Here is a 144,179-nt window from a genome sequence, read left to right on the forward strand (position 1 = left end):
ATACATGCTGTAGTAAAGCATGTTCTAATACCGTCATCAGGAGCCTACTATGAAAAGAGTTTTCAGATCTTACGATGACCCTATCTGTCCAACTAATATCAGGAGCATTAAAATATCCTAATATCAGGCATCTGTTGTTTTTATTCTATTGCTCAACGTGCTCTGAGAAAAAGTCATCGGGTAAGCAGATTGAAATCTCTTTTCGAAACTACAAGCACTTTTATATAAGACTTCTAGAGAGAATGACATACCCACCCTAGTTTAGCTAGTTTCGTCTTTTTTATTCTGTCTGCCAGAGACATGTCGATCTTCCTCAATTGTCGATGTTTTTGTGAATCCAAGCCCTAATACACAAAGGACGTCGTTGTTCCTCTAACCCTAGGATTATCTTGAGGAGTCTATATGGTCGAAGTCCAACATTGTCGTTGGTCCCTTTACACACTATGACCAATTATTTGATATGAACTCCTTTAGAGTTGTCTGGTGAGATGCTACGAATCATTGCTCTGACCCTTTCTAAATCATGAGCAAGTGAATCAGGACCATTTAGTTCCAACAAATTATTTACAATAATATTCGATGAGATCAAGCTTTCTCCAGCCACTTGGGGTTTAAGTCCAGTCTTGCTTTGGGACTTTGGTGGTGTATTCTGTGACTCAGAACTGGAGTCCAACAATGACTTATCAAAGGAACAGGCACTGTTCTTGGCTTCTTTCACTCATTTGTTTGTTTTCACACTGTCTTCCACTTCTCGCCATTCTAGGCAGCCACACTAGAACTACATGGAACGGTGACAGTTCTATCTGGGTCTTCATGTATGCTTTGCATAGCTGACATGACGGTGGTTAGCAATATCGCTTATATGTGACTGGTATGATTCCGTTACACACTTTGTGATACTGTAGTGAACGCTACTCACAAGGATGTCTCTAAGAAGTGTGTAGCAGAACTCCATATGGAGGTCGCATTTACCATCGAACAGAATGAAGGGTTTCAGTGTGTCAAAAGCACGACGTTGGCAGAGCACTTGAAGGGTAGTCGTGAAGAAAGTTCAGATATCAGAAACCGCTGTAAAATGCAAATAGACGATCAAAGGTTATGTATATGTATCACGTAAATACTTTGTAACCTCTCACAGTACATACGATGCTCTTACCTAATATTGTGTTTTACAATACCACTTATCAAGCACAGTAGTTTCGAAGCCAAAGAGTTAGAGTAAAACTTCAAAGCTCTGAGGCATATGCCGGTCTGCCTTTCTGTTTCATCTTTCTGAGCCTAAATGAGCATCCCTTTGTATGCATTGAGGATGTGAGTTTGTTGTAGGTTGCTCTTCACGCGCAAAGATTGAATCTTGACGTTGAGTCGGGTGTTTTTTCCCTTGCCGAGCATGTCTTGTGATAGTCTGTGTAAGTTATGTACCTCTAAAATTTTTATTTTTAATAGTGGGTCTTGAAGATGCCATGGATATGTTTCTGCAGTCAGTGGACTTGGTAATTATAATGTTTTGTATAATCCTTCGTCCAGTCTAACGATATTGATATGGGTGAATTCGACTTTGCATTAAAAGCTTCAGAGCTCCTCGAAAACTCAGACAGTGATAGTGGAATAAGCGGTTTGTCTGTTTTTATGATAGTCATGTCTTTAAACAGTTGCAGGGGAAAAGCAACCAATAAACCAAGAAACTAATGTACGACCCAACGACACTGGTACTGATTATGTTCTGACTGATGTTGTCGATGCTACAACACGTGTGTCCGACATTTTGCATGCAAATGACAAACGTTGCGGGGTTCAGGTGAATGGTTTGTCAAAGAGCATACTTATCAATAAACCGGGCTCTAACTCTACTATTCCTAAATTTAAAAGGATTATTATCAACTCTGTTGGTGAAAAACGTCTACTACACAGCTCTTTGGTAAAGCCATACTTTTCAGCTTTCTATCCTCAGAGCGTAAATTCTGGTGTTGGTCACAATTTGGCTGTACCAAATGTATTGCAGCCGTCGGAACATTCTGGTGTCACAGTAAAAACTGTGCCTTCTAGTGTTACTCCGTCGTTTGAGTCCTCAAACACATCTCCGGGATCTTCTGTGAATTCACCTACCAAATCAAGCATGGATTGCCGTTGTAAGTTCTATGCAGGACATGGATAAATATTTTGCCTAGACATTTAGGGCGATAATATTGTTTTATACAAAGAATGCTTTAAAAACATCTAAAACAAGTCACTTATAATTTAAAGGTGCCTTTGATTTCTAAGGTCACAATTCAAACCCCCTAAGTAACTAAGAGCAAGTTTTAATGAAATTAACTCACCATTTTATGGGCGAATTACATCTTGTTTGATACATGACGTGTTTTAACAAACAATATGGATCTTGTGAACCCATACTGGTGCTTATGAAATACCAAAAAGTTAAACCTGGTAAAGAGTTTCAGAGGGACTGATCGATCTCAGTTTCCCCCAATGCATATATATATATATATATATATATATATATATATATATATACACTGAATAAAATGTCCTTAACAAGCCATTTTACTTTTAAATAAGAAATAAACAATATCTCATACCCCCCACTCGATAAGCTGTAAGAAATTTAGTTAATGTGTATTTGGTTCGAGTCCAATTATATCCGTTGTTTTCTGTCCTAAGTCCTATTTAGTCGTCTGGTATTCATGTAACTGAAGATGTAGGGTTACTGATTCACATACTTTCCATTGTAAAAGGATTGATCCACCTAGAATGTACAACGAATAAAATCAGTAAGTGGTCAACACTATCTCAAAACCTTGAGAGCAGCAGAGTGAAATCCCACCTACAAGACACGAAATTTATGTACATTTGAATGCTGATCAGTGCATATGTATTCAAAAATCCTATAAAGTGAATACTCCAATATGTTCTTTTTCTTTGGATTTGCCCTTAAGCTCCAGTTAGTCAGTCAGTCACAACGCAGAGCCTGTACTTATGTACATGCCCCCAAATGCCCTGGTACGGCCGAGAGTGGGGAGAGTCCGCTCTCCCTCTCGAAATGCTCTCACATGGCCACGCGTATATAGCCTCTGCCAGGGAAGTCCTACTCACTGCCTTCTCGTGGCGGGTTGTTTACGAAAATGAGAGGATGAAAAGCTAATGTCCGGCGCTTTAACCGGAGTCCAAACCAATAGTGCACACAGGCTCCAGTATCCTGCGGGAACAAATGGCGTATGAACCAATTGTTGGTCACTGGCTTCCATGGGACTGCATCTCCTCACGATGCCCCACTGCCTTGTGGGTTAGACCTTTAGGTCAAAGGTTCGGGGTGTGGCCCCCCTATGGAAACCACCTGGTTCGGTTTCGGCACCCGGGCAGTATCACAGCCCACACACATATCGGATGAGATTTGTGTGGCGCATATGTATTTGGTGCCTCTTTGTACCAATATCTCTGTGTTGAAATAAATAAACTTATGTACATCGGTTCAATTCGCCGTAAACCATTAGTACACCGAGATGAAATGGTCAGGTCGAATCCCAGAATAGTAGAGGTAGTAACAGTATCAATGGTATTTGGAAACATTCGGTATCGAAGAAACAACTCGAAAATATAACTTAGTGAAATAAGAACAAATAAGGTTCTGAGGAATTTAGAATCTTACAATTAAGGTGGACGGAAAATGGATCCACTTGCGCCATTGCAAGCGACTTTGAGCCATGTCATTTAAAGTTTCTATCCATTAGTTGCGATAATTACGCGGACTCCAGCAAGGTTGTTTGTGCCTACTAACGTATCGAAATCCAACTGTCAGTGGCTTCGTAGACTGATGCCTTGGTTTGGCCACTCCTAGTTGAGCTCCAACTAAATATCAGGTTACAATGCAAGTTAAGACTATTGAAATAATACCATTACAATATTCTCCAGTGGTTACTACTAGAAGATTTCTGTCTTTACCACCCCAAGCATGTAATTTTTAACTGTTACGTTACACTCCCAAGACCAACTTCATTTGGAAGCCAGTGACCAACAATTGGTTCGTACGCCATTTGTTCCCGCAGGATACTGGAGCCATACCAGGGCATTTGGGGGTATTAATGTTTAACTTCAGTCAAATCACGATTCTGCCCAACCCTTATTCATTACCTGCGGTTATTAAATATCTTACACCCGGCACGGTTAAACGTCACTGTTCACCTCTCCGCACTAGAACTCCTCGATTTTCATTCCGAAGCTGGCTGGTTGTTCTAGAGGTTTATCGTTCACACACAAGACCACAGGTCCTGGGCTGGGATCCCAGATACGTGGTTGTAGATGCGAACTGCTTAGGAGTCCCATGTCACGACGAAATGGCTGTTCATTGCTTTCAATAACTCAGTAGTAGTCTGGTTATAACCAGTTCATGATTTAAACTGAAAATTTTATAATTTTCACAAATGGCCTAAACGCAATTTTGTCAAGTCCACTTACTTTTGCGTTATGTTATTGTGAGTCAGTTAAAGAGGGAACCTAAACATCATATGGATATTTTACAAGATGTCTCTGTCGGAAATCAGGCAATGCATACGTAGTTGGAATGGTTATTTAACCCCGTCCTTAAGGTTTTCTATTTCCTAGACGACTAGCTACGCTATTCTGTTTAAAATACTTAACATGTACTATTATCTTTTCTTATAAGCATTAGACGAGTTTTTTTCCGCAGTAAATGAGGTAACTGAAACTTATGAATACTGTAGGAACGCGACTCCTTCAGATCCTTCACTATGGCAGCATTCAGTAAGTTTTCCATTTTTTACAGTTTGTTACTTTTAGTAAATTTGAAATATTCAATATTAAAATTGCTTAGGGGAAAGACATTTTAGTTATCCCCTCTCGCTCTACTGTTTTAATATAGAAACTTGTAGTTAAGGAATTCAAGGAAAGAGATAAAAATGCATTTTTTCTAAATTTCTTGTTGGCTAATTTAATATTTAGCATGTTACATTTATTGTTACTTAAGTATTTCTGTGTATTGAAAAACTGCAGTTGTCGAAATATATTCATACGACCTCTCACTTCGTTTTCTTATGAAATTGGAAACGTGCGATAATGCATAGCATAACAAATAAATTCACTTAAAATCTTTAAAATATTCCTCATCCGTAAACTATGTTACTTCGAATCGACATATTACAATTTAGTTCTATCTTATCCTTTTGTTTACTTACTACCATGTGTTCTTAAACCATAAAAACGAAATATCATCAGCATCAAGCTTTTTAAAATCCAAATCTAGTTTAGTAAGATAAATAAATTGCTTATAACTTAACAAATGTAGGTAGCTTCGGTGTTGTTTAATTTCATCTCTTAGCGAGTGTGAATATAGACTAAGTTTATATAACAGCTATTTTATAATTACTATTCTGCTGGTTTGTCAGTAGAAATTTTAAACTAAATGACAGTAGTTTTTAGATGGATAAGTCTTAGCAACTTCAAACGTTTTACAGTTCTTTCAGTTTAAAGTAATAGCTATAAATTCCCGAGAGTTGATTACGCAATAATATGATTTTCGTGACTGGTAATATGTTTAAAGTTTGATATTTGTTGGTTTGTAAAAGTTTTCAGACTTTTCAGTAGAATTTTAGGTGGTTCTGGTGTGGAATTTGTAGTTATACCGGAAAACTGGTAAACAGGTTTTAATTTATGTGACTATTATAATTACCACTGATATACTTATTGATAGCTTACATTTTCTATTTTATCAGATTTATCTTGGAAGTTAGTTCCCAAATGTATGTGCTTGTGTGAACAAAGTGTCCATTTTTCCATGCAAATTTCCAGATGTTTACTCTTGGCCAAAAGTATTATATTTCAATATTTATTTCATCTGTTTATTTCAGTGAACAAAGCTAATATTGAATTTCTGGTAATAGTTGTCCACAGATCCATTAATCGTTTTCTAATGTTTGGTCTTATATCACTACCAACTAAGGTAACTGGTAGTAAAGAGTTTCGATACTAACACAGATTACTCAAAAATTCATTAACATAGATCTAGTTAGTTTGTCTTTAAGTTCGTAGAAATAATCAAGTAGTTACTGAAAGCCCATGTTTAGGTGAACATCTATTTCTTCACACCGTTCTTTTACAATACTGACAATAAAGTAATCCTATCAACGCTACTAGTTAACGGTTACTATGACTATGTAAGTCGAAGTTGATCTATGATTTGGACGAAATCCTTGTGTGGTGTCTGTTTGCAAGATATAAACCTATGTTCTCTTTACTGTAGTTATTTCCTTGTATTCATCAGGGCTCCTCATCACTTATTTTTATACAGAAAAATATCCCGAGCACATCATATCCTGATTCTGTTTTCGGGAGTAGTTCTCAATTCTCACCAACGTCATTTCTTGATGTGCAAGATTTTTCGGGACCTAACGAATCCATCATAACACAGACCGACTTGGAACGCATACGTAAAAAGCAAGAAAGAATGGTGAAAAATAGACAAGCAGCATGTCTAAGCCGGTTACGTAAGAAGGAGGTAATTAACCTTGTACTATGTTTATACTTTATAGTATTGAAATTCCAGATAATTTGAGTGTGTTCGGATTTTAATCCTACTGATCATTATCACTTCTAAGTAATTATCAGTTCTAGTTATTATGGCTGGAACGGTTTCGCAAAACTAGTAATTTTTATGAATCCAAAAATGCATTGTGCTCAAACTGGGCTGATGAACATAAGGGTCCGCCTACAACAATTGAAAAACCGTTTTTCCAAGTCAGTGGTGTACATAAGCTTTAGGGTTCTAAATGAACGAGTAGTGTACAGGCTTATTCCGGTCACAGACTACCATGCCATTGCTTCTTTTGATATTTCTATAGTGCCTCGATAACTATACTTTTAATCCAGATGCCTACGCAATGATCGCGAACACTGGTGAGTAGCGAAAGCAAGAGTGATGAAAAAGGCAGCGGCAATAGGTAACAACAGACAACTGTTCAGACTTGTCAAGGAAATTGGTATTAGGAATCCAATTGTTAGCGAAAATATATCAGGAAAAGACGTACATATTATCCAATTTCAATTCAGGTGACTGGATCGATGGGCAGAACACTTTAGGGATCAGTTCAACTGGCCTTCAGTCACATTTCGGTTTCCCACGATCTCCAGTCAACCTGAATGCCAAGTTGATGCAGGTCCTCCGTCTCTTTACGAAGTTGAAAAAGCCATAGGAAATCTGAAGCGAGGGATAGCAGCAGCCCCTGACAGGTTTACTCCTGAGATTTTTAAGGATGGTGGTTCAGTATTAGCAGTGAGATTAACTGAGGTCTTAGGTGGAATTTGGAAATTGGACGTAATCCCATCTGACTGGTCTCAATCACTGATTGTGCTAGTCTATAAGAAAGGACGAAAGTCCTCTTGTGACAATTACAGAGGAGTCAGTTTGACTAATATAGTGTCTAAAATATTAGCTTCAATAATACTTCGACGCCTAACTAAAACTCGTTAAGAGCAGACTAGAGAAAATCAGGTTTCCGACTTGGACGTGGTTGTATAGACCAGATATTCACACTACTTCGGGTCCTAGAACACAGACACATATTCAGACGCCCCACAATGGTAGTATTTCTCGACCTTAGGGCAGCATTCGACTCTGCTGATCGCGAGGTTCTATGGCAGAGTTTGACACTGAAAGAAGTACATTAATCTTATAAAGCTCTCTATTCGAACGCAACTAGTCGAGTGAGAGCTTATGGCGAACTGTCACCAGAATTGATCACCTCAAGTGGTGTTCGTCAGGGCTGTCTACTCTCACCATTCTTGTTTAACTTTGCCATTGACGTGCTTTTAGAGATAACATTTTCCTCATCTAAATTTCCAGGAGTTGTACTTTTGCCTGGAGATTCACTTGTTGACTTAGAATATCGATGACATAGTTCTATTTGGTGAAGACGCTGACAAAATACAGAGTCTTCTGACCGCTCTGAGCATCAACGCAAGCATATTCGGGATGCGATTCTCCCTCTCGAAATGTAAAATGTTACTTCAGGATTGGGTTGCATCGACACCTGAACTAATGATAGGGAGTGAAGTGGTTGAGCGTGTCGACCACTTCCCTTATCTTGGGAGTCTCGTCAGCCCTTGTGGTCTGGTGTGTGACGAAATCTCAACACGGATACAGAAGGCTCGACTAGCTTTTACCAACTTGCGTCACTTATGGCGTAGGTGAGATATCCGTCTATCAACCAAAGGACGTGTTTACTGTGCAGCAGTTCGTTCCGTCCTAATTTATGGCAGTGAAACATGGCTGATAAGAATAGAGGTTATTCGTAGGTTACTAGTATTCGATTATAGGTGTCTTCGAAACATTGTTCGTATATCCTGGGACCATCGAATAAGTAACGCAGTTGTTAGGAAACTAGTACTAGGTAAGGATGGCAAATCGATTGATGAAGTAGTGGAACTTCATCAGTTGAGATGGCTGGGATATGTGTTACGTATGTCCAACCACCGACTGTCCCGACGAGCGATGTTTTATGGTGTAGGAATAGGTTGAAAGAAATCTAGGGGCGGTCAGACCAAAACATGGCACAAATCCATGAAGTCACTGACAAGTGGACTGAACCGTGTTGGTAGTTGTAGACTACTTGGTTGGGATACGCGAGACGATAGCAACCGATGGTTAGAGACCTCGAATGACATGGCTCAAAATTGTCTGCAATGGCGCAAGTGCATCCACTCTTTGTGTTCTCCCAAATTCTAATCTTCTGAATTCTTCATGTCCCTTTCTCTTTTCTCTTTCCAAATTTATTTCACTGGATTATACTCCTTGAATAACATCTTCAAACCCTGATCTTTCCAATGACGGCTTAAACTTTTACTACCTCTACCACTATGGGATTTGAATAGACAATCGTGTCTCTGTGCTAATATGGTATGGTAACTTGAACTGATGTACGTACGTACGAAGTTCTACGTTGTTATTAACCGACTGACTGACTATCAGTTTATGGTGATTTTCGTACACTCAACTTCAACGTATCTTAGCTGTGCTGAATTATCCACAATGTATTCTATTCATGTATTTTCTGTGTATTTTAGGTCATAATTAGTTAGTTGATTCCCAATCCATTTTTTCTTGTCGTAATTAATTCATTGTGATTCTATGTTCAATAACAATTACTCATTTGGGAAAATCCTATAATTGATATTTATTGCATCGATATGTGATTGAATTAACTGGAATGTAGATTAATGCTTCTGGGGTATCATTCAAGAAAGTTTCTATACAAACTATACTTCATACCCCGGTTGGGGAAAAGAGAAAAAGAGGGTAAAAGTAGTTTCTTTCACCTTATTGAAGTTTCAGTTGCACAGTAGTAGCTTATTTCATGAAAGTATCACTCTTATTTCACAATATTATCACTTCATTTTGCTATTTCTGAAGAGATTATAAAATCGGCGAACGGAACGAAGAATCAGCGACACAATGAAAAGACGGCTTAGCTATTCTAATGCGTCCCAGTCCCGCTAACTAGAGGGAGGAGTTTAGGTTCAGATGAGGGAAAGTATATTCTACAAGCAGTTAGAAGCACGAACAAAAACAAGCGCACAACTCAAGCGTATATATACAGCATAGAAATCTCCCTGGGAATCGTCACAAAATAACATGTTTAAAGAGAAAACCAACCAATTACATTTAGGGTCCTCCTAGGTGGGTAATACAATTTGAAGGTAAAAATAGACACCTTTAGTGCGAAATCTAGAAATTCGGATTTCCAAAATAAAATTACAAAAATAAGACGTTTACTAAGTGAGTTCTGGGGATCTAACATCCCCGACACATTCGGATGGTGCATTATTTTAACACCTCATTGTACCAGGATTTATCTAAGTTAGGTAACCTTACTGGTTATCAGTCACGGTGGAGCTGTTGCATTCATATCGTTTTTTGTTCAAATTTTTAGTTTAGTCTCATTCCGTATTTCTTATCTTTCGATTTTATTCCTTCCTTTCAAATTATATTTCCTATATTTCACTTCTCATTGTAATTTACGTGATCTCCACTTCATCACAGTGGAGGAATTTGACATAATGAAGACCACTTAATTGCGCTAGCTAAAGACTGGAAAATTTTTAGATGCATTGCTTGTCATTTTGGAACGTCATTTTGTGAAACCGCTTTGTACCAGATTGGAGCTCCAAATCATGATTTTCATTTTATCGTTTTTTTTAATTATAAACAAGCCCATTGTTTATGCACCCGAATTTCAGTCATGGATGCCCATCCACCTTCTGTTTTTAGTACCTAGAAAGGTTAGAAATGAAGTTCGAGCAGCTAAAACGTGAAAACCTTTTACTTTGGCGCCAGAATGAAGAGTGGCGTGCACGATGTTTCCGTTTGGAACGTTGTATTGAAGATTTACAGTCACGGCTTCCAAGCTCTATAAATTCAGAAAACCTAACTGTTAAATCTCAGTCGTTTGACGTAAGTTCAGACGAGACGACAAATATTTCTTCACACCTTGACAAACAAATTACTCCTCGAGAGGCTTGTTGCAAAACAGTTTCTGTGCACACATTAGCACCACTCAATGAAGTCACTGTTGGTTTCAAATCAGATACTCCACTTAGTCGTCTTCCAAGGTTGTCTGATCTTGGAAAAAGCAAGACAGTTTCAATTCAGCATTTAAAAAATTGCCAAAACGTAGCTCCCACTCAAAAAACGAGTAAGTTTTACTATTTAAAGAATCAGATTTTATTTCCACGGACATTTTCCATATAAAAGCTTTTAGTGATCTTATTTTGTTTATTATTTAGCTTTAAGACACTTATTTCGTGCCTTCGGTGATTGAGAAGCACTATAACATCCAAAATAGCCTCCTTCAAATTACCTTGGAGTTCATCACATCACACACATAACATATTAACCGATATTTCATATCTGCCAACATTTTTTATCCAGATTAGATTTACCTGTAAACACAATTCGGGAAAGTAATTTATTTGTGCGATTTTGACTTATTAGAAAATCTATATCAATAAAGAGTACGTCAGCGCAATATCACTATTTAAGACTGCTGTTGATGGAGGAGCATTCACCGTCCACTGTGTATAGGTGATATATATATATATATATATATATATATATATATTCATTCCGCAGAAATATTGAAGTAATAATGTTACATCTACCTACAATCAGCTATATTCATAGATATGTATAATGTCCGGGTATTGTATTACGTTGAAAGTCAAATCTTTTTTCCCTAATTCTTGTTTCAGCCTACTTTACGAGTGTAAATTCCCCAAGAACGTTCAAATGGGATAGTTCTTCAAAGAAATTGTTACTTACAAGTAAAGTTGATGTTGAATCGCATTCACAGTCTCTATCACATCAGTCTCAACTCAAATCAATTACTAAAACCTTGATTTCTCAGCGAATCGTTCCTACCGTCAGTCATCGATCTAAAGTAATTGCTACCACAAGTTTATTGGTTATGTGCGGTCTGTTAGCCGTGAATATAGTTCCTTTATCAGATTTATATTCTGGATTAGGATTCGTATCTTCACATAGCATGTCTTATGATGGTGGCTCCCTTGCTGCTGGAAAATTTGGTAATTTTTATTGCTAAAAATAAATTGTTTGTAACCCCTATTAGAAATGTGTATGTAATTTGTTATAGAAATTATATTTGTAAAACTATCAAAACCTTCGTAAATTTTCTTCATATTTTTCATATATATATATATATATATATATATATATATATATATATATATATAAACCAAATTTGCAATACCATCCTATCACTTAAAAGATGTCCGTATATAGACGATGCGGTGCAAGAAAATTTCCATTCGATTGTGTTGTTATCTAAAGCTGTGGAGTCATTAGCAGTTATCTGACACAATTAGTAGGATGTTGTAAAATAGGAGTTACATCATTAACTAAGTGTTGTAAAGCTCAACAAAAATAGTTGCGTAATGGTTTGGACGTTGACCTGGGAGCTGGAAATAGGTCTAGTCGTAATACAATAAGATAATATGCATAGCATAAATGACCCAAAGAAGAAACGAGTAGATGTTAATAGCGATTTACCAAGTATAAGTATTCAGCAGTGCGGTCAAACGAATAATCAAGCAAAATAACTGTAAACTTCACAAACTAGCATGGTAATGATACATCTACATGAAATTCAACTGCCCTGTGTCATCACACATTCTTCGAAACAGTATAGCAACTTGAATTCTGTACTATTTTCTAGCCGGAATAAGAATTTACTAAAAATTCGTCTCAATAATATATATCAACGATTCGCTCTAGTTGCTGGCGTGAACGATTTGTCTTCTAGCTAAGTTATTCCGGATGTGCTCAACTTCAGACAAGAGGAAGGATCATCCTGTATTTAAGTAAATGAAATCATTGAAAAGAAAATTTTCGTTACTGAATTGTCTTCGATTCTTTTCCAGTTTGGTCTGACTATCATTACTTTTTTCCTGAATCGCTTTTTGCGTACTCTATAATATTCAAGGGTATTGGAAAGTGTTATAATAATATCACTGGGTGAAAACTGTTGATTTCAATCGTAACCCCTAGTCCGTAAATCATTACAATCTGTTAAGCTTGTTCCTCTGGATGCAGTTATTTCTTGTCGTCAACTATTTACTAATGGATTTCGTTGGTTGTTTTTACGACTTCTCGGTGTTTAGTTTATTAACTTTTCTGTTTTTCAAAAATTTAGCTTTTGGTTATCCCGGGCTATGGTCATCTGTGCCACATTTTCCAACTGGGCGACGTCTTTTATTAAATATTCCACCTACACAAGAAGATGTTTTAACAAGTGATAATTCACTGCAGAACGCCTCAAATAATGAATTTCTATTTTCTGGAAAATTTCCAACTAACCATTCTACTAACAACTGTGGTCCTAATAAAAACATGAGTTGCGCAGAGAATTCCTTACTTACGGATTCCAGACAAATTTTTCAAGTTAGTTGCCATTCTGATTTATTGTTATTACTCTGTAGATATGAGCTGAAAGCTTGTTCATATGTTTTTGTTTTTTCTTTGTTATTCATATTTCATCCAAATTTTTTTACTGCTTATAAATGTTAGTCTGCAATCATCGTTGTTCATATTTCTCATGTGGACTTACGTTATTCCTACAAATTTCAAATACTAGTCGTCAGTGTAAACGTTACTAAAGGGGGTTATGAATGACATGCCAGTCCTACTGTTTTTCCTTATCCTAAATTTCAATTTTCCTACTCCGCTGTTGTCAACATTGGACTTAAAAGAAACCTTTTTACAACTATTATGATAGATATTAATATAATATAAAAATTCATTCAATCCATTCTTCTATAGTATTCGCTACCTCGAAGTGGTGGTCGGGCTTGTCTATCGTAATGAACCGACCGAATTTATATATCTAAGATAGGGTCTGGGATATGAACGTAATCCCATCTGACTGGTTTCGATCTCTGGTCTTGCCAGCCCACAATAAACTACAACACTCTCCTTGTGATAACCACAAAACAATCAGTTTAACTAATATAATTTCTAAAGCATTAACCTCAATAGTCATCCAACGTTCAATTAGGGCTTGTGAAGTGCGAATTCGGAAAAAACCAGGCTGGTCTCAGACCTCGGTAGGGATATGTAGACCAGATATTTCCCTTCTGTCATTTTCTGAAACACAAACATACCTACCGACCCTCATCCTCAGTTTTATTTCTCGACTCCGTAAATTGTTAAGTCTTATGTCAAAGTTTATCATTGAAATTTTTATACTCGAACATTACTGGTCGGGTGAGAACATATAACGAAGTGTCTCTGAAATTTATTACTTCACGTGGTATTCATCGGGGTTGTCTACTTTCCTCACTTTTATTGAGATTTGTCACAGAAATTCTTTTTCGAGATGGAAATCTTATGATTTGATTTGTCAGGAATCAGTCTTCTACCAGAAAATTCACTTATTGACTTGGAATATGCAGATGATATAGTCCTGTTTAATGAACAGGTTAAAAAAAGCTTTATTCTGATTACCTTGAGTAACAACCGTATCAGGATGCGTTTTCCTCCTAAATCCAAAGTGTTACTTCAGGTATGGTTTCGGTCCACGCCTGAACCAATGCTAATGAGTGAAGTTGTTGAGCGCGTCGATCACTTATCTTAGAAGTCTTATCACTCAGCGGGTTGGTGTCTGACAAAATCTCAGCACGAATCAAGAAAGCTCATCAGCTTTTTCCACTTATGATGAGATACCATTTTCTATTACCACTAATACTGTTACTACCTCTACTACTGTGGGACTTTACCTAACACCTTAGTCTCGTGCTAATGGATTATATCAACTTGAAGCAATATAAACAGTGCCGTGTTCTACTTTGTATATAAATAACTGAACAATTAATTGGTAACTGCGAATATTAGGATTCATCTATTCTCCTTGAATTTCGCGCTTTTTCCTTAATCACTCATCTTTATTTTCATAAGACGTCTTATATATAGTTGTTTATCTGACGTTTTAGGGTTGGATTAAAAGGCATGCTGTATCTACCAGTAATCAGTCCCGTGTATACAGGTTACTACTCACATCATCTCTTCATAGTCTAAACGCGTTTGAACACCGACAACATATAGTCAGTTCATCAAAACTTTCACAACAAAATGTATTACATACTCAAAAACCTGCTTTCTTACCTATGAAACATTTAAATAATTCATCTTCCAAATCGATTTCGCCATCAAGAAATGAGTCATTAGAACGCTTTTTGGCTAGGAAAATTAACGGTTCTATTCTGAATGTTACAACTGAATCATTACCGCCCAACTTTCCTCCACCTCATCGTCCTCCAATATTGAAAAAATATGATTTGCAGGTACTTCATTTTATACATAAATCCCATTTGTGATTATTCCTCTTATCTTGCATAAATAAAAACTTTCTGTTACAGTAGCTCATGATCACTGTTATATTTCAGTAAATTATTGTCAATACATTAAGAATAGGCGATTCGATTAAAATACTGTTATATAGAAGCTTCTAAACAGTAGTCACTTAGGGTCAACATTAGTATTAATTCGGTAAATATAGTAATATGTTAACTGCAAATTGACATGTTAAACTTTCTAACTGCTTGAATAACAGTTGCTTTAGTTATGAGTATACTCTTCTAGTAGTCTTCTTCGATTAATATTTTTTTAATTAGAATTGTTATACATTATCGTCATCTCAGAAAAGAGTGTTTTTGGCCTGTAAAATAAAACAAGGTTACATTATTAGCTGTCAATTTCCTTTTCAAATTTAATAAAAAGGGATAATTCATATTGTGGTTTTAGTTACTTTAGTGAGATTTTTGTAATCACATGGTCCGTTTATACAAGCATCTGGTTGCTAGTCATTATAAGCCAGTCATAAAAAAGTCAAACGAGATATTAAGTCATACGTGTTTATCGCTTCTAAATACTGATTCGCGTGTATTTCAAGTTATTTGATCCTTTTATATTATCGTGTATAGTTGTAGGCTAACGTTTTACGGTTATCTTATATTGAATAAAATAGAAAAGTGCAAAATGAGTGAAACAAGTATTTCATACCAATAATTTCGTAATGAATGCTCATAGTTTTAGACGGGACTAATGTTTTTAAGGCCTAGGATGAATACAATCGTAATTCAAATCTAGGGAGAGTTAACAGTGTCTTTTCCGTTTGTTTAGACACCTGTTTGTCTTTTAAAAATTATAATGATTTTCTAAAAATTCACTAATAGCAAATATATTCTTCCGCAAATTTGTTGATTTGTTTTGTTCAACGTAGACGCATTTCTACTATCGAATCTCGTATTGAAATTGTTTCATTCATCCTCTTTTGTAACTGCTTACTCATCAATCACTTCCCACATCATCTCAAATTATTTAGGATAATATCAATGAATCTGATGTATGTTGTCTTTGAAAGTTCTCTTTCACTAACCACTAATTGTCCCTTGAATGTTTCATTTAACTACTTTCGGTTTCCTAATGAGTTTGTTTAAAGTATGATTTCATGAACAATTTGAATGCTTTGTTAATTGTTAATTATGAAGCCTGTTTTGTTAATCAGTTTTTTTAGTTTGTGCTTTGTGATGTATCTTCGGTTTCCGAATCTTTAAATCATCACTGGGTTTGTGTTTGTGTATAGTTTTTGTTAACTTCTACAAACATAATCAACATATAGTTATAAAGGGAAAAGTTTCATCTAAGCGCCATTTGGTATTGTCTAGTAGAAAGTTATTGGCCAGAATTATACAATAATTATTATGTGGTTCGGTAGACATGAAATAAGCTCATTTTAGCTGTCGAGAGCATGGTTCGAGCTCCGCATCACGTACTTCGGGTTAGCTCACACACTTAGAGTATAGATCAGTGAACCAGTTTATTTAATTAACTTAAATTTACCGGATTATAAACACGAACCAACATTATCGATCACGCTTCATCAGTTCAACTGATCCATATGTGTTCCGAAGTATTGTTTTTCTGTCTGTGATCCTGAAATTTCGCCACTGTCTATTCCATACTACAGACTTCATTTTAGCTCATTTCAAATTCTATGTTTTTTTTTCTATTAGGGTTTAAATCAACTCATCTCTAACAATAAATCACATATAATACCAAGTATAAGTGTCAGAACTTACAAATAACAAAACATAATGTCGACATAAATTACACAAAACATTTCTATTCCTATTTGTATACGTATGTCATGTAATTTCCGAGAGTATTAAACACATAGTGAAAAAGCTAGATGGGATCTCGTTTTTGGATTTTAGTTATATTCATGTACAGTGAGTAAAACTAAGCGAAAAAGTCATTCATTTTATTGTTTTTCTTCAAAAAAATATGCATTTATTCCTTCAATAACGTCACACAGCTATGTGTCCCTGGAATCAGAATTAGTTCACATTTAAGTACAGTTTTTTTCGTTTTTTCTCAACTTTATATTTCAACTGTCTAGGATTTCATCTGATTTCATTGCCATTCTTATCACCAGCAGTCATATACATTACATTAATGTTAGTTCCGTTTATCTCAATCTAAGGTTTTTACATTTCAACTTTTTTCTGTATTTTTCTACATTTATATGTAAATGAACACTTACTCAATGAAAGTACAATAAGTGAATTCTAAATTGTGATAGCAAAATGAAAATAATTGTAAAACTGTGATGAGAATGAATTTATCGTTTATACAAACGGTCTGATAACACCAGTGTGCAATAGTTTTTAACCTAGAAGTGATTCATGCTGTTTTGTGTCTTTTACTGGATTTTTATTTATATACAAATGTTGAATCTTCTTGATCGATTTCATTATATAAAAGAAGTTTTCTATACGGTTTTTGTTCTAATATAGTCATTGAGTATAACACCTTTTAAAAAAACTATACTTCATATAGTCTAATCTTATCACCTAGGTATACAAACATAATGCGTGCATTGAAAGCTACAACCAAGTTTTTGCTTTTTACACTAATTTATAAGGTTGCTTTACTTTATTGTTCTAGGCCTAACTTATTACATATATCTGTGAGCAAGATACTTGTGTAGCTATACTCTCAACTGTTCTTTTATTTATGATAATTGTCACTGCAATTAGTACCATTGTTTTATTATAAGTGGATGAACTTTGTTTTCTGCATATTCAAATTTTTCATAAAATATACTGTTGTGAAATGTTTAAATTGGTAAGTGAAATAATTGAATTGTGTTTATCAGGAAAACATTTGAATGACCAATTGATTTATATACTTTTACATGTTTGGTTGTATTCAATGAACAAAAAGATATTTATTTAGTTATTTTGTTCACTAATAATTTGTTCTCAATTTATATTGGCAGTAAACCTTTACAATGAATTGTTACTCTCATTTACAGCACCTATTAATTAAAAAATTTGCAACTCTTTGTTAATCATAACTGTTGCATAATATTTATGTTTCACTACCATATTATGACTATAGATATCTGTCTGCACGACTTTCTAGGTGTTTTTTTTCCAATATTAGCATATAAAACGCATAATTTAAATAAATTGTGTGTTCTTCGGCATAAAAGTCCTTTATCTATAAAGTTACGTATAGTTATTGGTAATGTTAATAGGTGACTTGATTTAGATGAAATTTAACTGATAAGTCAGTCAAATCATCCAACTGCTTTACTATTTATAAACAGATTAGACATTGACGAAATTTACTATTGTTTCAAGAGAAGGAATTTCTAAGCACATATTTTTCCGTAAAGACTGTTGGTTATAGTAGTGTTGAAGTTGTTACTGGCACGTCTGACTAAATAATGACATTATTGACGCCAACAGAAACCTATCGATTGAAATGCTAACAAAAACTACGGGAAATTACAAACTATTACTGATTGCTGGTAATACATTACAGATTAACTTCATTTGCATCGTAAAATTATTGGTATTTCTATATGTCTATTTATTAAATTGGATGTATCATCCATTGGTCAACTGTTTTAAGGCGTAGCGTTTTCACAAAATTTCTACTTTTCAATATTCTATTGATGTTGAATGGTATCTCTATGGTTCTTCCTTTCTTTTTTATAGTTCTGCTTAAATGGTTAGTATGTATGATGAGTAAATCTATTTTATTTTTTTAATTCTTGTTCATAACATTCTATAGTATCATTGTTTATTCTTATTTATGTCAAGTTTTTTTATTACTGTCAGGTAGCAACGCGAATGTCAAGAAAATTAGTACTGAATTTTTCCATGTATTGAAATCCTAACCTCACCTAATGTTTGATCACTTGTCTAATCCAATTAAGTGAATTTTATTCAAATCACTAAACCAATATTCTTGACTTAAAGAACACAGCTGTTTTACTGTTGAAGTTGTTTCATTATTATTAATTTGATTGCTAATTGGGTTCACGTAGTTTTCCATAATTTTGTGTGAACGTTTATTTTACTGGTTTATTTAAACTCCTTAAAATAAGACTGTAGTTCAAAGAACAGATCTCCTTGTAGACATTCTAATCTCTGTTCGTTTACAATATTATAAGCATTTAGCTGTAATGAAGCGAAACACGTTAGACTCGTTACTATTTTAGGATTTAGAGGATTAATACATAATTTACTCAAGGACATCATCAGCTTTCATTGACTTCGAAAATATTATTTGATGTGTAGTCGAAAATTATTGAATACTGTTTCTATCTGGTTCACCCGCCCTTATCGTATATTAAATAGTATCACTTCAGTCTCTCAGTAATATACGTCAAATTTGTTTATTTGGCTTCATAATAACATTACCCATTTATACTTTCAGTTTTTACGAGGTTCTACACAAAATAATGTACTGCTGTGTTATATTTGTCTATTGTTTCCTTCAATGAACAGTGGAACAATGGTTGATCATTCAGTTGTTCGACTTAAGTACAAAGTAATGTCATTTACCGTACATGATGGGTCAGCTTTAGTTATGCTATTGAATTTAGAAATCTCACACGTATTCACATACTTTTATTTCGAACTTATCACATAGTATCTAAGATTATAAAGTATCTGAAATGCCTAATCAAATTCCTTCCGTACCCAGATATTAGATACTTTTTTTGCTGTTTTATCCAATGCACATTAAAACATATTATTTCTGTAACTTCTGTTTCAACTAATCCATATATATATTTCTGGATTTATCTTTTTACTAATATCATTTCAAGCCTTACATTCATCCTGCTGTTCACGCGTTTGAAAAATTATTTAATATAGTTAATCGTCGCAATGATACAGCATACATTGTTTTTTTAAACCGGGATCATTTCCTCCTGCCTTCAGTTGATCCATTACCTGCAAATATGAAACAGAAAATAACGTTTCTACTTCCAGCTCATTCTGTGATCAACGGTAAGTTAATATAATGTTTTTTATTGGTTATAAAATTTTTTTAGCATATTTTTCAGCCTCGTGCATTATTAGTTAACCATCTTACCCTGAAAAATTCTGAAAGTCTAACTGTAGTGTCATTAGCGTAATCTTATTTTATGGATAATACTACAAATAATCCTTATATAAAAAATACTATCCACTTTCCAATCCTTTCATGAAAGTTTAAATAAGTGATATTTTTGGCATCATGCTTGTTATGAGGCATAAAAATATTCGGTTCTATTTCACTTGATGTAATTTCATACTACTGATGAGTTCTAGGATGAAATGGAATACGTATCTAGTGCTCTTTGGTGTTCAACTGTTCTGCAGTTAATGTTTTTATTTATGATTAATAGTAACCTTAGAAATCTACTTGGCAACTGTAACACCATGTTTCATTAGAATCGTATATATCTTACTGGTATTTATATAAAACTGAAAATATTTTACTGCTTTTACATCATTTATCAAATTTAAATCTATTCATATTTATTGGTTGCTTAAATCTCGTTGATACTTAGAACTAAATTGATCAGTATTTTTTTGTTATATGTGCATCGTGTGCAGATATTGTCGTTAAGTCACAAGTCTTATAAGCAGAGATGTATGGTATCTAGTTGTCGAATCTGAAACGAGTGTTTCGTCTCGTTCGGGACTCATCAGCTGGATGTAACTGCATTCCCAAATAAATCATCTTTTCGGTTGACAACAAACTACTCTACAAAATGAGAGGACACCGTATGCTCAACACTACTTTTATGACATAGTAACTAAAGTAACATTTTGGATGTAAAGTTAAAAATAAGTGTGAATAGATATAATATCCCGATAATAAACTGTATGATGTAGAAACAGACTAATTCATCTAGATGGATACTGCATTCATGCAGTATTCTTATTGTTATTATTATTAAATAACATTGCTTGGTTATTAATTTTCTTAATATCTTACTCCTTATATTGTTTTGCCTAAGGTTATACCTAAATTATTAGCGTGTACGCATATTTTTATTTTTCGTTTATTTCATTTTTCCACATTGTTAATCAGTACATTGAGCAGCATACCACTTTATATTTCATGAACAAAGGGTTTAATTTTTCTGCTTTTTACTTACTCCTCTTACTCCTCGTGAAGGAGCATGGGCCGCTCACCAGCATTTTCCATCCAACCCTGTCCTGAACAATCCTTTCCAGCTCCTTCCAGTTGTTATTCATCCTTTTCATATCTGCTTCTATTTCCCAACGTAATGTGTTCTTTGGCCTTCCTCTTTTCCGCTTCCCTTCAGGATTCCAAGTTAGAGCTTGCCTCGTGATGCAGTTTGACGATTTGCGTAATGTATATCCTATCCATTTCCATCGTCTTTTCCTAATTTCCTCTTCAGCTGGAAGTTGGTTTGTTCTCTCCCACAGAAGGCATTTGCTGATGGTATCCGGCCAATGGATGTTGAGTATCTTGCGTAGACAGCTATTTATAAATACTTGTACTTTCTTGATTGTGGTTGTTGTAGTTCTCCAAGTTTCAGCTCCATACAGTAGAACTGCCTTGACGTTCGTATTGAAGATTCTCACTTTGATATTGGTTGAAAGTTGTTTTGAGTTCCATATGTTCTTCAATTGTAGGAATGCTGTCCTTGCTTTGCCGATCCTCGCCTTTACGTCTGCATCTGAACCTCCATGTCTATCGACGATGCTTCCCAGATATGTGAAGGATTCTACATCTTCCAGAGTTTCGCCATCAAGGGTGATTGGATTGCTGTTCTCCGCTTTGAATTTGAGGACCTTGGTTTTCCCTTTGTGTATGCTGAGGCCTACTGATGCAGAGACTGCTGCTACACTGGCTGTCTTCATCTGCATCTGTTCGTGTGTACGTGATAGGAGGGCTAGGTCATCTGCGAAGTCCAAATCGTCTAATTGATTCTGAGCTGTCCATTGTATTCCGTGTTTTCCTTCAGATGTTGAGGTCTTCATAATCCAGTCGACCACCAGAAGGAAGAGGAAGGGAGAGAGTAAACAGCCTTGTCTGACTCCGGTCCTTACTTGGAATGCATCTGTCAGCTGTCCTCCATGCACTACTTTGCACTGTAGTCCGTCGTATGAGTTCCGGATAATATTGACAATCTTCTCAGGAACTCCGTAGTGTCGAAGAAGTTTCCATAACGTCCTCCTATCTACACTGTCAAACGACTTTTCATAATCAATGAAGCTGATGTAGAGTGATGAGTTCCACTCAACTGATTGTTCGACGATGATCCGTAGTGTCGCAATTTGGTCTGTGCACGACCGATCCTTTCGGAATCCAGCTTGTTGATCTCGAAGTTGGGCGTCTACTGCGTCATTACATCATTTTAACATCAATAATTTGACGTTTTCGATTTGTATTCTTCACGGACTTAGCTTATATTCTCATCAAAATAGATTTATAGTATTACTGTCTTTAGTTGTGTTATATGTTGACGTATCGTAATCTTGCAGTATTGTTGATATTTTCGAGGTTGTTTTTCGGTTTGTTACGTTTTACTTTCTCTTTCCCTGTCGCATAGATTATACTTTTTTCGTTACTGTTTGCTAAGTATCATATTTCCAGTTCGCAAAAGAGCAAAAGAAATGATATGTTTACTATCTTTGAATCTGATAAACTAATGGTGAGAATATAATTCATGGACGATGTGTGAGGGATGCTTAAGTGACCTTGAAAATATCCACTTGCTAGGATTAAATGAGGGTTATAAATTGGTGTGAGGAATTGGGATTTACATTTGGACGTTGGAGATTTCATCACGAATGGACATCAGCTATTCTACCGAAATGCTATTTATCTATATGGATGAATGAATTTTATGTCAAAATCCATGACTTTCTATTTTAATTCTGGTTGGTTGTTCTATAGATTAGTGTCTCACCATAGAAATAATGCTGTATTTTGAGTGTTAAAAACGATTTTTAAAACTGTTCAATATTTAATACGTGTTTACCACTTCAGCCAATGATATTTTTAGCATAAAAAAGACGAAATGAAATATTTCTTGCCGAAAATTTTTGGCATTTGTAGCTCTATGTTTAGATTTATTTAGTCTTTAGTAATAGTGGTGAATTTGTCACTGGTGTCTTAAAAATTATAATAATTAATGAAAGTAAGTAATAAATAATTAGTGGCAGAAAGAACTACGACAGACATAGCGCAGCAATTGCCTTGATCCATCAAATAAAATGTTTAATAAAAGTTTAGATCTAATGCATTATCCAAAGTAATGATGGCATTTGTTTTTGAAAAGAATTCGACTCTGTCATGTAAATAAACTCACATTCGTTTTCCTCGCTTCTTCACTCTTTCTTAACGATTACTAATATTTGATCTGTTTAATTTTTAAGTAACTATTACATTAATATTTGACTGAATTTTTTCGAATTTCTCATTCATTATTCATTTTATAACGACCTATTTAATTTCATTCGTAAAATAATATCTTCTCAATCATTTGTATCGTCATCCATACAATTTTATCTTTGCATCAATTTCTTAACTATCCAATTATTTTCACCAAAATAATCTTCGAGTTTTCCAATAATGTTGTCGTGACTTTCGCCTGTTATATATCACCTGATTTACTCGCTAATCACAATACAACTTAGACAATCTTAACACTGTCCTTATTGGCCCTTTTACCTGCCTAGCCCTGCTTGTTCAGTCCCGAACACCAATATCAGCTTCTACTATATAAATCGTTTATTTCAAAGATACCTTGGTTTCTATACAAGCCAAACACACCACATCACACCATAAAATAGATAATAACATTTGTACAAAATCAAGCCAAAAAGCGGCTGTGATTCTGTGAGACTGTAATTAATAAACTGAGTATAACTTAAGGATAGTAAATCTTATATTAATAGTCTGTATGTCAAAATAATGCACTTACTCAATAGTTATACAATATATATATGTGTAATATTAGTCCATTAATAGCTTCCAGAAGTTACCCATAATTTAATCTTCTCTAGGATATAACAAATCTCACTAAAGTCACCATTAAATTCATTGTTTGTATTTCATTATCTCTTGTGAAACTTATTTATTAATGCAGAATTTCTCAGAGCTATGATAAAAGGTTAATTAAAATATGAAATATTACTTTATTCCTTCAACAACAACAACAAAAAAATCCAAATAGTATACATACTAAATTCTTTAGATATTTTCTATCTTCTTTATTGATTCAATTAGATAATAAGATCAGTGTTTGTATAAACAACAAAATAAGTTTAATTTCTTCTTTATCCCACCTTTATGTTACTAGAAGAAAATAATTAACCTTAAAATAATTGTTCTATTCTGTATTTATGAGTACCATAATTTTATGATATCTCTATTAAATTAATCTGTGCACTATTTTTTACCAACACATAATGTACATGATAACCTTTTTGGTCAACGTATACATTATTTCTTTCTAAAAACATCATTTACTTAAGAGAGTTTAATAAGATTTCTCTACATATCAGTTTGTATATAATTGTTTATGTCGAACTTTATCTAAAATTATTATACATCGTTCAAGTGTTACAACAAAATTACAAAAGGTGTCTTAACATAAGGACGAGAGAATTTTTCGATCTGAGTGGCCACAAAATAAAATATAAATTGAGTATAAAAATGTACAATTTCCCCCTCTAGATTAGTGTACATTTTAAATTGTATTTGTTATATCCGGATGAGAATAAATGAATGGTAACCGTTAGGAATTATTTATGGCCTAATATTATACAAATATCCTTACTGTATGACCATTAATGAACTATATTTTATATATATTCATATTCCTTTCACTATAAGCTTTTGTTTGACCTATTGGTTACTGTTATATGATTTACTGTTCTCGAGTTATTCTCAATCTATTAGTCGCAGTTTCTCACAATCACAGCCACTTTTGGCTTGGTCTTGTACGAATGCTATTTCCTATTTTATGGTGTGATGTGGTTTGATTTCGCTTGTGTATAAACCAAGTATGTTTGGAATACATGGTTTGTACTGCGGAGGCTGAGATTGGCGTTCTGGACTTAACAAGTAGGGCTAGGCGAAAAAGAACCAATCGGAACTTTTATTTATTTATTTATTTCAACACATAGATATTGGTACAAAGAGGCACCAAATACATATGCGACACACAAATCTCATTCGATATGTGTGAGGGCTGTGATACTGCCCGGGTGCCCAAACCGAAGCAGGAATCGGGACTTTAGTCTGCTCGTGCTGGAGTATGAGTCATTAGTTTAGTCGTATAAGTCAGCGTATCTAAATTGGCATTCGTATTTTGCGATAATCAATTAGCTAAGAATATAAAAGTATTAACTTGTAATGTGTAAAACTTAATTATTCCAATGGTGAAATAAGATCACAAGATAGACAGACATCATCATCCATTGCGAAACATTTGATTGAGACGGGTCATAAGGTTGATATCAAATCAGCATTTGTTGTGTTGTACAAAAGCCTTCAAGGACGTATACTAAGGTTTATTGAAGCCTTGGCTATACGAAAATTGAAACCCCCTTTATGTGTTCAAAAACAATTTGTACTTACACTTAACCTACCCTGGTAGTACTGATTTACTGTCCAGAGTGGTAATCACATTTGTTTTTATGTACTTTAATATTTTTCCTTTGTTATGACTTACCCTTAACCTGTCTAGTTGACCTTTTAATTTTTCATATATAAATGTTCTTAACAAGTATATGTGTGATCAGATTGTTCGAAATGTATTGCGCAAATATATCACATAATTCTGATAAACTACGTCTTCTCATTGCATTATCGAAATTTATCAAAGGGACTAATTGTTTTAATTATTTTCTGTTAACTTTAGATCATGCTTAACACATATCTGCCTTATTAAAAATTATCATAAACTTAATTGACTCAAAATAAGATCGTTTATTAGGTATATATGAACAGCTGGCCAGCCTTCTTTTTGGAGATACCCAAGTCAGAGCTACACGTAAAATGACAAACAATAACAGTCGACCGGTATAACTAATAAAATTCAAAATCATTTCCTGAAGTGTAACACATTTATCCAAAAAATGTTTCTCAACGGTTTGTTTCTTAAATGCTCATATATATATATATATATATATATATATATATATATATATATATATATATATATATATATATATATATATATATTGCTAGCTGTTATATTATTGATGTTCATCTTATTTTTTATGCTGTTTTATTTAATGGAAAATAGTCTTGATACACTTTCATTAAAAGTTATACTTGATTTAAAGTGTTTACCATTTCTATGCTATGCTTGCTAAGAAATCAGGTGCAACGCAAACTTTTATCATATTATTTTAAGAGTTAAGCGTCTTTTTTTAAAGCACGAAATGTTTTTATATATATGTATTGATCATGATTATGACCAACTTCTCACTTGTCTATCATAATTTATAGGTAATTCATTGGTTAGTGGCCAAAATAAGTTAATACAAATAAAAGTTAAGGCGTTACCTTATCTTTTATTGTTTACATGGTGGTTTCCTTTGTAAGGGTTTCTGTTAACCTATTTTTCTACAGTATTTTAAATTTGTTTAACGTTTCATTAAATACCTATTTCATTCAAACAGTAGTCGCTTTCTTCAGAAAAGTCTGTTGTGCTCAACAACAAATATATAAATAGAAAAGTTCACAGGCTTTGTTTTATTCTTTCAATAATCCTATTAGTTAATTTTCTTTAGAAATAACTAATATATTTTCACTGAATTCTCGTTACTTTTCTGCCATTCAAATAAGATTAAAATGATTTAGCCTTCCGCAAATCAAATAATTCATTTTAACAGTCGTATTGAACATATTATTTAAAAATTCTATATGAATTATTGAATGCAGGTTTAATATCTTGAGATGGTGGAGATTTGTAGCTCAGGTAGATGATTTTGATGGAGTTTTGTTCTCTGAGCTGGATGGTTTGGTCGTGGAGCTTTCATCGTTCTTCTGAACGACATCATCAACACAAACTTCAGGTAGAAGTGAAATGTTTATTATGTTCTACTACATACATTTGGTTTCCGTAATCTTTAACCGCTTGAATGTATACACCTTAATCTACGCAGTTATGAATGTTCATAAACATTGATATGTAGAGAGTAATTACGATGTTTTTGCAAAACTGTCGACTTCTTTTTAGTGTTTAACATAACGTCATCACCTAGGTAATTGTGCGAATTTCAAGTGCACAAAACAATGTCCGATTCTCACTCGTCTTTTGTGTGAATAATATCTCCACGTTCCATTTATTTATTCCTTAAAAAGTTAATGTAAATACAACTCCATAAAATGTTTTCATTTTCCTATTTCTCACACCTATGTGTCATATTTTTTCCTAAATTCGTGTTATAAACCATAAAAGTAAGAGCAATTCATTCACATAACATCTCTCGTTTCAATGAATTCATTTCTATAAGCTGTACAATCTCAAATATATACTTTTTTATAGTGATAATAAGTAATATATTTGTCAAAAACATTAATTTAGTAAGCATAGAGAAGAGAACCTACTAGGAAATTGAAATATCTTATTGTTGGGATCATAAAACTCAATAAAAACGTCATAGAAGTTAAAGAGTAATAATTCAGTAGGGGTATTGTATCACACAATAAAATAAAATATTGGGATGAAATATCATCAGGAGGTAATGGAAATAAAACAAATCGGTTAAACGGTCAGTGGAAGAGGGTAATAACTTTGGGAAACTAGAGGTTGGACAGATTTCTTTTGTGTACAGTTTTGGCTTAACTAGATGCATGAAAAATACTCCACCAACCCTAAGAATACATAATTTCACTCTTTGATGGATTTCTGTTTCCTTTATAAGTGTCTTTCAACCCTAAGTCTGTTTTTGATTGAACGATTCGTGCTCTTAAGGTGTTCAACTATAGGGCTCCTTACGCATCCATCTTCTTGGACGGAATACTCGTGAACATGGTTATAAAAACGTAAATATTGATTCTGTGAGCTGAAACGATAACCGCTTATTGAATCATACTTTCATATCTATGAACCATAAAAACGCATGTGAAATAAATTTAATTAAAACTGGAATCTCACTCTTAGTTGCACATGAGCCTCAGTTGATCAGTGACTTAAAAAGTTTTATTAATTATCATTACATATTAAATATCAAATCAGATCTGCTTGGCATGATCAATATTTAAATAGTTAGTGTTGGCAACAGTTTCTTTAATTATCAGACATATGATCTTATCTTTTTTTTAAAAAACCTCTATAGGATCGTCTGTTGATGGTGAAGATAATTATTATAATAGTTCAGATTCCATTTTAACTGTGCTGCAATTAGATTGTGAAATAACGAATGCTACATTATTACAATCACCTGTATATAATTCTCATGAAAAACGCTCACCTAATAACCATTAATCAATTATTTATTTAACTCCTTTTTTTGAATCCATCTTTTTCTGCTTTCATTTATATTCGTAATGATTATTTTGTATATTTTTTCCTTCAGTGTTTTCATTGTAAACTATTCAACGTGTTCATTGTTAAAAATTTCATATCTCATTTCACTGAATAAAAAAGTTGGTTGTTTTTTTTCTTTTCGTTTTACCATAACGTTACTTACATTTCAATGATCCTAATTTATGTTATTATAGTCTGTGTCCATTTATTTATGATCAATTATATTGTTCTGTTTTACTTCTTGTATTATTGTTTCTTTCCTCCTCCTTGTCATGATCAATTTTCTGTGTTTTTTCTTTTTTTCTAAAATGTTTATTTATAATAAAAACCATTTTCCTTTAAGAACACAACCATAATAATAAGCACTCAATTCATCTTCAATTTATTCATACTGTTTAACATATTTTTCTTTGTCATTTTTAACTAATATATGTTAGTTAATTGAGTGCAATGAAAAAAATTGAGAAAAAAAAAGTTTGCTAATATTATTTATTTTTTAAGTTAATATGTAGTAGTATGTAAACACTAAACTATTGTGTCATTTTAAATAATAAATTATTATTTCGTATTGTATCTGTTTCATTTTCTGATGTTTTCAATTTATTGTTTAAACAGAACAATATTGAGTTACACTGCTCTGTATTCATGGAGAATTGACTAAAAGTCAAGTGTACAGTAATCAGTTATATGTTTTCAAAATAATAGATGTAATCAGAAAGGGGAATTCCTTCAATACAGATATAAAACACAGGAATTTGAGTATAGTATGAACTTCAGCCAGGAATTCTGCAAATTCCGACAGCTCCAACCAGCAATCTAACTAAATTTGACCAATATAAGCGCTTTCCGAATCTTTTATGTTGACAAGCATTGTATATCATCGTAGGCGGTGGTTAAGCAGACGTAGCATTTATAACTTAGTAAATGGATTTCATCTTTTTACTGTGCTGTATTTTAGCATTAATTATTGGGTCTTCAACATGTGTAGGTATCCCTACGTTCAAAATAGTGAAAATAAATGAGCATTTGGTCCACAAGTCGAGGGTTGAAGTCAGTCTGTTTTTTTCTGGTTTACCTGTCCTGAGCTCCAACCTACGGTCAAATGTTTGTGGATTTTATATTTTAAACGCTATACTAGTCATAATTAATCACTTTCTGGATAATACGAAAGGAATTTTTTCCTTTCTACTAAACTGAGAATGTCAGCCATCGAGATTAATCAGATAGAATTATATCTAGCTTCCAATTAGTATTATCAATCTAACCGCTAAAACCAGATTTTCATATCTATAAACATCCAGAGTTAACCTGTCAGTTCTTGTAGATCTTTTTCACTTCAAATTAGATATGGTTTTTTGAACCTAGCAAAGAGCTGATAATCCTGTGTTAATCTCATTCAGGTACATGCTTACGGTTTCCAATTCAAATAATTGCTTTAATTATATGTTAATTTGTTATAACCTAAATCTGGTAATTGAAAACATGTCACCGGATGAAATTGTTTTTGGTCGCTAGAGATAAAAGAGGGTTATAATCTATGTTCAGAGAGATATACAAACACTAATAACAGAAGACACAACTGGTACTATTGGTCATTAATAACGACACAGATTCATACCAATGTTCCTAAGACTACTGACAGCTTTCATTTAACAATAAGTTACGCTGTTCAGCAAACTGTGCGGTTATGTGGGTCAATCCTCGTTTATCAATTTGTTACAAATTTAAAAAGAATACACTTATTATTCTATACCAGGCAAATATTTTAATGATGTTTACAACTTAATAATGCTTTATTCGAGTATCGAATTTATCGCAAAACTTGAGAAAAAGTGATACCTAGGTATCTTCCAAAAATATGATAGGATCTGCCAAAGTTATACCCTTCGTAAACAAATTTAGCCCTTACAAAACATCCCACAGATTTTTTACGACAAGCCATGAATATGGTTTTTCACATCGCACTATGATGGAGTCAGAGAGCTATCCCCGGCAGATACTTGAAAATGATTGTCAAAAGATAGAGAAATGTATTCAAAAAGATGAGCTGCTGAAAACTAAGTAAAAAATAGTGTTAATGGACCACAAAAGAAAAAGAATATATCAATCCTATTTTGTTAGAAAACTAGTCATATGGCAAAGAGGATTAGTCGACATTAAGTAGATTAATTTTCACAGCTAAAGGATTTGAAACTCTTGCAATGAAAAGTTCAAAAAGAAATGAGAACAAGAACGTATAATATGTGAAGTCAATCATGAAAAATTACGTGATAAAACGGGTGAACTCAAAGGACAGAAATGCATGTATATAGTCCTTTATAAAACATCTCAGACGATAAAGAAGTCATCATAGCCACTTGTGCGATATTAAACATGACGTGAATCTAAAAAAGTGAACAAACAATCCAGTTTTATTCCTAGGATTGAGAGAAATCAGTGGTTTGAAATGTTTGGATGACATAAATGGATTATGTCAACATAGATTATTAGCTTCAACTATAAATGTTCTCTTCAATCTCCATATATTTTTTATAAGTCTATTATGTGTTGGTGTGATACAGATTGGATTGAAGCATGTTCAGTGCAGTATTGAAGTACGCTGATTGACTATTTCTTAACCAGTCAACGCTAGCGGATACTTGGGGAAAACTAGAATAATCTTGTACAAAAATCATAAAATACACTAACGTTCCTGCACAACAGTGTTCTGATTTGGAGACTTGTCGAGTGAAGTAGTCCAGAAATATTAAGCAATAAAAGCTTATATGAGCGTCATAACATTATGCCATAAGATTACTCTCTCCACTGTTCTAAGGCTATGACCATAACTTCATAAATTTAAACTTCGTTCTGGTTCTCATGCTGAATGAACGACTGTTTAGCGACAAACAGTCCATTTTCCAGGTCTGTTAATATCTATTAAAATATAGATTATCATCAGGAGTATCGAGTTAGGAAGAAACAACTATTCAATGTTCCTTAGTATTCGGCGGTCTTCCAGCTTAACAGGGCTTGATATAGATAAAAACAAAGCAAAAGAGACTTACCAAAAACATTTCATCAGTAGAAGAAAGCTAACTACTAAAAAATGTTTCTGAGATAAACTATCAAACCTTTCCAAGGTTAAACGTGGTAAAATTGATTGCAAAGTATAGATTTCACACAACGAATTGTTGAATCTCAAGCATATTAGCTGATTTGTATCTATATAATCCCAGTGTTAATTTCTGATATTAGGATAATCTAAGATATACATGTATATATCCTTTGCTTTAGTTTGGGTGGATGGTTTTAAGCACTAAACATAGAGCTACACTGAATCGACCACTTTCTCATATAATGAAATTAATCATACACTAACTAAATGTAAAAAAGTTTATTTGAAAATGAATGTCTGAAAGTAGAAACACTCTTCAGTGATCAATACAAAAAAATGGTGCTACTGGGTCATATTTATATACTCGTTTAGAAACAAGAAATTTAGCTTTGTTTTCAAGTCATAATTACACATCTATATTAGTTAAAACTCAGGTAAAGCAGATTCCAAGAAATACTTTTAAAGAAAATTAAAATCATGTCTACCTTAACTATGCATCACAGATATTGTAGCTATTAAGATACTTGTATAGCAAGCGTCACCAAATAAATAAAAGTAGGTGTAAAATATTTGAGTTTTTGGTTGAATAAAATGTGTCACACAGAAATGAAACACTTCCTTCTTAACTTATTCCAGTATTCAACTTGACTATTGAACGATTTATAGACATTACCATAAATGGAGAAGTGTTATCTAGGTTACATACAGTAGTAGACTTAGGACTTAGATATTCCCAAGACTTGTCGTTTACAGAACATATATTAAAACAAACCTCTAAGTCTCAACGTCTGATAGGTTACATAACTCGAAATCTTTACAACACTGAGTCACGTATTCTAATGTACAAAGTTTGTGCTCGACCTCTTCTAGAATATTGCACGTTTATTCTTAGCAGTGCGCTCATAAAGGATAAATTAAGGCTGGAATCAGTACAGAGACGATTTACACTTCGTATTCTTGGAGCTGATTGTACCTTAACTTATAATTCTAGATGTAATAAACTTGGGCTAGACCCTTTATGAAGGAGGAGACTCAAACTAAATCTTATCTTTTTCTTCAAACTACTTCATAAAATATCGTTTACATCCGATCACGCGATTCAATATGCAGAAACCTCTCATTATGACATCCGTAATTCCTTGGCACTAGTGAAACAAACTCATTCTAAATCATCTCTTTATATGAATTACTTCACCTGTAAATTTTCTAGACTCTGGAATAACCTACCACAATCTATCCGCACGATAAAATCACTCCCATTATTTGTTCGCTGCATCGATGCATACTGCTCCTCTGAAAATGCATTGAATGATCTAGCGCCTTTACGTGTATCTCATTCCACAAGTGATATTTTAGGAACCTTAAATGTTTAGCCATCTTTATTAGTGAATTCCCTTAGTAAAACCACCCACTTGCTGTCAATATGTTAACACCGCCCCTAGCAACTTTAACTAATTTGAATAACATCAAAAGTACATCACTGTGTCACATGACACGCATTTAGGTAGACCTGATTGATATATTTTGGTAATTACTTTTTCGTTGTTCCGTGCTCTCTGTTTTCGTTTTAATTTCTCTAGTTGTAGATAATTATCATTATTTCGATCTGGCACACGAATTGACCTTAATTACACCGTTCATAAATCAACAGGCTGTCCATTTAAGAAATATTGAAAATTCCCGGCTGATGCATTGGATCACTGTAATATATGTACTACTTAAACAACTACTGAACTAGTATACTTAAAACTTTCTTCTATCACATGTTTGTTCTGTACATCTAATGTTACTACTTATACTAAATTGATCATGCCTGTAAACTGGCGTGAATTTTGTAATTATTATTTTCCAGAATATAAATTATTATTATAAATAGGAAAAGCTAGGTACAGCTAAATTTAGGATAGATAATAGGATTCTAAATATTTTATGAGATCCAAACCATCAACCCTCGAACCCGGATAAACCCATACAAATGACTGATAAAAAAATTTCATACATTTCCACTTTCGACATATTTGAAAATAATAATTGGCACTTTCTAATAACATGTGTAGGAGTTAATGTTTTACTTAATTTAACCAAGTAGTCATATATTATTTCTTTATTATATATATGAACAGAAATCAAATATTGTTTAGTACGGGCGGGCTACTGAATGTTTTAAATATTTTATCTCTTACGTAGGATTTGTTTCTTTGAGGGATATTGTACACACAATGAAAGACTCAAACAGGAACGACACGTCGTCTAAAAACACCCCGACACGCTTCTATTTATGCTGAAAATCCCCCCCCCATTTTAATCTGATTCACTATCCCAACGTCCTATAGAGATTTTAGGTACCGATCACAGGATACTAGAAAATTACATGTATACTGTTTACAAGCATAGATGGTGACCAACTGTTCACAGCTAATATCCGCAGATGATTCTGATTCTCTCGTTTACAACCAAGCCATTTTCATTTTTATGATTTAGTTGCGGCTCGTATGATTCTAAGTTTTAATTCCTGCGTAAGATTTATTAGTTTCCTCAAGTTATAATTAAAATTGACTGAAAATTCAGTTTGTAACTGGATTATGATCAATTGAAACAGAGCTGTACTAGTTCTCCTTATTCCGATCATTAATTTTTTTAACCATCAAAATCTTTGGACTGACTTTCTATGAATCGATATGATTGCTTACTTCAAATTACATCCATACCACATCTTCTTATTATTATTTATCACATCAAATGATCGTTAACATACATTTTACTCGAGTTAAGTCTGATTTTGATGCTTATGATTGTAAGATCCAAGTACAATAAAACCGCATACAACAAATAATCTCGTGAACTCAGTTAGTTATAATTGACTTTCGTTTTACAGGTTATTAATTATTGATACTTTTTATTTAAAGAATTTTTAAGGTACACTTTCTACATCTATAGTAATTAATTACATATTGTTTAACAATTAAAAATCAATTCCAATGCTAATTACCACATATTTTCTAGTCATGATAAAATCATTAATAATTTAACTACTCTATTAACTTGGTGAACCGTGATTTTATGTTGCACTCATTCTAGATTTCATCGAACAGCTTTACAGATTAAATTGATTTTTTGAACTATATAAATTTCTTTAGAAAAAACAAATTTACTTCATCAATTTAATGGATTAATTCAATATTTAAGGGTTAAACAAACATGTTTATTAGTGCTCCGTAATCATACTACAATAATAAAGAAACACAAAAGAGAGAAAAAAACTGTTGAACTAAAAAACAAAAAAAGCAAACCAATGAATAGAATCAATGATAATAAATAATGATGAATTATTGTCTTTCGTATAAATTAATATAAGAGAATTAGAATTAAACTGAGAAACGATATTATAAAATAATATATAGAAACGGTCATTCCTATTTAAAACTACTATTGTACAATACCAATGGATACAAAGAAGATCAGTCCAATTATACAAAAAAAATTTTAAAAAAAACAAAAAAAAAACAATAAACAAGTTTAAAATCAAATTACAGTTGGGTTTTTTCGAACAAGAAAAAAAGAAAACAGATCAAAACGATAAATAAATCATTATGAAATAACCGAAGGAAAATATTATCATGCTTGTCACGAATATAGTTTTTTTCGAGAAATAAGTATCAAGCAAAAATGTACATACTTTCCTAATTTTTTTTTTCAAACATTAACCAAACCGCCTAATAGATACATATGAAAATAAACAGTTGAGACAAATTAGTTGGTAGTTGCTTTAATTGTATACACAATATTGTATCCCGTACACAAATACATTTGTGCACTAATATAAATTGATGACATGTATATCATAAAATAATTTGATTTCTGGCGCTTTGTGATAATTCTTTATGTGGTAGAACTATACAGTTCAGAACAATAACTTCAGGAGGAATTTCCACATTGGAGCCTAAGACGAAAGTAAATCAGGGAAAAAAAGTTATAGATGTCAATTTAAAACAACACATCAGTCTGAGAAATGAACAGCACCTAAACGCCCTTTTGGAATCCCATAAAGCTTGTACCATTGGAGATTCTTCGATAAACACAGTGTCGAAGTTCATTTATCTTAGTGTAAGTTTCGTCTGAACTCCGCCTGTAGCCCTTCTAGAGTTACTGCCGGTCCCAAGCCCGGGTAAAGGAGGAGGGTTGGGCATGGGGTTAGCGTCCCCATCCCGTAGAAAACTAACTCGCTAAAAAAACGCTTACCAGAAAAAATAATTCAAACCATTTTAACTCTGCCCTGAGAGTTAGAAGGTCTTCATTTAGAAGAATTATGACGCTTCATGGTGAAAGCCGAGCTCCTTCGGAAGCCACGAGGCCGATGCCCCTTCTAACAACCAGAGCAAAAAATTTTATAGGTACATGGAACGTTAGAACAATGTGGGAAACCGGGAAGACCAGCCAAATAGCAACGGAAATGAGGAGATACAACTTGGCAGTACTGGGAATCAGCGAAACCCACTGAACCCAAGCAGAACAGAAAAGGCTAGCTACGGGAGAGATGCTGCTATACTCCGGTCACGAAGAGGACAATGCTCCACACACACAGGGAGTTGCTCTAATGCTGTCCAAAGTAGCACGAAATGCACTTGTAGGATGGGAATCCCACGGATCCAGAATCATCAAAGCATCATTCAAAACAAAGAAGGAGGGGATCTTAATGAATATTATCCAATGTTATGCACCCACCAATGATAGCAACGACGACATTAAAGATCAATTCTACGAGCGGCTGCAGTCAATCATAGAGAAATGCTCAAGAAAGGACCTCACCATTCTGATGGGAGATCTAAATGCCAAGGTCGGAATAGACAACACTGGATATGAAGATATTATGGGACGACATGGACTGGGAGAGAGGAACGAAAATGGAGAAAGATTTGCAAATTTGTGTGCATTCAACAAATTAGTCATAGGAGGCACAATATTTCCACACAAACGTATACACAAGGCTACATGGATCTCACCGGACCACACTACAGAGAACCAGATAGACCATATTTGCATCAAAAAAATTCCGAAGGACAATGGAAGATGTGAGAACCAGGAGAGGAGCTGACGTAGCTTCAGATCACCACCTAGTTGTAGCCAATTTAAAACTGAAGCTAAAAAAGAACTGGACAAGTGGACAAACAGCAATACAAAGGTTCAATACAGCCTTCCTTCGAGATACTGACAAACTCAATGAATTCAAGATAGCCCTCAACAATAGGTTCCAAGCCTTACAAGATCTACTGAATGAAGAAGAAACTACTATGGAGGACAACTGGAAAGGCATCAAGGAAGCATTAACTTCAACGTGTCAAGAGGTTCTGGGTCTAAAGAAATACCATCATAAGGAATGGATCTCTACAGAAACACTGGACAAGATCAAAGAAAGGAAGAACAAGAAGACAGCAATTAACAACAGCCGAACACGAGCAGAGAAAGTCCAAGCACAAGCTGAATACATAGAAGCAAACAAGCAAGTGAAGAGGAGCATTAGAGCCGACAGGAAGAAATACGTGGAAGAATTAGCAACGACGGCAGAAAAAGCTGCTAGAGAAGGAAATATGAAACAGCTCTACGATACAACGAAGAAACTATCAGGGAAATACAGTAAACCAGAGAGGCCGGTCAAAGACAAAGAAGGCAAGCCAATCACTGAAATTCAACAACAGCGAAACAGATGGGTAGAATACTTCGAGGAACTCCTGAATAGGCCGGCTCCAATGAATCCACCGAACATCGAAGCAGCACACACAGATCTTCCTATAGATGTCAACCCACCAACGACGGAAGAAATTAGAATGGCCGTCAGACAAATCAAGAACGGGAAAGCAGCAGGACCCGACAACATACCAGCTGAAGCACTGAAATCAGACGTCGAAGTAACCACAAGCATGCTTTACCCTCTATTCAAAAAGATTTGGGAGGAGGAACAAGTGCCAATGGACTGGAAAGAAGGACACCTCATCAAGATTCCAAAGAAAGGAGATCTGAGCAAATGTGAAAACTACAGAGGCATTACACTACTGTCAATACCAGGGAAAGTCTTCAACAGGGTGTTGCTGAACCGGATGAAGGATGCAGTAGATGCCCAACTTCGAGATCAACAAGCTGGATTCCGAAAGGATCGGTCGTGCACAGACCAAATTGCAACACTACGGATCATCGTCGAACAATCAGTTGAGTGGAACTCGTCACTATACATCAACTTCATTGATTATGAAAAGGCATTCGACAGTGTAGATAGGAGGACATTATGGAAACTTCTTCGACACTACGGAGTTCCTGAGAAGATTGTCAATATTATCCGGAACTCATACGACGGACTACAGTGCAAAGTAGTGCATGGAGGACAGCTGACAGATGCATTCCAAGTAAGGACCGGAGTCAGACAAGGCTGTTTACTCTCTCCCTTCCTCTTCCTTCTGGTGGTCGACTGGATTATGAAGACCTCGACATCTGAAGGAAAACACGGAATACAATGGACAGCTCAGAACCAATTAGACGATCTGGACTTCGCAGATGACCTAGCCCTCCTATCACGTACACACGAACAGATGCAGATGAAGACAGCCAGTGTAGCAGCAGTCTCTGCATCAGTAGGCCTCAGCATACACAAAGGGAAAACCAAGGTCCTCAAATTCAAAGCGGAGAACAGCAATCCAATCACCCTTGATGGCGAAACTCTGGAAGATGTAGAATCCTTCACATATCTGGGAAGCATCGTCGATAGACATGGAGGTTCAGATGCAGACGTAAAGGCGAGGATTGGCAAAGCAAGGGCCGCATTCCTACAATTGAAGAACATATGGAACTCAAAACAACTTTCAACCAATATCAAAGTGAGAATCTTCAATACGAACGTCAAGGCAGTTCTACTGTATGGAGCTGAAACTTGGAGAACTACAACAACCACAATCAAGAAAGTACAAGTATTTATAAATAGCTGTCTACGCAAGATACTCAACATCCATTGGCCGGATACCATCAGCAATAGCCTTCTGTGGGAGAGAACAAACCAACTTCCAGCTGAAGAGGAAATTAGGAAAAGACGATGGAAATGGATAGGATATACATTACGCAAATCGTCAAACTGCATCACGAGGCAAGCTCTAACTTGGAATCCTGAAGGGAAGCGGAAAAGAGGAAGGCCTAAGAACACATTACGTCGGATAATAGAAGCAGATATGAAAAGGATGAATTACAACTGGAAGGAGCTGGAAAGGATTGCCCAGGACAGGGTTGGATGGAGAATGCTGGTGAGCGACCTATGCTCCTTCACGAGGAGTAACAGGTGTAAGTAAAAGTAAGTAAGTAAGTTTCGTCTGGCTTACTACATAAAGGGGTTGCATGCTTTTGTCATTACTCCATATTTACTCTTACGATTTGTCAATTCTCGCGTACTACCTATTATTCTTTACTGTTCTGAATTATTCTTTCCCGTGCTTTCAAGAAAAGACTTTGCTGTATTGAGGAGAGTGCTGACGGTTGTTAGTAGGGTTTATGGTAAATTTTTTAAGGTCACTATTAATGTGGTTGTGGTTGCAAACTCCTCACAGGTGTTATCTTATCAAATACAAACCATCCACTTTATTCACATATTTTTCCTTGTATATCCTGGTGGAATGATATTTCTATACATCAGAACCCATGCACGCAAGAAAAAATATGATAGTTCTACATTACCTTATCTAGCAAATATACAATGTGATGAACAGGTTGTTCAAGTTGATCTAGTCAATAACTTGTATTCTTAAACATGTTTCTAATTTTTTTTAAAAATTGTACGGATTCAAATCTTTAAAAAAACATTTCATTTAACTCCGTGCAGTTTATTTGCTTGACTTTTGTATATATGTTTGCAGCTATCAGTTTCTCGCACCCTTTTTTTTCTTTTTTTGTCAATGTAACTTGTTGAAATACCTTGTGCTGAAAATTCGATATTGTACCAGAACTATAATATTGAAGAAATCCATTAACAATAATGATAACAACAATGATAGTAATAATATTGTCAGTGGAAATTCTTTCAATTTTGTATTTTCCGTAGATTTTGTCTTAAAATACCAGTAGTTTATTATTTTAAACATTTTATGGATTGGACTAAATGAAAGAAATGCAACAGAATTTGCTCTTACTTACTTACACCTGTTACTCCTAATGGAGCATAGGCCGCTGACCAGCATTCTCCAACCCACTCTGTCCTGGGCCTTCTTTTCTAGTTCCATCCAATTCTTGTTCATTTTTCTCATGTCTATCTCCATTTCCCGGAGTAATGTGTTCCTTGTTCTTCCTCTTTTCCTTTGGCCTTGAGGATTACATGTGAGGGCTTGTCTTGTGTCGCAGTCGGGTGCTTTCCTCAATGTGTGTCCTATTCACTTCCAGCACTCCTTCCTGATTTCTTCCACTGGGATCTGGTTTGTTCTCTCCCACAGTAGGTTGTTGCTAATAGTGTTCGGCCAACGGATCCGAAGTATTTTGCGTAGACAACTGTTAATAAACATCTGTATCTTCTGGATGATGGCTTTCGTAGTTCTCCAGGTTTCCGCCCCATACAGTAGAACTGTCTTGACATTTGTATTGAGAATCCTGACCTTGGTGTTGGTTGACAGTTGTTTTGAGTTCCAGATGTTCCTTAGTTGTAAATATTCTGCTCTTGCTTTGCCGATCCGCGCTTTCACATCCGCATCAGATCCACCCTGTTCATCGATAATGCTGCCCAAATATGTAAAGGTTTTTACATCTTCCAAATCGTCTCCATCAAGTGTAACTGGATTGGGCATGCTGTGTTGTATCGGAGAATCTTGCTTTTCCCTTTGTGTATATTGAGACCTACTGCTGTTGAGGCTGCTGCTACACTGGTCGTCTTCTCCTGTATTTGTTGTTGCGTGTGCGATAGAAGAACCAGATCATCTGCGAAGTCTAGATCGTCCAACTGCATCCTAGATGTCCACTGTATTCCGTACTTTCCAGTCGATCACCAGGAGGAAGAGAAAGGGTGACAGTAAGCAACCTTGCCTGACACCGGTCTTTACTTCGAACGAGTTTGTCAACTGTCCTCCATGCACGATTTTGTAGTTTAATCCATCATAGGAATTCCGTATGATATTGACTATCTTCTGAGGCACGCCGTAGTATCAAAGAAGCTTCCATAGTGTTGTTCTGTCCACGCTATCAAATGCTTCCTCTCAGTCAATGAAGTTGATGTAGGGCGATGAATTCCATTCAATTGATTGTTCCACAATGATCCGTAGAGTTGCGATTTGGTCTGTACACGATCTATCCTTACGGAATCCTGTCGGTTGGTCTCGAAGTTGGGCGTCTACACAGTCCTTCATCCTGTTTAACAATACCCTGTTGAAGACTCTCCCTGGTATTGAGAGAAGAGCGATGCCCCTATAGTTATCACAGTTGCTGAGATCGCCTTTCTTTGGTATTTTGACCAGAAGTCCTTCTTTCCAGTCTTTCGGTACTTGTTCCTCATCCCAAATCTTATTGAAGAGAATGTGGAGTATCTTTGCAGTTAATGCTATGTCTGCTTTCAGTGCCTCTGCTGGAATGTTGTCTGGTCCTGCTGCTTTGCCACTCTTCATTTGTCTGAGGGCTACGCTGATTTCTTCAATTGTTGGTGGGCCAACATTGATTGGGAGGTCCATGGGTGCTGCTTCGATATTGATATTGGGTGGGTTCAGTGGGGCTGGTCGATTCAAGAGTTATTTGAAGTGCTCTACCCACCTGTTTCGTTGCTCTTCAATGTTGGTGATTACCTCGCCTTCCTTACTTTTCACTGGTCGTTCTGGTTTACGGTGATTTCCAGACAGTTTCGTTGTTATGTCATACAGTTGTCTCATGTTTCCTTCTCTTGCAGCCTTTTCCGCCGTCATTGCTAAATCTTCCACATATTAACGTTTGTCAGTTCTGATGCTCCTCTTCATTCGCTTGTTTACTTCTGTGTATTCAGCTTGTGCCTTGGCTTTTTCTGCTCTTGATTGCTGACTTCTTGATCCCCCTTTCTTGGATTTTGTCCAATGTATCAACAGTGATCCATTCCTTGTGATGGTGCTCCTTGTGGCCCAGAACCTCATGACATGTTGAAGTGATTGCCTCTTTTATCTCCTTTCAGTTGCTCTCTATAGTAGTTCCTTCTCCATTGAGTAGATCATGAAAGGCCTGAAACTTATTGCTGAGGACTATCTTGAATTTGTTGAGTTTGTCAGTATCCAGAAAAAAAGTTGTATTGAACTTTTGAGATATTGTCTGCATCGTTGTCCAGTAATTCTAGAGTTTCAATTTCATCTTGGCGACCAGCAAGTGTTCATGTGATGCTATATCAGCTCCTTTCTTGGTTCTCACGTCCTCCACTGTCCTCCTGGACTTTTTGTTGATGCAGATATGGTCGATTTGGCTTTGCGTAGTGTGATCCGGTGAAGTCCATGTGGTTTTGTGAATGCGTATATGTGGGAATATGGTGCCGCCTATGACCAGTTTATTGAAGGCACATAGGTTTGCAAATCTCTCACCATTTTCGTTCCTTTCTCCCAGTCCATGTCATCCCATGATGTCTACATATCCAGTGTTGCCCATTCCAACCTTGGCATTTAAATCTCCCATCAGAATGGTCAGGTCCTTTGTTGGGCACTTCTCGACGATTGACTGCAGCCTATTGTAGAATTGATCTTTAGCGTCTTCATTGTAGTCGTTGGTAGGCGCATAGCATTGGATGACGTTCATTGAAATGTCCTCTTTCTTTGTTTTGAAGGAGGCTTTGATGATCCTTGTCCCATGAGATTCTCATCCTATAAGCGCATTTTGCGCTTGTTTGGACATCAATGCAACTCCTTGTGTATGTGGAGCATTTTCTCATCATGGCCGGAGTATAGCAGAAGCTCCCGTGAAGCTAGTCTCTCCAGGTCTCCCACATTGTACGAGCATTCCATATACCTAAATAAATGGTTGCTCTGGTTGTCAGAAGGGACATCGGCCTCGAGACTTTCGAAGGAACTCGGCTTCCATCATGAGGCTTCATAACTCTTCTAAATGAAGACCTTCTGACTCCCAGGACAGAGTTTGAAAGGTTTGAATAATTTTTTCTGGTTAGCGTTGTTTTAGCGAGTTAGTTTTCTACGGGGTGGGGTCGCTATCCCCATGCCCAACCCTCCTCCTTTGTCCGGGCTTTGGACCGGCAGCAGCCCCCGGAGGGACTCCAGGCTGTCTACTTAATTTAAATGTATTTGTTTTATGTTGCTTCATTTTTCTATTTTGCTAAACTTCTATTCTGTGTTAACCTTTATACTTCAGCACATCAAAAGCTCGTCTCTGTCAAGTTTTTTTTCTTAAACGGTTTCAGATGACTGGATGGTGACTTCATGAATGCTGTCACTGCATACGAATTCATGAATCTAAGTGTACCATATAAACCTCCCTCTCCTATCTGACAGGAACCATTCTTTGTTTATTTTAACAGGTATGTTTCTCCGTGTTACACACTATTCTTGTTCACTAATTTTCCATTATACTCCCCTTCCTTCATTTAATTATTCTCAATATTATTTCTTTATTTGTGTAGCAAACATATTTTTCAGCTCCTAGCTGTCCCAGAACTTATTTGTATTAGTTATTAAGTATAGTAACTTAGTATTTGACCATTCAGCACATATCCTCTTTCAACAGGACTTTAAAAAGGCGCTAAATACTTATTTGGGATAAACATATTGTTTTAAAATACACCCGGCTTCTAACCAACTAGCCGAACAGTCAACAGAACCAAAAATAACTTCACCTATACGATTGCATAATGCATATTTGAATCGATTTTTGATAGCCCCTTAGTCTCCAAAAACGATGTAGGTGGACAGTGGTTGGTACGTACAGTAAATGCGAGGAGGAATGTTAATTCTGTTATAAGTAAGCTGGGTGACGTGATATATTTCATCAGATGTAATAGTTCTCCTTGATATATGTCCATTTGAATTCTTCAATTATGAAGTAGGATGCTTCATTTAAAACCCTGTGAACGATCACAGCATTATGACAAAATTCAAAGTGCTACTGAAAGATGACCGGTTTAGAAATGAGATGAGATTAATGTATTGGTTTGGCTGACAGTAAAACTAAATGTTGTAAATTTCGGCCAACGATATCCTGAGACGAAGAGTGTACTGAGAGGAAACTCGGGAAGCATTTAATAGCCGTGTAACCAGTGCATTTGAGACTGTCAATTGCAATGGCCTTCAGGTCAGAGGCGAATCCTAGTATCTTCGGATAGTTTCGCAGCATGCATACATATATATATGTTCGAAAAATAACTTTAGAATTTAAAACAACTAGTCGCTTTGATAAATTTGGATAATGCGATGAGAAAACAAAGGTCATCAGAAATATGTAACATATTTGCGCATTTCGAGCAATCTGATCACACATATACTTGTTAAGACTATTCATGCAACTAGCCAAATTAAAAGGTAAGAGGAAACAGAGATAATAATAAACTACGCAATGTGAAAACCACACTTGATAGTAACTTTAGAATCCCTGTCAATTTCTAGACTCGATCAAATTGGTATAAATAATACACACAATGATTATCATTTACATATACTCATTTCGCACACATAGATATTGATCTAAATTAGATAATATTTAATCTTCTCTACTTATTATTATATTACTTTTTATATTATCTGTTATGGCAGATCATAAATATTCATTATCCATCGATTGTAATAATAAGCAGTAGATTAGACTTACCAATCACAGTAATGGATGGATTTAGTTGACCCTTGACATTGAAAACAGGTAAAACTTCAAGTTTGGTAAATTGCTTATTAGGATTAGGATCATTGGGTGTACCTTCGACACGAGCCCATTCCCCAATAACTGTATTCCATCCAATTACTGCATTCAGGCAACAAGCGTGTGCACGAATCTCAACATCCCTGAGTACAATGCATTCTCGTAGACGTACTCCTGCTTGTATTACAGCTCGTTCACCTATACTTACGTTGGGTCCTATCTGAAAATCGATAGAAAAAAACCATAATCATAAAGAGAACTAGAGTTAAACGTTTAGCAGATTAAAGTTTAACAAAAAGAAAATATATCAATTAACTCAGAACTTAAAAATTAATCTTATGAAATTTTTAATATAAGTATGTTGAGAATTATATGATACATTAGTACGCTTACACTATTTTCTAAACGGTTTGCAAACAAGTATTTCCCGTTTAAACTACTAAAACCTGAAAATGATCTTTGGACATGATTTGAAACGAAAACATTAACTCCCTTACTTTAATGTAAAGGTTATAAGCGACAGGGCAGTCAGATAAAAAAAATAACACTATCGCCATATATACGGGATCGTATGCTTCTCGAATGAAGCATGTGGGTCAGTAATAAAATAGCAAAATAAATAGTATCGACTAAGAATAAGCAGTTAGATAATTATGTAGACTAGATACCATTACTATGTCATAGATGTATCTGTTTTCAGTTTCCTTTAAATAATTAGCTTTTTTATTTGTTAAAATTTATAAGCGTTTAAAATAATTAAAAATTTTATAGTTTGAACGAATATAAGGTAAACAAATACCATAGGGATTCTCTTCAATCATTGAAAACCCCTAGCAAAACACAAAAAAGTTTGAAGACTCTTAAAGTCACAAAACTACTTTGAAATTATTTTGATGGAAGTGAATAAGTAAAACCACATCAGTATAGGGTGGTGAAACTTGTTGAGTTTTTGATAGAGATCATGAATCGAACAGTGTTAGACCCTCATTGAAAACCTGGAAGCACTGGACAGCCATTTCGTCTTAGTATGGGATTCTTCAGCAGAGAAAGTCATATGGAGAGATGCAGACTTTCTGCTTAAAATCTAAAACCAATGATTAAAAATGTAGTGATCTTGCTCGAAATCACTTTCAATGATGTCGATACATTCATCTTTTATCTTGCTCTAAAGCATTAGCTTAGTATAACATGACACTTTATATCCTTTATTCCGATTCATTACTTTTGAAAAAAGATAGCTTATGCTTAGGCTTTTACTCACATAGATATTATTGTTCCTATCATCTACCTTTTATCTGGTCTATTTCTTTCGTAATGAATCGTGATATGACAACTTGAACTGGTACTCGTACTAGTCTTTATTATCGTCCATGACTAATCGGATATTTCTATTAACTTCAATAATGAAATCGTTATGCTACAACTGTTTTATTTCTATGCATGTATGCTGGTGAAAATATTTTCAATAGTATAAAGTTCAAAGATTCTTTTATATTCAAATGAACACAGTATGACTTTTGATTCACTGCTTAATATCATTCTAATATTATGATAAGAATAAATCACTTTTCGTATCACATGTCTACTTACAACAGCTGTTCGGTCGATTGAAGCAGTAGGATGTATGAATACATGACCAATTATGATCGGTCCACAAATCGACGGTTGGCATTTGCCATTCATCACAACTAATGATGAATTAATGGGATCATCTAACATTTGTAGGTTTGATGAACTTGGTATTGACATTTTAGCAAGTCGATGAGGATGGGTTCTTTCATAAAGTGACAATATATGACGATTAGCGTAGATTACAGCACTGAACAAAAATAAAATGAGATAATTAGTTATCAAGATATATGACAAAATTTCTGAACTTAAAAAATATAATACCAGGTAGTAAGATTGAAGATAGGCAATATTAAAAAGTAATAACTGGGAAACAACGGTCACATCCAAATTTACATTTATATATTAGTTGAAATTTGTATAACGATTAAAGACATTTACCAAACAAATAAATCTCTGTAAACTTATTTAGAGATTACTGTTATGTGGTGCAACTGAACTTCACGTATAAAGTAAAAAACACTCATCTTTAGTTAATATGACTAAACTGCAAAATTAAATATATGAAATTGATGCGCCCTGACACAGACTACCTGGACTTAAATTTCAACTGGAATATAGAACTAAATAACAAGTTGAAATAAGTGTATTTGGATTATGACAGCTTCTCATCCCTGTTTGGTGGAAAACGTATTGTTAAGATAGGCTCATAGATTCAATTTGTCTATGGAATATCCACAAATTACAAAATTACGCAATTAAATCAATCAAAACAATATAGTAACGATATTTAACTACAGAAAAGAGGTTAATTATGTGACTCTGTAATTACTACTGGGTATCTATGATATTTTGACCTGACATTAAATGATTAATCGGAGTTCAGTTCAGTCCACGTTTAGTCGACATCTAACTAGTTATCAGTGAAATGATACGAAAAAATTAGTGTATTTTCTTTGTCTTTTTTTGGTGATTAAATAAATTTATGTTTTTTCTCACTTGCATCGAATTGTGTGTTTCTTTTTTAGAAAAATGCCTTGTTTCTGGTCAAGGAAAGTGTAATCAGACTTCTTGTTCATAAACCGTCGATAACACAGAAGTTGGATTATCATGAATTGAAAAAGTTAACCCATCTAGGCCATATGTATATAAAACTCAGAGAGTACTAAGATAAAATTTTGTATCATTTAGTTTCGTAGGAGATATGTTAATTTGCTTAGTCAGAGGAATTATTATGATGTCAGTCTATAAAAGATCAACTGCACAACATGTTGATGTGAGTAGTGATATTCTATAATAGAGAATACAACAGTCGAAATAAAATGCTTCATTTGCATAATTACTACCATAATTATCACCAACTCAACATCAGTTTCTGAAACCTATTGGATTTGTTTGTGATATTTTCCATTACATAAACACTGAGTAACGGTAAGTGATGTGTTATTCTTCAACTGAACAAGGGGCATAAGGAACCTAGAGTTTCAGTTCTTAACATTAGTGGATGATTACACGACTAAATCGAATGTATATTCCAAACAAACAAAATACTTCTAAGGTTGTCAGATAACAGGAGATATAAGTGTTGTGTGTTGTATCAGTTTCACTGTGCCTCCTAAAAATACGCCATTTGATTCCTTTTTATATTATTGATATTCTAGCGGAAAGTTAATTCTGTTGGTGACAATAAGAAAATACAATAAATTCAGTTTTCTGAAACAGTCAACGTGTATGCATATTAAGGGAGGAGTTTTGATCAGAATAAAAAATATCTCACTCAAATCTGAATGCAATACAAAAATTTGGCTCAGTGATAAATCATTACGGTACCACATTATGTGTTAAGTAGGTGAAAAGCATTGTGATCTACACCAACCATAATGAAGCTTCTCCCAAGTATCTTAACGACGTATCAAACTTTAAACTTCAACTAAAAATTTTACAACCATATAGTTTACTGGTTTAGCATGTCAGTTAAGTGAGTCATTTTGAATTCCTTTTTCCATATACATTAGGTGGTTGAATGTGGTCAACAAGAAACCTCCGACCTAAATTACGCGCTAGCTGGCACTCGTCAATAAGGCATACCTGCAATTTTTAAGAGGTTGATTTCCCCTGGTGGATTCAGACACGTGTCATTCAGTTTCACAGCCTAAAACGCTATGACTGAACGTTTTGGGCGTTTTGATTGACCTCCTGTATGACTGAGATATGTATATTGATTGATCGCTGAGTAATGGTTAATGTCATATTTGTCTAGCACTCACAACTGATCAAACTACATCGAAAAGTGTGTTGAAATATATAATTAAAGCTGGAAGTAACTAAAATTAGCCACAAACATGTAAAACCCATCTTATGCAAATGATAATAATGGTACTTTTATACAAAACATTATACACCAACAAATACAATTAATAACGAGTTATAAAAGATTACCACATCTAAGAAAAACTAGTCTTTTGATGTGTTTTTCACAAAAACAGAGAAAATAAACAGATAACTTCTTAAATTTTGTTACCCAGCAAATTTGATTTGACTCCAAAACCGATTGGTATGATAAACAAATAAAGTCCCACTTCCAGCTAACGGTTGACATATTTCTCGTTCTAAATGAATAGTTTCTTTGCATGAAGGTCTTAAATCATAGCTAGAATTGGATATGAGAGAAACAGAAAAAAAAGACTGACCAAATCAAAGTATAGCTTTTCGTCAATAAGAAATCCAGTACACAAGACATGTTTATTAAAGGTTACAGGACAATAAGAACAACAGTACAATAATAATCAACCATGTACAGTCAAATACGTGTTATATTGTATATATAATAACGAACGTTAGGAATGGTATAAACAAGTGAATATTTAGAAGTGATAAACTGTCACTTTTGTGATTTTCGAGAAACTAAACAATAAACTTAGACACCTGGACAATTTCGATTTTTCATTAAAAAAATAATACAGCAATTGCTCCATACTTAAATACATTTTGTGATGATAATAGAATGGATATTATATTAAATAAACATAAAACAGTACTCATCCTTTATAACTACTTCAAATCATAATATTCGCAGTAGTTTTGAACTATGCGTTACAATAAAACGGCACCTAATAGAAAGTATCTAGATATTATTGAATCCTACTATATAACGCATATATATCATAAGGATCAACAATCATATCAAAATGTGTCGACAACCAAAAAAACAAGCCCGAAAAAGCCCCAAACCTTCGGATAATAATAACTCTGTTGTTACTTTAATTTCCCGATTTTTGTGCCATTCTCCCCAAAATAAGGAGATTGGCGCCTATACCCAATGCTCACATATTTTGATGTACCAAGTATGTGTTCGACCACTCCTAGAATACTAAATGTTTGTTCTTAGTAGTGTGCGCATAAAGGATAAATTAGGGTTGGAATCCGTATAGAGACGATTTACACTTCGGATTCTTGGAAGTGGTTGTGTTTTAAATTATAAGTCCAGATGTAATAAACTTGGACTCGACCCTTTATGGGAGAGGAGACTCAAACTAAATTTAATCTTTTCAAAATACTTAATAAAATATCCTTTACATACAGTTAAGGAATTCAATATGCAGAAACTTCTAATTATGAATTCCGTAACTCCTTGTCATTATTGAAACAAACCAATTCTAAATTGTCTCTATATGAATTACTTTACCAGTAAATTTTCCAGACACTGGAATAATCTAGCACGATCTATCTGTAAGATAAAATCACTTCCATCCTTTCTTCGCTAAAATGATGCCTACTGCTCCTCTGAAAATGCATTAAATGTTCTAGCACCTGTAAGAGTAAATGTTTAGCCATTCTTACTATTGAATCCACTAAGTAAAACCACCTACCTGCTGTTACTTTACATTAACACCAGCACTGGCAACACTAAATAATTTGAATAATATCTTTAAAAAATTGCCCTTTTTGTTACGTGTTCTCTGGATCTGTTTTATTTCCTTTAATTACAGATGGTTATAATAAATTCGTTATGGCACAGTAAGTAACCTTAAATGCACTGTTCATACGTCAACAGTGTGCCCAATTAAGAAGAATTAAAAGTCCCCAGCTAATGCATTTCATTGCTGTAATACATGTCATAAATGTAATACCTAAACAATTTTTGAACTAGTAAACTTAAAACAATCTGATATTACATGTTTGTTCTTTACATTCAATGTTACTATTTATATCAAGCTGATCATGCCCGTAAACAGGCATGAATTCTGTAATGGCTATTTTCAGAATATATTATTATTAAGACAACTATCACCACTCTATAATGTGATTCATAATGTTTACGAGTCGACTCGTGAATTTAGCTGTGGAGAAAGAAAAAGTCATAATAATCTTTTGATGAGCTTAAACTGTTCGTAATGGAGAACACATTGGGGAAGTCGTATATTTTGAAATGATTTCACGGAGAATTATTAGGTAAAACTTTATTGCATAATTAATAAATGATTGGATCATCACAATTTTATGTTCACCATACTGCAAGCTTTCTCTAGAATTAATAGATATTATCATACGTTTTACCAATATTTAATTACTCTGACTTAATTATTCACAAGTTGTTCCAACTTTCTACTACATTAACCTGACTTCTGCATAAACTACGATTTCGAATTTGCGGTGTAATTCGGTCTGATAATTAATGTAATATAAACCTATGGGCGCTTCAAATCCATTAATAAAAGCTCGCCTGGTGCTGTTTTCTCCTGCTTTCATCTAAATACTGAGCTAGAAGAGGGACAGCGTTGTGGAACAATAGAAGTCAAGATTGTCTCGTAACTGCTGAATGTTAATCGTTGAGAGTCGAAGCATGTTGTGGGTCTATAGACGAGAAATGACGTAGAGGAGAATAAACTCCCCACCAGTATTCTCCATCCAACTCTATCCTGGTCAACCCTTTCCAGTTGCTATTCATCCTTTTCATATCTGCTTTGGCGAATTCGCCGAAAAGAGAACCAAAACAAGGAAGTAAACAACGACAAATTTAAGGTCAATAAGAACCAATCAACGTCGAGGTGCACAGAACAAGCTTTGAGACACATATGGAGAAATTCAAACACTTCACTTCTATCTGAAGTTTGTGCTGATGATGTCGTTCAGAAGAACGATGAAAGCTCCACGACCAAACCATCCAGCTCAGAGAACAAAACTCCACCGAAAACTCTTCGCTGAACTAATCTTTCTTATTTAATGTCATCAAAAAATTACAAGTGTTTTAATCAACATAGCTTGATTTAATCATTACGATAGCCAAGTAAGACCACTATTTCAAGATACTAGCTACAATCAAAGACAATTGTATCGTCTTTAATTGTTGAACTTCTCAAAGGTGCACCTAGTAAATAGCAATAGGAATGGTAAAATATCAAAACAAACAAGTACGAGATATGTAAAAAAGAGTAAAACGAGGTTGTATGAAAAATTTAGTACATGGTAAGGCCTTAATCTATCTGTCTGATTCGGATGTAAGTCAACCATATTCTCTAACTACTAATTCCTGACATAACAAAAGTACCATACACAAAGTATGAATATCTTAATAAAAGCTTAAGCTAACAGTGAGTAACTTTACAGACTGATGACATGCATAAATTGAGAGTGCTTTAGGAGAACCTAACGAAAAATTTTAATTATCCATCTGAATTTTTGAGTACTCTTTCATCATTGTCATTTAAATAAGCTTATTTACGAACTTGATTTAAATCTCCTATATTTAAAAAACTTAACGAGAAAACTACTTACTTTAGTTGATTCTGATGTTCAAGAAAAGCTATACGAATAAATTTAAATATCCCAGGAGTAAATAGGTAAAGACCACAATTTATTGTTGTGCTGACGAACGTTGCTGGCTTCTCGACATAATGCATAACCTTTAACGATTTGAGAATTAAACAAGACAATGAATAAATAAAGTAATATATTTATGTACGTATATATGTAGAATTAAAAGCATTACCAATAGCTTCATGTAGAACACATCTTTGAGGGATGTTACCGACCGTAGCTGCTACTTTGATATAGTAGTCGACCTTGCTTCTAATGAGATATATTGGCTGGAACACATGTTCATTCTTTATCTTACCCCAAACCCTAAGCTTGTGAATTCCCCACAACTTGTTTTTGTTTTTATTTTACTAATTTATATTTTCTTTAATCATCTTCGATGCCTAATCTTTACTCTTACCGCTGATACTGTTACTACCTATAACATACTAGGACTTGCCCTGACAATTTCATTTCTCTGTGCTAATGGGGCATAGCAACTTAAACTGATGTACATAGGTACCGGGTTCTACGCTGCGATTGACTAACTTGAGGGACATTATTACACATATTTTAGAAAGATATCCCACTTACACGAAATTAGACAACATACACACAAATGCAGCCCATTAATGCAACTATGTGGAATTGAGTAATACAGTTATTTACAAGCATATACACTAAAGTGAAATTAAGACTGAAAGAAAAGTAAGTGTTAAAATCATAAATATTTTAACGAATAACCAGTTGCTCACTTCATGGGTGTTGGGGTCTTCAACAATACAACCGAACTTCATAGACTGTTGACGTGTCGCCTATTTAATAAAAGCAATAAATTAGGAAATTTTTAGGAATTTTACGATGCCCATGAAAACAATATATCAAAATTCAAAAGAATAAATCATTGCAACTTCAGTGAACCGATTACGGACTGTCACTTCAAATTACTATAGCCGGTTGTATTTGCCAGGATTTTTTAGTACCTTAATTTTTGTTTGGATTCCCAGACAACTTGAAGTTTGAAATCATTCTCGAGAACAACAGATTTGCTGAAATTAATCACTCCTGTAAAGTGTAATTAGTTAACAATATTAACAAACCACATGTATATTGAATAAGGATAGTAAAGTAATGTAGCTTTCTAAAAACAATGAGTGATTAGTGCATATTGCCCTTACATAGTCACTGTAGAATAACTATAGGACCCCCATTCATGCTAATATAAAATGCTTAATAAGTGAATTTAAGTCATTCGAATGAATCGAAAAGCACAACTAACCTTAAAGAATCCTACACACTACTTCTCTGTTGACATTGTAATGTTTAAGCATTTCGTTTCGTTTTGTACGGCCTATTTTGGTAGCCGACTGTTTGGGAAATTTTTTATTTATAAGTGAAATTTTTTTACCATAACTGGATGAGCGAATCCTAAAAAAACAATTCTTAAAGTAGAACCTTATTCATATGAATAATCATTTCAACAAAAAATTCAAACTACATTTAGTCTGTAATTAGTGTCGTTAATTACGGCATATGAATTGCATCTTCAAAGTGTAGGTTCCTTCAACAAAATTTGCATAAGACAGTTCCTGCACTATCTTTTTGCTTATTCTCTAGAATTGATTAAAATGTTCGTGTATTTGAGTAGTCGCAGAAGCCTAGTAATTGCATGACAGATAAAGGCAATCTATTCGTCATAAAATCCAGAGAGATTTGTGCAAATATCGGTGATTTACAGCATCGTGCTGTAGAACATAACTGTATAGAACTGGCATTTCATAGTCAATTATGACTTCCAAATTGTTATTCTAGAAGTCAGAATATAAGACTGGTTATGTTGCCGTTGTTTTCTGTATTTTTAACAATGAGAACTTCCTTGAGTGTCACTATTTTAACTATAAATCACATGAAGCGTTTTTAGCTGTCCTCTCAATGTACTACTATGTCAGTTTTTACTCATACACTTATATGTTGTCTTCCACATAGTTGGCGTGATTTTGTCATTCAATGAGTCAGAAAACAATCAATTAATTCCATGTTGTTTCCAATCAAATTTTCCTTTTTATTTCAAAAGCATTTCCAATACGAACGTTTTCTATCCTCCTCATCTAAAAACATACCTAACCAAAAGAATGGATCATGCCCACGGTTCTCATCATTCACCGGCCCATGCTGGTATGCAGTCAAGCGATCATTCCATGGATATGAAAGTACGACTCATTTCTATCATACAAAATGATTTATAGATGTATTTCAATACTGATATGCACTATACATTGCTTTTTTCATCCTGGATTATTGATACAGTTGGAAGTAAATGGTGTTTTTCTTAAAACCATACTCTTAACTTATAGAAGCGATTGTAGCGTGTCTTGGCTCTTTCATATTCGCTATCATATATGAGGCCCTAGAAGTAAGTTGTTATTTTGTTTATGTGCTGACGTCTGTTAATTTAACCTGTCTCTGAATAGAACAGTTATTAGTCTTATTATGATGAAGTTATGGTATTTATCTCTTTAATTTTAGTAGTAGATATTACCTACCCAAAATCCATGCAGGTTGTTCCTTGAAGTCACATTATGCTACAATTAATTGCTAATAACACACAAAGCTTTTAGAGGCGATCTTGAATGTTGTTAGGAATATGAGGGCGGTTATCACTTCCCGGTTGCCCACACCGTGGAAGGGTTCTTCTAGAAGTACCTGAAAAGGAAAATGGGTTAGAGTTGGTCTTAGTGACCTGAAAGCGTACACTGCAGTCTTACGCAAGCAACTAGTTTGAAAAGCAGTAATATGTACTACAAATGAGTTTGATTGCGTGGAACGAAGAAAATATAGCTCCACAAAGGAATCTGATAAGACAGCTTTAACAAACAAAAGTGAAAAATTGTCAAAAAGTCAACGTAGAACCTGTTATGAGGAAAAAATTATACAATTAGAATTATAAGCCAAATATTTAAGGATGATATAAACTAAAGTTTATCAACTAACATCAGTCGCCATAATTAGAAACCGATCACCAGTACCCAAACATTTGTGAAACTCGAGCATTTCCTCAAGAGGTAAATCACAGCATACATCACCATTCATCACGAACAACAAGTCCGGAGATCCAGATAATAATTGGTCACGGAATTGATATATACCACCAGCTGTTCCTAGTGATGTGAACTCCTGTAAATATCTGTCAAATTTGAATGCACAACATTTTGTTGGATTATAAATAAAAATATATAACTTTCAACAAGCAGTTCAAATGAAACTCCTACTAAAATTTATTTTAGGAATTAGGCTCGTTTTCACATAAGGATAAAACGTGAAAGTTTAGGAACCCCAACTGTAGTTTAATCTTTGAAGTTACTTGAACACCGTAAGGATACTATAAGGATCAGTAAATATTAGTTGACTACTATAACAACATCCTCTGTCATTTGAGTTTGTTAAGATCTTTCCTTAGAAACAGTATCCTTATATTTGGTCATAGGGGGCATTACTGTGTAAACATAAGTTATGACACAACGTTTTCTATATATGATACATTCGAATGACTTTAATTTAAGACAAACATTTGGTTTACTTAAATAGTGGCCGATAGTTGTTCCTACCTTTTAAAAGGGTTCATGTCGTTTCTGTGACAACTATCGAAGGATAAGTCTACTTCCGATTGCGTCCAAGCTATTGGTTTCCGTCATACTTCGTAGCTTGTTCAAAACCCGAGAAAGATTGACTCGCGAGGCGCAGGCTTGTTTTCGTTCTGGTTGAGGATGTATTGATCGTATCTTTACCCTCCCCCAAATGTTAGAACACTGTCATACTTATCAAAGGCCAACAATCGTAGTGTTTCTTGACATCAGGGCTGCCTTCGATTCGTTGGACAGGACTGTTCTCTGGGAATGTCTATTGACGAAATATGTGCCTGAGAAGTTTATTAACATCCTAAAGGCCCTATATACAAATACCTCAGGTACAGTGAGGGCATACAACCACCTCTGTTCACTGTTCCATTCGAGCAGTGGGGTTAGGCAGGGTTGCCCAATCTCACCATTCCCCTTCAACTTTGCCATCCATGACATTCTGGAAACAGCTCTGATGGATGTAAGTAATGGTGGTTTGAATCTGTTGCCTGGAGAAAGACTTCTCGACCTTGAGTATGCGGATGATATTGTCTTACTGTGCGATAACCCGACCGTTGTTGCTACCTTGATGTGGTGGTCGGGCTTGCCTATCGTGATGAAGCGACCGAGCTATACTGGCTGGAACAACCGTTCCTCAAGGTCCTACCATGTTAGACAGGTCGGTTGAAGAGCGCTAAGACTTAAAGCAACAAACCCAAGGTCCGAAGGCGAAGTCGTACTGTTAACTGTACAGAGGTGTGACAGCAGTAAGGTGTTTCCTTCAGACAACCAGCATGACAGCGATGCTGCCTTCCCACAAGGAGGGGTGGGGTTAGAAAAGGTCGACCCTAAAAATGCACACCTCGCCTTATCCCACGGATATCCGTCTCCGGCGGTAAGGTCTCAACAAGTACGGAGCTAACACAAAAATTACTCAAAAAGGTCGTGTGTGACCGACCTCCAGCAATTGTCCTTTGGACACTGCGGTCACGATCTCAGGTCACCGAGACCACCTCTAATCCAATTTCCTTTTCAGGTACCTCCAGAACAACCCTTCCACGGTGTGGGCAACTGGGAAGTGATAACTGCCCTCATACCTCTAACAGCACTCAAGACCACTGTATTCATAATCAACCTCCGTCTTCACTTCCTATTACTCCTCCTACATCGACTTTCACTTTAAACTTCCTCTTTCGGCTTCCCCCTCAAGTGTCACCATGTCCAACGATTCTAGTGCGCTAAACACTGATCCAGGTCTACTGGAACCTCGCTCCAAACTACACATTGGAGCCTTCAACGTAGGCATCCAATGTCAAACCGGTCAACAGGCTTCCTTGGCTAGAACCCTAGAATCTCGTACCATTGATGTAAGCTGTGTCTCCGAAACACGTATACAGGATCCCAGTGTGGTCATTCACTTGACCTCACCTCGGCAACACGGAGAGCCAACGAGATACACCCTCCATGTATCTGGTGACCCGATGGCCAGCTCTCGTGGACTGGCAGGAGTAGGGATAGCACTAAGCATAAGGACAGAACAAGCACTGTTAGAGTGGATCCCCGTTAACAGTCATTTATGTGCTGTTCGGCTAAACGGCTCAGTAAGAACTCGGAAGGATAGGGACACACGTCGTTGCCTTTTTGTCGTTTCTGCCTACGCTCCCACCGACTGCAGCTCAGACGAAGTGAAAGATGAATTTTACAGAAATCTATCTGAACCTCTTCAGAAAGCTAAACGTCCAGACATAGTACTTATAGCAGGTGACCTTAATGCCCAGATAGGAAGTTTAAACCAAACAGAAAGGCATTTAGGTGGGTATTTTAGTATTCCGGCACAACGAACATATAGTGGTGATCGTCTGCTGCAACTGTGCTGAGACAATCGTTTATTTTTAGCAAACAAATTTTAAGCATAAGGAGAGATATCGTTTAACATGGCGACCCCCTACACCAAACCAACCATGGACTCAAATAGACCATATTGCCATCAGTCATCACTGGAGAGGGTCGGTAGAAGATTGTCGCTCATTCTGGAGAACCTGCTTGGACTCCGACCATGCCTTAATACGGGCACACATTTGCTTGCGCCTCACTGGACGCAAAAAGGCCACAGTAAAAAGACCCATTAGAACTGAATTGAGTAACGAGAAAACCAAAAGTAGGTTCCAGGAACAACTGAGGTCACACTTAGGTAGTTCTGAAAACGAGGCTGTCCCAGATGTTGCTTGGAAAGATATACGAACAGCTGTGGAAACAGCAATGACATCTGTTAGTAATTTAAACCACAGGGTTACAAAGAACCAATGGATTTCCTCAATGTATATTGCACTGATGGATTCTTGTAAACCCATCCCATCAGGCTCTGAACACGATGAAGAGCGACAACAAATCAGATCTAGGTTAAGCAAAAGTCTAAGGAACGACCGTGAACAGTGGTGGGCAACGAAAGCAAAAGAGATGGAAAGGGCAGCGACTATAGGAAACACAAGACAGCTCTACAGACTAATAAAAGAAACTGGAATTAATAAATCAAGTGTAAGTCAGACTAATTCGGAAAATGACGACACCCACATCTGCTATCAGTCCAGGCGTTTAGAACGATGGGCGGAACATTTCAGAGAACAGTTCAGCTGGCCTTCAGCTACTCTACAACTACCCTCCATTCCCAGATAGTGTGAATGGAACATTGAAGTAGGTCCCCCAACTCTGGCAGAAGTCCAAAAGGCTATAGTTAATCTGAATCGAGGAAGGGCAGCTGGTCCAGATGGACTGGCTCCAGAGGTCTTTAAGGATGTTGGTCCAATTTTAGCGATTAGGTTGACTATTTTAGATAAGATCTGGGAGTTGGACGTTATTCCATCTGACTGGTCACAATCACTTATCGTCCCAATATATAAGAAAGGGTCAAAGTCATCCTGTGACAACCACAGAGGGATTAGTTTAACTAATATAATATCTAAAATACTAGCATCAATAATTATCAGACGCCTAACTAAGACTCGTGAACTACAAACACGAGAGACTCAAGCTGGTTTCAGACCTGGTCGTGGCTGCATCGACCACATATTCACTATTCGTCAGATTCTAGAACACAGGCATACTTATCGACGTCCGACAATGGTTGTCTTTCTCGACTTAAAAGCAGCATTTGACTCGGTAGACCGCGAGATTCAGTGGCAGTGTCTGTCATTGAAAGGCGTACCACAGAAGTACATAAACCTTGTGAAGGCTCTTTACTCGAACACTACTAGTCGAGTCAGAGCTTATGGCGAACTGTCATCTACTTTTGTAACCTCAAGTGGTGTCCGTCAAGCCTGTACACTTTCTCCATTTTTGTTTAACTTCATCATAGATCTACTGATGGAAATAACATTCTCGTCGACTGAATTCTCGGGTATTGATCTCCATCCAGGAGGTCCACTTATCGACTTAGAATACGCAGATGACATAGTCCTGTTTGGTGAAGACGCTGACAAAATGCAGAGTCTTCTGGTAGCACTGAGCAACAATGCCAGAATGTTTGGAATGCGCTTCTCTCCCTCTCAATGCAAGTTGTTGCTTCAGGACTGGCCTGCGTCAACACCTGAACTAAGGATAGGGAGTGAAGTAGTCGAACGCGTCGACAACTTCACTCATCTTGGAAGTCTGATCAACCCCAATGCACTGGTATCGGACGAAATCTCAGCACGGATTCGAAAAGCTTGCTTGGCTTTTGCCAACTTATATCACCTTTGGAGAAGGCGAGATATCCGTCTATCAATGAAAGGATGAGTATACTGCGCGTCAGTCCGTCCTGTTTTAATTTACGGCAGCGAAACATGGCCATTAAGAGTAGAAGACACTCGTAAGCTACTAGTATTTGACCACAGATGCCTCAGAAATATTGCTGGAGTCTGCTGGGATTACCGGGTAAGTAATAGTGAGGTTAGACGCAGGGTATTGTTATAATTCAGTGACGATTAAATTACAGGTAACTCCCGAGGACTACTAATGGACTAATATTCTATAAATATTCTTATTGTATAACTATTCAACAATTACGTTATGTATATTTATATTCCTCTTATTATAAGCTTTATTTTGACCTATATTTTATTATTGTACGATTTACAATTCTTAAGCCAAGCTCAGTCTATTAATTACTGTCCCCCTCGTTCACAGCCACTTTTTGGCTTATTTGTGTACACATGTTATTTTCTATTTTATGGTACGTTGTGGTCTGTCTGATTGATATATAAACCGGGTATGTCTGAAATAAACGATCTGCTCTGATTCGATTCATATTACGGAAGCTGGTATTGTGTTCTGGACTCAAGTGGAAGGGCTCGGAGGACATAGGACCAATAAGGACGCTAAACTGCCCACACCGGTTGAACGTCATTGGTTGGCCTAGTATGAAGATTCGTATAAGTCGTATTCGGATTGGTAGATAAATCGTGTGATAGAAAAACCAGACGTCAAGGTCATAGCAGGTATTAGGGAAGGATGGTAAATCAATCGATGAGGTTGTAAATCTTCATCGACTGAGATGGTTGGGCCACGTGTTACATATGCCCGAACACCGATTACCACGACGTGCAATGCTATCCGGTGTTCGGGATGGTTGGAAGAAAGTTAGGGGCGGCCAAACCAAAACGTGGCATCAGTGCTTGAAGTCACTAACTTCTAGTCTGAGCCATGTTGGTAGATGCAGACTACTTGGTTGGGGTCCGCGTGACTGTCGTAACCAATGGTTGGAGACTCTTGGTGACATGGCTCAGAATCGATCACAATGGCGTCGGTGTATACACTCCCTGTCTTCCCTTAAACTAAGAGATTAAAATGGCCTCATATCTTTTTTTCTACGAACTAATTCTTTCTTCCTGTACTATATCCTTATTGCAATCTCTCTTTTATATATTACCACCTCTGAATTCACTACTTTTATGAATCCGGTGTCCATCTTGTTGTGTTAATGAGGTATGGCAACTTGGACCGATGCATAAATGTGCCTGGTCCTAAGTTGTAGCTGACTGATTGACTGTGCGATAATGCCCAAGCCATGCAATCCGCACTTAATAAGTTGGTAATCAACGTCCGTAGGTATGGTATATGCTTTGCAACTTAGAAGTGCAAAGTACTTCTACAAGACTGGCAGAACCCGATCCTGTATTCACCCTGAGTAATGAGCAGATAGAAGCAGTCGGGAGGTTGATTATGAATACAGTGGTCTTGAGTGCTGTTAGAGGTATGAGGGCAGTTATCACTTCCCAGTTGCCCACACCGTGGAAGGGTTGTTCTGGAGGTACCTGAAAAGGAAATTGGATTAGAGGTGGTCTCGGTGACCTGAGATCGTGACCGCAGTGTCCAAAGGACAATTGCTGGAGGTCGGTCACACACGACCTTTTTGAGTAATTTTTGTGTTAGCTCCGTACTTGTTGAGACCTTACCGCCGGAGACGGATATCCGTGGGATAAGGCGAGGTGTGCATTTTTAGGGTCGACCTTTTCTAACCCCACCCCTCCTTGTGGGAAGGCAGCATCGCTGTCATGCTGGTTGTCTGAAGGAAACACCTTACTGCTGTCACACCTCTGTACAGTTAACAGTACGACTTCGCCTTCGGACCTTGGGTTTGTTGCTTTAAGTCTTAGCGCTCTTCAACCGACCTGTCTAACATGGTAGGACCTTGAGGAACGGTTGTTCCAGCCAGTATAGCTCGGTCGCTTCATCACGATAGGCAAGCCCGACCACCACATCAAGGTAGCAACAACGGTCGGGATAGAAGTAGTCGAGAAGTTCGTGTATCTAGGTAGCTGCATAAGTGCTGGTAGTGGCGTGAGTGATGAGATCAATGCACGTATAGTGAAAGCCAGAGCGGCTTATGCCAATCTGGGCCATCTTTGGCGCCTTCATGATGTTAGTCTGGCTGTTAAATGTCGGATCTACAATGCGTCGGTGAGAGCAGTTTTGCTCTACACTTGGGAGACCTGGCCTTCCCGAGTTGAGGATGTTAGACGACTCTCTGTGTTTGAGCATCTTTGTCTCCGAAGGATTGCTGACATCCAGTGGCTGCTCCATGTTAGTAATGCAGAGGTTCAGCATCATGTGTTCGGGTACCATCTTGAAACATAGACTTCGGTGGCTTGGACATGTTCTACGAATGTCGTCCCAGAGAATTCCACGTCGTGCATTATTTTCTGACACTGGAACTAGTTAGTGTATTTGGTGCCCCTTTATACCAATATTTGTGTTCAAATAAATAAATAAATAATTGCGAATAAACCTAAAAGTAGTGATATAAAAGTATTTAAGTAACTACAGTGGAAAAGCTGAATTTTTTACTGTGGCTTAGAGATCTTTTAAAGTAACACACTCAAACGTTATGAGTTTTTGACCTATTTGAATCACAACCTAAATTTGCCTGAAATTCTAGATAAGTGGTTTTGATGCTAAGCGTGACGTAAACCGAATGACGAGACTGGGCAAGCTATCTACTGAGACCTGAATGCCCTGGTACAGCCAAAGGTGGGGACAGTCAGTTTTTCCTCTCAAGATGCCCTCACATGGTCACGCGTATACAGCCTCTGTCAGGGAAGTCCTACTCACTGTCTTCTCTTAGCCGGGATGTTGTTTACAAAACTGAGAGGATGAAAAGTAAACGTATGGCATTTCAACTGGGTTAATGGTGGGTAAAGAGGAACCACCTATAGAAGTTGGAAAATTCTGATTCCAAACCAATGGTGCACGTGAGCTCAGGATTCTGAAGGAACTAATCGCGTATAAATCCGTTGTTGGTCACAGCTATCATGGAACTGCATCTCCTAAAGTCGCCCAACTGACTTGTGGATTAGACCTCTAGGTTAGAGGCCCGAGTCAATTATGGTCTAGATGGACGAGTCAGAACAGTTCGACTGAAGACAGAAACTGAAGAGATCAGCTGGAATATACGAAACCTGTGCCTAGTGGAAGAAGCCGATTATATGAACACGAGAGCAGTAAAGCCTGGACGTGGTGACCGCTTGGGGAGAATGTCAATAGTGTCCATAACTAACCAACCAAATCACTGCTTAAGCGCCCAAAACGTCAGTCTGGTCTGATGCATTTGTAGACTCTTCTTGTTGCATGTGATCTGAAAACTGAAAGGGATTATTATCCTATTATATTAGTATGACTCACAATTTTTATTCATTTCGATAAGATAAGCAATACTGGTCGGTATGTTCGTACGTTCCACTTAATGATTATAGTTTTTTTAATTATTGTACTTATCAAATTGTAATTTTACGTTTAGAAACAGATAAAGCTTAAAGACGAGTTGTCCTTGTTCTGATTATGGCTTACATATAGACCCTAGGGTTGCCAGTATCGCGTTTACAGTTCAAGTAGAATATCTGTAGAACGAATTAAATCCTGTACTTAGGTATTCAAAAAAGTGAAAAATGACAAAATTAATAAACATCCAAACTGTACATACCTAACAGAAACCTTAAACTCGTGCTGCGCATTCGAAATAAGCTGGTTGAGAGCCTCATTTGGTTGGTAAAATCCCAAAAGAATGATTTCCCTCAATCCCGGTAACTAAACTGCGATGTCGAATTCTAATGATTACCTTGGAAAAGGCTTCGATGTGATGGTAAACAACTGGAAACCCAGCTATTGGAAAAAGTGGTTTAGGCAACTCCAATGAAAGTGGCCTAAAGCGAGTCCCTTTATGTGAAAAAGTAATCGAAATGTCCATTATTACCTTTACATGGACCACCAATTAAGATTATAGCTTTAATTTTCTTCGTGCTATCAGTAAGTACAACTTCATCATTTTCCATATTCTTGTGCAGATATTTTTAGATCGCAGTTAAATATACTTTGTCTCAAAACACCAGGTAGTTACTACTGAAATAAAAGTAAGCACAATATAATCATGAATTATATCCATCGGATGCATCAGTAACTGAATATTTTCGACTTTGAGAGGACATATAAGACAAGTATAGATCACGACGAATTGCTTCAGAAAAATCCTTGCCGAAACTTTCCCAGTCAAATCAAGATCTCAACTATAGTAAAGGTAACTTACACCAGCATAAACCTCGTTGACTTGTAATTTCATTATTATTGTAAGTAGTTTAAACCCGAAAACAGGCACCCAGATAATTTGGAGATTGCAAGAGTACTAAATCGAAGCATTGCATTCGACATTTTACAAGTATTAAAGTGATAAGTATTGGTAATAGAATGTTGACATTTTAAGAATTCTGATCAGTCTCGTTTGACGTGTATACAGATTGCTTCGATAGTCGATAACTTTTGATAAATTAAGAATTTAAACAAATGATAAAACTGAGACTCATGCGAGGCTATCTTTTACTTAGAAGACAATAAACAGGGGACAACACTGTCAGAAGTTCGGCGACAAAACAGTGGTTTTCAATTAGTGCTTAACCAACATAATTATAGCAGGTCGTGCTACAACCAAAGACGTGATTGCTACGTAGGGTTTGTTATTCGTAAATCTAAATAAAGTTTTAGTTTCAAATTTAAAACCGACGCTTCGGAACTAGTTCATCAGGTACAGATATTATAATAACAATTCTACCAGAACACAGAATTTGCACTTCATGTTGATATGTTTGAGGTGATATTAAATTGCTGCAGCACTAAATATTCGGGGAATATACGTTAACTGCCGTTTTATACTTGCAACTGTTAAATTAACCTAGAAACTATCGACAATCTAGTGCGCATTGTACATCAAATACGTGCTCATGAATGTTATTGAAACTTCGAGCAGATGGAGATTAAGTAACTTCGGTTCACATAAACTGTCGTATCAGATAGTGAATTAACGTAGAAAAAATCTGCTGTGAAAAGCTTAAATTAACTCACTAGCTACTAACCCATTGAGAATCTATTGCTCGATAAAATGAGTTTTTAAATCGAGAATAGCATTGAATATTATGGACTGTTTAAACGAAAGCACTTGTTTAGATGACCCCTAACCTGTTCTGAATAATTTTCTAACCTGTTCTGGAGAACCAATGACCTCCAAAGTAGAATTACCGCTCTAGCACGCTCTAGAGAACTATTCAAAACAAAAGGATAATGACTCAATAAACTGTTTTCTTTTAAATTGTGGTCTGACCCCGTTAAACACCTCCTCAGACTTGAAAAAATGTTTGACTTGGTTTTTTATCAGAATATGTTCTTGAATTTTAGAAGAGAGCTGTTGTATACACGTTTCTAATAATCTTCGTATTAAATCCTAAGGAGAATGAAAATATAAAATATTAGACCCGATAATCAGTATCTTGTCAATGAGAAAATATAAAACAATTGTTTGGTGGCACCGCCTATTTGAAATCAAGCAGTCGCTACAGATCTACAATCGTTTTTAGACTAGGTAGGTCATGCCAAAAGATTTCAATAGATCTGAAAACTCTGACATATATTTGAACACTATTACGTTATGCGAAAACTTTATACAGTAGATTTTTTCTGAAGCCTGCACTCTGAGTAACGGCTGGATAGCTTGTGTTATATTCTGTTGGTCCAGGTGCTTCTTGCTCTACACATGAACTTATTGAAAGTATTAACTTTTGGGACTTTTAAGAACCCTCGCACGTTCGAGTCACTTACTAACTGAATGTCGTAAATACGATTCTCAGCCAGGTCTGAGCGTTTCGGCACTTCTATTTCAAAAACAACGTGACTTAGTGGATTCTGACTATTTACGTATATCTCACTAAAGTTGCAAAAAATTACTATTTCGATCGAATATATGGTGTTTAAGTTAGTGTAGGGCCAGTGTAATGTCATCGAGCTCTAGACAAATCAACCGACTGTTGGGTCACTGAATATCGAATAGATCATCGATCCCTGTCAAGGTCAAGGACAACCAACATGCATCAGCTAACCGTATGCCATAGACTAGTCATGCGGTGGTGCCCTCAAAATCTTCTCTGTGTTCATTCATACTAATATATCTCCGTAATGACGTCCCTTGCCTTATACAGTTTTCATAGCAGCCATAGTACCTTGATACGTCAAAGGAGTAGTTCAAGTTAGGTGCTGGCTTCGAGGAGTGACTTTTAGTCACATCATTTCCGTCTAACTACAGTAGGCCTCCAATAATTCTATATACATAATCTATGTTAGTAGTCTACATTAGTACAATATAACGATTTGTTGATGAAATCGTTTAGAATCACCTCAAAGTTTTCTGTTTGTAAGTACTTCAAACTCTTATACTCTTGATGGCACTGTTGATGCTAATTTCCTCTATATCTGACTCCAATAAATGATATCCCATTAACTGAGTAGTTTAGGTAGGCTAAATCTCCTAATAGAATTGTGGATTTACTCGAGATTATTCAGAAGCCTGAACACCAGTTGTAGAAATATTTTTATTGTCAAAGATAAATAAAATCTGCAAGCGTACAGCGAGCAAGCACACTGTGAAACCAAGAGAGCGTGTGTGTGTGAGAGAGAGAGTTAAAAATCCGTATATTTTTTTGAGTGTTAATCAAGTGTGGATAAATTATTGATTATCTGTATGTTACAACCAATAGGTTGATGTGCAGACAAGCGCTCAATCATACACACACAGAAATTAACATAGTGAATTAAGTGTCTGAATTGCAGTCAGTAGACAAATAATACAATAGTTTAATGGGATTGCTACAGCACCAAAGACTGGGATATTTAACACTTACAAAGACTAAAAAAATGTTGAAATATCGATATAGGCCTCGGAACAGTGAGTACTATGGAACTCCACAGGTCATTACGAATAAAGCGTATAATTGCAAACTGAGAAGCCCAGCAAATGTATGAAAAACATTTTAACCAATCTCTAATCGAGCAGCCTAAAAGCTATTCTCTTACATAAATTACAGAACATGGATACAGTACTAGATTTCCAACCTAATTATGGAAGGTATAGATCTCAAATGATAGAGGATGATCAGGAAAAGCAGAAGGTATGGCAAACTATTATGGGACAACTTCCACTCAGAAGCCTCTTCTAGACGAAGAACTAGACCCAAATATAAAGTCAACAATCAGTCTAGTCGTTGTGGACTTCGTTCGAGACGATGTTATTGGGCTCTGAGCACTTTCGATACGGAAAAGTTGACGGGATGGGATGGACTATTCTTTAAAATCCTGAGACAAAATGCACAATAATCTGCAGTCCCACTAACTGTGATATTCAGTACTTAACTTGATGTGTGTTACATTCGGACCGGAAGGATGGAATCGTCACCTCAATCCATCAAATTGGACCAGGACAACTTTCGTCGAACTACACACCTGTCAGTCACACCAGTCTCGTAATTAAACTACTAGAAAGAACGGTCAAACACACCATAATGACATTCGTAGGAACCAACAACTTGGAAAACAGTAAACAACATGGTTTCAGAAGGAATTTTGTCTTGCAAATTAAGCCTCTGGATAAAGACTCTAGACAATGGAACATCAGTGGATATTGTATACATAGACATCAGCAAAGCACTTGACAAGATGCTGACAAATAGGCTGGTGTTGAAGCTAGAAAATATTGGCATTGCAAGATCTATCCTAAAATGGCCCAAAGATTTCCTAGTAGGTCGTATTCGAAAAGTGAGAGTAAATTCGAGGTGCTCCGCCTGGAGAACAGTAGTTAGTGGAGTGCCGCAAGATTCTGTCCTAGATCCTTTACTTTTTTACCATATGCAAATGATCTCGCAAGTATGGTTGAGTCCCCAACATTATTATACACTGATATGAAAATATGGCGAGAAATAACAGGAGACGCAGATGCATGCGTACTTCAGGCAGAGCTAAATATTGTGATTAGCCGGTCTAATGCCTATCAACTCTGCAGTGTATCTACATGCACACTGGGGATACAAAGGTAAATAGGTGCAGCATATGGGAAGTGTCTATGCCTGTGGTCCGGTCTCACAAGGATGTTAAGGTGACAGTGAGTCAAAGCCACGGGCCACTGCCAAGAAGTTGCATCTGAAGGGTTTAAAACCCTAAGGGCTCTAAGACGTACATTCACCAAGCTAGTTACTACCATCTTCACTACAATATACACAACCCAGATCAGATCTAAACTTCAAAGTAGATTCAGGCTGCAAGCCCCTGTTTAGAAGTTGGCTCGGATGTCATAGAAAAATTACAGACGGCAGCTATCCCGGCCATTCCAGGACTCCAGAGTTGACCATACAAAGAGCGGCTAGAGAAGCTAAACCTCTTAACTATGACACATCTCAGATTAAGAGGTGATCTGATTTTGATGTATAGGACGCTAAACAATGATTTTGGACCCACTTTATCCTCTCTCTTTCTTCACACTGGATCTAGACATCTCAGAGGACACAGAATGCGAACGGAAAAGCCAAAAATGAACAAAATATACATATGGTATACATGTTTCACACCGAGGCATCAATTCTTGGAACCTATTACCCGAAGCAGCGGTGTTTGAACCTTCAATTGACTCATCCAAGTGAAAATAAGACGCTCACAGAAGCATACTGCAGGAGGAACTACACAGGCCATAGGCCTTTTGTCCCTGTTACAAAAATCTGAATCTAGACTTGTTACTTCGGACACGTGACTCAAGCGCGCTTTTCGAACGGGAAGTTTAGTCCTAAAGTGATTTGCATTTATCAAACTTTCGCTATGTTCTTACGCAACAAAAGCACCATTTCTGATCTAAAGAATCTATCCTGAGCTATAAGTTCGGTAGATTATTTTTTTGAGTTCCACCCAGTTTAGTAGTTAACTGCGGTTTAGCCTCAGCTTACCACTCGGTTTTTTTTCAGTTTTTCACGTAAAGACTAGTTCAGTTTATCTCATCCGTTTTATCCAGTTTTTCCGTTTTCAGTGTGCTTTTTAGTGTATTTTTTACGGTCTTAGGCTTTGCTAGCATCTATAACACAGTTTACGTCAATATAGTCATGAAAAATTCATGCAAACGACATGGATGCAGTTTTGCTGTTACATCTGGCATGCAGTGCGACAAGTGCAAATATCGGTCCCATGAAGCGGGCACAGATCTAATAGCAACTGCTTACAACAGACTCAGCAAGTTGGATCATAAGTGGGAATGTGTTACGTGCAGCACGGATTCTGTGGTTTTGCTGAGTAACATCATTGTCCTACTGACAGGTCTGCAGAGCAAGTTGTCGGCAAACTTGGAAAATGACAGTCAAAAAATGGGTAGACAAACAAGAGAGCGCATTGAAAACAAGAATAGAGATGTCGACAGGTCTACCGACGACGGAGCATGCAACAGCATTAATGATGACACGCTGAAACTCAGCACCATGATTACGACGACAGTACTCGACTCCCTCAGTAAACTCGAGTCACACAGCTCAAGGTCCCTGAACGCGACAGTGGTTCCCAAAAACTCTATAGGTGATTGGACCCATGTCAAAAGAGCTAAAAAGGACCAGGCGTCACAGTCTAAGTTGAACATCCCAGTTGTTGAACGGAAGTCAACTGGTGATCTGGTCGCACAGTCTATCCCCAAGAATGTCCGTCCGGTCATCAAAAAGCCAAGGATTCATAAACGTGCTTCGACCACCAAACAACAAGGTGCCTAACCTGAACGCACCGGAAAACCTGGGACGATGATAACGGTTCGTGATGACTCTCTCGTAGTCATGAACTTCAAAGACAACCCTGACCTTCCTCTCAGTTTGCAGGACAAAAATGATAGGATGCTCTGTGGTGAATTGAACAAGAAGCTTGAACTTCCTAGGATAGAGCCTTTGAAGGTCACACGGCTCACTCGGGGGAAGGAATCTAAGCCGTATACATACGATTTTGCTTGGAGGTACACCAAGTTCACAACCATGAGTTTAACAATGTTGATGAATCTGTGTGGTGCTCTGTAAGATTGTCTACTACTTCGAGGTGTCTAGTCGGAGTCATATATAGGAAGCCCACTACCGACATCGAGTACGATAGTCGTATGCTGAAGGACTATCCCGCTCTACTCGTCTCGGTTTCACACACATACTGATTCTAGGGGACTTCAATCTCAGTTTGCGGAACACACGTATACTGGAGGCGACAACTCGATTGAAGCTCGGTTCTTCAACCTCATTGAGAATCTGGGATTATACGAAAATGTGAAGTCAGCAACTCGTTGCAGAAACAGTCAGACACCATCGCGCTTAGCTTGTGTATTTACAAACGAAGGATTCCTAGTAGACAACCTCTCAATCCTGGCTCCCCTGAGAAAAAGCGATCATGCCATCATAGCCTTCAGTTTCGTCAGCAAATTTAATCCAAGATACACCACCAACAACAGGCGCTGGAATTTCAAATGGTTGAGTGTTTCAGCTCTATATGACTATCTACAACAGGTAGATTGGGATGTTCACCCTCAACTCGATATGGTTGCTCGTCGGGACTTCCTGCTGCACGCGCTCTTACGTGCTACAAAGCAGTCAGTTCCTCAAACTGTCCCTGAAAGCCACAATAAACCTATAATCATCAAGAACCGTACCCTTCGCCTGCTAAGCCGCAAAAGGCACTGTTGGGCGGAATACAAACGAACTGACAAGGACGGAGCGTACAAACAATATAAACATATAAGGAACATATGCACGAAGGCTATAAGAGAGGATAGGCTTCAGCACCAGACAAAGGTTATGGACAAATTTGCCTCTAATCCTAAAAGCTTATTCCGTTATGCAGCCTCTCTTCGTCAAGCCAAAACTGGATTTTCCCAACTGCTAGGTCCTAATGGCACGACTAATAACGACGGCGGTGCCGCTAAGCTTTTGGCTGAACAGTACTCTCTGATATTTCGACCGATCCACATAAACTATACTGGTGACAGCCTCATCTGCAACTGCACAGGACTTTTTGAAGTGAACCTGAGCGCTCACTTGGTGTTCCGGATACTGCAGCACTTAAGAATAGACACTTCTCCTGGCCCGGATATGGTCCATTCCGCCATACTGAGGGAAGCAGCCTCAATCCTGGCAACGCCGCTTGGCGTGATGTTCTCACACTCGCTAAGTCGAGGCAAACTACCGGGAAATTGGAGGCTGGCTCACATCACACCAACCTGCCGACGATGTGAAACTTTGGTGAGGGATACGCAACCAAGACGATATACAGGCACTTCAGGAGGATCTGACTCGACTTCAAAGTTGGGCAGACGATAACGGACTTACCCTTAACACTTCAAAGTGTAAAGTAGTCCATCTGCAACATGCCGCAGACTACAGTTATAACTTGGGAAACTCCTCTCTAGTAGTATCCCAAGTCGAAAAAGATTCAGGAGTCCTAGTGCTCAACGATTTAAAGTCTTAAGCCAACTGTGACAAAATTGCCTTCCGAGCAAACCTTGCACTGGTAACATCGAAGCGCATTTTTGGTCAGTTTGACAGAAGAACTTTCCATACAATCTTCAATAGTTTTATCCGTCCCCATTTACAGTACGGAGACATAGTATTCCCACCCTCACTCCCAAAGGATAAGGACACCCTGGAGCGTATCTAACAGCAAGCCACGAAATCAGTTCGAGGACTCAAATTCAAAACTTACGAAGAGCTCCTCCATTCACTTAACCTTTACGCATTAGAGTATAGACGTCTTAGAGGTGACCTTCTGGTAGCTTACAGTATCCTTAACACTTCTGGACATCCTCTTAAACACCTACTTAGGCTTAGTTCCAACACTAACCTAAGAGGTAACACCCAAAAACTGGTGACACACCATAGCAGAACGGACTGTAGACACAACTTCTACTCCTTAAGAGTTGTCAAATGCTGGAATCCGCTACCGACTGAACTAGTCCAGGCGACTTTCCAGGAGTCCCTTAAGAGGAAACTTGATTTATTCTTAAGGACTATGGATAGTATCACACTATGATTTACTAATTTCTTTTCCTCTTTAATTGTTAGCATACCTAGGTTCCCGCCTGGAGGTATTGGTGGTCACCTGCTACTAGACACGGAAGCCTGTTAAGCGAAAGCTTCTTCTATTCCGTCCACAACCATTTGAACCATTTGAACTAAATAGCGCGGAACATGAAGAGTGAAGGCCACTAGGACTTCACGATAGCAACTGTCGTGAGTTTGTATTTGATCTCATTCTGGTTGGGGTTGGCTCTTACTGACTCTATTTGTAATGACTATTTGTATGTTTAGGGCATTATTTCCTTGTGCCACTACGTTATCTTGCTTTTTTGGTGATGGATGTATTTTTCATGCACATACAGCATCAGTGATTTGACCAGGGAATCAGCTATCATTCAAGCACTGTTCAAAAAGCTCCAATCATAGTTTTTACCATGTTCAGGCTAGCCTCACAGTTACCTGGAATTTGTTATAAATTTGAGCTTTTCGATTACCTTCACACTGCTTATTACTTAATGATACCAGCCATAAGTGAAGAAGACGAGGTGACTAAAATGACATATGGTGCTATGAAATAAAGAACAATTGTTTTGAAGTAGCATCGGTTTTTCCTAAACACCTTCGCAGATGGAGCCAGTGGGTTGAGATGTCACTAGTCATATCTGGTCCACGAGGGGTAACAGGTGTTAGTAAAAAACCCAGTTAATCTATCTGTTATAACTAATCCACCATCCCTAGAAATCTCATTAGCTAGTCCATCAAACCCAACTGCTGTCCCTCGCTCTAAATTGCTTATAGCCTTTTTAACCTCACCATTTTATTTATTTATTTGAACACAAGTATTGGTACAAAGGAGCCCCGAATACATATGCGCCACATACGTCACTTTATATGTGTTTGGGGTGTGATACTGTCCCGGGTACCCAGACTGAAGCAGATCAATCTCAATAAGAGTTGGGGGATTTACATCAGTTCGCCATTCAGTTTTTTGTGTAATTGTGGGTGACCGAAGTGCGGCTGAAGGCTATTTGAATTGTCCCTAGTGTTCTTCCCATCGGTCCAATCTCCTGGATTGAAAGCAAATAATAGTCCCGTTTTTCTTCGAGATAGTTTCACTAACAGCCAGACTTCTAATATTCGTTTTTTGGTATGAAAAGTTGTCTGCTGTGACCTACATGTAGCTTATTTCTGTATGAACTCAGTCAGTCAGCTACAACGTAGGACCAGGTACATATATGCATCGGTCCAAGTTGTCATACTTCATTAGCACAACAAGATAAACACCAAATTTAAAGTAGTTAATTCAATTATGGTAATATATGAAATAAAGATTGTGTATAAGGATGTACTACAGGAAGAAAGAATTAAAAAGCAAGGTGTAAAGTAATTTTAATCCCGTTCAAGGGAAGACAAATAGTGTATACATCCAAACGATTGTGATCGATTCTTAGCCATGTCACCCAGAATCTCCAAACATTGGTTACGATAGTCCTCTGAAACCACGCTCTAACTACATGTAGGAGCTTTCAACGTTCGAACACTGTGCCAAATAGGACAACAGGCTTCCTTAGCTAGTTCTTTAGGATCTCACGTCATCGATGTGTGCTGCGTCTCCGAAACGCACATACAGGATCCGAGTAGCGTCATTCATTTGACATAACCATATCAAAATGAAGAACCATCTCGATTCACGATTCGTGTATCTGGAAGCTCTGATGCAGCTTCCTGTGGCCTCGCTGGTATAGGTATTACATATAGTCCTAGGGTAGAACTATCTCTCTTAGACTGGATCCCAGTAGACTGGTTTGTGCGCTGTTCGACTAAACGGAACAGTAAGGACTCGGAAAGATAGGCACACTCGTCGTTGCCTCTTCGTCGCCTCTGCCTATTCTCCCACTGACTGCAGCTCAGATGATGTAAAAGATGGGTTTTACAGAAAGCTCTCCGACCTTCTCCGAAAAGCTAGGCGCTCTGATGTAGTAATAATGGCCGGTGACTTTAATGCTCAAGTAGGTAAACTAAGCGATAGGGAAAAACACCTAGGTGGATCTTATGGTGTCGTGGCTCAAAGAACAGGTAATGGCGACCGTCTATTGCAGCTATGCACAGATAACCGCCTGTTTCTTGCAAATACTAACTTTAAGCATAAGGAAAAACATCTTTTAACATGGCGACCCCCTAATTCGTCTCAACGTTGAACCCAAATGGATCACATCGCTATCAGCCATCGATGGAGAGGCTCGATAGAAGACTGTCGCTCGTTTTGGAGCACATGCTTAGATTCAGATCATGCTCTAGTGCGAGCGCGTATTTGCTTGCGTCTTACTGGACGTAGGAAAGACGCTGCAAGGAAACCTCTTAGGGTTCTACTTAATGATAGCCAGGCTAATAATATACTTCACGAACAACTAGAAAAGCAGTTAGGCAGCCATGTATGTGATGCCTACCCCGATGCAGCATGGAATGATATCCTGAAAGCTGTGGAAACAGCAGTGAAATCTGCTAGTACGGTAAACCATTAGGTTAGGGAGCAACACTGGAACTCAGCAGCACCTACCGCACTGTCAGATGCTCGAAAACTCATTCCATCTGACTCTGAACATAACGAAGAGCGGAGTCAGCTTAAGCGCAAGCTGACAAGAAGCCTACGCAATGATCGTGAACAGTGGTGGGTAGCAAAAGCAAGAGAGATGGAAAAGGCAGCAGCAATAGGTAACAGCATACAACTGTTCAGACTTGTCAAGGAAATTGGTATTAGGAATCCAATTGTTAGCGAAACTACACCGGGAAAAGATAGACATATTATTCGCTCTCAATCCAGGGGACTAGGTCGATGAGCAGAACACTTTATGGATCAGTTCAACTGGCCTTCAGCCACACTTCGGTTTCCCACGATCCCTAGTCAAGTTGATATAAGTCCTCTAACTCTTTACGAAGTTGAAAAAGCTATAGGAAATCTGAAGTGAGGGAGAACAGCAGGCCCTGACATGTTTACCCTTGAGATTTCAAAGGATGATGGTCCAGTATTAACAGTGAGATTGACTGGGGTCTTAGGTAGAATCTGGGAACTGGACGTAATCCTATCTGACTATAACTATAAATCATATGAAGCTTTTTTAGCTGTCCTCCCAATGTACTACTATGTCAGTTTTTACTCATACACTTATATGTTGTCTTCCACATAGTTGGCGTGATTTTGTCATTCAATGAGTCAGAAAACAATCAATTAATTCCATGTTGTTTCCAATCAAATTTTCCTTTTTATTTCAAAAGCATTTCCAATACGAACGTTTTCTATCCTCCTCATCTAAAAACATACCTAACCAAAAGAATGGATCATGCCCACGGTTCTCATCATTCACCGGCCCATGCTGGTATGCAGTCAAGCGATCATTCCATGGATATGAAAGTACGACTCATTTCTATCATACAAAATGATTTATAGATGTATTTCAATACTGATATGCACTATACATTGCTTTTTTCATCCTGGATTATTGATACAGTTGGAAGTAAATGGTGTTTTTCTTAAAACCATACTCTTAACTTATAGAAGCGATTGTAGCGTGTCTTGGCTCTTTCATATTCGCTATCATATATGAGGCCCTAGAAGTAAGTTGTTATTTTGTTTATGTGCTGACGTCTGTTAATTTAACCTGTCTCTGAATAGAACAGTTATTAGTCTTATTATGATGAAGTTATGGTATTTATCTCTTTAATTTTAGTAGTAGATATTACCTACCCAAAATCCATGCAGGTTGTTCCTTGAAGTCACATTATGCTACAATTAATTGCTAATAACACACAAAGCTTTTAGAGGCGATCTTGAATGTTGTTAGGAATATGAGGGCGGTTATCACTTCCCGGTTGCCCACACCGTGGAAGGGTTCTTCTTTCAGGTCGAAAGCTCCGGATGTGGCCCCTTAGGAAAACCATCTACTTCGGTTTGGGCACTCGGCTAGTATCACAGCCCTCACACATATCAAATGAGATCTGTGTGGTGCCTCCTTGTACCAATATCTATGTGTTCAAATAAAATAAATAAATAAATACAGTCAACAGTACGACTTCGCCTTCAGACTTTGGGTTTGCTGCTTTTAGTCGTACCGCTCTTCAGCCGACCTGTCTGGCATGGTAGGACCTTGCGGAACTATTTTTCCAGCCAATGTAGCTCGATTTGTTCATCACGATAGACAAACCCGACCACCACGTCAACTTAGCTACAACGGTTGGGCACAAAGCTTGGTGTACGAGATGTTACAATCGCACTTAATGAACTGGAATAGCGGTTTTGTGAAGTATTGATTTACGGAAGAATATTTTGTAATAACAGACATTGTAATAGTGAGAAACTAGCAAGAGATATGTTCCTGATAATAGCACATTTTAATAATAAGAATCATATTAGGCTCACTACTAGTTCATACACGGAGACATGTCTAGTAACATCTCAACCCGCTGACTCCGTCTGCGAAGGCGTTTAAGAAAAACCGATGCTACTTCAATACACTTGTTCTTTATTTCATAGCACCATATGTCATTTTAGTCACCTCGTCTTCTTCACTTATGGCTGGTATCATTAAGTAATAAGCAGTGTGAAGGTAATCGAAAAGCTCACATTTATGAAGCTATTGAATGTCAGTGACTGAACAATGATTTTTAGTATTCCCAAACAGAAGTCGCGCCTCAGCGCTTGCTTACTTCTGTTACCCCTCGTAGAGGAGAATAAACTCCTCACCAGTATTCTCCATCCAGTTGCTATTCATCCTTCTCATATCTGCTTCTAATTCCCGACGCAGTGTGTTCCTTGATCTTCCTTATTTCCATTTTCCTCTAGGAATCCAAGCTAGGGCTTGCCTCCTGATGGAGTTTGATGATTTCCGTGATGTATGTCCTATCCCTTTCCAACGTTTTTTCCCTATTTCGTTTCAGCTGGAAGTTGGTTTGTTCTCTCCCACAGTAGGTCGTTGCTGATCGTATCCGACTAAGAGACATGGAGTGTCTTGCGTAGACAATTGTTTATAAATACTTGTACTTTTTTGATGATAGTTGTAGTAGTTTCAGCTTCATACAGTAGAATTGTCTTGACTAACGTCTGCATTGAAGATTGTGACTTTGATATTGGTTGACCGTTGTTTTGAGCTTCATTCGTTCTCCAGTTTTATGAATACCAACCTTGCTTTGGTAATATTTACCTTTATATCTACATCAAATCCTCCATGTTTATTGATGGTGCTTCTCAGGCGCCTAAAGGATTCCACCTCTTCTATAGCTTCTCCATCAAGTGTGATTGGACTGGTGTTCTCTATGCTGTATTTCAGGATCTGGCTTTATCCTTTGTGTGTGCTGAGGCCTACTGATGCAGAGGCTACTACTACACTAGTTGTGTTGAGCTGTATTTGTCAGTGTGTGTAGGATAGAAGAGCCAAGTCATCTACGAAGTCCGAATATTCTAACTGATTCCGAGCTGTCCATTGTATTCTGTGCTTTCACTCAAACATCGTGGTCTCCCTAATCCAGTCGACCACCAGAAGAAAGAGGAAGGATTAAAGTAAGCAGCTTTGTCTGACTCTGGTCGTCACTTGGAATGCATCTGTCAAGTTTGGAGAAAATCATGTAAAATTTCGAATCGGCAGTTAGTCGTCAGTTCTTTACTGGGATCTTCGATATTGGTTTCTGAGATATAGCAGACATCAATAGCAAGAATGCAGACTCAATCTTTTGTTCGGTATGCATGAGGGTGCAAACGCTGAAGGTCATTAATTTAAATTGTATATATGACTTATGAATGGCTTCAGATATCGCATCGAGCTATATCCTTGATAAACCTGCCGTTCAACTGCTAAATATATGTGGTAACTCCCAACGAAGACCATTTGTGGATAAGAATGTCAGAAAATCCATTTTGAAATACACTTGAACAACAGTATTGTACTAATAATAATGAATAATCAAAATTTATTATCCGGCCCTGGTACGGCCGAGAGTGGGGAGAGTCCGCTCTCCCTCTCGAAATGCTATCACACGGCCACGGGTATATAGCCTCTGCCAGGGAAGTCCTACTCACTGCCTTCTCGTGGCGGGGGTGTTGTTTACGAAAATGAGAGGACGAAAAGCGAATGTCCGGCGCTTTAACCGGATTCAAAACCAATGGTGCACATGGGCTCCAGTATCCTGCGGGAACAAATGACGTATGAACCAATTGTTGGTCACTGGCTTCCATGGGACTGCATCTCCTTACGATGCCCCACTGCCTTGTGGGTCAGACCATTAGGTCAAAGGCTCGGGGTGTGGCTCCCTACGAAAACCACCTGGTTCGGTCTGGGCACCCGGGCAGTATCATAGCCCTCACACATATCGAATGAGATTTGTGTGGCGCACATGTATTTGGTGCCTATGTGTTGAAATAAAAAAAATAAGAAAGTAAAGTATGGTTTTGATAGGAACGGTTATGGATTTTTTGTCATTGCATGTCACATGTTCCGTGAATGTTTAATTTCAAATATCTATTTCTAAAAATAAATATTCTGATTGAAATTTTTTAAAACAGTCTCCAACGTCTGATGGAATTTTCCATTTATAATTTTATTGTGTTATTTTAATTTTGTTCAATCTGTATTTTTATGCCTTCCTTGTATTAACACTTTTCCCCTCGAATGACACAATATCTTTTAAATCACAGACATTACGACATAAATTGCTTTTACGGGCAGCATGTAACAATCAGTGTGAACGTGCTGGAAATTCCTACGGTGGTCCATCATGTCCAGGTTGTCCAACTTCGTCGGATTCCAATTCCAACAAAGGATATCTTAATCCCGTTGAATCGAATGAAGAAGTTCATGTTAACGTTTTTTCGAATTCTTATCGTGAAAAACTTCGTTCGTAAGTACCTCTTTGCGAAATGTGTCTATAATTTTTTCCTCAATAATACAGTAACACTATTGAGTATTTAATGTATCTTAAGTATCATTTGATTTCTTAAGTGTAAGAACAATAATGTCTAGAGAATACGATAAATTTATTCTAACTTATTCCTTTTCCTTAGCTACAGATATTTCTAGAATTCGCTTTTTAATTTTGTTGAATACTTAGTTTGATATGTGACTAATACTCCAGAGCCATTGCTTTTGTTACATAGGTAATTATTCAAATAACATTGGTTACAAGCAAGTTTTTTTCTTATTGTCTCACAAAACACGACGGCCTGCTTGAATATTTGGGCTACCTGTTCCAATCATCTAGATATTTCAACGAGTTATCTTTTTATTTTGTTTTAATACATTGTTATATCTATTAGTCGCACAACCCATTCAGGTGCGTATATGAAGAGTTTACGACCTATCTTTTTACAAGGTACAAAAAATACAATTAGAGACATCGCGATGACTGGCAATATGCATTGGAAAGAATAAACATTAATCAAATGTCGATTTCTGAACTGAATTCTAACTGCTGATCACTAGTTGGCTAAGTGGACTATCTTCAATTTCCACTAAGTCTAAACATGTATCGTAAATGTGGTGTAATCACAATTCAGGAATCATGATTAAATGATTTACAAGATGAGTGCTCAGTATCACTACAAGATTTCAAGGTCTTACGGTGGTGTAGCTACATTTGTAAATATGAACTGGTGTCGATCTACTTTTGCGTGTTTTAAGTTTTTGAACGACTTTTTCGACTGTGTAACTTTGAGATGCTGTCCAAAACACATGGTTAAATACAATTATGTTTATGTCACCAACATCTACGTGACTTCGGACTGTATATCACCTGCACTATCTATTTTCGTTGATTAATTAACTGAATTTGCTGTTACTGCCTTCAATGGTTCACTTTCAATTATATGCGATGATTTTAATTCGTGTGACTAGCTTTCTCTCATCACTAGGTCACCAAAATGTAGTAGAGTTTCACACTCGTTTTGACGCCTATTTAGACTTAGTTCCCACTAATGATGTGGTATATGTGTGACTCGTAAACGTGCTCCATTGTCTAGTTTTGGTCATTGTATAATTCGTATTTTGCCTAAATTATATAGCAAGCTAGGAAAGCGTATACTCTTACATCAAACAAAGAAAGTTATATGCAGAAGTTACTCAAAAAATGTCTAAAATATGAAAAATATGTGTGACCAACTGGGAATTATTTACAGATAACTCATTGGAAAACACCGTTGATGTTATTACCTGTTATCTTAAATTCTGTTTTCATATTTGTTTTCACACTGAAATCCTTTTTGTAAGTTTTGATCGACTTACATTGGTAGAACTTAAACGATTACAGAGAATAAAAGAAGGAATGTACAGGGAGAGAAACTTTATGGAAGTTGGAGGGCTAAATGATCTAATAAACCTAGAAATTAGATGTCTGAACCCTATGTTTACTCAGAAACCCCTATCTTGTAAAAACTTTTCAAGTATGTGGAAACTATTTAAAGAGCTTACAAGTGAGAGACACATTAGAGGTGGTAACCAGCTGAATGTTTGTGACTTAAATAGGTCTTTTGTACGTCATTCATCTGATGTCATACTTCTTATATATACACACACAGGTTTGAATAATGTGTTCCGATTTTCACTGAAACTGATGTCCGAAAATGTATCTAGTCACTTAACTCGTCTCAGTGTTTAGGACTTGATGAAATCCCAAACTTCTTTTTTTTTAAAATGTTCTGACGTTCTGTGTTATCCATTCATGAGCATCTTTAATAAATCTTTCTCAACTAATCTCATACCGAAAATGCAGAGAAGGATAAACATAATCCCAATATCTAAGAAAGTATCTGGCCGTAAGTATTTGAAATTTGAATCCATTGCAATTACTTCACCTTTTCTCTAAACAATAGAAAAATAATTGATACTCCTACTTCAAATTGCACTAAAAGAGCACATTGATCCGTATCAATTTGTTTACGAATGCAAAAGAAGCACATCAGATGCTGCTATTGTTCTGCATCATTATATAGTGTTCAGCTTGGAAAAGGGTAAGAAGTGTGTTCGATACACTTTTCTTTACGATACTTCTGCCTTTGACTCTATTCCAAGAGAACTACTACTTAACAAGTTAATCAGCTTCAACACTGATAGCTAGATAACCAACTGGCTATGTTCCTATCTGTGAAAGAGAACACTACACAGTGTTTGGAGGAAGGTGTTCGACGTTTCATGGTGTGGCACAACGAGCTATTCTTCCCTCTCCTCTTCCCTCTTATTTTTCTGCATGATCTACCATCATCCACAGAAAACACGTTCTTTTAAATATGCGGACGATCTCACTGTATATATGCCGATTTCTACCTCTTTACATCCCTTTGAAATGAATGAGTTCTTGTTTCTTATTGAATAGTAGTCTGTTGTTAATGATTTTACACTTAACCATTCTAAATGTCAAACTGTTAACATCAGTCTGAGAAATGAACAGCACCTAAACGCCCTTTTGGAATCCCATAAAGCTTGTACCATTGGAGATTCTTCGATAAACACAGTGTCGAAGTTCATTTATCTTAGTGTAAGTTTCGTCTGGCTTACTACATAAAGGGGTTGCATGCTTTTGTCATTACTCCATATTTACTCTTACGATTTGTCAATTCTCGCGTACTACCTATTATTCTTTACTGTTCTGAATTATTCTTTCCCGTGCTTTCAAGAAAAGACTTTGCTGTATTGAGGAGAGTGCTGACGGTTGTTAGTAGGGTTTATGGTAAATTTTTTAAGGTCATTATTAATGTGGTTGTGGTTGCAAACTCCTCACAGGTGTTATCTTATCAAATACAAACCATCCACTTTATTCACATATTTTTCCTTGTATATCCTGGTGGAATGATATTTCTATACATCAGAACCCATGCACGCAAGAAAAAATATGATAGTTCTACATTACCTTATCTAGCAAATATACAATGTGATGAACAGGTTGTTCAAGTTGATCTAGTCAATAACTTGTATTCTTAAACATGTTTCTAATTTTTTTTAAAAATTGTACGGATTCAAATCTTTAAAAAAACATTTCATTTAACTCCGTGCAGTTTATTTGCTTGACTTTTGTATATATGTTTGCAGCTATCAGTTTCTCGCACCCTTTTTTTTCTTTTTTTGTCAATGTAACTTGTTGAAATACCTTGTGCTGAAAATTCGATATTGTACCAGAACTATAATATTGAAGAAATCCATTAACAATAATGATAACAACAATGATAGTAATAATATTGTCAGTGGAAATTCTTTCAATTTTGTATTTTCCGTAGATTTTGTCTTAAAATACCAGTAGTTTATTATTTTAAACATTTTATGGATTGGACTAAATGAAAGAAATGCAACAGAATTTGCTCTTACTTACTTACACCTGTTACTCCTAATGGAGCATAGGCCGCTGACCAGCATTCTCCAACCCACTCTGTCCTGGGCCTTCTTTTCTAGTTCCATCCAATTCTTGTTCATTTTTCTCATGTCTATCTCCATTTCCCGGAGTAATGTGTTCCTTGTTCTTCCTCTTTTCCTTTGGCCTTGAGGATTACATGTGAGGGCTTGCCTTGTGATGCAGTTGGGTGCTTTCCTCAATGTGTGTCCTATTCACTTCCAGCGCTTCTTCCTGATTTCTTCCACTGGGATCTGGTTTGTTCTCTCCCACAGTAGGTTGTTGCTAATAGTGTTCGGCCAACGGATCCGAAGTATTTTGCGTAGACAATTGTTAATAAACATCTGTATCTTCTGGATGATGGCTTTCGTAGTTCTCCAGGTTTCCGCCCCATACAGTAGAACTGTCTTAACATTTGTATTGAGAATCCTGACCTTGGTGTTGGTTGACAGTTGTTTTGAGTTCCAGATGTTCTTTAGTTGTAAATATTCTGCTCTTGCTTTGCCGATCCGCGCTTTCACATCCGCATCAGATCCACCCTGTTCATCGATAATGCTGCCCAAATATGTAAAGGTTTTTACATCTTCCAAATCGTCTCCATCAAGTGTAACTGGATTGGTGCATGCTGTGTTGTATCGGAGAATCTTGCTTTTCCCTTTGCGTATATTGAGACCTACTGCTGTTGAGGCTGCTGCTACACTGGTCGTTTTCTCCTGCATTTGTTGTTGCGATTGCGATAGGAGGGCCAGATCATCTGCGAAGTCTAGAATTTGTTCAGAATTTGCTCACTTTAGTTAAATGATCACCAAATGCCAAATATAACAAACCTTAAAGTATGGATACAGCTATACTGCTTCCATATACGGTAAATTTTTTAAATAGATCAGAAATGACAAAACTGTCACAGAAATGCAAGTTGGAGACGATAAATATCAATGTATTCCTGTGATTGTCCTTACTTTTTACTTCAGTTCTCATACACATAGTTCCATTATCTTGAAGAGAGCAAAAACAAAGCTTGGTGTGGAATAATATGAATTCATTTTATTTTTTTATGTTCTCATCAGCTGCTTACAACCTGTAATATTTTAAAATCAACGTTATCATAGAGATTGACACTTAATAATTCGAGAGTGATTAGAGATGAGTATGTGTTTCATGATGTATCCAAGATTCCAATAGAGTTAATAAGGTCTTAGGAAGTTTTGTTTCAGATAAATGTGTGAAGAGAAAAGTTCCAGAACATCGAATTATTGATTAGAAATCAGAGTTAACAAACCTTAGATGATTGTGTAATAAAGTAACTGAAAACGTATTAATTGTGTAGGGATGGCCCCCAGTGAACTCAAGGAAGCTCTGAAAGAGCCGAAGACATTCCATCCAAACTTTTTTGAAAGAACATTCCAGAATCTCGATATGTAGCTTCCCGATTGTACAAATGCTGCATGCAGATTGGATGACTGTAATAATGATTTTGTTTTTACTGTAAACTGTCTGAGTGTTTTGTACCATATTTGACACTATTTGGAATAAGATTCATTCATACTCGTCTTCTGTCTTCCAACTTGCGAACCGGAGGGTCCTAGCGTTCGAGTGCTCAAGTTGTACGCGGTATAGCAAGAAATACACGTTCTAGTTATAAGAAGTTGTAATAAAGAATGATGTGAGTTAAAATCAGTCAATGCGAATGAAAATTGTGGGTTAAAGAAAAGTGGCTATGATGTAACCAAGACGTAAGAAAAAATTTAAATAATGAATGATTCAATAAAAAAGATGTAACGTTATCAGGGTAAGGAAAGATTTATTAGTACCTTTTTGAGCACATATGTATGAATTTAGACGTTTAATCTCTATGGTTTTGGCAAATTTCAGAAGGTTGGGGCTCGATTTTTTATTAATCACCTTGAAAGACTTCAATGTATCCACTTAACTTCAACCTAAATTCAAAAGTGATGATGTTACAGGGTCAATTAACATGTTAACTTCGTGATATTAAGTTTTTCCTAGGTCATTGTAGAGACATAGCCATATCGTTATGACCTTAGAGCTTTCATTAATAAGGCCATATAAATAATGGCTGTCTGATTTGATCACACTTGATTCGATTAATGTGTGGTTGTTTTCAAATAAATTATGAGTTCGACCTATCTGTAAACCTGCCTAAGTCACCGAAGTCTATGTTTCAAGATGGTGACACCAACTGAGTTATTGTTATTGTGTCCCAACACACGTTGCCGAACGTCTGAATCACTGACAGTGTTGTCACTGAATGTCAGCAATCCTTTAGAGAAAACGATGATCAAACACAGAGTCGTCTAACATACTCAACTCAGAGAGGCCAGGTTTCACAAGCATAGACCAAAACTGCTCTCACCGATCCTTTGTAGATCTGACCTCTTACAACCAGACTAACATCACAGCGGCACCGAAGATGCCCTAGATTGGTATAAGCTGTATTCACTATACGTAGATTAATCTCATCACTCACACCAACACCATCACTTACACAGCTACTCAGGTACACGAAATTCTGGAGTTAGTACAAACATAGGCTCCTGCCAGTCTTGTAAAAGTACTTTGCACTTACAAGGTGCAAAGCTCATTCCATACCTACGGATACTGATTGCCAACTAATTAAATGCAGATTGCATGACTTGGGTATCAATACACAAAGAGGCAATATCATCCGTATACCCAAGATCGAAGTCTTTCTCCCGTTAACAGATCCACATCATCATTACCTATATCCATCAGAGCTGTTTCGAGAACGTGCATGGAAACATTTATCAATAGTAAACTGCTATATCTGTTGCAGTAACACAGTGATTGCAGTTACCGGTTAATAATTAAATCAGGGCTTAATAAACTGCTTTCAATTAATTGTACTGATATCTTCCAATAGCCCATAAAATCTAATTTTATACATTTTAGTTTGATTATTTTATATATGACCATATTATTTTATTAGATAGCATATATAACAATGACATTTCGTTTATCTGACTCGAATTTCAATAGTCCCAGTAATTAATTCACGATTTGTTTTTTTTTTCGATCAATAATTTAGCCATTGTTCAAGTTATCATCTTATTCAAACTATGTTACATTTGGTACATGCATTTATGGGCTATATTCTTATGTTGATTGTAATGACGTACAATGTCTATTTGTTATTGGCTGTTCTATTCGGTTTCACACTTGGCTACTTTCTATTCGCACGAAATCGAGCTCTACTAGTCCGATCACATAACTGTTGTCATTAAACAATGGGCACATAGTTATGTGTGTGTTGGTCAGTGAATTAATCCAAGCTCTCCGGATTTATTTGAAGATAATCAAATTACTTTGTGGCACACTGTTCAGATACATTTTAGATCTCATTGTGTTCTTCATGTTTGTGTTACTATTGTTGTTCCTGTGTTGGTTATTCTTATTTTTTCAACATTGTTCTCTACCTTCATTTTTTACCTCCATTTTTTAATCACCATATCTAGATTTTGTGAATGTCCAATATACAACAATATATATTATTTTGTAAAGATCTATTAAAATCAAGTAGCGTAGGTATGGTTTTGACTGTTTTGTTTGTAATTTCTGTGTTACCTATCCTAAATCATTTCTTCTACCACTCTTTATGTACATTAGATAATTTTACTTAGGGTTTGTTGATTCTCCCCGATCTCTATTATTAATAAAATATTTGTGATTTGTGTTCAAGACATATTTCAATAATACCTTTTAGCTATTGTAATGTGGCCATGTTTTACTGTTTTGATGATTATGGTGATCAGTCAGCTACTATTCGTACTTCATTAGTTAAGTATATCTTGTCAGTTTTGCTCTTTCATGTTTCTGTTTTGTGGAGATTTGAAAAACAAAAGTTTATTCTACATTCTTTATGATTTCAAAAGTTATGCCGTTTCTTTTTTGCAATATGTCAGTAAAATTTAATATGATTTAAAATAAACAGTTACTTACCATATAAACTTATCAGTTGGTTTCTCTGATTTCGAAGTTTTCTCTATATAAGCATGAGATACTCCTTTAAAATTTATGCTCAGCCAGATTATTTAGAGAATCTAAATTTTCCTTATTATATTTGTATAGTTATAAACTACGTACATGAGGCTTAAGCACAATAATGAATCATTCTAAGGTATAGAAATTTCAGATCATAATCAATGATTAGAAAAGACAGATGAAGAGATCAATAAATAAGTAACAATAGAGTAATCAAATATTCAGTATATCTATTAGCTGCTTAACTGTACTATCTTGTAAACCTTAATCATTAAGAATACAATTAAATTAAAACTTAATTTACTGGAAATTTCGTAACTTGGTTGCACATTTTATATTACATCCAACTATTCTGTATTGTATGTTCATTTTTTTCATTTTAACTAGCTAACAATGTCAACAATTGTTTTGTTTTTCAGTCTATACTAACATATTCATTTACCACTGAAATATGACAATTAAAAAAGAAATAATCACATTAGCGTTATCATTGTAAAATGATCAGAAATTCTTCTGCTTCTCAATTATAATTTCTTAATCTTTACTTTTGAACTTTGCTCTACTACTCCATATCTTTTTCATTTTTATCTAAGTTTTCTCTTCTGGAATATTCATATATTCACCCTATAAATAAACAACCATCTTAACGGTTTTTAATTCCTTCACAATTATTGGCTCTTATTATCCTACATGTACACGTCAATCTCAGTTTTATCTAGGTCTTTTCCAACATAAACTTTGGACACTTATTATTTTTAATGGGTAACATTATTGTTTCTGGATTGTAAGAAGATGATAACAATCCACGAAATAAATGAATTCATGCTAGTCGGCTACATCCTTTATTCACATTTTTGTGAGATTTAGTGTTTAATGTTGTAAGCACAGTTCAATCAAATCAGGAATCACACTCAAAAATTATAGATACACTTAACGAGTTAACAGATACTATAAAAGAAGTTTTGTGCTTGAGGAAGAGGTCAACGAATTCTTTAATAATGTTGACTCTAGGCAATGTTTAAATGCTCTTTTATCAGATTCTTCTCATTCTAATTATCTAGTCTAATGAGACAAATGAATCAATTCCCGGTCAAATTTTTAATGATGTCATATCAGATGCTGACTATCTTAATGACTCACTAGTTTTTGATGAAGTACTTAGTGAATTTGAGAAAAATATTTCAAATGAATCAAATTCTGACATTATAACACATGTTACTTGTTCTCACAATGCATTTGTTTTTAGTGGGAACCTTAGTCAATATGATTCATAAATTCTCAATGGGTTCAAATCTTATTATAGTTCGAATGAACCCATATCTAATGCTATTTATCCTCACAATCCATTCACCTCTAGCTAGTGTGAGAAAAGTGTTTTAAATGAATCACATTTCAGGTGTTGGGTGCTCTCACACCTCATATATATTATATAGAATCCCTCCTCAATGCTATAATAAATCAGTTGACATAACAAGTATTTGTGAAGTAGTCGCGAAACCAGAATGCTCAGGAGCGACAGAAGGACCCCTCAACCTCTGTGTATGCCCATGCACCTCAATATGCACATATAATAGTGCTAGTAGTGATAAAACAGTTCAGGTCAGTAAAGTCACATAATTTGTAACTTGGGTACATGAAGATCCAACGTTTCGTGTTGGAGGGAGAATCATATATGCATTGAACGAAGGAGCGAGGTATAGAACTCAGAAGGTTAAGTAGATTATTCTTCAAATGATGCTGGAAAAAAACAACCGGGATGCAACTACGTTACCGGCCGAGGTCCCAGCGAGTACAAAAAAGAACAACAACCTTTGTAGTAAACTCTCTGTGGAAAACTTATTCTTACGTATTCTATTTTAAAAAAAGGGAGGTGATATGACAGGATAAAAAGGTGACATTACATTCCTTTACTCAATGTGACTTTTTGTTCAACATTACTTCCATTTTTAATTCAATATGCTAATTACTCAATGTAGGATTTGTGTTTGTTTTCCAAGTATGATATTTTCTTCGGTATAAAATTAATTTTTTAAGTGTGATGTTTGTTTAATATATGATATTCTTGTATTAAATTAACATGAACTGTGCTCAACATGACACAGCTTGTGATTTGTTAAATCTCAGTATCCTTTATATGCGTGTACAATCAATCAATAAATGAGTGTATTTTCGACTAGGGTCGTCGTGTTTTGGGTTTAATAAACCTTCACTTGTACCAGTCTTGGCGTTCTTACTTCACGTCGTAGGAATTGCAGTGGTACCTCGTTGTACAAGTATAAGTGGTAAGCAATCCTGACATAACAATTAGCGACGACCAGATATAGCAATTGGCGACACAGTCATAGCAGTCGACCACCAGTCATAATACGATTCATATTTTGTAATTCGACCGAATGATAATGTGAAATTTTATCATTTAACTGATTCGTGTATTTTTATTGATAACCTTCAAGTCAGTCAGTCGGTCAGCTACAACGTAGGACCAGGCACATATGTGCATCGGTCCAGGTTGCCATACCGCATCAGCACAACAAGATGAACACCGGATTCACAGCAGTGGTTAGGTCAAAGGTGGTAATATATAAGAGAAAGATTGCATATAGTGATATAGTACAAGAAGAAAGAATTAGTTCGTAGAAGGAAAGATATGAAGTGATTTTAATCTCTTAGTTTAAGGGAAGACAGGGAGTGTATACACCGACGCCATTGTGATCGATTCTGAGCCATGTCACCAAGAGTCTCCAACCATTGGTTACGACAGTCACGCGGACCCCAACCAAGTAGTCTGCATCTACCAACATGGCTCAGACTAGAAGTTAGTGACTTCAAGCACTGATGCCACGTTTTGGTTTGGCCGCCCCTAACTTTCTTCCAACCATCCCGAACACCGGATAGCATTGCACGTCGTGGTAATCGGTGTTCGGGCATATGTAACACGTGGCCCAACCATCTCAGTCGATGAAGATTTACAACCTCATCGATTGATTTACCATCCTTCCCTAATACCTGCTATGACCTTGACGTCTGGTTTTTCTATCACACGATTTATCTACCAATCCGAATACGACTTATACGAATCTTCACACTAGGCCAACCAATGACGTTCAACCGGTGTGGGCAGTTTAGCGTCCTTATTGGTCCTATGTCCTCCGAGCCCTTCCACTTGAGTCCAGAACACAATACCAGCTTCCGTAATATGAATCGAATCAGAGCAGATCGTTTATTTCAGACATACCCGGTTTATATATCAATCAGACAGACCACAACGTACCATAAAATAGAAAATAACATGTGTACACAAATAAGCCAAAAAGTGGCTGTGAACGAGGGGGACAGTAATTAATAGACTGAGCTTGGCTTAAGAATTGTAAATCGTACAATAATAAAATATAGGTCAAAATAAAGCTTATAATAAGAGGAATATAAATATACATAACGTAATTGTTGAATAGTTATACAATAAGAATATTTATAGAATATTAGTCCATTAGTAGTCCTCGGGAGTTACCTGTAATTTAATCGTCACTGAATTATAACAATACCCTGCGTCTAACCTCACTATTACTTACCCGGTAATCCCAGCAGACTCCAGCAATATTTCTGAGGCATCTGTGGTCAAATACTAGTAGCTTACGAGTGTCTTCTACTCTTAATGGCCATGTTTCGCTGCCGTAAATTAAAACAGGACGGACTGACGCGCAGTATACTCATCCTTTCATTGATAGACGGATATCTCGCCTTCTCCAAAGGTGATATAAGTTGGCAAAAGCCAAGCAAGCTTTTCGAATCCGTGCTGAGATTTCGTCCGATACCAGTGCATTGGGGTTGATCAGACTTCCAAGATGAGTGAAGTTGTCGACGCGTTCGACTACTTCACTCCCTATCCTTAGTTCAGGTGTTGACGCAGGCCAGTCCTGAAGCAACAACTTGCATTGAGAGGGAGAGAAGCGCATTCCAAACATTCTGGCATTGTTGCTCAGTGCTACCAGAAGACTCTGCATTTTGTCAGCGTCTTCACCAAACAGGACTATGTCATCTGCGTATTCTAAGTCGATAAGTGGACCTCCTGGATGGAGATCAATACCCGAGAATTCAGTCGACGAGAATGTTATTTCCATCAGTAGATCTATGATGAAGTTAAACAAAAATGGAGAAAGTGTACAGGCTTGACGGACACCACTTGAGGTTACAAAAGTAGATGACAGTTCGCCATAAGCTCTGACTCGACTAGTAGTGTTCGAGTAAAGAGCCTTCACAAGGTTTATGTACTTCTGTGGTACGCCTTTCAATGACAGACACTGCCACTGAATCTCGCGGTCTACCGAGTCAAATGCTGCTTTTAAGTCGAGAAAGACAACCATTGTCGGACGTCGATAAGTATGCCTGTGTTCTAGAATCTGACGAATAGTGAATATGTGGTCGATGCAGCCACGACCAGGTCTGAAGCCAGCTTGAGTCTCTCGTGTTTGCTGATAACCTTCAAACTTAGTAACAATTGAAAATCTTAGGAACTAGTCATTCTGTTTTACTGCATTTATTGATAAGCTGTTAACTAAATAGTCATTCGTTACTACTAACTATAAAGCAGAATTTCTGATGAATATAAAAAGAATCTGTACAAAAATAATTCATTTGTGTAGCCAGCCGCCGGTATGGCTCAGTTGGGAGAGCGTTAAACTGACGATCTAAATGTCCCGGGTTCCGACTGGCTGTCAGTCTTCGCCCCCAAATGCCCTGGTACGGCCGAGAGTGGGGTGGGCTCGCCTTCCCTCTCGAAATGCTCTCACATGGCCACACGTACATAGCCTCTGCCAGGGAAGTCCTACTCACTGTCTTCTCGTGGCATTACTGTTGTTTATGAAATCGAGAGGACGAAAAGCGAATTCCTGGCGCTTTAACCGGATTCCAAACCAATGGTGCACATGGTCTCCAGTATCCTAAGGGAACGGATGGCGTATGAACCAATCGTTGGTCATCGGCTACCATGAGACTACATCTCCTGATGTTTCTCCACTGCCTTGTGGATCAGACTTTCAGGTCAAAGGTTCCGGATGTGGCCCCTTAGGAAAACCACCTACTTCGGTTTGGGCACCCGTGCAGTAACACAGCCCTCACACAAATCGAATGATTTGTGTGGCGCATATGTATTTGGTGCCTCCTTGTACCAATATCTATGTCTTTAAATAAATAAAATAATGTGTAGTCAAAAAGCGTTCACGCTTGTACAACTCTTAATGAAGTCTTTCAAATGCTTGCGGCATCAGTGGGTGGTGTTAAAACATGTACAACGTCATTTACTACGTATGACTTCCCTACACACATCATTATGCTTGTTACTAGTCGTTGAGCTAGTAAATTCTGTATTTTTGTATTCATGCTGACAAGGTGTATCACTTTAATCAAATGTGATCCGAGGTGTAAATCATTTAAGAAGAATGAAAGACAATAAAGCAATCAGATGTTTTTTTGGACGATATAATTCAATAAAACTTCACAATTCTATTTATAGTCATTTCATTTTTTCAACATCAGCTGAGTTATAAACTTCATGATAAAATATTCATAACATAAACGGATCACGAGTAACTGATATGCGGAAAAAAAAACAGACAAATCTTAGAACCTCGTGATAGGTCAGACGCAAATGTGGGTTATCTACTCCAATTAGGTCATTTATTCAACTAAGACTAGTTTTTGTCCAGTGCAACTACGTACACTTTGTATTTTCCCTCCACATAGTTGGGTTGGTAAACCATCAGAAGCGTAAATGCTAACTTAACGGGATAACATATCACGACACTGATTTAGGTTACTTAAAACACTAGGTAGAGTGATTTGATTAGCTTTGTTGCATTCCTTTTAGGCTGAAATATTGTCAATCGAATAAACGATTATAAATTCGTCCACATATTTGCTATGCTCTCCTCCCACGTGTACATACAGTTAGTGAAATTTCAAAGATCAAATCTTGTTTGAGTATATATGCAAACAAATTTTAGATTAATTCAGTGAATAGTTCAGATCAGTTTATTGTAAGGAAATGGATTAACAAAGTTGCAGTGAGAAGCTGTGACAATTAAGGTTCAGATATATACTTACTGAAATAGTTATCATGAGTGACATCAAAAGATGGTCACCCTACACCGACACCCGATAGAAGGTGAAAGTGTAAATAGCTAGATTGAAGCTTATTATTAAAGGAACGCTCTCGTTGCAATACATTAGGATCCTAGGTTTGACTAATGGTGGGGTGATGGGGAGTTGACACTAAAGAGTTTCAAAGTTAAACGAAACAACTTTCCACTATTCTCTGTAATTTCATGGTTATCCATCTGTTGTTTATCTGTGTTGCAAAATCACTTCGAATTAAACTCGTTTCTATATGACGATTAAATTAATCAGTGGTCCCTGTTAACTGAATTTTAAAAATTCACAAGCCATAGGTGAATGATTATATTTTCTGCTAAAAACACTAATTATTTATTCTTGAAATATACATTACATTGTCAATAATTTAAAAGGGTACATATGTAAGATCCTGTCCTCAAAATAATCAATCTGTATCTAATAATCACGTTCTCATATTGTTTTTCGTGCTTAGATAATGCAGTTTTCATCTATTATCTGACTGAAATTCATTAGTTAGATCATCATTTAGCCAGAATTTGAACAGACATGTAAAGACACTTCATTTAAAACTAAATAACTGATGATTCTGTTATTCTTTAGATTTACCTGCTAATGCCAAAAATAATTGTAGGAACAAGTTCAGTGTGTGGTATTTCGAATTCCACTTGTAACCCTTCCATGGTTACTATGGGTCCCAAAGATCAGTTTTATATGAGGCTCCTATCGAACATAGAGAAATGCCCAGGAAAGGACCTGACTATACTGATGGGACACCTAAACGGCAGAGTCGGAATAGACAACGACCGGGATGAAGATATCACGGGACGACATGGACTGACTAGGAGAAAGGAACGGCAATCGAGAGATTTTCAAATTTTTATGCGTTCAACACAATTGTTATAGGTGGTACTATATTCCCACACAAACGCATACACAAAACTATATGAGTTTCACCGGATCACACCACACAGAACCAAATCGATCATATTTGCATCAGTAAAAAATTGACAAGGTCAATGGAAGACGTGAGAACCAGGGAGGAGCTGACGTAGCTTCAGATCATCACCTGGTGGTTGTTAAGATGAAACTGAAGCTAATGAAACACTGGACAGCTGGACAAACATATTACAAATGTTCAACATAGTCTCCCTTTGAGATACTGACAAACTCAATCAATTTAAGATAGCACCCAACAACAGGCTCTGAGCCCTGCACGATCTTCTCAAAGACTCGCTAACTTGAACTTATTAGGTGCTGGACCGTAACAAGCTTCATCATAAGGAATGAATCTCTATGGAAACCCTGGACAATATTCAGGAAAGGAAGAACGAGAAGACAGCAATTAACGATAGTCGAACAGGAACAGAGAAATTCACGTCAAAGGCCGAATACACTGAAGCAAGCAAGCAAGTGAAGAAGAGTATTATAGCTGACAAACGGCAATACGTGGAATACCTAGCAGCGACAGTGGAAAAGCTTCAAGAGAAGGAAATATCAAACAACTATACGGAAGAACGAAGGACAATATAGTAAACCTAAGTAACCAGTCAAGAACAAAGAAGGGAGATGTGAAGGCAAGTTTGGTAAAGCAAGGTTGGTATTCATAAAACTGAAGAACAAATGAAACTAAAACAACTGTCAGCCAACATGAAGTCAGAATCTTCAATACGAATATCATGACAGTGCCATTGTATAGAGCTGAAACTTGGAGAAATACTACAACATAAGATGCCACAGGTATTCAGAATTTTACAACGCTTTTACAAGTAACAACTTTATAATGGAAGTATATCAACCTAGTCAAATCAGAAGTCAGAAATGAAAGGGTTAAAGGGTATATTTGGAAACATATTGATGTGTCCAGAAGCGTTTGGTTCAAGCTGGCTAGAAGTTGCAAGGAATGAGAAGCACGGCGAACACACTCTCGACCTTGTGCGGATGCGTGATCGAGCGAATTCAGCTAGAGTGTAACCAGTAAAACTAATGAAATCAGCGTCAAAGTTGTAGACTTACAGAACTATTTATTTTAAGGATTTATTAACCGCTAATCAAACCATCAACAATATACTGGTATTTATAAACAATTGTCTACGCAAGATACTCCATGTCCGTTGGTCGGCTACGATCAACAACGACCTACTGTTGGAGAGAACAAACCAACTTCCAGCTGAAACGAAATAGGGAAAAGGCGCCGGAAGTGGATAGGACATACATCACGGAAATCATCAAACTGCATCAGGAGGCAAGCGCTAGCTTGAAATTCTGAAGGGCAACGGAAAAGAGGAAGTAGACATTAAAAGAATGAATAGCTGTCTGAAACAACTGGAAAGGATTGCCGGGTACAGGTTGTTGGAGAATCCTGATGGCGGTGAATGCTTCTCCACGAGGGTTAACAGACGCAAGTGAAGTGAGGTAAATTATATTTCAGAATATTCTTCAATGATGTGGTATAAATTGAACAAGGTTTTTTTGTGCTAAGTTGAATCCGTCTAACTAATCAATATTAAAGCTTCTTGTATTGCTAATAATTTTGAAATTAACTCGTAAGTGAAATTAAGATTATTCTAGTTGTGTATACTAGGTTTCAAGAATCACAAATTGATGAATTAATGATGAATAGAAACATACAAATCTTACGACCACTAAAATCCACTTTTGAATTCTTGGTTATCCTATAAGCTTCACTAGAAATAAAAACATAAACACCACAAATGTTATGCGATGTAAATTGGGATAGTTTATGAAATATAGCTTAAAACTAAATTATCGGGATGGGTTTTGTGGAGATTTTAGAAATTTCACTGGTTGAAATCATAAAGTCAATTGAAGCTAGACTATCTTATTGTGTACTGAACTTTAGTTTCACTTGTATACAATCAAAATGCAAAGTTAATTTAAAGAGATTGTTTGCGGAATTATCATTCACTTTTTTGAAAGCTCCGTAGGAAAGTTTCCACTTGTTACTTCGAACCAGTTTAGCAAATATCATTCAATGAAACATAAATTCCTCGCTACAAAAAATAATTACTTCATGTATTGTGATATTTACAATAAAATGAAAAACAAAAAAACCGAATCGTTATCCTTCTTACTACACCCAAAATTACTAAATAGCTGATGATTTATGGCTAAACTGAATATTTCAAAGCGATTTCAACACACAAATTAAGTAGAATATATTCAACATTTAACTTAATCAATATTATGAATTACTCTGCCAGAATACCCTTCACATTTTTAATTATATTTAATTAAATGACTCTACTTTTAAGCCCAACCCATTAATAATTATTTCACAAATTATGACGTGTTTTCACTCAATTATTCAACTTTTTGGGATTCATGGTTTTAACTATTGTATTTTCTTTAGTAATCAATACTAAAGTCATAACTAAACAGTGGCTCATGGAAGCTCATAAAATTTCACTGTTATAACTGGTGATAGAAATCAGACATCTGCCATATTATTATTATTAGGAAATACAAGCAGATCAATCGTTTTCTTGAATTTTGAACCTATTTTATTCTTTTCGGTAAATCAATCTAATCTTGACTTTTCTTCTTGTCATACCAAGTATACAATAAGTGAAGCTCATTTCACAAGGTTATGTCAGTTTTCCAAAAATTAAGTATTTTCATGATGCTTGATTATTGTTAAATAAATATATGCCAGACCTTATTTAATAATCAAAATATCCTCACAATCTTAAGATGGTGAAGATTTGTAACTCAGATGGATGATTTTGTTGGAGTTTTTTCTCTGACTCCAACAAAACCCTCAATCTTATAAAATCAACATTTCAAATACGAAAGTTACTGTAAATTCCTAACATTTTGTATATTGGCCTTGTTGTTGATTTTTAATAAAGGGATGATACAACCTACAAATGTCTCTTTTAAGAATTCGTTTGTTTAAACTAAACCTGAATATCTAATGATCTTATCTATTCTGTAAATGATTGATATGTTATTACCACCTTTGATCTCCAACATTCATTTTAATACCATTGTTTAGAAAACATAAAGAATAAGTTTATGATATCTTGTTTTTGGTGCATATTCACTGATCTATTTACCAACCTTTAATTATTGCAACAAAAACATTTTAGCCATCTTACTACACGTTACTACTACACGTTATGATTCGTTACTAACTTACTAAGTCTATTGTTATTATTCGTATCACGTAATCTAGTATTAGAATCTATAGCGTCATAATACTTTCAAAACACAATGTCTTTTTTTATAATTAGTGGACATAGATAAATGCTCGACTCGTATTGATCATACGTCACTTGTGTAAAATAGGTGTAAATCGTAATAAGCGATTTTCAAGAAAGTCTATTTTCTGTTCAATAGATTATATGGTTTGTTATGGATTATCAAAAATATATAAATCATACTATCGAATAATATGGAAAACTTTATATCCATTTTGGAGAATATTCATATTTAAAATTACGCACATCAAACCCATTATGTAACTAGAACGGATTAATCTGATTCACAATTTTGCAAAGACTAAATATGTTTGAATTTTAGCTGAATTAAGGTAATCACCAAGACATCTTGAACCTAGATTTTACGCTAGTTGACTCGTACAGAAAAATGCTTATAATAATCTTGGGGATCCGATGTTCCCTATATTCTAATAAAAACTGAAAATTTAGACTCTATAACCTGACAACACAGTGTAGCAATTTTTGATTTGTTTATACGTCAATTTGGTTATTAATATCAATAAAAATGTGTATTAAGTTCATACAAGTACAAGAGAATAAAACACAGTTTGAATGTACATTTTAATCAATACCATAGAATGATTCATTAACTTGTATTTGAAATAAATCAGTTACTTGGTGAAAAAAATCTAAGTAGGTTACATCCTCCTCCTTTGTAACACATATGAACATATCCCCTAGACAATTGATTAGTTGATTTAACCACATTCATGAATTCAATATATCAGTGATCTACTCACTGATTTATATTTGTTTCAGTGTTTGCCCCCAAATGCGCTGGTACGGCCGAGAGTGGGGTAGGCTCGCCTTCCCTCTCGAAATGCTCTCACATGGCCACACGTACATAGCCTCTGCCAGGGAAGTCCTACTCACTGTCTTCTCGTGGCATTACTGTTGTTTATGAAATCGAGAGGACGAAAAGCGAATTCCTGGCGCTTTAACCGGATTCCAAACCAATGGTGCACATGGTCTCCAGTATCCTAAGGGAACGGATGGCGTATGAACCAATCGTTGGTCATCGGCTACCATGAGACTACATCTCCTGATGTTTCTCCACTGCCTTGTGGATCAGACTTTCAGGTCAAAGGTTCCGGATGTGGCCCCTTAGGAAAACCACCTACTTCGGTTTGGGCACCCGTGCAGTAACACAGCCCTCACACAAATCGAATGATTTGTGTGGCGCATATGTATTTGGTGCCTTCTTGTACCAATGTTTATGTGTTTAAATAAATAAATAAATAGTTTCAGTGGTAGAGAAGATTTGTAGCTCAGGTGGATGATTTTGATGGAGTTTTGTTCTCTGAGCTGGATGGTTTGATCATGGGGCTTTCATCGTTTTTCTGAACGACATCATCAGCACAAACGTCAGATAGAAGTGAAGTGTTCAAATTTCTCCATATGTGTTTCACAACTTGTTCTGTGCACCTCGATGTTGATTGGTTCTTATTGACCTTAAATTTATCATTGTTTAATTCTTTGTTTTGGTTGTGTCTCTCATTGGTTTAATTTTTGTTCCTATATTTGTGCATGATTTTCCTGATTGGTTGATAAATTGGATTGATTTCAATATGTTTGTTGATTGATGATTGACCTGAGTGCCAGGCTTCTAAAAATTCTCTGGTGTTTTTGGAGTTTCCTCTGTCTAAGATTTCTAAATTTTTCCAATCGAATGAGTGTCCGTAGTTATCCACGTGTATTGATATAAGTGGAGAGATATCATGGCGTTTGACTGCTAATTGATGTTCATGTAGGCGAAGGTGGAGGGGGCGTCCGCTTTTTCCGATGCAGTGTTTGTCGCAGTTGGTACAATTTATTTTGTAGATGATGTTTGATTTGTTTTCTTTTGTTATTTCATCCTTTGGTTAGCATAGGATTGATTGTAGTGATTTTGTCGGTTTGTGTGCCACACTTATCCCGAAGGTTTTCAGCAGTCTCGTTGCGGTTTCTGATATTCCTTGTATGTACGGTAGGGTGATCCTTTTGTTGATTTTTGTGCTTGACTTGGATTCTGATGCTGCGTGCGGTTGGTGTTTTTTGTTTAAATTGATTGGGTAGCCGTTGTTTTGATATCTGTCCTTCAGGTATTTCTCTTCATTTTTTCGTGCTGCCAGTGTGCTGCAGCACACAAAACTCCACCAAAATAGTTTCAGTTTTTATGATACAATCATCTTCACAGACAATAATGTGATTATGATAAATTTATGATACAAATATTTATTTTTAAAGAGAAAATACTTGTCCTCACAATAAAACATCCATGTTCGTTCAATGTTTCCTATCGATTGTCATAGATTACTATTTTATGTTATTGAACAAAATATAGTTTTTTTTTTTCAAAAATGTACTCATGATAACAGTCAAAATATGAAGAAGAATAATCAATAAAATAGTTACATATAAATGAGAGAATTGCATTGTTTTAAATGGGTCAAATAGATAGAGTATTTAGAGTAAATTTAAATTGGTCCAATATGGAAGTAGTAGTAGTAGTAGTAGTAGTAGTAGTAGTAGTAGTAGTAGTAGTAGTAGTAGTAGTAGTAGTAGTAGTAGTAGTAGTAGTAGTAGTAGTAGTGGTAGTAGTAGTAGTAGTAGTAGTAGTAGTAGTAGTAGTAGTAGTAGTAGACAGAAGCTATGAAGGATTTTTGTTACATATTGACTACAGTATTGATAAACTTTTTGTTTAGTTTTAGACATCACTAAACTTTTCCAAATATTCTATTTTAACTGTTATTTGGTCATGTAATTTGCCAAACATTTTCTTTGTTTGATCTTTACTAAAACTATTCATCTTCTATGAATCACCTTACAACTTATTATATTTGTCACTAATCCATCTCCGGTTAGTCTAATAATTTACAAAGAAGAATAGCGTTAGCGAATGACATTTTGGATATTCTGGAACTCCTACCAGTACAAGTAAGGAATGAATACACAGACAATTTATACTTATTGATGGAACATTATTATAAGCAACAAAATGTCTGTGTAGTACTTCAAGAACTGATATGATTATACTATATATAGTATTGAATAAAGTGATTACAATGGTAATTGAATGTTTTAATTTGGTTCTTAATTACATAAAGTTAAAGTATTTCTGTATGGTATAGCTTGTTTGTATATGATCAAATAAGTTCTCAGTATTAATTCAAGTAACTAAAAATAAACAATAATAAGTATAAATTTATCAATGCTTACATTGATTAAGAGGAGTATGTAATTCTAATCTAGTCTTTGAAAACCAACTTAATTAAGGGCAAGACAATAGCTATTCAAACTCAGTAGCTAAGTATATAAAGTTATGGTGTTTGAAGTGATAGGCACTGAGTTTGAATCGTAGAATGAAAATCAACTCCGAAATCAAGATGCATTCAGTTAATCACTTCCGAATTGGACTAAATATCTTAATTAAATATTAATAGTAGTTTTTTAGTGATCATATATGTTATTAAAACAATTGATTTCTTTCATAATATTATTATAGCATTGTAAAGGATAATTTTCTAATCTAATCAAGCCAACTAATAGGATAATTCCCATTTAAACATAAAAATTAAAACACGAAGTTCAGCGAAGGGATCTCTTTTCAACGAGTAGGAACTAGAACTTCATTACTCAAAAGAAATTTCCTTATCTGTAGGTTTGTCTTCCAGTTAAAGTGAATTTAAGCCATTCATAAAAAAATTTCCTACAATCGAATCTTATTCGGAATTACTTTCTAATTATAAATTTATACTATTTGGCATTAGTTATTGATAAATGGTATCAGTAATATCTTCATAATAAACTTAGTTATCTATTACGCATGTTTTAAAAAAAGCAATCATCATTCAACGATAATAAAACTTGTAATTTCAACTATATAATGAAGTACTAGTATTAAATCTCTAATTTCTATTCTGAACATAAATTTTTTTTTGAATTTTATAAATTTGGATCTAAATCACACGATAATGATTTGTATCTATAAGAATTTCGAAAGAAAAAAGATTTTTCTTTTAAAACTTTAGTTACCGATAGAATAATAAATGAGAAATTTTTCTTTTGTAATTTATTATATTATCCAATAAATACTTATTTAATATTAAACTCATTGTGATCAATATTATTATGTGACACTGGAATTTTTCTATTTCTATACATGATCACTATAGTATTTATATACATCTTCAAATTCATTTATAATTTCTATGGTTAAGATCATGAGTTAGTTGAAGCTAGACCATTATGGAAAACCTGGAAGCATTAGACGGCCGTTTCATCCTATTGTGAGACTCCTCAGCAGTGCGTATCCACGACTCATGATCTTAACCATTGAAATTACTACAAAACCCATCTCATTTATAATTCTTTTTAAAGACATTTAGGTGAGACTATAATTTATGGACGATCAATGAGCGACGCTAAAGTGACCTTGAGAGTGTTTACCCAATTACTAGGGTTGAATGAAGGTTATAAAGCAGTTTGAAAAATAAGGATTATGATTCACAGTTGATGGTTCGGGTTAGGAATTAGATTTACAATTTTTCATCATGAACTGACATCAGCTATAATGTCAAGACTCTATATAGCCAAATGGGTGAATGAATTTCGTGCCGAAATTGGAGACCTGTCATTGTAAATCTGATTGGTTTGTCCATAAATCATAGTCTCGCCGACACATGAATTTCATTAGAAATATTGTTACTCTTAAATGATTAGCTGTTTTTTGTTGTTGAATAAATAGGACCTGTCTTTTATGTTTCTTCTAGAATTTATTAATCTTGACTGTATTTAAGGTTATTGCTCTAAATTAACCCTTAAACACTTATTAATTACATACAATTACTTTCGTTTACACAACATTTTTATTACTCTAATGAATACTCAACAATTGAAATCTTTTGATAACTCAATAAATTCATTGGTTGACATGATACCTCTCCATTTTTTTGATATATTTTTATGTTTAGTACTTAAATAAGTTCGACTATCTTTGATAATTCTGTTCAAAGATTCATAAAATGCCCAAAGATTAGGTCTAAGGTCAGGTTTTAATTGATTGAAGAATGGTGCATTGTTCATTCACCCACTCATTGCAAAGCAAACACAGTATCGTTTGTCTGGACCACTGAGCTGGCTTCCTTTAGTGTGAATGTCTAATTTCAATCAATTGGTGATATTGCTCGACCGTCTCACATTGCCTTTGGTGGATAACTGTCTCATACACAACATGGTTGAATTCTGAGGATTACCTCTCGACAGACTAACTTATTCATGTTTAAAAAGTCAAATGTAATGTTAGTCAATCGCGTCGATAGATTTGATGTAACTTTATACATTTCCCAAATTAACATTGTGATAATACCATATACACCAGTTGTTATTAACTTTTCGCCGTGAAAAATATATATGGTAACCTGAAATGTATCTTCAGGCCAAAGAAATTGACTGTCCTATGAACCTTTTTGGAAACATGTTTGCGAAATGGACATAACATAATGGATTCGCACTTACACATCATCGACGCACGTCAGTTGATAGCTGTAATAACAAAAAAGTGACGGTACTAATAATGCTAAATTTTCTTCAAAACTATGGCTTAAAGCATATGATGCAGGATATAGCTGATAGTTGAAAGCTTGCTTAGTTTATAACCTGTTAAAAATTATGTTTAAATATGTATAGACAGAGGTCTTGACACATATAAATAAACTAAACTCTGAATAATGAACCAAATAATTTAAACCTTTTATAAAGCGTTTAAAATAAAATAACAAATGATCTGATATTAAACAACTAATTACAGCGGAGTCACGAAAATTATCTCATATGAATTACACGTTTAACAAGAGGTTTTTGTTAAATTACATGTGGACGCTTTTTGAAGCCATAAAGTTTAATCATAACAGTCAAACAAGAAAAAATAGTTTACACAAGTAAAAATATTCCGATAATGTTTGGTTATATAATAAATGTTGTATACACTCCAAAAATTAGGACTTTACTCTGTAAAGGCGATTAGATCATAGATCAAAACAGAGATAATTCACTTAGAACATGAGAGTTTCTATCAAGTAACAGCATAAATATGTACCAAGAACAAAATTTATGAGAATATTTTATGCAACTAGAAAATGACTGAGTCCAGCTTTTGTAATACAAAGTGTTCATTGAAAGGTTTCATCTAAAAAGTGCTGATTATAACAATCAGTTATATGCGATCCTTGACGGGATCATATGTGCACATTACTGACGAGGCAAAAAACGGTAGAGCTATTTAATGCCCCTGATTTTGAATAATTATCTAGTTAGAGTTACTACATGATGTAAATCATAAATATAAAATTTAGAAACATTTTTTTATTACTTTCAGTCGACAAGAAGTAGCTAAATTTCAAAATAACATTACCACTTTTTGACTGTAGAAGATAATGTATACCATTACAAATTAGAGTTCTAAACCTTATTCACCGATGATGCATTCATTTGTGAACGATATTGACAAATAAACAATTAACTATCGATCATCAATAAAAACATATTCAATGGTAACATTCTGTTCAATTTTCATAATGGTCAAAATTGTGTAGTGTTACTAGGGCTGTTTAGCGCTCATCCAAATAATAACAGAATTTAAACTAATAAATAATGTCAGAAGGGTTTTGTGGATATTAGAGTATTTTCAATGGTTGAGATCATGAGTCAATTGAACATTGTTGAACATTATAATTGATTTGTGTTATCCTAATAATTAAAAAAAGGATTACAACATAACTAATGATTAATTGTTAGTGAATAATGATGAAAACTGATGTTGATTGAAACTATCTAATACTCTATTACTGACAATAATCAAGTTAAATAGTTCGTTTATGATTGATAACAAGAAGTGGGAACGAAATAAGCTCAGAAGGGGTTTTTGTGGACATTATAGTAATTTAAATAGTTGAGATGATGAGTTAATGGAGACTAGACCACCATGGAAAACGGCCATCCAGTGCTTTCAGGTTTTCCATGGTGGTCTAGCTACAATTAACTCATGATCTCAAATATTGAAATAAATAATGTTATAAAGTTATTCTCATATTACTAAGAGTACGTATGGATTTTTTTTATCGTTACAGCTGATTTTCCAGAATTGATGGAAAGAGCATGCAAACATACACATCTATCATACTATTTCTTTTAGATATTCCTCTATTTATACATATGGATGAATTATAATTTATTAAAGAAATATTATTTTAAACTAGTCGTATCTACGTTTTAATATATTGAAAATTGAAGACAACTGAAATCTTAATTCTTTATTATTTCTACTACAATATTCGGACTTACATTTTTTGTTGTAAAAATTAAATATAACTAAGTGCGATCACTAAATCTAAATACCTACTGCTTTGTCAACTGATAGATTTTGAATTCTAATAGTTGAGATCATGAGTTAATTGAAGCTAGATCATCATGGAAAACCTGAAAGCACTGGATGGCCGTTTCCTCCCATCGTGTGACTCCTCAGCAGTGCACATTCCGAGGTTCGAACCCAGGACCCGTCGTTTTCGCGCTCGAACGCTTAACCTAATCGGTTTTGTGCGGCAGCGCTTAACCTCTAGACCACTGAGGCAGTAGCTAACGGTGTTAATGTCTAATTCCAACTAATCCAGGAAATCGGGCGACACTGCTGAGAAGTCTCAGAATAGGACGAAATGGCCGTCCAGTGCTTCCAGGTTTTCCATAATGGTCTAGTTTCAACTGACTCATGATCTTAACCGTTGAAATTAAGATTTCGAATTATTGAAAATCATTACAATCTTTGAAATAATAATTAAAATTAAATTATTATTATTATTATTATTATTATTATTATTATTATTATTATTATTATTATTATAAGACTGATATTTAAACGAAGAATATCCTTTTCGATTAATTCTCTTCAGGTCCTACAATTATATATCGAAATCAATAATCTGAAAAATGGCCAGTATAAACCAATCCTTTCCAATTATTTATCCGGTCATTAAGTTTTTGCCAAAGTTTGTCAAACTTAAAGTCCTTCAAACGGCTGAAGCAGTAGCCATCCAAATGAAGAGACCTGAGTTATGCGTATAAAATAATTATCTATAACCACTTCTCCTCCCATGGCCATCCCCAAGGCCAATTAGTCAATAGTAATCTTAGCTATTGACTGACCTAATTTAACTATTATACTGACGAACTTTCGTAGTCAAATGTAGTGGTTCCTGTTATCTTTATTCACAAATCTTTATATTATTATTATTATTATTATTATTATTATTATTAAGTTTCCTATTTCAAATGAATTCAAAAATTATCCCAATCACCTTGTGTCCCATTAGGTAGACAAAGAAAATGATAATAATTTATATCAGTACACATAAGAGTGATTGTATTTAATGTATGTATATGAACTTTTAAAAAACGTTGAGATATCTTCTGATTAACATATTCTTCGATTCGAGCTTGTTGTTGGACGTTAAAGCTATGAACTACCATTCATTTTTAGCATAAATTTACAAATTATCAGTCTTTTTATTAAAGTTGATAACAATAGTTTGACTGAAATATGTATCATTAATAAACTTTCTTTCTGGAAAATTTTTTTGTTAGAGATTCTTTATCTCTAGATAACTTATCACGTGCAAAACAGTAAGATTTATGTAATTATTTTCACAATAAACGCCCCAGCAAGACTCACTTGTTAACCACGATGTAAAGAATAACTGGAGAGGTCAATTCAAAAGCTTCATGGGATGTCGAATATCCCGAACATTTCTTCGGATATCGTTATATATGATCTGTCTGAAAGCTGATAATTTAAATCATACAGATTAACTTTTATTTTATAGTCTGGATGAATAAGTTAATAGGCACTCTGAACTTGAAACAATAATTCCAGAGCCTGTATCAACCTAGCACTCAATGATCACTAATAGATATTTTCCCTAACAATTATTCTATTCACTTTTCAATACAATTTATTATTATCAAAACAATTACATATATTTATTTTTATTTATTTAAGAGAAAATTGAAACCCAGCTGTGAAACACACATGGAGAAATTCGAATCCTTCACTTCTCTCTGAAGTTTGTGCTGATGTCGCTGCTTCAGGATTGGGTTGCATCGACACCCGAACTAATGGTAGGGAGTGAAGTGGTTGAGAGTGTCGACTGCTTCCCTTATCTTGGGAGTCTCGTCAGCCCTTGTGGTCTAGTGTGTGACCAAATCTCAGCACGGATACAGAAGGCTCGACTAGCTTTTGCCAATTCGCGTCATTTATGGCGTAGGCGAGATATCCGTCTATCAACCAAAGGACGAATTTACTGCACAGCAGTTCGTTCCGTCCTACTTTATGGCAGTGAAACATGGCCGGTAAGAGTAGAGGATATCCGTAGGTTACTAGTATTCGATCATAGGTGTCTTCGAAATATTGTTCGTATATCCTGGGACCATTGAGTAAGTAACGTAGTTGTTAGGAAACGGGTACTAGGTGAGGATGGCAAATCAATTGATGACGTAGTGAAACTTCATCAGTTGAGATGGCTGGGATATGTGTCACGTATGTCCAACCACCAACTGTCCTGACGAGCGATGTTTTATGATGTAGAAGTAGGATGGAAGAAATCTAGGGGCGGTCAAACCAAAACATGGCACAAGTCCATGAAGTCACTGACAAGTGGACTGAGTCATGTTCGTAGGTGTAGACTACCTGGTTGGGGACCATAAGACGATAGCAACCAATGGTTAGAGACCTGGATTGACATGGCTCAAAATCGTCTGCAATGGCGCAAGTGCATCCACTCCTTGAATAACGTCTTCAAACCCTGATCTTTCCAATGACGGTTTATGCTTTTACTACCTCTACCATTATGGGATTTGAATAGACAATCTTGTCTCTGTGGTAATGTGGTATGGTAACTTGAACTGATGTACGTACGTACGAAGTTCTACGTTGTTATTAACTGACTGACTGAAATTATAGTCTCGCCCCTTTCATCTATCTATTGTAAATGTGCACATGAAAATTGTTTTATTTTAATTTTAAATTAATTGAGTATACTAGGAGTATATTTTAAACAAAAAACAAAATTAAAGATTTATGAAAATGGCAGAATTTTCAACAGTTATGATTAAATATATATAACAACATATTTTTACGATGAGAACATTGATATTTTTTATACAAGTATGTTGATATATTTAGAAAACAATTTAATGAAGATGTATTGTCTGTATATGGAAGGTTTAAATCATTATCATTTATATGATATATAATACATGTACATGTATTCTGGTATAAAAATTGTTGATAATACTTATTAGCATGTTGTGGAAGTGTGTATATATTGTGTATTAGTAACTTTTTCTGTATACAGTATAGTATAACAAAATATATCAATTCTTGATGAAGAATGTAAAACAAAATGCGATTAGTTATAGTAATAGTGAGAACAAATTCTTAAGAGCACATATGAAGATATACGCATTCGAAAATCTATTCTCTTATTTGACTTATTTAATTCCGTTATTCACCAACGCGGATTAAGTCGATAATTATATACGAGGATAGAAGACATGTATATTTCAATAACTTTCGTCCGATCCATGGGAGTCAGATATTGGGCCACTAAAATGTGGTGTTCATACTATCTGATTAATGGATATCAGATTTTATTTTATGGAATGTATTTGAATTAAATTATGTTGTGACATAAGTTGATCAGAAAATTATGAATTTTAAAGGGAGTAGCAATGTATCAACATAGTCAGCTAGACAACAGATGATTAATTAACAATTATTATTATTATTATTATTATTATTATTATTATTATTATTATTATTATTATTATTATTATTATGTAACTAAGATAACCTATATTATTAAGTAACATTAATTACGATATATTCGTAAGTGCTTTATTATTTTGTTGCATTTCAAAGTTCAATTTGACATTCAGATGGTTTACAGACAGATTTTATCAGTTTAGGGGTTGTGGAGATTGTTAAGATTTGATTGAGATCATGAACCGATTGATGTCAGACCACCACTGAAAACCTGGAAGCACTGGATGGTCGTTTCATCCTATTGTGGGACTCCTCAGCAGTGCTCACCCACGATCCCGCTCGCGGGATTCGAACCCAGAGCCTCCAGTCTCGCGCGCGAACGCTTAACCTACTGGATCAATGAGCCGGCATCCAATGGTGTTAATGTCTAACCTCAACCAATCCACGAAATCACGCGACCATCTTCCATTGTACTGAGGTAGACTTTTTGATTATGCTCATATACTTTTTCAATAGATTCATTTTTATTTGACAAAGTTATAAGCTCAAATCTGTCGCAACAATATTTTAGTGCTCTTGGAAAACGCCCATATGCTTATTTCTGTTGAAAGTACCCTTAATCAGTTATGATTCCATAGGCATCAACGTTTAATAAGCTAAAAATAATGATACTCTAATCATTTTGTCAGTAGTGTGTTTAACAGTACTGTATATTTATCAAGACTCATTAATTACGTGTTACGTTTACCTTACTCCAAGTAAGCTACGTATGTACACTGTATACATATATAGCCTGATGGCGATATACTAATGACAGCTGAAATAAAAAAAAAACGTCATACTCCAACAACTTACTTACGCCTGTTACCCTTCGTGGAGGAGCATATGTCGCTCACCAGGATTTTCCATCAGTCATTTCCAGAGTATTCAAACAGCTAAAGTATACCACTATTAAAACGTAAATATAGCACTTGAACACACACAAAAAGAAACTACTAAGACAAATTTCCTTTATCTTCATGACATTGCAATTATTACTTTTAAATGGTAGTTTATAAAACCTCACTATTTACTTATTTCTGACTCAAAAGTTGCTTTTGTCTAGTAAGCTCACAATAAGGACACGTTCATAGTCCAGTCAACTTTTACTTACCATAGACATTTATGAACATGATCAAATCGGTCAAAAACAACAGTTTTCTTCATGATATAAATAACTGACATCACTGAATCCATAAATGTTTAACCGATACAATATTTTATGGAAAACTAAAAACTGATGTCACCACATTTGCATGTTTCAATTACTACTTGTGTTAGAAGTAAATAATAAAATGAAAACAGTTTACGGATCAAAAGCAGGGGAGATAAACATCTATAGTGCATTAACTGTAAAAAACAGACTGTAGTGTTCACATAAACTAATGAGTCCTTTGTACTTGATTTGCTGCCAGATTACAAATCCCAAATACAATACGTTCGCTTGTGTTTACGTGGTTCTGTTTGGTTTAAATTACGCTATTTCGGATATTCCTAGTTCGTATAATAATTCAAATACTTCTAGTTATCATATTGGCGTCGTGATGGAGCCTGTGATGGAACAGTTGGACACATTCAAATTCTGGAGCTTTCGAGGATTTTATGGAAAGATTCAAAATCTGGACTCATAGTCCAGGAAGATATGAAGGATGATAAAATTGTGGCACATATCCTCACATTCATCTGGAAAGAAGCCTACAGTTTACCAAAACCTTTGGCAATTCAGCAAAAGCCTATTTCACTTCCTTATGCAACTCTCAAGGAACTTGTAGTGACCAACTTTTATCAAGAGAACGCGATTGGTTTAATGGAAACAATTATTATTATAACCAATTGTACCAGTGATTATTTTACTCAACTTGCTTGTTTATCTGTACTAAAGACATTCCTCCCTCCTTTGATTGTGAACTTGAACGGATTCGGTTACTCTCAGTAACCACACTTGTACTCCTTTGGCACGATCTCGGTTTTCTTTCGATACCACGAGATCGCCAACGAATACATCTCGACTACAGCCATCGACTGCCTTCTGATATTTGGCTTACGGGGATCTTATCGGTTAACTGGCACGTAGTCTTCTTGTAGTGGTGAGCATAGTCAACCGCGACTCGACGCCACACTGCAAACTAATGCTAGACCATGTAAAGTCTATAAATTTCGAGTGCGGCAAAGGAGGAAAATTTCATATAGTGATTCATCAGGACAATAATAATCCCACTACATTACTACGTCATCCCAATCCAATGCGTACTCAAAGTTATCCCGATAAAAATTCATTAAGGAGTTTCGAAGCATGTCACGAAGATGAGCACAAGTCTAGTGAATGTTTGTTCTGTGGAAAATTCCACTCATGTACCTCATATGTATTTCGTAATGCTAAATGCCTTTAATGTGCTAAAATTGGACACATCCAGCCAGTTAGTAAAATTGCCATTAATTTCTCTGCAAGTAATGTTTAACTTTGTAGTTTCGATCCTATTAAGTTGAATGTTCCAAATGAATCATACTCTGATCAGACTCATGACATTGCTTTACCCGACATGCGTTGTCCTCGTGACTCATGTATTTCCAATGAGATTATTTACAAATATATGGAAGATATATCGAGTGCACCAAATCCTGATCAGAACTCTGATGTTATTTTGTCAGATGTAGTTTGTCCTAGCGATTCATTTATTTCTACTTAAATATCAATTAAGTGTCAGGATCAAGTTCTAAATGGATCAAAATTCGATTATAGTTCTTGTGGTGTCGCATCAGATGTTATCTGTCCTCATAATGGATTTATCTTCAGTGATATCCTTAATGAATATAACAAATATGTTCCAAATGAGTAGAACTATAGTCACGTTTCTGATGTTATAGTATCAGATGTTAGATATTCTCACAACTAGTGTTTGTCGAGTAGAATCCCTAGTCAGTGGTATGATGATTCAGAGAGAATAGCAAGTTTTCCCGGAGCAGTCAGAGAACCAGTTTGGCCAGATATGAAGTCTGCACAGGCGGGGAATTCAGATCGAATCCAAGGTTGTCTTAATGAGCATGAGACAGATGCATATTTTTCACTTGGTTGTTTTGCAGGTGAATCAAGCCTAGATGAATCACATGTGTTAATTGCACGTATCACTGCATATTTATCTGATAACTGGAACAACGGCCTTACATATTCTAACGTGAGAAGTAAAAAGAATATGTATCATAGCTTTGTGTAAGTCGAAATTACACGATGGAATGTCTTAAATTATGTCAGTATGTATCCTCAAATTCTCACATACTATAATCGAAGTGTGAGATATGAGGAGATGATGCGAATTGGGAATGTCAAATTGGTCATGACCTTGTGACATAAGGACCTTACATTATTTCGTCGGGAGGATAGTGTTGGAAAATCTATGGTTGGAATTCTAGATATCAGTGGTTTCAGTACACAGCCGACATATTGATCATATACATTTCCAGGACCCAGTCGAGTCTGTTGAAAATTTAGTTGTTAATTCTAATCTTGATGAGTATATCCAATACGCAATGTGACATCCATACAATGAACTTAGGAAGGAGGCGTAAAATCGATAACAGAAACTTAGATTCCAATTTAAGCTGTGACAGTTGTGGTGATTTTATGAACTAATGAACCCTTTGTACTTGATATGCGCCTGATATTGAATTCCAAATACAATACGTTTTCCTGTGTTCACGTAGTTCCGTTTGGTCTAAATAACGCTATTTTGGGGATTCCTAGTTCTTACGATAATTTTAATGCTTTTAAATGAGACACGGACATAAGTGTTCTGGCTGTACCAATATACGCGCTAATGTTTTTATTCAAATAAACGCTATCTTCTTCGTTTGTTCTTCTAATTTATTAGTCAGGGCATGTAACTGAATATTACAATAGTGTTATAACATCGTTTAAGGCCATTCTACACCACGTTGGACTTTTAGCCCAAATTATTATTGAGTAATACTAGCGGATATATCTTGCTCATCATGCTTTTGGGGCCGCTATGTACAGAGGAACTTTAGTTAATCAAGTGAACTCATTTGTGGTTTGCTATCTCAGAAGGAGCTTACGAATACATTCATTTCATCACAATTGATATGATTTTGATATTCAATATACAAGTTTGTTGTCATCGTTTTGGTTCAATCATGAACATACACTTCGGTTTATAGTGTTAATATTTCTTAATATATCATTAATAATGTTGGTTACTGTTACATCTTGAATAAGTTCTTTCACTGAGATTCAGAACAAATCTGGCAAGTCCATACTTTCCATTAAAACCATAATTTTGAGTTCATGTAGGGCAAGCGAAATGTCACTGAGCCCTAGTCAAACCACCCTTCAGTCGAGCCACTGAATATCGAACAGTTTATCGATCCCCATCAAGATCAATCACAACCAACTCTCATCAGCTAATCGTACGCCATCGACTGGCCTGTGAGGTGGTGGTCACACTTTCGCTTGTACCTACTCTAACCAATATATTTCTGTAATAAATTCCTTCGTGTTATACGGTTTTCAGAGCAGCAGTAGTGTCTTGATACGACGAAAGGGTAAACTTGGTTAAGTTCTGGCCACGAAGTGTGACTTCGAAGTTAGCTGTTAGTCACACCATTCCCGTCTAGTTCAAGCATGCCTCCTAATCATTCGATATAGATCAACCGCGTCGGTTATCTATATTCACAGCTGATCAAACATTGCTTTCGTAATTCCGGTAACATTTACCTGTATATTTTGCAATGGCTTTTTCTGATTTAGACTTTATGTGCCAAACTTATAGAGACTGCGGACGAGCGAAACAGCCAGATTCAATGCACTAGATTCGATAAATTTTCCCTCTTTTAGCTCACGTAACTTGAGTACCTGTATCACTCAACTTGAAACGCAATTTCATCAGCGAGGCATACTATTACAAGCTACAAAATAATCTTTGTCCTGGATATTTGACTCATGGAAATATTAATAGAGGTCCCATACCTTACCGACAATATACCTTTTTCCAAAACGTATGATAATTTAAAGCAATCAATTACACGGCGTATTTCAGCGTCGGATGAATAGCGATTACAGTAATTACTAGATGGACGTGGGTTAGAGAACTGTTCACTGTCCATCTGTTAAAGCAGTAGCAGAAATATATCATAAGTGGAAGTGATAACAATGAATGACCAGCACAGAAAGCCAGAAGAGTATTACCAGCTAGATGACGGTTACGAAAGACGTCAATTTCACGTTATATTGAAATATTTTATGTGCTGCATTTCATGCACAGATTGCCATGAATATATGAGTCTTCAAAGCATCTAGGATTCAAAAGCATTTGCTTCATTTTTGAGCTCAGTTATATGAAGATATCCGGTAGAGCAAAGTGACCAGTATTATTATCGTGTTCCAGTATCGAACTGTTGGTTGTTTCATACTTTTCTTTTTCAAACGAAATAGAAGGATTTTTTCAAAAACTTTGAACTATGTATTGTGCCTTATATGGATAAGTAAACCCATAGACCAACAATACTGCACAAAGCTGACTAATTTCGTACCACTGGTGTGAAAATACTTTGTAGATGTGTGGTGGCTAGAAGTATTCAACTTATTACATGAACTAGGGATCCCCGAAACAGGACAATTTGCGCCAAATATAACTAAGTTAACACAGACAAATGCAACGTAATTGGAACTCAAAATCAGGCAGTAAATCAAGTACAAAGGAATTGTAGCGGTAAATAAATCCCCAAAATAAATAGCTCTAAGTTTTCGACATTGGATGCTGACCATATGTTTTAGTGGACTCATCTAGCTGAAGGCGCTCGGTCATGCATCCGCACCAGATCACATGTGGTAACGCCGTGCTCAACATCAACCGCAATCGCTAGCCAGATTAGATCAGAGAATTCCGATATATTGGTTACTCTTCCGATCTCCTCGACTCTGTCTTTTGATTTCTCTGGGTGGGAACGAAATACATTACAAGGTGTTACTGGTAAAAGCGTTGTCAAACACTGGATACCTGTGACATCATCATTGGTGAGACCGACGTGATCTGATACACCTTATTGCAACTGTGAGTCTGTTCCTTTTTGGGATTTTTATATATCATTGCCTTATTTTTTATTTTTTAAACATTGTGATTTTTTTTCGTGTTTTTTCTTGGATATGTATATTTTCCCCTCGTTCATTATCGTACTTCATACTTCATCATGACTGAACAGACACCTAAAGTACTCAAGCTTAAGACTTTGTCCCCGCCTTCGTTTCAACTGATGCCTTTCTGGCCCGACAACATCGAAACCTGGTTCTGCCACGCAGAAGCCGACTTCCAGGAGCACGGCGTGATCGACACACGTGCACAATTCCTCGCAGTAGTCAAGGCACTACCGCGAGAATTCAACAGGTACGTAACACCTAGTATGTTTACTAGTGATGTTTCCGATCCTTACGAAATCTTAAAACGCTCGATTCTTAAACGAGGAGACCTAACCGATCGACAAAGGTTAGATCAACTCTTTAATAACATCGACCTGCAACACGGTTCTGCGACGGACGTGTTGCAAAGAATGAGAGAGGTTATAGGTCCAAGAACTTTCGACGAAGGTCTATTCAAACAACTCTTCTTGTCAAAACTTCCCCAACAGGTGCAAGCAGTTCTGGTCTCGTTCCAGAACAACGCCTTAGACGAGCTAGCTGCATCTGCCGACCGCATTCTAGAAATTACGAAACCTACTACCGAGGTATTTTCAGTCAAAGAAAAGCCTCACACGACCCAGAATGATATAACCGACTTATGTCACACACTCACGCGTTATCTTAGTCTTCGTACCGACCGTAAGAGATCGCGCACACCACGTAGAAGCATTTCACGTAAGCGATCTGTCTCTAGACCACGAGAGACGGATAACCCCGACTGGTGCTGGTATCATAACCAGTATGGAAAGTTTTCCAGAAATTGCAGAAAACCCTGCAATTTTCCCAACACGAAACCGAGTGACTCGAAAAACAACTCGGTAAACTTCCAAGCCGGCACGCGTCAAGCAATTACGTTTAACGGCCCCGTAAGTTGCTATAGACGTTTCATACCGAAATGCGCATTACTTATGAAACCTCTGACCGACCAACTTCATGGAAATGCGAAATCCATTAATTTGGACGACAACGCACGAAAATCATTCTCCACAGTTAAGGAACTGATTGCTAAAGCAACAATGCTCGCACATCAGGACACCGAAGCACCCATTAGCATCGCAGTAGACGCATCGGACTCGGCAATCGGTGGCGTCTTACAACAATGGGTTAACAACTCCTGGCAACCCTTGGCATTTTTCTCTAGAAGGTTGCTAGACACCGAATCGAGGTACAGCACATTCGGTAGGGAACTCCTAGCTATGTATTGTGCTGTACGGCATTTCCAACACTACATCGAAGGTCGTGAATTCACTCTTTTCACGGACCATAAACCGCTCACTTTCTCGTTAAGCTCTCCTTCTGACAAGTACTCTCCCCGTGAGTCTCGACTACTGGACTACATTTCGCAGTTTACTTCGGATATTCAACACATCTCTGGAGCAAACAATGTAGTTGCAGACGCCTTATCTCACATAACTTCCTTGAACAGTTTCCAAGGAATCGACCTTCTGAAACTCGCCGAGCTTAAAAAAGAAGACACTGATCTTCAGCACGAGTTATCGTCCACAACCCTTAAACTACGCATCAAACAGATGGGAACAGGTAAGGAAACCTTACTTTGTGACACATCTACAGGTAGGGATCGCCCAATCGTGCCGAAACATTATCGACGCAATGTCCTCAACACATTGCACAAACCTTCTCATCCAGGTGTTCGTGCAACCATCAAGCTTATAGCAGAACGGTTTTGCTGGCCTGGAATGAATAAAGACGTGAGGGAGTGGGCACGCTCCTGTGTAAGCTGCCAAAAATCTAAGGTTATCAGACACAATAAATGTCCCTTAGGCTCGTTTAAAACTCCCGATGCTCGTTTCGACTATGTTCATCTGGATTTGGTAGGACCTTTACTAGATTCCAATGGATACGCCTACCTCTTAACCTGCGTAGACCGTTTCACGCGATGGCCAGAAGCAGTACCTATCAAGGACATCACCGCTGAAACAGTGGCCCGCACCTTCGTCGAACGATGGGTAGCAAACTTCGGCTGCCCTTCAACCATCACTACAGACCGCGGACGTCAGTTTGAATCTGATCTTTTCCGTCGTCTGACCACACTTTTAGGAATCACTCGCTTCCGAACGACCGCCTACCATCCACAAGCAAACGGGTTGGTAGAACGTTTTCACCGACAACTAAAAGCTTCACTATCAGCTGCAAACGTTTCACAGTGGACGGACGCTCTTCCACTTGTCTTATTAGGTATTCGCAATGCAGTGAAAGCTGACATTGGATACACTGCGTCTCAACTCGTTTATGGAACGACACTTTGACTTCCAGGAGAATTCGTGGATCCTTCGTCCTCTTCAATGAACATGGATATAACCTCCTACACGAACAGGCTCACAAACGCAATCATCATCGCCTGTTACTCGCAATGGAGCATAGGCCGCTGATCAGCATTCTCCAACCCACTCTGTCTTGGGCCTTCTTTTCCAGTTCTATCCAATTCTTGTTCATTTTTCTCATGTCTATCTCCATTTCCCGGAGTAATGTGTTCCTTGTTCTTCCTCTTTTCCTTTGGCCTTGAGGACTTCAAGTGAGGGCTTGCCTTGTGATGCAGTTGGGTGCTTTCCTCAATGTGTGTCCTATTCACTTCCAGCGCTTCTTCCTGATTTCTTCTTCCACTGGGATCTGGTTTGTTCTCTCCCACAGTAGGTTGTTGCTAATAGTGTTCGGCCAACGGATCCGAAGTATTTTGCGTAGACAATTGTTAATAAACACCTGTATCTTCTGGATGATGGCTTTCGTAGTTCTCCAGGTTTTCGCCCCATACAGTAGAACTGTCTTGACATTTGCATTGAGAATCCTGACCTTGGTGTTGGCTGACAGTTGTTTTGAGTTCCAGATGTTCCTTAGTTGTAAATATTCTGCTCTTGCTTTTCCGATCCGCGCCTTCACACCTGCATCAGATCCACCGTGTTCATCAATGATGTTGCCCAAATATGTAAAGGTTTTTACATCTTCCAAATCTTCTCCGTCAAGTGTGACTGGATTGGTGCATGCTGTGTTGTATCGGAGAATCTTGCTTTTCCCTTTGCGTATATTGAGACCTACTGCTGCTGAGGCTGCTGCCACACTGTTCGCCTTCTCCTGCATCTGTTGTCGCGTTTGGGATAGAAGGGCCACATCGTCTGCGAAGTCTAGATCATCCAACTGCATCTTAGATGTCCATTGTATCCCGCGCTTCCCCTCAGACGTTGACGTCTTCATGATCCAGTCGATCACCAGGAGAAAGAGAGAGGGTGAGAGTAGGCAACCTTGCCTGACACCGGTCTTTACTTCGAACGAGTTTGTCAACTGTCCTCCATGCACGATTTTGCAGTTTAATCCATCATAGGAATTCCGTATGATATTGGCTATCTTACGCGCGCTTTTCGGACGGGAAGTTTAGTCCTAAAGTGATTTGCATTTATCAAACTTTTGCTGAGTTCTTACGCAACGAAAGTACTATTTCTGATCTAAAGAATTTATTCTGAGCTATACGTTGGTTGGATTACTTTTTTTTGAGTTCCACCCTATTTAATATTTAACTGTGGTTTAGCCTCAGCTTACCACTCGGTTTTTTTTCAGTTTTTCACGTAAAGACTAGTTCAGTTTATCTCATCCGTTTTATCCAGTTTTTCCGTTTTCAGTGTGCTTTTTAGTGTATTTTTTACGGTCTTAGGCTTTGCTAGCATCTATAACACAGTTTACGTCAATATAGTCATGAAAAATTCATGCAAACGACATGGATGCAGTTTTGCTGTTACATCTGGCATGCAGTGCGACAAGTGCAAATATCGGTCCCATGAAGCGGGCACAGATCTAATAGCAACTGCTTACAACAGACTCAGCAAGTTGGATCATAAGTGGGAATGTGTTACGTGCAGCACGGATTCTGTGGTTTTGCTGAGTAGCATCATTGTCCTACTGACAGGTCTGCAGAGCACGTTGCCGGTAAACTTGGGAAAAGACAGTCAAAAAATGGGTAGGCAAACAAGAGAGCGCATTGAAAACGAGAACAGGGATGTCGACAGGTCTACTATCGATGGAGCACGCATTAGCACTATTGATGACATGTTGAAACCCAGCACCATGATTACGTCGACGGTAATCGACTCCCTCAGTAAACTTGGGTCTCCCAGCTCAGTGTCCATGAATGCAACAGTGGTGATTGTACCTACGTTAACAGAGCTAAAAAGGACCAGACGTCACCGTCTAAGCTGGACATCCCAAGTGTTGTACGGAAATCAACTGGTGGTTTGATCGCGCAGTCTACCCCAAAAATATCCGTCCGGTCATCAAAGAGCCCAGGATTCAGAAACGTGCTTCGACCTCTAAACAACAAGGCGCTGAACCTGAACGTACCGGAAAACCTGGGAAAACAATGACGGTTCATGATGACTCTCTCATAATCATGAACTTAAAAGACAACCCTGACCTTCCTCTCAGTTTTCAGGACAAAAATGATAGGATGCTCTGTGGTGAATTGAACAAGAAGCTTGAACTTCTTAGGATAGGGCCTTTGAAGGTCACACGGCTCACTAGGAGGAAGGAATCTAAGCATCGAAATCATTCGAAGCTACTTCGTGTAACAATTAAGAATGCTACCGACGTAGGGCATGTCCTGCTAGCTAGTTATTTACTGAAATCTGATGAGAACTTAAGAATACTGCCTGACATACAGAATTCTGAGCGCAATCTCATCCGGGACATCTCCGAAGAATCTCGCGATCAGTTTTTCCGTGGGAGGAATATAATTGTGCAAGGTGTATCGGAAAACACGGACCCTAGTCAAGCAAACTCCGACACTAGGAAATGGAAATTCATCAAGCAGACTTTGTGACTTAAAAACATACTGACTCAGCATGTGACGAGACTAGCCAAGAAGGACGGTGATTCTAGACCCCGGCTAATGAGGACAACTTTCCAATCCTGCTACTCTGGAAGCATTTCGTGGCAACAGACGTCGGTTGCCAAATAGAATCCATATGCACCCCGACAGACGACCACCACAAAGGCAAGTTGGAGCTGGCCATTCCACTTGTTGACTGTCTTGATAATAAAAAAACATGTAGAAGACAGGGCCTACCCTATACAGGTAGGCTACCTGTCCATTCACGTGAAGCCCATACAGGCAAACAGGACGAAGCTCACGCGTTTCAAATTGAAAGCATAAGCTGCTTATGCATGAATGCCGCGAGTCTACCAAACAAAATGGATGGGCTACCTGAAATTAGCGGTGCTAACAAGGCTCATCTGACAGAAATATCTGAAATTTGAATATCTTCTCAGTTTGGGAACCAAGAGCCGGCAATACCCGGAACGTCTTTTATTTTCTAACGACAGAAAAACAGGAAATAGGGGTGGAGTAGCCGTTTACATACCTTCTTGCTTGGAGATACACCAAGTTCACAACCACGAGTTTGACAATCTTGATGAATCTGTGTGGTGCTCTGTAAGATTGTCTACTACTTCGAGGTGTCTAGTTCGGAGTCATATATAGGAAGCCCACTGCTGACATCGAGTATGAGAGTCGTATGCTGGAAGGACTATCCCGCTCTGCGCGTCTCGGTTTCACTCATATCCTGATTCTGGGGGACTTCAATCTCCCTAGAGTCAATTTCGCGGAACATACGTATATTGGAGGTGAAAACTCAACTGAAGCTCGGTTCTTCAACCTCATTGAGAATCTGGGATTATACGAAAATGTGAAGTCAGCAACTCGTTGCAGAAACAGTCAGACACCATCGCGCTTAGCTTGTGTATTTACAAACGAAGGATTCCTAGTTGACAACCTCTTAATCCTGGCTCCCCTGGGAAAAAGCGATCATGCGGTCATAGCCTTCAGTTTTGTCAGCAAAACTACTCTAAGATATCCCACCAACAACAGGCGCTGGAATTTCAAATGGTTGAGTGTTTCAGCTCTATATGACTATCTACAACAGGTAGATTGGGATGTTCACCCTCAACTCGATATGGTTGCTCGTCGGGACTTCCTGCTGCACGCCCTCTTACGTGCTACAAAGCAGTCAGTTCCTCAAACTGTCCCTGAAAGCCACAATAAACCTATAATCATCAAGAACCGTACCCTTCGCCTGCTAAGCCGCAAAAGGCACTGTTGGGCGGAATACAAACGAACTGACAAGGACGGAGCGTACAAACAATATAAACATATAAGGAACATATGCACGAAGGCTATAAGAGAGGATAGGCTTCAGCACCAGACAAAGGTTATGGACAAATTTGCCTCTAATCCTAAAAGCTTATTCCGTTATGCAGCCTCTCTTCGTCAAGCCAAAACTGGATTTTCCCAACTGCTAGGTCCTAATGGCACGACTAATAACGACGGCGGTGCCGCTAAGCTTTTGGCTGAACAGTACTCTCTGATATTTCGACCGATCCACATAAACTATACTGATGACAGCCTCATCTGCAACTGCACAGGACTTTTTGAAGTGAACCTGAGCGCTCACTTGGTATTCCGGAAACTGCAGCACCTAAGAAAAGACACTTCTCCTGGCCAGATATGTTTCGTTCTGCTATACTGAGGGAAGCAGCCTCAATCCTGGCAACAGCGCTTAGGGTGATGTTCTCATACTTACTAAGCCGAGGCAAACTACCGGGAAATTGGAGGCTGGCTCACATCTCACCGATTTTCAAAGGAGATCGGCGCAGCGAACCTTCAAGTTACTGACCGGTGGCTCTCCTCTCTATATTCCAAAAATCATGGAGCCCCTGATATGCGATGGCATACATGACTATTTACTATCCTTGAATTTCTTCTCACCCCAACAGCATGGTGTCATGGAGAGTTACTCTCGTATAACCAACCTGCTAACTGCGGTGGTCAGATGGACAAGGGGAAGGTCGATATCGTTCACCTTGATTTTTCAAAAGCTTTTGATAGGGTTAACCATATATGTCTTATCAACAAGCTCAAACGATTATGTATCAGACCACCTTCTTCTTCAGAAATTTGCTCTGAGGGCACAGCTATGAAACTTCTGACGTTTTGAACAAACTTGACGTACGCGTCCCCTCAAGGTCACGGTTTACAGCAAGCGCCCTACGAGTATGCTTTATAACAACTATAAACTTAATAAGTTGAGAAGCATTTTGTGAACCAACAAGTGTTGTAATTTATAGATCATGCCTGTAAAAATGGCGCGTACCTGCAGAAATATATATATATTAATATTATTATTAACTGATTGTCTCATTTCATATCTGAAAAATCGACTTTTAAGGTCAGGGTTAACTTCACTTTATCTCAGGCTATGAAGTGTCCTAGTGGGTTCCCCCAGGGCTCAGTACTAGGACCTCTCTTCTTAGTTTGTATAAATGATCTTCCTCAATAGGTATCTTCAGACATTACTTATTGCCGATTATGTGAAACTTTGGAGAGAGATACGCAACCAGGAGGAGAATGGACTTACCTTTAACACTTCAAAGTGTAAAGTAGTCCATCCGCAACATGCCGCAGACTACAGTTACAACATAAGAAACTCCTCTCTAGTAGTATCCTCAGTCGAAAAAGATTCAGGAGTCCTAATGCCCTACGATTTGAAGTCTTACGCTGACTGACAAAATGCCTCTCGAGCAAACCTTGCACTGGTAACATCGAAGCGCATTGTTGGCCAGTTTGACGGAAGAACTTTCCACATAATCTTCAACAGTTCTATTCGTCCCTATTTAGAGTACGGAGACATAGTATTCCCTCCCTCACTCCAAAAGGATAAGGACACTCTGGAGCGTATCCAACAGCAAGCCACGAAACCAGTTCGAGGACTCAAATTCAAACCTTATGAAGAGCGCCTTTACCCATTAGAGTATAGACGTCTTAGAGGTGACCTTCTGATAGCTTACAGTATCCTTAACACTTCTGGACATCCCCTTAAACATCTACTTAAGCTTAGTACCAATACAAACCTAAGGGGGAACACCCAGAAATTGGAGATACAACATACCAGAACGGACTGTAGACACAACTTCTACTCCTTAAGAGTTGTCAAATGCTGGAATTCGCCACCGATTGAACTGGTCCAAGCGACTTTCCAGGAGTCCTTTAGGAGGAAACTTGACCTATTCTTAGGGACTAAGGATAACATCTAATTATGAGTTACCAATTTCTTTTCTTCTAATTATAGTTAATATACCTAGGTTCCTGCCCGGAGGTACTCTAGGTCACCTGCTACTAAACACGGAAGCCTGTTAAGCGAAAGCTCCTTCTATTATGTCCACAACAATTTGAACTATTTGAACCACCTCTGAGGCACGCCGTTGTGTCGAAGAAGCTTCCATAGTGTTGTTCTGTCCACGCTATCAAATGCTTTCTCGTAGTCAATGAAGTTGATGTAGAGTGATGAATTCCATTCAATTGATTGTTCCACAATGATCCGTGGAGTTGCGATTTGGTCTGTACACGATCTATTCTTACGGAATCCTGTCTGTTGGTCTTGAAGTTGGGCGTCTACACAGTCCTTCATCCTGTTTAACAATACCCTGTTGAAGACTTTCCCTGGTACTGAGAGAAGAGTGATGCCACTGTAGTTATCTTAGTTTCTGAGATCGCCTTTCTTTGGTATTTTGATCAGAAGTCCTTCTTTCCAGTCTGTTGATACTTGTTCCTCATCCCAAATCTTATTGAAGAGAATGTGGAGTATCCGTGCAGTTAGTAGTACGTCTGCTTTCCTTGCTTTTCACTGGTCGTTCTGGTTTACGGTGATTTCCAGACAGTTTCTTTGTTATGTCACACAGTTCTCTCATGTTTCCTTCTCTTGCAGCCTTTTCCGCCGTCATTGCCAAATCTTCCACATATTTGCGTTTGTCAGTTCTGATGCTCCTCTTCACTTGCTTGTTTACTTCTGTGTATTCAGCTTGTGCCTTGGCTTTTTCTGCTCTTGTTCTACTGGCATTGATTGCTGTCTTCTTGATCCCCCTTTCTTGAATCTTGTCCAGTGTATCAACAGTGATCCATTCCTCGTGATGGTGCTTCTTGTGACCCAGGACCTCATGTCATGTTGAAGTGATTGCCTCTTTTACCCTCTTCCAGTTGCTCTACATAGTAGTTCTTTCTCCACTGAGTAGATCATGAAAGGCTTGAAACTTATTGCTGAGGACTATCTTGAATTTGTTGAGTTTGTCAGTATCCAGAAAAAAAGTTGTATTGAACTTTTGAGATATTGTCTGCATCGTTGTCCAGTAATTCTAGTTTCAATTTCATCTTGGAGACTAGCAAGTGATGATGTGATGCTATATCAGCTCCTTTCTTGGTTCTCACGTCCTCCACCGTCCTCCTGGACGTTTAGTTGATGCTGTAGGATCCAAACTACGGTTTGGATGGTGAAGAATAGCCTTCCAGGGACTTTAGACACGCGCCCTTTCCCGTCGAAATCAAAACAAGTAATCGGGTAAATAGCGGTTCTATAATTCATCATAAATTTAAATGTAAATCGTTACTTAAACAAATATTACCACCCGGCTATTCAACCAATGATTGTTCAATCAATTAAATCTAGATTACAATAAATAAAGAAGTTGATAGAAGATGAGGAAAAATTACCAGTCACAACAAATGAACGTTATTCTATCCTGACTGGATAGATCATACACAAAAGGAGGAACAAATCAATATGGCTACCGCCAAGAACAAGTGTCAAGTAAAACAACGCAGATGCAGTTCAGGAAGAAACACAAACTTAGTGAATGTGTAATAAAAACAAAAGCTATAATAAAAATACAAGTATTAACAATTCAAATGCAACCAAAATACAACAATGTACAACTAAGGGGATCAATAGGAACAAAGTACAAGTATATACATGGAGGGATTTTCACCAACACACAAAACATTCAAAATGGATCTTACACCGGCCCCCAAAATCCCTCCATGCCACACAAGCTACCTTGATGCCTACGGTCATGGTTCATTATATAACATATTACACTATAGGAACGAGTAGGACTTACAGCAGTACGCCTACTCAACCTAACTACATTAATAATACGCGGAACTAATTCGAGCCTTCAAGGAGGCATAATCTACGTATATCTCTCCTGACTAATCCACCGTTCGTACGAACAACCACTGTTCTAACTCTTCCGTCGTCATCTATTTCACAATCTTCAACTACGCCTAAGGGCCATTTTCCACGAGTCGATATGTCCGAAGCTACGATCACTACATCCCCTTTCTGAAAATTGCGGTGTTCGACTAACCACTTTTGACGTTTTTGTAGGGACGGTAAATACTCTCTTAACCACCTCCTCCAAAACACATTAGCAAGATGATTAACCCGTTTCCAACGTTTGTCATATTTATCTCTGATGCTACCTTCTTCGACTATTCCGTCACATTCTCTCAATAATAACAAACTATTTGGCGACAAGGCTAGTTTATCGTTAGCGTCTTGAACGACCGGAGTTAAGGGTCGATCGTTCAATATCCTTTCAGTCTCAATCAAATAAGTGTTTAAAGTCTCATCGGTTAGAGTCTGCTCTCTAGTTATCAATAATAACAGTCGGCGTATGGACCTAATCATCCTTTCCCAAACTCCACCCCTGTGGCTGGATGAGGGCGGGTTAAAATGCCACTGAATCTGCCTAGCTGACAGTTCTTTGTCTATTTTCTGTTGATTCAACTGTTGCACAAATCTCCTTAATTCAGAGACCGCACCCACGAAATTTGACCCATTGTCATTGTAAATTTCGGCAGGTTTCCCTCTTCTTCCAATAAAACGTAACAAGGCCATTATAAACGAATCAGTATTCAAACTATGTGTCATTTCAATATGTACTGCTCGGGTTTGCAAGCAAGTAAATAAACATCCATATCTTTTTTTCTAATGATCTTCCTCTTTTGACAAAAAGGGGTCCAAAGCAGTCTACTCCCACGGCTGAGAAGCTATACCATCCTTGTTGCACTCTACAAGCTGGAAGTGGTGCCATCAATTGTTGCCCTGTAACCATCGTATACCGCCGGCATGTCACACACTTTCCTATCACTCTCTTAACCGTGCTGGTTTCTTTTATTATCCAATACCTTTTTCGAATCGTGGCCAGTACTTGTGACGTTCCTGTGTGCCCTTGTTCCTTATGATAATGTCTAATTATCATTTCTGTTACTAAGTGTCGACTGGGCAATATTACTGGATGTTTAAAAGCATTTGAGAAATCTGAGTAGCTTAGTCGACCTCCAACGCAGAGTAACCCATCAAGCATTATCGGTGATAAGCCCTTCAGAACATTGTGACTAACTACTTTACCATTGTTTTTAAATCCACTAAGTATTTCTCCATACACTTCTTTCTGAAACATCAATAAAATTTTACGCTTGGCGATGTCAAGTTCTTTGACCTTTAAACATCCTAGACGAACGGATCCTTCATGACTCGGTGAACGAAGCACCATCAGAAATTCTATGAACCTTCTAAGCCAGGCTACGGCCCTGACTAATTTCAACCACTCGGAGTAATAAGAGAGAATAGGTGACATGTTGTGCTTTATACTACTCAAGTTAACCACAGCAGTTTTTCTAAACTCAATATCGTTAGGAGTAGGTTCCGGACAGTCAGTGATTGTTGTACAGAATTCGCCATGCAGTAAGGTAGGACATTTGAACCAAGATTCCAGATCAGTCATTTTTCGTATACCTCTTGATGTCCAATCGGCTGGATTCTGTGACGATTTTACATAATTCCACTGTTCAACCTTCGAATACTGGTGCACCACAGCGAGGCGGTTGGCTATATAGGTGCTATATCGGTTCTCAATATTCTTAATGTAGTATAACACTATCATGGAATCTGTATGGAAGTTTACTTTGCAGAAAAAATAAGACAGACTTCTCCGTAATACTTCACTAAGCCTCACACTTAACACCGCTGCCGCCATCTCAAGTCTCGGTATAGTGACTTGTCTGATAGGTGCTACCCTAGACTTGCTGTACAACTAGATACAATATGGTGGCTCCTTCAAGTAGCTGACTCGCGCGTACGCAACTGCTCCATAACCAACCTCTGAAGCATCACTGAACAAGTGCAATTCCACTTTCGCGTCGGGTTCGTCGATTTTCCTCTTGATACCTCGAGCTACCGTGACGTGACCTATCTGACGCATAAAACTTACCCAAGCTAGCCACGCGGACATGTGTGGCTCGTTGAGAGGCTGATCCCAACCTATTTGGGACCTACATAATTTTTGCAAGAGAAGTTTGGCAGTAAGACAGACTGGAGCAATTAGACCCAGAGGATCGAACAGAGAAGAAACTATAGATAGAATACCTCTCCTAGTCAGAGGCCTTTCCGGTGCATCAAAGTAAAACTTAAATACATCTTGTTTAAAATCCCATTCTACACTTAGGGTTCGATGAGTAGTGTCGTAATCCGTTGACATTTCTATCAAGGACTGTTCTTTGCATACATCAGGCATGATGGTCCTTACCTCCTCCGAGTTGGTAACCCATTTCTTTAGTTTGAAACCTCCTCTACATAATAATTCACTTATCTGCTTAACGAAACTCTTTGCTTGATCACAAGTGGGAAAAGATACCAAGCAATCATCAACATAAAAGTTATTCTTAACAGCATCTACGACATAACCATCATAACCGTCAGAGAACATTCGGGCCGTCTTATTCAAGGCAAAGTTCGCGCAAAACGGCGATGATATGGCGCCAAATGGATGAGATGTCATTTGAAACTCGGATGGTTCTTTCGACATGTCTCCCTCCTGCCACCACAGAAATCTTAAAGCTCCTCGATCAGACTTAGGGACCTTCACTTGCATGAACATTTCTTCGACATCCGCTGAGATTGCGACTGCTTCTTTGCGAAAACGCGATAATATACACACTAACTCAGCAGTTGTGTCGGGTCCTTGATAAATCATATCATTTAGAGAAACGCCTGCAAACTTGGCGGCACAGTCAAGGACCACTCTCAGTTTTTCTGGCTTTTTCGGGTTTATAACTGCATGGTGAGGCAAGTACCACCGGGAGCGATAACTAGGTTGCAATTGTATTTCAGGGATCTTCTCCGCATAGCCCTTAATAAAATTACTTTCAATACCTTTTGTATACTTGATATACAGAATGTCATCTTTCAACAATCTACGCTTCAAACTCTGTAGTCTACTGCTTGCCACTTCATAATTCCCCCCCTTTCATATTTGGGTTCACTTTCCATGGTATAGGAACTACAAAATAACCATTTTCGAAGCGTGTGCCCCCTTCCACAATCCTTATAGCCGCCTTATCTTCTAGTGATACTGATTTATCATTTGAATAAACATCGGAAAACTCTACATCATAAAGTTTACGTATTTCGTTCTCCAAGGTCTGTATCTTACTGGTATGATTGACCACTCTTTTCCTATATTCCGGATACGACGCAGGTCCGAAGACCGTCCAACCCAGCAACGTCTTCACAGCGTACGGGCTTTTTCTTCCACCCAACCGCTGGTCTAACACCCAGTGTGCTTCTGGTACGTCGCAACCAATCAACAGCAGAACTTCTTCAGAGTCTAAGTTATCTATTGGTACATCCCTTAAATGTGGCCACTTAACTAGGCTATTCACTGCCGGCTTTGTTGGCTTATGACCTGGTATACCTGCCACAATCAGAGCTCCTTCGATCGTAACATGTTCTGAACGATCTAGAGAATATACCTCAAAAGGGGTCTTTGTGACCGTCATTGTCCTATTACCACCCACAGTCTCTACTACCACTGACGCTCGGTCTTCCTTCAGCCCGAGATACCTCAAACAGCTCGATTTTATCAACGTTACATCAGACCAGTTATCCAACAAAGCATAACCTACCATTTCGGCATTTCCCAACATCAACCGTACAGGAATCATTCCTAAGCACACTTGGCTACTTAGGGATTTAGTAAATCCACAGCAATTCGGGATATCAGGTTTATCATTTTCGCTGTGCAGCAAAGAATGATGTTTCTTCTCACAACCATTAACGTTACAACGTTTTGCCAGCTTACATTCATTAACTTTATGCCCTTGCCTAAGGCAGACAAAACAGATGCCATTAACTTTTGCTTGAGACCATCTCTCTTGAACGGTAAGCGCTAAAAATTTTAGACATTTATAAATAGCATGGTCCTGGGAACACACCCTGCATTTAGCTCTCGAGTTACTCTCCTGCTCTAATTGCAAGTGACAATTTGTCTTTAAGTTGTGTCCCTTTCTCGGACGATTTGCTAACCGGCCAAATCTACTACAAGCCACTCTCGCACGCGATGCGATAAACTGAGCGAGTTCGTGAAACGTCGGCTCTCTATCATCTTCGGTCAATTTATCCACCCAGTCCGCCCACTGGGTTTGCATAGGTTGAGGCAAAAGTCTCATTATTCTTTCCAAAGTAACTAAAGAATTTAGATCAGAGGTATAATTCATCTGTTCTAAGACCATCGCACAGTTTTCCATTTTAATGGCCAAGTTTGATAGTTGCTCCCCGTCAGTATAATCAAAATTGACAGCATTAAATAAATCTTCTAATGTTTCTCGAGCGATTACATGAGACTGTCCGAACAAACGCTTTAGAATTTCCCTTGTTCTCTTATAACCAGAGGATGCTTCCATCATGACACAACCCTCAATAGCTGCCTTCGCCTTGCCCTTACAATAGTGCATGAGATAGAGCAAGCGTTGGCTATCATCGGTGACTCTTGATGCTACATACGTCTCAAATTGCATTATAAACTTCCAGTATCCTCTTGGCTCTCCATCGAAATAACTTAGTTCCACCTTTGCTAGTTCTGGGCCAACAACAGGCAGTATAGGCAACATGCACTTTCCTGGTAATTCAAGCCTTTGCTTCTCCTTTAAACTAAGATTTTTTACGTCATCTGTCATCGAATTAAGACTATAGTCACTACCATGATAATCAATCCTATTCAAGTCTGAACCATGACCCTTAAGGACGTCAAAAGGCACTTGCTTGACAATAGGGGATTCTTCATTAACATCGACGAACTTTGAGCTTGATTTCCTTCGACGATTAGCTGGCATTGTAAGCGAAACGACCAATTATTTCCAGAAAATCCGCGAACGATTGCCAAACGACTTCGGCCAATTAGTATTTGTTTAGAACTGCAGGATCCAAACTACGGTTTGGATGGTGAAGAATAGCCTTCCAGGGACTTTAGACACGCGCCCTTTCCCGTCGAAATCAAAACAAGTAATCGGGTAAATAGCGGTTCTATAATTCATCATAAATTTAAATGTAAATCGTTACTTAAACAAATATTACCACCCGGCTATTCAACCAATGATTGTTCAATCAATTAAATCTAGATTACAATAAATAAAGAAGTTGATAGAAGATGAGGAAAAATTACCAGTCACAACAAATGAACGTTATTCTATCCTGACTGGATAGATCATACACAAAAGGAGGAACAAATCAATATGGCTACCGCCAAGAACAAGTGTCAAGTAAAACAACGCAGATGCAGTTCAGGAAGAAACACAAACTTAGTGAATGTGTAATAAAAACAAAAGCTATAATAAAAATACAAGTATTAACAATTCAAATGCAACCAAAATACAACAATGTACAACTAAGGGGATCAATAGGAACAAAGTACAAGTATATACATGGAGGGATTTTCACCAACACACAAAACATTCAAAATGGATCTTACAGATGCAGATATGGTCGATTTGGTTTTGCGTAGTGTGATCCGGTGAAGTCCATGTGGTTTTGTGAATGCGTTTATGTGGGAATATAGTACCGCCTATGACCAGTTTATTGAAGGCACATAGGTTTGCAAATCTCTCACCATTTTCGTTCCTTTCTCCCAGTCCATATCGTCCCATGATGTCTTCATATCCAGTGTTGTCCATTCCAACCTTGGCATTTAAATCTCCCATCAGGATGGTCAGGTCCTTTGTTGGGCACTTCTCGACGATTGGCTACAATTTATCGTAGAATTGATCTTTAGCGTCTTCATTGTAGTCGTTGGTAGGCGCATAGCATTGGATGACGTCCATTGAAATGCCCTCTTTCTTTGTTTTGAACGAGGCTTTGATCATCCTTGTTCCATGAGATTCTCATCCTCCTTGTGTATGTGGGGCATTTTCTTCATCATGGCCAGAGTATAACAGAAGCTCCCCTGAAGCTAGTCGTTGTTGTCTGACTTGCGTCCAACGTGTTTCAGTGATCCCAAGCACCTCTAGGTTGTATCTCCTCATTTCTGCAGCAATTTGGAAGGCTCTCCCGGTCTCCCACATTGCACGAGCATTCCATGTACCTAAATAAATGATTGCTCTGGTTGTCAGAAGAGCCATCGGCCTCGTGACTTTCGAAGGAACTCGGCTTTCATCATGAGGCGTCATAGCTCTTCTAAATAAAGATTTTCTGACTCCCAGGGCAAAGTTTAAAAGGTTTGAACAATTTTCTTCTGGTTAGCGTTTTTTTAGCGAGTTAGTTTTCTACGGGATGGAGTGGCTAACCCCATGCTCAACCCTCCTCCTTTACTGGGCTTAGGGCTTGCAGTAAACCCGGGAGGGACTTCAGGCGGAGTGTTAATACGGATTAGTTTCACAACTACCCTTACTACTATGCTAGGTAGACTGACAGACCGGTAGTTCGACGAGATGTTTCCTCAAAGACTTTATTATTCTTCAGCAGTTTTTACATCTCCCTAATAATCTATAGAGGATGATGTGATAACTTACATGTTGACCATAGGATAAGCAGTAGTATAACGGTTTTGAATGTGGATTTAAATTTATTCCATTCGTCTTTAATAAGCCTGCTGACATTGACCGACCCACCCATCAGGATAGCACAGCTTCTGACGGGACGAATGTTAGCCCGCAATTTATTGGGACAGGATGGAGCAAATATATGGTGTATGTTGTGTTCAAAACCCAAAGTACAATTGACGGATTAATACTGCCCTGTAGGGATAACTACTGAGTTTCGGTAACATCATCACTGTCATGTATGAAGACAAAATCACACTATCATGGTCTATGCTCTCAGTCGTTTGTGACACATTGTTCAAGCGAGCACTCAATAACAGTAGGCAGTCGTGGAAAAATCTGAGGAATTATGATATAAGTTCGTTATTAGTACTGCTATAATAAGTTCTAATCCTAAAACTGTAGATTTGTCATGATGTGACTACTTAACCTATAAGATATTACGTGGAAGTCACATCACTGTCTACACTGACTTATCGTGACAGTTGGCAATGTGATGCTCAGTACTTCTGAATAGCACATCTAAACTGAAGAAAGGATAATATATTAAGAGTGAATGAAGACAAGTTAAACAAAATGACCAAGTCTTCAAGGCTGAGCCATGCCATCCAATTGATCTGAATTAATATTCCCGCGTTCACTATTATTGATATTCACTTCGTGGTAATTGTTGAGTATAAAAGTTTTCAATAATTATATGCTCGACCAACCACGCCGACGACTTAAAATGACCATATTAACTAGTATAATGTAGATATCAAGTAAATGTTTAGAAATGCTAGGCACAGAATGTGAGAGAACAAATGATTTGCTAAGGTGACTATTAAAATATGTCAGGAGGTAAGCTTCAATTAATGGCAGTTTAGGAAACAAAATGCCAAAATGTCCAGGAAACCTAACAGCAAGAAAAAAAGAGAAGATAATATGCTTGTGGCTGTTGAAGATTCCAAAGGTATTTATATTTTTGACAACGCTTTAACCAGTAACCCCTAATATGAATCGTACCCACCAAGTGAAACCAAAAGACAGAAGCGAGGAGGTTCGAAGATGTATTTGAAAAGTTATCAATATGTCGAGGATCGACTGACCTAGACTGACTAGCGATTGCAGGAGACTTTGAGCACAGCGTTCCCAATCGTGATCTGGTATGGATACATGACCGAGCGCCTTCAGCTAGGTGACTTCATTAAAACTAATGTGGTCAGCATCAAATGTCGAAAAATTACAGAGCTATTTGTCTGGGGGATTTATTTACCACTACACTGTAGATAAATCCGAAAAACATATTATGTTTGTAAGTCTTCGACGGTGTTGCTGATCTATGATATTTAGAATTGCTTGAATTATTATACGAATCAAGAATCTCCGGAAAAGTTCAAGCGTCGAAGTCACACCTCGTGGTCAGCACCTTACGTGGACTACTACATCATTGACGTATCAACGTATCATAGATGCTTTGAAGACTGTACAACACAGAGGACGTTATTATAGAAATATATTAGTTAAAGTAGATACCAGCGAAATGAAGACCACTGCCGATGGGCCAGTACATGGCGAACGGTTAACTGATGTACGTTGGTCTTCCTTGACCTTGGTGAGGATCGACGATCTGTTCAATATTCAATGGCCCAGCCGCCAGATGATTTGGCTAGGGCTCAGTGAAATTTCACGGGCCTTACACACTGATCCGCGACAGATCACCATCAGGTCAGCCATGAAGCCAACCATCTTAGATCAGACGATTTCCAACCTGGGACAACATTCCAAATATGACTTTCAGCTTCGTTATTTCCTACTTTTGACTTATTTGATACTTTTCGGTCATAAGGTTATTATGGATCAAGCTTCTTGATCCTAATCTCCCGACTTCGGGGAATTTTTCGGGGGAAATGCGACAAAATTCACGAAATGTCCCCTGTTCAGCGATTTTCCCCCGTGATTTCGAGTTGTTTTGTGCAGATCGCCAAAAACCTAAGTGATATTTTGGATTTTCACCAGTGTTCAACAGACTTTATTGAAATCTATGAATTTTCACATGACTTTGGAGAAAAGCCAAAAATTCGGGGATTGGGAAACCCCGAATGTTTGCAGCATCTTTATGTTTGCCCGCAAAACATTTTTAACTGATGCTAACTGAGGTGGAAGATGTGCAAGAAGGAATATTACACATACCTCAAATATCGCTGAGCAGTAAGTATGAGTTATATGCAATTTCCGATACGACAGTCACAACTGAAATGCAATTTTCAAAGACGCAAAATATTCGTTTCATCTTTTAAAGTTGTTCACAGACAATCATCTTCGTCACCAACCCAGAAACTGTGCTAAAAAGAACGGATTTAATTTTTCTGCTACTCACTGAACAAAAGTTAAGGTTTCAACAAAGTATCACCTTGAGTTATGTGCGTGCTTCAAAGTAAAATGTGCTTTGCGCGTTACAAGTGACTTCCTGGAGTTATGAACGCGTTGATGGATAATACCGTAAGAAAACATTTCAGATCTACCACTCTGGTTTTTCTCAACCGAGTCTTTAAGCACTTACAATCTATTTTAGAGTTACCGTAACGAAGCTAACAACTGCGGTATTGTAAGTGCCACTTCAACCTCTGAAGGTGCGTCTCACAAAATTTTGCATATTTGGTTTCACCAACCGGCTTCAATTATTCGGTTTTATGCTTGCGCAGCAAAGTTGAATCTTATATTTTATACTCTCTCTGGTGGCGCCTCCTGAGGGTTCTGACACCTGTTTTAATAACTAAGCCACTTTAGCGAAGCTACTATGTTATCAGAGTGTTAAGCGTTTCATTTTTCATCATGTATTTTCATTTTCTGTCGGCAAAATAGTTTTAGTGATTTACTTCTGACTTTTGTAAGTAATAGAAATTGGTTAGTCTATGATGGTCGTTGACACTCATGATTACAGCGTCCCCTTGGGACGGATTTTCAAACAGACTGATGCCATATGTTTGTGTCAGTAGTTTCCATTATCGATTGTCACGCGCAGAAAATGAGCCTGTAAACTCACTGAGTGTTGACTTCTCGAGCTTTTCAGCCATATTTTAGATTACCATCTCTAAATGATGAAAAAAAGAAATGACACTAATAACAGTAGATTTATATCATAAAATTACATCGGTTTACTTCAAAATTTTTAATAGAGATCGAAGTTTTCTTATACTGCCTATAAAAAAGGCCAAATGTATGATTGAGTATTTGTTATAATCTTTTAAACACGTTGCAATACATGTTTCGTATGCAACCTATGGGTTTGCGTCTTTGTTTCCTTATTTCAACTAGAGTCGTTTGCGTTTTAGTTATATGTTCTGGATCACTCTCATCTTTGCTCTTGACGTTCTTACAAAGCAACCACAAAAACCCAGAAACTAGTGACCCTTTTTGCTTCGTATTTGGGGTTTGAGGTCACTATGGACAGTGACTTTCAAACGACGGTAAGCAGTAAATAAATGTGTGCATGTTTACTGTCTCACCCGTTGTCTGTCTTGTTCTATTCGGCTCAAGCTTTTTGTCAAAGGGTCGTTCACGTAAATCAAACCTATCGAATGTCAGTATAACAAGATTTAGACTGGGACTGCCAAGAGCAGCTTTATAATTTCGTTTCTTAAAACAGATATTATTGGCGACCCCAAATGTACCTCTTAAGTTGGAGGATTTGTCACATTGTGTTTATTTGACTGTTCGTTTGACAGTACAGATCTGTAAACTTAACTGTAACCCTCTGTAATGTATGAGAACATGGGAAAGTTTTACTGGTGCGAAGTTATTTAGTCTTTTTTACCTTATGACCTTGTTTCCTCCTAATAGATGATCAGCTGAGTTTATGCTGTCTGTGTGGTCAAACGTTTCCAAGTATCAAGTCCCTTCATATGCACATTAATGTTGTACACGAAGGTAAGCTTATTTAGTAGATTTCAAATTTGGTTTGCTATCAACAGTTTAAAATAATGCTACAGCAAATATCCTCTGTCATGGGGTTTGCCAAAACTATGTTTGACTTTCATGTATCGCTAATCAAATTACAATAAAGATCTCTTGTTCTAAGTATTCAACTAATAAGTACTCGTGTTCAAACTCTGCTCCAACTATATTAATTTATATACCCAAGTGGCAGCTGATAGATTTTTTTATCCTAAAATTTCGGCTTGATTACAGGGATAGTTCGTTCTATTCCTCGTTCTTATCCTCTTTATATTTGATCAATACACATTTTGCCCATTAGCTTCCGACTCATAAAAAGTCATTTTTCATTTTCACTGTATTTAAACTGATAAGTTTTGTACTTGAAATATAAAGCGAACTGTTGATTTTGTAGTATATATAATATGAATATATATTTCACTTGACGTGTTCAACGTGTACCCATATGTTCTAGTTCAGCCATTTTTTAGTATCAAGTTTGACTAGGTATTCTTAAGTTTACCTTAAAACTGCTTTTGAAATCCAGAAATTGCATTCTTATTCCTATTTGAGGATCTACGATTTTTGTCTCTACTAAGTCCAGCGTTTCTGTCAACATTTTCATAGGTCTATATAAACCGTTTATCTAGCTTTGATTACATATACGTAGTTGTTTTAAATAAACATGTTGACGGAAATAATAATCCTAGATTTGTTAAGAGAAAACTTAAGGATCTTCAGCATTAATTTTAAATCTGTCGCAAACTAGCTGGTACATCGAAGTAGTCTGTCTATACATAATTCACTCGAATTCAAAGTTGTGGGCTGCGTTATTGCAAGTATATTCTACCACCGTTGCTAATTTTAAAGCTGACTCGCTTGTAATTGGTAGTGACGTAAGACACGATAAAATCTTACATTTGTATTAAATTTCACTAACTTTTGGAATGCTACAGACAGCAGCAATATTCGCCATTCATGTAACGTAGCCCACTGGCGAGACAAGATGGAGGAAGATTGTGGAATGTTTCCACAACATTGAAACAACTAACAGGCGTTTATGTTATTTAAGGGGTAGTTACGGATTTTGAGTCCACTTATGCGGGTCGAGAAACCTGGTTTTCAAATTGGTAGCTCACATTAGCCTCAGGTTCTTGTTATAATTTGTGACGTACGTACATATTGTGGCCACAGATTATTCTGATGATACATCTTTCGACGTTGCTCTATTGCTTTTCCGATCAGATAACTAGGTCTGAAACTACTTTATCCGACGTGCCAGAAGACCCAATATCTATAATCACGGGCTGACGACAGATACAATGTATTCGTCATTACATTCTTTTCCCCAACGGGTCGTAGCGTATACGCTGTTCAGAATCAGTCTAATTATCAGTTAATTCTCAACAAGGCTCATTTGGTAGATATCACAACACGAACTACCAACACGGATGCTCTAGTTGAGTGTTTAGGTCAAGAATTGAGCTTTTCAGCCAGCTAGTATGAAGTCGATGTTCTCAGGTTGGACAATACAGACTATTTTCTGCTGTGACATGGAGTGTCGTTAGTTTTACTTAGTCCCGTACGCCTGATCTCACGTTTACTTGCTCGGTGGTTTCACCAAACGGCAAGTGTTTCACTGACTAATACAAATTTGTACATCATTCTTTCTACCCAGATGTTGGAGCCATTTTAGCAGTTATTTGAGAGTCAGTTTCTGTAATTACTCTAGATTGGCTTAGAATTTAGTAATTTATCTCAACAACATATCCACTTTCATAGCTGCTTCATCGTAAGTTGAGAGCAGAGAATGAGATCCCAGGTCTAGTTTGTATTATGAATGTCCGTTTACTCAGAAAAAGGATAGGGCGGCTAAACTAGTTATGGCAACAGTTAATGATGTCATTAAATATTGATCTAAGCCTTGCGAGCATGACAACTGCAATTAATGGCTGAATATGTTGGGTGTCACGGCTCAGGTTCTTTTACAGTGGCGTAAATGCATTCACTCCCTATCTTCTCTTCGTTCTTGAATCCCATTACTCTTTCAGATACACCTTTCCATTATCTTTTCAAACTATATAATCGATTCTCGATCTTCGCTATTATATTCTATCTCCTTTACTATCGATCTTGTTATTTTCATCTCGTCATAGTTATATGGTTTAGCAACTTTGGCCAGCGTACATCTTATCAAACCTCTAATTTGGTTATGGCTAACCACGTTTATTCGCCGCTATTGAACATCATTTTATCTCCTAAAATCTCACTGTCTAATAGTTGACTACATTGAGGAAGGTCAAACTACTCATCATCAACTGTAACAAAACATTTGAGACCTTCATATTTATAATTTCGATCAGACTATAATATTATACCATTCAACGAAGGCTTCTATTAGTGGTGTAAACGGTCGTCTAAGTGTATTTGTTTAGGTCTACTGAGTAATAGCAGCTAGATACTTTGAAAGGAGTAGTTAAGGAACGAACACAAAATCACAGTTTCATTCACTTCCTATCATATGATATTTAAAGCTGTTATTACTCGCCATTTATTTCCCAAGATTACTTTATATCCTTCCCTATTTCATTATTTTTTAGACAAGGTACGTCAATTTAAATCGTATTATATTTTTGTGTAAGCCTCTGTGCCAGTATTTCTGCTTACCTTTGATGATCATTACAAATAATTTATGCTAAATTACAGTCTGAATCTAATGCTAATCTAACCCATTTACGAGGTAAATGTCTTATATACAAGACTTTACACCTCACTTTGTGGACGTCATTGGTATCATTCGGCTGCTCAAAAAAAAGTATTTAGAATGAGTTTCGAACTTAAGATCTATTCGTTGAAAGCTTAGTGCCTTCACTACTATGCAGCTACTACTTTTGTTTATTGAATAATCTGAATAGTCTAATTTTCCCATCAATGTAGAATATAAATTTATGCCAGGTAGAACGAATAAAATGTAACGTTCCTTGGTTGGTATAAATCAAATAACCAACTTTATAGAAATACTAATTGTTTTCCCCTTTGATTCTTTTAGAAGTGGCAGACTCTTTTGATTTTCAGTTAACAGACGGTGAAAACGACGACTCTCATTCAGTAAGTTCAGACTATTGAGATGCTTTTGAATAGATTGTGAAAAAATATACTACTTTCGTCTACTTTTAAAAAAGAACTGTAGTTTTTACTATTTGTTATGCCTTTAATGTAATCTCTTTTTAAATTTCACTGGACCAATATAGTGATTATCCGAGTAAAAGTCCCTTAATAACTTGTGTGAAGCAAGAATTCTAATCAAGTCTAATTTTATTAGTTTTGTGATAAATATGTCATATACTGGGATATGTTATTCGTGATGAAATAACCGGACTCATGCGTATTTTATTTATTTATTTGAGCACATAAATATTGGTACAAGAGGGCACCAAATATATATGCGCCACACTTTTGTGTGTGGGCTGTGATACTGCCCGAGTGCCCAGACCGAAACAGGTGGTTTTCTTGGGGGGCCATGCCCCGAGGCTTTGACCTAAGGGTCTGACCCACAAGGCAGTGGAGCATCGTGAGGAGATGCTTCCCATCATAGCCGGTGACCAACGATTGGTTCATACGCTTTTCGTCCTCTCATTTTCGTAAACAACACTCCCGCCACGAGAAAGCAATGTGTAGGACTTCCCTAGCACAGGCTGTATACATGTGGCCGTAAATGAACAGTAGTCATCTCTCAGACTGGACGGCTAGATCAATGAGAATTCACCGTCAAATAGTTTAATAAACATTCAACTCCCCACTACCCACTCTCAACTTTAACAGGACATAGAAGTCAAACCCCCAACTCTTAGCAAAGTGAGAGAAACTTTGATTAACTTTATTCAGGTGGGATTAATATATTGTGACGGGTTGATTTCTTAAGTTTGAGATCTAGATGTAATTCGGTGTCATTGGTTTCATATTTTTGTGCTGAGGCTGTAAAGACAAAAATTAGATCTAACGCGTCGTTTGTTTGCGTTTAATACTGAGTGAATTAGTATATAACTCAAGTGCAGACACTAAAAGAAGCTAAAACCTTGAAGGTCGAGCTCAACATGTACTATATTGAACGATCTATGGATATTTTGTCAAAAAGTTAATCAGACATTGAAATTTACCCAACAAATGCTGTTCATCGCTCTCACCAACTGCTGCATTTGATGTTTTATACAGCCTAATGTTTTTAAACCTCGTCTACCTGTACTTCGTCTAGTTGTAGATCGAAAGTTTAACCACTAACTTCGTCAGTGTATTTTTTGGTTTCTACAGCAGTAATTGTCAATATTCCTATTAATTTGACTATCGGCTTATCATAAGAATGGTTGATTTTTCTGGACTTTTCGTGGCACTATGGATTCTACCAATAAAATCAGGCTTTGTGTCCTATTTCTCTGCACTTACTGGGACAGTGGTTTTCGTAGAGGCATTGTTTAGTCAAATAATGTGCATCCTACCTCCAGTAGATAAATAGTAAAGCCTTCCTCAACACTTTAGTAGATTATTTAAGCAATGCGATGGATCCAAGAGACTTAAGATCAAAATTACATAAACTCCGAAATTGCCGTAATTTCTAGATTAGGTCAAAGTAATATGCTTGACTTAATTTATCTATCGAAATTCTGCTGTGACATCAAAATTCGATCCATGGTCATTATCAAACTATTCACAAATATAGTGCTGATGGCGACAGATTTCGCAGATTGATAACATCAAATGAGATCAATAACTCGCCAAATGGCTTCCAAAGGTGCTAAATTCGATTAATCATATTGGTAGACAATCTGACTAAACTTCTCTTATTTTACCCATCTTACGCAACCATACTTCATGGTGTCATTAAGTATGAGGTCTGCCATAAAACTGCTCACCGTGGTGGAGTCAGAGATAAACTAAAAAAGTGTAGTTTGTTTTCATTAGATAACCTTATTGGAATGCTGAAAACGTCATATAAAATCCCTGTTTCAGGAATTTTACGGGACAAATAATATTCTTACATGATATTGTCTTGCTATACCAAATTATACTAAATGGTAACATCATTTTATTCAATATGCTACAATCTTATTCTTCGCGTTCTTTATTTATTTTTAGGTCACCTTAGGATCGCGGATCTCACTGTCATCTAGTAGTGAGGAATTTATATCCAGTAAGTAATGTTTTTACTCCCTTGGCAAACAGTCATAAGTTGTTTGTCCTGCTTTTCTTTATCATTCTAAAATACTTAGAAGATATTAAAATGAAAATAATTTATTGTTACAGATAATCCTCATTCTTAAGTTTTGTTTATTGGTTATGAATTTATAAAAGTAATCTAACAAGGCTTCACTCCTATTCTTACGCTGTTATTATCCGCAACATTTAGAATCCTGTGGAGTTAACAGTCATTTCTAGTGGGTTAATTTTGCTGTAAACTTTGTTGAACTCTTCACTTCATTTCTTGAGTTCTTTTTTTGTGCTCAACTAACTTTATTGATTCAGTTCTTAAGATTGATTGGTGTTTACGAATATGTTGTGAATTCTTGGAAAAATCACTGTGAAGTATAATAATCAGTTTGTATTTCGCGTTTGTTTACCATAACACTGTAAAACCATTAATACCAAATTGTCTTTTAAAGTCTTTCGCAACTGCAATTTAATTAGTACCGAATCTCCCATTCAGCGGTGAAAGAATTTCGTTGTTTATATATTTTTTTCAGGAAAATTCTTTCTTTATTGTCGTGGACTTATTTGTACCCTACTTCTTTGAATATTTATTAATATTACTCAAACATCAGATGTACAAGGTTATACACTTAGCATTGAAGTACACTTTGTGTATGGCTTATTGATTCTGCATGGGTTTCTTAACCACAATAGGTAGATGTATATATATATATATATATATATATATATACCATTCTTTCCCAAACAATATTCTTCTTTACTGTTTAGAATTATTAGAGCACGAACTGGCAAACCTGTTAAGTTTTTAGATGGCTGAATACATATTTATGTATTGGTTTGTTCATAATCATTCTAATAATATCCTCTTTACTTTAACATTCAGAGCCTGAAACTCCAGTTGTTTGTCCGAATTGTAAAAAGTCGTTTCCTGGTCTCACAAGTTTGCGAGTTCATATAGATTCTGTACATCATGGTGAGAGTTTATACAATTAATTGACTTAACTGTTTATTTTGAACATAAATAACTAGTGTATAAGTTGAAGAAAGTTCAAAATATTTGATTATAGTTTTCATTACAGACTAGATAACCGTTCAAAAAAATGAAAACTTTCAAAGTAATATTCTATTATAATTTGATGCATTTCAACAATTCACTCAGTTTCCTCGAACTGCAGTTAAGGTTATGACTATCAGGTTTGAATTGTTAATTTAACACTTTGGCTACTGATAAACTCTTAGTAAAGTATTACATATTCAAATTAAGAAGCACTTAGTTTATCTTGTAAATGATGTTAACTACTTATAATTACTATTACCGATTGGCTGCCGGAAAAAATCTGGTTAACCAATAGTATACATATTAAGGGATTGAAAATATATATATACTAAATATTTAATCAAGATAGTATGACTTACCAAACAATAAATGATTAATCAATGCTAAAAATTAAGATTATCAAAAAACTAATATTTTTGTAATTATATTTGAAGGTAGCTAATAATAAAATCCCAAGTGTCAACATGATGTAAAGTAGAAAAAGAATAAGTTGAAAACTTGGTTCATTTCAAAAGACCAGAACACTAAATTTTCATGAAAAACTAATTATCTTGGGTAAAAGTATATGAGCCTAAAAAATAATTGTGACGAATTTCTAGCCAGTTCTTAGTCAGTCAGAAAACAGCTTTTATAAATTGGTATTTTATGGAAAAGAAAACAGTAATATTGTAAAGTGTAATATTTACTTATAAATCTATTAATGCTTCGACAGATTCCTCTGTAAATCGAAGAAACAACAACGTATAAACTCGTCTTTATGGATAAAGATTGTCCATCTCAAACCCCTATAAGGACTCAAACAAATTTTTAATCGTCTTTATGTTGTTACTAGTTAGAGTTAGGTATTTAAGATTGAGGTTTTCATCCTGAACTGACATCAGCTACAATGTAAAATGCTCTGCAGCACTAATAATGAACTAATTCCGAGCGAGAATAAAATTTACGGACGATCTTTGAGCGATGCTAAAGTGACCTTAGGAAAATTCTCCTACTCACTAAGATCAGAAGATGGATTAAGATTTAGAATTCGACGTGAGAGTTTTCATCACGAACTGACCTCATCTGTAATGCTGAAATACTATTTAGCCATATGAATGAATGAATTCCGCGTAAAAATCCAAGACCTGCTATTTTAAATCTCATTGGTTCGTATATATGTTGTAGTCTCACTGAATTTCGTTCATAGGCACAAGAGGCGCTATGTAGTCAGTTCATCCACAAGATGCGATGTCACCAAGTTAAAGTTCGTTTTCATGATTAAGCTTTTAGGGGTAAGATTCAGGGATAGTGTCGACTTGTTATATACAAACTAGAGGGACAGAATTAGATATTTGATGAGTTTAATACTATCATTTTTACCACATAGTTGAAGAAAATAATTTTCCAATGTCATTTTGAACGTTTAGATCAGTATACAAACGTATTTTTGCTACTCTTAATAAATGACGTTCGGATTTCACACAAAAACGTAGAACGCATTCTCGATTCTGATTGGCTTGTCCCTAGAATATACTTTTGCCATATCTTCTTGATTCGTTTGTTAGCATCAAAATGTTAAAAATAAACTAATCACTGCACCCAAATTTAACCTTACGCTGAACATGTAACTGATCGGATTCTATCCTGCTATTTGTAATGCAAATACGTCACAAATACTAAAATCATATAGATCGTTTACCGACGAATGATTTTCTTTCTGTAGAGGTTAACTTATTTTGGTACTCATCCATTTAGTTTCTTATATAGTCTGTTTTAATTAAAAGTGACAAAATATCATCGAAGACCATCAACTGTTTGAAAAACTGAAAATGTTAAAACAATAATTGGGGATTTATTAAGAACAAACACAATTGTTTCCCACAAAATCATTAATAATTCCTTGAGGGGATTTTATAAAAGGCAACTATTTAAAGTACTTTACATTTTTCATCATTCAGAGTAGTGAGACTTTTTAAAATGAACACTAAACTAGAACTTTTGTCGAATAACTCACAGTGAAAGCATTGTACATGTTTCTTTTCTGGGATATTTTTAGATCACGAATCTGATTTTGTTATCAATATCTATCTTTATAGTCTATATTTAATTAATATTCTCAGAGATTTACTTCTAACTTAATAGATTTATGTGAACATTTATTATCCACTAGGTAATCGAATACCTCAATGTGATTATTGCATGAAAAAGTTCTCCACATTATCCTACCTTCGAATGCATATTTCTACTGTTCATGAAGGTTAGTTATCATTTGAAATATTGCTAATTGTTTGGTTATCCAAAAGTAAATATAAGAGCATAATAACTTGTTCCGATAATCTACAATAAGATGCAGATCAAGTACGTTTGAAGCATAAAACCAAAGCTTTTGTACGTGTCCAACTTACAATTAGGATGTACAATGATAATCAAAGCGACGTTTACATAAAATTATAATTAATAATCGTAGGAACACTACAGTTAACCTTTTGAACTAAAACTCAAACTTTCTACTTGATAAAAGTGTCTTGAAGCGAGATGTGAGACAATTTTTTGCTCTCTCCACTCCTCTGTTTATTATTGTGTCATCGCTAAATGTTTCTCAGTAAGTAGTTTAAAAATTGTTGTTTGTAGTAAATATCGTTTATCTAATATTTCTTGTTCAGCGTAATAGTTTTGTGATAATTGCATACGCTTGTCTGTTTATACTCTTTGCCTATGTCAGTCACCCATCCACAACAAAGGACTAGACACTTATAGATATCAGTCCAAGTTACCATACCTCATAAGCACAACAAGATGAACACCGAATTCATAGAAGCAGTCGCTTCAATGTTAGTAATATGTAAAAGAAAGATTGCATATAAGGATATAGTACAGGAAAAAAGAATTAGTTGGTAGAAAGAAGGATATAAAGTAATTTTAATCTCATTGTTTATAGGAAGACAAAGAGTGTATACATCCACACCATTGTGATCGATTCTGAGCCATGTCACCCAGAGTCCCCAACCATTGGTTAAGATAGTCACGCTGACCCTAACCAAATAATCTGCATCTGCCAACATGGTTAAGACCAGAAGTGAGTGACCTCATGGACTGATTTCACGTTTTGGTTTGGTCACCCTTCGATTTCTTCCAACCGTCTCCAACACTACTCAGCATTGCGCGTCGTGGTAATCGGTATTCAGGTATACGTCACACGTGGCATAACCATCTCAGTCGATGAAGATTTACAACCTCATCCACTTGTGTATCATCATTTCCTAATACACTGCGTCAAACATCACTTACGGTATACTTGTCCCTTGATTGATAGACGGATATCTGGCCTTTGCCATATGTGACGTAAGTAGGTAAACGCCAAACGAACTTTCTGAAACCGTGCAGAACTTTCGTCATATACCAACCCATTAGTGCTGATCAGACTTCCAAGATGAGTGAAGTTATCGACGCGTTCGACTACTTCACTCCCTATCCTTAGTTCAGGTGTTGACGCAGGCCATTTCTGAAACAACAACTCGCATTTAAAGGGGGAGTTGTCTACTCGACATAATTCAGATAATTGACAGTTTTCATTGATTTGTACACCAAAATACATAAAAATGAAATTCAATTTATTTCATCTATACTAATTGTTCTCTCACAACTCAATCTAGGTAATTAGTATCGTATGTTCAAAGTAAAGTGCGTGCAAAATCTTGCAAATAGATTAAAAATAATCAGTTTTAGTTACAACTGTTGATCAATATTCATAAATACGTGTTACATTAAGTATTATCGTATTATTTTATATCGTAAAATCCAAGGTCACTGTAAGATTGGTTGTTATTACCGCATGTTTATGCATAACTTCATTTGTGAAAATGTATGTTATCCCTTAATGCAGATTAGAGCTGTGCACGTTTTGTATATTTCACACTCTAGTATTGTTAATAGTAGTTGCAGTAGTAGTAACCGTAGAAAGGTTCCCCTTTTGTTTATAAGATCCTCCTGGCTTTTGCATAAAAAATCACTCATATATATTTGGCTCACTCTTGTACTAATATTTATGTGTTCAAATAATAAATAAAAATGAAAGAAAGAAGGGATGCGTCGTGGGGAAATTTTCCACTGTTGCGTTTTTCTTGCTTGTTCATGTCATTCCTGTTTATTTGCAAGCATGTCTTTGAGTGCGTAGGTACTTTTTTTCATGTAACTACCTATGTTTTGTGGTTTAGACACGTGATTGGTACTTAAATTCGCAAATTAATATCTTGTTTAATCAAACCATACACAAAAAATCTTAATTGAGATCTCTCATAATATACGAATCACAGGGCTACTGACATATTCACATACTTGCTAAAAGATGCGTAACTATACGGATTGATAGTTTTCTACTGCGCAACTGTGATAGATAACTATATTAATATTGAAGTTCGAA

The 144,179-nt window shown here is 36.7% G+C and overlaps 5 protein-coding genes across 10 annotated transcripts in view; 4 read left to right on the forward strand and 1 right to left on the reverse strand.

The window, feature by feature from the left end:
• The first annotated feature begins 1,324 nt into the window (after positions 1-1,324).
• ATF6 (activating transcription factor 6) lies at positions 1,325-28,967 on the forward strand. Of its 2 annotated transcripts, XM_051209444.1 has the most exons (13): positions 1,325-1,409; positions 1,447-1,493; positions 1,528-1,615; positions 1,653-1,918; positions 1,952-2,129; positions 4,661-4,758; positions 6,302-6,508; positions 10,277-10,700; positions 11,257-11,589; positions 12,717-12,964; positions 14,512-14,862; positions 19,707-19,890; positions 28,204-28,967. In XM_051209444.1, exons 1-13 carry the CDS (start codon positions 1,391-1,393, stop codon positions 28,350-28,352), a joined length of 2,592 nt encoding a protein of 863 aa, XP_051074900.1. In that variant the 5' UTR covers positions 1,325-1,390; the 3' UTR covers positions 28,353-28,967. The 2 variants fall into 2 exon arrangements, with proteins under 2 accessions (XP_051074900.1, XP_051074899.1); XM_051209443.1 differs by having other exon boundaries at positions 1,653-4,758.
• Positions 28,968-32,925: 3,958 nt separating this feature from the next.
• Positions 32,926-36,965, forward strand: MS3_00001929 (uncharacterized protein; the record flags this gene model as incomplete). Its single annotated transcript, XM_051209445.1, has 1 exon — positions 32,926-36,965. A coding segment is annotated over exon 1 (414 nt), but the record flags the coding sequence as incomplete, so codon positions are not given.
• MS3_00001931 (uncharacterized protein) lies at positions 34,639-64,306 on the reverse strand. Of its 3 annotated transcripts, XM_051209446.1 has the most exons (12): positions 64,260-64,306; positions 63,007-63,149; positions 62,872-62,969; positions 62,737-62,840; positions 54,661-54,853; positions 54,213-54,372; positions 52,425-52,484; positions 51,649-51,776; positions 48,395-48,523; positions 45,895-46,123; positions 44,260-44,524; positions 34,639-35,431 (listed from the first exon to the last, which is right to left on the reverse strand). In XM_051209446.1, exons 7-12 carry the CDS (start codon positions 52,464-52,466, stop codon positions 35,331-35,333), a joined length of 894 nt encoding a protein of 297 aa, XP_051074902.1. In that variant the 5' UTR covers positions 52,467-52,484; positions 54,213-54,372; positions 54,661-54,853; positions 62,737-62,840; positions 62,872-62,969; positions 63,007-63,149; positions 64,260-64,306; the 3' UTR covers positions 34,639-35,330. The 3 variants fall into 3 exon arrangements, with proteins under 3 accessions (XP_051074902.1, XP_051074904.1, XP_051074903.1); XM_051209448.1 differs by lacking the exon at positions 54,213-54,372 and having other exon boundaries at positions 63,007-63,152; XM_051209447.1 differs by lacking the exon at positions 54,213-54,372 and having other exon boundaries at positions 62,737-62,969; positions 63,007-63,152.
• MS3_00001932 (uncharacterized protein) lies at positions 44,665-89,666 on the forward strand. Of its 2 annotated transcripts, XM_051209450.1 has the most exons (6): positions 71,255-71,347; positions 74,408-74,543; positions 74,580-74,646; positions 74,688-74,746; positions 77,817-78,019; positions 84,561-89,666. In XM_051209450.1, the coding sequence occupies exons 2-6, from the start codon at positions 74,466-74,468 to the stop codon at positions 84,754-84,756; spliced, it is 603 nt and encodes a 200-aa protein (XP_051074906.1). In that variant the 5' UTR covers positions 71,255-71,347; positions 74,408-74,465; the 3' UTR covers positions 84,757-89,666. The 2 variants fall into 2 exon arrangements, with proteins under 2 accessions (XP_051074905.1, XP_051074906.1); XM_051209449.1 differs by lacking the exons at positions 71,255-71,347; positions 74,408-74,543; positions 74,580-74,646 and adding exons at positions 44,665-53,879; positions 53,916-53,982 and having other exon boundaries at positions 77,817-89,666.
• A 42,332-nt stretch (positions 89,667-131,998) lies between these two features.
• The window catches only part of MS3_00001933 (uncharacterized protein), a 16,792-nt gene continuing 4,611 nt past the window's right edge, over positions 131,999-144,179 (forward strand). The window contains exons 1-7 of one of the 2 annotated variants that reach the window (XM_035733684.2): positions 131,999-132,087; positions 132,161-132,218; positions 133,429-133,515; positions 136,571-136,629; positions 138,652-138,706; positions 139,607-139,696; positions 141,930-142,016. In XM_035733684.2, coding sequence (XP_035587806.1) covers positions 132,064-132,087; positions 132,161-132,218; positions 133,429-133,515; positions 136,571-136,629; positions 138,652-138,706; positions 139,607-139,696; positions 141,930-142,016 — 460 coding nt within the window. In that variant the 5' untranslated portion in view covers positions 131,999-132,063. Of the gene's footprint in view, positions 132,219-133,428; positions 133,516-136,570; positions 136,630-138,651; positions 138,707-139,606; positions 139,697-141,929; positions 142,017-144,179 lie in introns of both variants that reach the window. The other variant, XM_051209451.1, reaches the window with a different exon arrangement.

Source organism: Schistosoma haematobium, chromosome 1 (assembly GCF_000699445.3).
Source record: "Schistosoma haematobium chromosome 1, whole genome shotgun sequence".
Taxonomy (NCBI): domain Eukaryota; kingdom Metazoa; phylum Platyhelminthes; class Trematoda; order Strigeidida; family Schistosomatidae; genus Schistosoma; species Schistosoma haematobium.

Coding starts and splice junctions, on each gene's coding strand:
- ATF6 (XM_051209444.1), top strand. Junction 1,616..1,652: donor CAGTGATAGTGGAATAAGCG/GTTTGTCTGTTT, acceptor GTCTTTAAACAG/TTGCAGGGGAAAAGCAACCA. Junction 6,509..10,276: donor GCCGGTTACGTAAGAAGGAG/GTAATTAACCTT, acceptor TTCTGTTTTTAG/TACCTAGAAAGGTTAGAAAT.
- MS3_00001931 (XM_051209448.1), bottom strand. CDS start 63,085: ATGGAAAATGATGAAGTTGTACTTACTGATAGCACGAAGAAAATTAAA. Junction 48,524..51,648: donor GAACATCAGAATCAACTAAA/GTAAGTAGTTTT, acceptor ATCCAATTCTAG/CTATGATTTAAGACCTTCAT. Junction 44,525..45,894: donor CAATCGACCGAACAGCTGTT/GTAAGTAGACAT, acceptor ATCGATTTTCAG/ATAGGACCCAACGTAAGTAT.
- MS3_00001932 (XM_051209449.1), top strand. CDS start 81,674: ATGCAGTTGGGTGCTTTCCTCAATGTGTGTCCTATTCACTTCCAGCGC.